Source organism: Adiantum capillus-veneris, chromosome 9 (genome assembly GCF_014529385.1).
Source record: "Adiantum capillus-veneris isolate H3 chromosome 9, ASM1452938v2, whole genome shotgun sequence".
Lineage (NCBI taxonomy): Eukaryota > Viridiplantae > Streptophyta > Polypodiopsida > Polypodiales > Pteridaceae > Adiantum > Adiantum capillus-veneris.
The window spans coordinates 84,506,708-84,650,886 of NC_140939.1; the positions used below are offsets into that span (position 1 = coordinate 84,506,708).

A 144,179-nucleotide genomic window follows, 5' to 3' on the forward strand; every position below is an offset into this window, starting at 1 on the left:
TGGGGTGCTTTGGACAATTCTAGATATGTTACTTCAATGGCTGACTGTTAGCTTGGGCTATTGTACCTACGGACTAACACACCTAGCTCACCCGTGCCGCATACTTTGGTGATGGGATTTTCATAACCTACCTAGTGCTGGACTTACTTTGGTCTAATAGCCTCCGTTTGTTGCTCCTAGATAATACAACTGATATTAGTCATAAGTTCTGACTTGTGTTGGTGGCTGAGAACATTGTTGGCCTTCTAAAACTAATGGAGCTATATGACCTGGCAGGGGGCGTTTGTTGGCCTGGATTGCCTAGCTAATATAGTGCTATTAAGCTTTCCTAATTTTGAGTTTTGAAATACTATACCTACAGTGACGGGTAGCAACAAAGCCAAAAAGATCCTAAGTAAAGATAGAGTCCTGACCTGCTTCCATATAAACAAGACAACAGATTCGTTAGCCTTGAATACGTAATACAAGTGTCAACAAGTCTATCAGTTGTTATCCATGTCCTACTTAAAACCTTTTTAGACTTATACCTACCATCCATGAAGAGTTGGATTCACCAAATATCCACTCCCAAAAAAAAAAAGTGATGAGGCTATCACAGTGAGACCTAGAGGTCATTACTCCTCCTTATCAAGTAAAATGTGTGTCAAAAAGATTTTTTAAAATTCATTTTAGGCTTCAGGTTGTAAAAGTAAGTAGTTAACCCATGTTTTAAAGAGAACTATACATATTAATTAGATTAAGTTCTGATCAGAAGGACATCACCCCTTCTGATCCAACCGTTTTAGCCATTTTTTATCCCAAGAAGCCTTTTTGTCAAACCACTTTCAAGATTTAAGATATTCTTGTTTTAATGAAATCTAAGGTTAAAAAATGGTTTGATCACATCTTAGTCCAAACAATCTATGGCTTATTACTAACCATCAATACAATACAATTGACTCGTTTTAAGACATGTAGTTTAGGAGTTACAAATGTTAAAGGTAATATTAATCAGGCATTAGGTAGGTTATGAATCAACATTCATCAAATTATACGCCATTGATAAGCTAGGTTTGCGATGAAACACCCCCTTTCCAACCTAAAAGGGCTAAAGTAAACAATTTAACGTGTTTAACATCAAAACATTACCAAGTAGGAAAACCTAATAGCCCAAAAATAGCTAGGTATTCCGAGCCAGCAAGTGAGCACCAACTAGTATACCGAGCCAACAAATGGCATTATTTCGAAGCAATCTTTTTGCTAAACTACTTACAATCGAAAGTGGTTTTTGTAATCAAGAGGTAGACCTAAAATTTTACATGTGTTATAAGCAAGACATTCAGTTTCCAACGCACACGCACGTGCGCGCGCGCACACACACAGAACCGCCATCAAATTCTCATTCCCAGCTATCTCACGAGCCTCTCCTCCACTCTCCAGATCTCAACCTCGGTCGCTTGAGCCTCCTCCACTATCTCAATGAACCGCCCCTCCACCTAGCTCAGGGCCTTGCTCCTGCACCTGTCGCTTGCCAACCATTCCGACGTTCTCTATTGAAAGAGAGAGAGAGAGAGAGAGAGAGAGAGAGAGAGAGAGAGAGAGAGAGAGAGAGAGAGAGAGAGAGAGAGAGAGAGAGAGAGAGAGAGAGAGACTCCTAATTAGTCCGACTCCTCACCAAGCATGTGCAACCTTAGACTCTTTGCCTCCACATACACTCATGAGTTTCAGCCTCCAATTTGAACCCTCTTGAGGCTCTGCGTGCCCATCATCGGCCCCTCTACTATTGATAATGCTTAAGAGGGTTTCATTACCCAATAGATGCTCGCCAGCAAGTTCATGAATAGCCCCTTCTTCCTCTTGATTTCCTCCCGCTTGCCTTTGGCCCTACCGAAAAGTTAAAGCTCTACCTCTTAGCCATGCTCCACACCTCTATGTACAAGTTTGCACCATTTAGTGCAAAACTTGATCACCCATTCCCAAAGCTAGAAACACCAAAGAGCCCATCCATAGATCTTGGTGTTGCTCATGCTACCTTTCTCCCATCGCCTCCTTACATTTGGAGTTTTCTCTACGGTTTTCAATGCAAAGGGCACCATGTCAAGTGGCTGATCTGAGATAGTACACTGGTGGATCGAGGTTGAGTTTCTACAGATAGTATCCAAGTGCTTCATGACATTGAGGGCTAGTTGGGAGACACAAGCAAGCGAAGCCATGGAAAAACAACTAGAACATAGAAAGAGAGGGAGATCCTTTCAACATCAATGAGCTAGCTACCTTTGAGAGGCCTATTACAGAGGTTACTTTTGCACAACTTATAGAGGTGACGTACAATATTAGCCAAGAGAGCCTCATTGGCATATGGGGCTTTGGCTAGGTGCAAAAAACTGAGTTAAAAGATAGGTCCATGCTTGCTATCAAGAAACTGTTGCAATTCAGCCATCAAGGAGATCGAGAGTTCACAAAGGAATTGAGACTCTAGGCAAGATTTAGTATAGAAACTTGGTGCCCTTGTTAGGTTGTTGGAAGGTGGATGAAGAGAGGTAATTAGTGTATGAGTACACGGAAGGTGGAAGCTTAGACGATAGGTTGCATGGAGATGAGGGGATCTAATAGAAGCTGACATGGCAATACAAAGAGAAAATTGTGTGCAAGGCAACTGATCAAGGGCTATGCTTTCTACATCACAAGTGGCCACCCTATATAATAATCCACAGGGACAAAGTCAAGCAACTCCAAGTGGCCAGCCACTACATGTGCCCATGGTAGATCTCCTTTTGCTTAATCAACCATTGGTTAATCACCTTCACCAAGGACCAATCGAGACTAGGGTGTCACATTTTGAGGCACCCCAAAACTTATAAAAATCCCTAGTGTTTAACCTATGTAGTTGGCAGGGAGGATGTAAACATGGTAGATGGTAGTGATTGTAAAGGAAAAATGGCAAGAAGTTGTGTGTGAAGACACTGTGGCAAGGGTCCCTCGCCGTGCCCTGATGGTGAAGACACGCCTTTAGAGGTCTTTCATTGGCAGAGCACGAGGGAATTTCAGAGCAAGGATGCTTATGATTGCGGAGGCAAAGAGCCCATAGCCGATATGGGTGAGGAGGCCAAGCTAGCCCCAATACACACAACTATGTCGCAGGAAATGCCTGCCCAAGGGATAGCCTCATAGGATTTACATGCATGTGCACCCTCATATAAAGAATCTTCATGCCCTTCTCTGAAACATCGTTGTCTTCAACAGCTCCATTGCCTCTACGGCCTTGCCCATGAACCAGACACTCTTGAGCATGCTGCTTTCCTTTGTCACCGTCGTCACCCTATTGCAACTTCATGATGCTTCATATTCACACTTACTGTTGTGAGCAGGTGAAGGACATAGGTTAAAGAGAAGGTTGAGAGGTGTAAGGGAGGCCATTTGGCACAATACTTGACATTTTCTTGTAGTTTCAAACACAAAACTCGTGTACATCATGCTACATTATTTGTAAATAGTATTTGCAAAAGCACTAACACCTGCATTGAAGTAGAAGGCTTAATTTCATCCACTATATATTGTGTGCACACATGCGTGAGCAGTAAAAGTAGAACCCCATAGCACTGGTGCTGGTGCTACTACCAACTTCTCTTGGCCAGCAGCAATGACTGATGCAAATGGATGTCGCATAGGGGCATTGTAGGAAAACCTCTAGAACTCTAGAACCCGCTTTTGTTATGCCTTCCAAGCTCCCAACCTCACTACCTGACCTTGCTTTTTGTCACAACATTTGTGCTCATTTGGTCTGTTTAATTACCTTGTATGTATTCAAGAATTGCTTTTCGTTATTTCGTCTTGTGTTGTGCTTGCAAGTATATTGTACTCTCACTAGGAGATTGTTGTGTTTACTAACATGCCCTTTTCTTTGGCAGGCCTCGTGATTCTATCACTTGTTTATAAATTTTTTAAAGAAAACCTATAGGCTATAAATGGAAAATAGTGCTACAATGGACGAATGAAAGCCTTGAAAACTGCCAAGGGAGAGATGGTAAGTGCCATTGTATGCAACCAACACACCAAGTGTGTATTCAAGCATATGGCCTTAGATGGTGGTAGTATAAGGCACCATAGTATCCATCATGAGAGTGGCATTAGAGGGCACACATCAAGCTTGTTGTTGAGAGCTATATTTGAAGCCCTTGGATATGAAATCATTCATGAATTATTCAAGAAACCACTTGTATAGTAACTAGGATCTTAAGAGATAATAGTTCCGCTATGATACCATGTTTTGAGAGAGAGAGAGAGAGAGAGAGAGAGAGAGAGAGAGAGAGAGAGAGAGAGAGAGAGAGAGAGAGAGAGAGAGAGAGAGGATGGAACAACAAATCAACTAACTCAATCGACACAATAAAAATGTACAAGAAATGGTTTATATGTCACGAGGCTACTGCAAATGAACTCACTAACTGGGTCATAAATAGGGGCTAGTGACCTCAAGCTCAGGTCAAATGTAAAAAGCTAGCAACAGGATAGCCCCCACCTAACAATGATACAAAATCTGTCAAAGTAAATCCAACACACCAATTTTTTAATTAGAATTCTGGAATGCATCAAGACTTGATGCAAAAAAAACCACATGATCAAGGTTTTGGGATTAATCGTATCACTCTTGTTTGCCTTTAACCAAATCTTAGCAGCTTGTGAATCTTCTAAGGATTTTTTATTGCTTTAGCCTTGAACTTATCATTACCACTTACTCAATAGTCCATTTTAGGTCAGAGACAAACACTTTCTCTATCTAGGCTATAGAGAGAAAATTAAGAGTTTAGCGTTAATTTTCATTTTGACGACTCTAAAATATATTCCTGTGATCAAAATGAACTTTCATTAGTTTTTGAGTAATTTAGACTTGTCAAAACTTAAAGCCGATGACACTACACATGTCTTGCATCAAACATCTATATGATGGCCCTAGACTGAACCTTGCAATAGACTTAAAAGTTGACAAGGTATTTCAGTAACCATAACCTTGCACATGCTTCAATTTCATCTCCATTTGACCTTGCCAATGCTTCGGTTTTGTCTCAATGGAGATACTCTTTGTAAATGCACGAGTACGGGAGGAAGGTGAATCTCCGCCTTCAACCAAACTATGGCCTAGTCATGGTTGCACGAAAATTAGCAAGAAGTCCACATTCAAAGAAGCACTTTCTAAGTATTGTCACTACATTTGTCAAACCATACCCATCAACAAAAACGAAACCTTAACATCTTGCATAAGATTGAGGAGCTTGGTGACGAGACGAAGGAGAATAGTTGTAGACTGCGATCATTGTAGCTAGTAGAGTGTTCGAGTAGTACAAAAACAGCTAGGGAATACTATATCCCCCCCCCCCCCCCCCCCCCCCCCCCCCCCCCCAACCCAAGCACACACATCATTGAACCTACTCGAGTCGCTCACCAAAATAACAATATTCCTTACATCACTTGAAAAATACCAAAAAAACCCTAGATGACACTTTTATATAGGGCAAGCCCCTATGAACATGGGCTCAAAAAATCTTCCCATAGACCCTGCCTTAACGGTGGTGCCAACAAACATGTGGACCACATTTTGAGCATATTCGACGCTAATGGAAGGTCCCCACGCATAACTGAGAGCCTCATCCCACCAAGCACTTCAAGGGGATGGAAGGGCTCTCTGCTGTCATGTGGTGCAAGGCCTTGAAGCGGTCACACTACACAATATTGAAGCAACTGCCCAACTCGTCAAGATCGTGTGAGTGGCAACACATGTACAAAACCGCCTTATTAAGTCAACATACACTCTATGCGCTGCAAGATTTTAGCTTTGAGCACTTCTTTCTAGTGGTTGCAGCGCAAGTCACAAGCCGCTCCACGCACTACAGGTGCTTAGTGAGACAACAAACTCCAGTTCTTGTAGCGCGTTGAGCCCCTCTATGCACTTGGCAGGACGGGGTTTTGAGACAGTAGGGTGAGAGGGTAACCCGGGAATCCGGTCCCGGATGAGATTCTGCACCCGTGGAGTGTGGACACAACCTTGTGCAGGTTGGTTGTGCCCCTCATTTTGCGCCAAGCCCGGACGTATGTGACAGGGGCTGTCGTTTGAACTAAGAATTTAGAAAATTATTACTTACCGCAGAATTTAAGACACAGTTAAACCACCACTTCGAGTACTAAATGCGCGTATGCAGAGTCGCAGACGCCGCACGCGTCACATTCTTTTCAGCCATTGGGAATTTGGCATGCCCTGGCGCTGTTGCCCTCTCCAAAAGTTCACTAGTCCACCCACCGCTCTGATGCAAGGAGGTATTGAAGTTTGAAGCGGAAGTGGAGGACGAGCATGCAGGAGAAGCGCTATGCTTCCATTGTATCTGCCTCATTGTAGAGCCAGCTCAATCTGCGGATTTTGGTGCACCGACAACATAGATGCAACAATCAACTCCAGCGTGCGCGCCATCAGCTCTCGGTGCTCGCATGAAAGGACTAAAGGTGAGGGTTCTCTCCTCACTCAGGATTGGCTTTTGATCCATCAGAATCATACTACATTTTCCATTGTTGGCTGTAACTAAGTGTAATCCGTTTTAAAATCGTTGTAAGTGCCTCCTGCATTTTGCAAGTACCAGTTGCCACCGGGCAGAGCTCACAATCCGGGTTTGCAGCGCAAATTTTCCTTGATTTCCAGGTCCAGAATTCGGCATTGTAGCAATAAGCCCTGACCAGAAATCTAAAACCAGAAATTGCGACCTTATTAATTTTATGTGAAATAAAGACAAAGAAAAATATGGTTATTTTTTAAGGAATGCGAGTGAGATTAATCAACTTGTGATCTCTACTATCAGTCCTTGTGGTTGATGATGGCTTTTAACAGTGGAAGCTGTGAGCCGCTCAACATGTACAGGATCATGCTCTTCTTGGAACATCCTTAACCATACAAATTTGCAATGGCGTTTGTATTCTTCTTGTAGGTGGCTGCTCCAAGAAATGAGGTGGTGGCCTCGAGCTCAAAGTCAAATCCAAAGAGTAGTGTTGGTGTTTGCCATCTCAGGAGTATTGTAACCAAGACGTTTGCATGCATTTCTACTTCTACGATTCTAGATGCGCAGTAGTGTCTGAGAGAAGTCATTTTTCTAGCCATACATGGTTCCTTTTTATGATTTTGAAGAAGGGAAACTTAGCCATTGAGCGGGCGTGAATATTTTTGCACTTATCTTTCTGTCAAATTATAGGAGGAATTTCTCCTTTCCCCTCTTTGTCAACTGGCATTCTTCAATCTTGAAGCGTCATAGCTGTGAGTTTAGATGCTTTTCTTGAACGCTGATACAGTGGCATACATACATATACTCATATGTAAGTTCATGTAAAACTACATGAAATTATCAGCACGGGTGCTATGCCTATATATCCATACATAAATCTAGCTACAAAGATAAAGAATTCAAGCTACTCAGCTGCTACTGTGTTCAAGCTTTAACATCAGCGCTCAGAAAACTTTGTTTTCCAAATACATACTAATCCCTTGAAATGCAATTCTCAGCACTCCTATAGCAGGGTGGAAGGCTCTTGTGTCAGAGGTAGTGTTGCCCACAGGAATGGTGGGCCTTGAAGTCTACTATCCTCTTGCTGAGCATCATGCAGTGTTCCTTAGCATAGCGACGGTTGAAAAACCATTTTAGCCAGTTTCAAGCTGAGGCATAAGGAAGAAAAATTGGGGGAAAATCACATTAAAATAGTTAGAAATTCTTGCAAATTGGAGACATATTAATAGTACTTTTGGTTTGCATCTTAACAAGGAGGAAGTTTGATCGTGTAGGAAAAAAGACTTTCTTAGAAATTGGAATGGGTGCTCACTGCTTTTCACAGCAGCAGCTTCTCTTTGCCTTTGGCTCAGCTAGTTGAGGTGGCAGTCTGAACTAGAGCTCACAAATCCTGAGTTGTAGTGTAAATTTCCTTCTTGAAAATGAAAAATCCTGGTTGTAAATCTGTTGGACCTTGATTTCAACGTGGAACTTTAAGCTTTTTAGTTTTGTGAGTGTGACCCTTTCTCTAAACAGTCTAAGGGAGGAGGGCATTGCCAGAATTACCTTGGACTAAATTTGATTGCAAGGGGTCATGATTTCTTATTCATATAAGATACTTTACACATCCCATACCCGAACTTGGGCAGCAAGAACATGTGGCTGCATGGATGTGAGCAACAAAGATTATTTGGTGCACGTTAGGAGAAGTTCCCAAGCATCTGGGAAATAGGGCTCCCTTGCCCAATGACAGGCAGATAAGAACTCAAGCCACCGAGGCTAGACGACTATGTGGTAGCCAACATAGTTCAAGATATTTTGATGTGGAGCTGTTAATACATGCTCTACAGCTAGACAACGACTCTGCGGGGCAACATAGTTCAAGATAGTTTGATGTGGAGTTTTAATACATGCTCTACAGTTAGATAGTGCTTGAACACATTGGTCCATCTCCTTTGGGAAAATATTACATGCTTTAGTTCTATCATTTCCTTGAGCATGTATTATTTTCCTTTCTTGGTTATAGTTTGGTTATGTTGGTAAAGCCGATGGTGGATGCATGCAGCTAAGAGGGAGAATGCTCATAAACGTGCCTGTTCAAGAGTTAAGTGAACGTTTCTAAATTCTCTTCTTCTTCTTCATTTCATTGGAAGGTCCATGCTTAAGTCAGTTTCGTTCGACTTACACCACTCTGCTGCTTCACAGGTCTAGGGCATACTTGTACGGTTAGTATGTCTCCGGGCTGGCCACCTATATTGTACCTGGTTTGGTCGCCCCTGCGATTTGTGAGACCTTTTCTATGAAGTGTCTATAGTATGCACACATACCTATAAAGCTTCTTAATTCATGCAGATTCCTTGGATTAGGCCATCCTTTTATTACCTCTAGCTTTGATGGATCCATTTGGATGCCATCTTGAGGGATAATGTGACCTACATACTGAATCTCTTATAAGAAAAATTCACTTTTCTTTCGGTTTATATAAAGTTTATTCTCTCGTAAAACTTCAAATATTACCTGGAGATGTTGCTTGTGTTCATCTACTGAATTAGAGTAGATGATTATATCATCAAAGGACACTCTAGTAAAGGTTCGATGAGGCCTGAATAGCTTCTCCCTCAAGCGGTTAAATGTGGTTGGTGCATTGATCAAGCCAAAAGGCATGATAATGTACTCATAAAGACAAAACGTAGTGTGAAATGCGGTCTTTAGAATGTCTTGATTATTTGATGATAGCCACTTTTTAGGTCAATCCTACTGAAGTAGGTCGACCCTTGTAGCTTATCGAATAGGTCTTCTACCCGTGGAACGGGAAACCTATTCTTGATAGTGATCCTATTTAGTGCTCTATAGTTGACACACATATGATATGTGCTGTCTTTTTTTTGCACTAATAACACTGGTGAACAAAATGGAGATGAGCTAGACCTAACCATGCCTTTCTCAACTAACTCATGCACTTGCCGCAATCTCCTCTTGTTGAGCTTGAGAAACTCTTCAGGAGGTGAACTTCTTGGAAGAAGTTCAATTGCATGGTCGTCATTGTCTCGTTTAGAAGGTAGTTCACGAGGGACATCGTTAATAAAAACATCTTGGAACCCCTTGAGAAAATTGAATAACTTTAATTTCTTTTGATTGTTTATATTTTCTTTTGCTAAAGTATTAGGTTCATTTTTGAGAATCTTTAACAAAATCATGTACACGGAAATAGAGCTTTTTATTGACTTATTGAAAGCTTGCTTATTTACAAGGGGTATGGTACTACCCAACTCCTGAGCATCTATGTACATATCTTTTTTCTTGAACCTAAAGTAGATTGGTCTTTGAGGGAATTTAAATTGGCAGCCATGGGATCAAAGTGTCCCTAGGATTACATCCTCATGCTTGAGAGGAGAGATGAAGAAATCCTTCTTGTCCACATGGCTTTGGACATGAAGCCTCAATTTTCCAATTAAGGAAGTGTCTGAGGCTTCTTGCCCCTTGAAAGCACCATCGGCAGGTAGGACATCTTCCATCTCATAGGCTTCGATGCCTAGCTTGGTGGCCAACTTTGTGGATATGAAATTGTGAGTAGAACTAGGGTTAAAGAGAGTAAAAGCATCATGTTTTCTTACCCTTCCCCAAGCATGGCATAGAGGAGATTCTTTGTGATGAGCATCCTCTTCTTGAATTTCGACCAAGGTAGCTCTAGGAGGTTCATTATGTGTATTCTTGTGGGGGCAAGCACGATAGGCATGCCCTTGCTCCCCGCACTTGAAACAACGTTTATCTTTTCGATAACGATCTAGCTCTCTAGGAGAGAGTTTATTTTTGCCTTTGTAAACTCGCTTCTCCTTAGCTTTGTTGTTGTTGGCGTTGCCTTTGGGAGACTTTTGGACATTGTCCTTTTCCTTAGGCTCGTTACGGTCCTTGTTTTTCGTGGGCTTAAGATTTCTCTTAGCCCCTTGTTGGAAATTGATTCTTGAAGTCACCATGGTATGGTGTATCACCGCAGATATGGTGTGTGGCCTTTGGGAGTTAATATACTCCGCCATATCCTCAGTTAACCCACACAAAATTGTTGTTTTTGCTCTCCAAAATCCATCTTTTTGAAGACAACGGCTTTGAGATGTAAATCCCAAAACTTGTCTATATATTTATGAATAGATTCGTAGGGAGAGAGCTTCAAGCTTCGCCATTGGGTGAGTACTTTGTCTTTGGCATCGGTAGCCAAAAACTGCTTCATGATGGAAGCTCTTAAAGCTTTCCATGTTCGTGGAGCTTCATCGTTTGCTCATAGGCTAGACCACCATTGCCTGGTGGACTTTTGAAAATGCATAGCTTCATGACGTAGCTTAGAGGACTCTGTGAAGCCCTCATCTCCAAACGCCGCATCAAATTGTTTGATACAAGACTGTCCGTAGCACCAAAAGTTCCATCGTAGGTAAGGAAGGACTCCCTCTTTGAACTTTTTGAGCTTGGACGACCTCTTCTAAGCAGCATAAGATTTCCTATGGCCTCTTTTTTTTGGTGGTTCAAGAGCTGCACCATCTCTTTCTTCAGAAGAGGAAGAGTATGAGGAGGATGGAGAAGAGGGTGACTCTCTTTCTCGCCTTTTTCTTCCCTTGTTCCTCCTTGTCTGCACCATCACTTTCTTCAGAAGAGGAAGAGGATGAAAAAGATGGAGAAGAGGGTGACCTCTTTCTTGCCTTTTTCTTCTCTTGTTTTCTCTCGTCCCTCTTTGAATTATGGTGTAGAGAAGTATGCAATGGTCTTCTCCGTATAGGGGGTGTTGGAGAGCGTTTTGCCCGCCGTCTTCTGGAGCCATCTCCGCCAAGGTGGCAAGAGACTCACTTCTTTCTCGTTCTTTCGGTGGGGGTTCTACCGTTGAAACTTGGGTTCTCGTTTGAGAGGGAGATACATCATCAAGTAGTAAATTTTTGAGCCCTTCATACGGATCCTCCTCTTCTTCCCTTATCGGAGAGTGTCCTCTCTTGGATGTCTCGCTAGGAGGCTTCCTAGTTACTCTCTCTTCTTTGTGGGGCATTTGGAGAATACCATGGGTGCACAATTGCTGTAGCACTTCACCTTGGAGGGATGGGTTGCCTAGGGCTTGTTGAAGCCTAGAAACAAGATAGTTTACAAGCATAGGAGCATCATTAGTTGTTCTTTCATTAGCAAAATCAAAGCTATCAACATTCATTTGAATCTCTTTTCTTTTGTCAGCCATACTAGCAAATTTTAGGTGTAAACTTTTATTTGTACTTTTGCACTTCAACCCCTAGTTGCTACTCCTCTTTACCTTCAAAGATAAGCACTCAAGCATCTATACTTGTGGCTCGTATATTATTAATTGCAAGGAATAGAAGAGGGTTCAATATAGCCAAGATAGCACCGGTTCTTGTCAAGCTTCTAATGGTTCAATAATGGTTAAGCCATAAGCAAGCCGTGTAGGACTCCATTATTAAGACCATAGCTCTCAACGGTGTCCCCGTTAACTGCATAAAGCAGGCGTGCTTCAAGGATGAAAAATCCCTATTCTACTTACTCTTTTGCAATAAATAACACTCTTTTGCAATAAATAATACCAACCATTTGTAGCAAGCTTGAGGACCTCTCTTCTTGAGCAAAAAAGAGAAACCAATACCTCTGATACCAATGTAACATTTAATGCACTAGTAACTTGTGTGAAGCGGAAATTGATAACATAGTGAGCTCATGTGTGTGTGCGTGTGGTGTGTGTTGTGTTGGGGAGCATATGTTAGTACCTAGTTCTACACCCACTATTGGGCACTGACGACGTTAGTGGGGATGTCGTGGTATTTAGTCAATACTATGCATGATGGAGCTGATGGTTATATCGTCTTGTGGGTGACTACCATGGGTCTATACCTTGCACTTTCCTTCAAGGGTGATTCTGGGCTTATCCTGGATTCATCTAGGTATATTTCATTAAGAACAAGTTCCTAATGAGCATAGAGAGAGTACTTAATTGAGAAAACAACATAGCAATTTACACCTAGCTAATTTGGCATCGACAATACTTGAAAAGAGAAATAGAACAATTGACAACAGTTGGGGACCGGCTCCAAAAGGCTTTGTATTATAGATTCTCCCATCAAAGAAAACTTTTGTACAATACAATACTTGTGTTCCTTGACAAAACTCGTTGGTGCAATGAAGATGGAAGCTTCATGCACCAAATTATGCTTGAAAAACACACCTAGTGTCCCTAGCCTCAGTCCCAAGACCTCGAACACCTTCAAAAATGGTGAGAGCTAGTAGGGAATGAGGATATATTGAGAGGAAGAAGGGGTATCTTACGAGAAAGAAGTATTCTCCAGACATAATCACTCTAATAGCATAGCCTAGCTTAGTAATTATATGGTAGAGGAGATGAGCATGCCATTGAAGCTTGGCTCTTGGTTGGATTTGCATTCCATAGCCAAGAGGAGTTGGTGTAGGCCTCTACTTCTCAATGCTTGGAGAAGGAGATGGAGTTCTTCTTGCACATATGAGTTGTGTGTGTGTAGCATTGTGTTAAGAGTAAAATGTAGCCCTCTCTCTCATCTTGATCGACCCCTCTTGCTATTTGCTCATGCTGGTCTCCCATTGGCTCCTGGAAAGCTTAGCCAATCACAAATTAGAAACATAGTTGATAGCCTTTTGACAAGTGTCCCCCTTTCCCCTTAGAGCTTTAGGTAATTAAATAATTCAATTAAACTCTCAGTGGACCTCTTAGTCTTCTGGCCAATACGAATCAAGCAAGCCATTGGGCTACTGAATGCTCATTGGACCCCTTGGTAGATTGTCCAATAGTCATCTAGGGAGCTTAATTTCTATTGGTTCTTTTATCAAGCATTTTTAAATTGATTAGACTAAATTTTACTCTAGCCTAATTCTCATTGGTCCACCTCTATGGCCATTCAATAGGATTTGAGGGGAGACTTCGGGTAACTAGCCTTGGAGCCTTGCATGTGTCCAGTATTCCCTTTGTGTAAAGGGGGAGCCTTGGAGAGTGTGTTTCTCTCTCATCCCCTACTAAAAGGTCTCGCTCCCTCCTTCCTAGGGATGTGGGAAGACTTTTTAGTCTTCCCATGACCATCCAATTTTTCCCTTACTTTGGCCATTGGATAATTGAGTTAATTTTTGGAACCTTAGCCTATGGAAGTCTTAATGGAACTGAACCTTATGTCTTTTAAGCCCCATTGAAGCACATTGCTCTTTTCTAGACTGTCCCTCTTTGGATCCCTGTTTTCCCTCCTTTGGATCCCTGACAGAGACCGGTCTGGCGGCCTTACCAATATTCTAGCTTTGACTCCCCTAGTACTTCCATATTAAATGATCAGTTTAATATGAGAAGATCATTTGGGAGTATTAGGTATTAGTTTTTATGACAATAGGCCACTCCCAACTCATTCACATTGAGAGTCACACCGAGATGTGGTTTGGTGGCGTTGTTGACGTGGATTCTGTTTTGGTTGACATCGGAGGATTGGAGGCAGGAGATACAGGCAAGATGGCTCAGACAGATTGGTCTAGCCTTTTCTCTTCTCAGAAGATCTTCATAGCCGAGACTGTTTAGTGTGGCTTCGCTACTTCTACAGGATGATTACGATGCAGACAGCTTGGTCTGACCACACCTCTTCTCAGAGGCCCTTCACAACGGAGACTATTGAGTTTGTCTTTGCCCTCATCTTGGATTACCCTACCTATTGACAGGACACCATTCAGTGGTCGTTTGTGCGGTCTACCGGTGACTGTTGCTGCCTACGGTAGCTTCTACAATGCAGACTGCTTAGTCTGACTTTCCTTGTTTTGGAGAACATTTACGACACAGATCGCTACATTTGGCCTTCTTGCAGTTTTACACAGCTTAGCCACCTGGCCACACTGGGTTGCAGGTTCATGTATTGATAGGCTTCCGGTCATTCTTATGACCGTTCTTGGGCTATCGCGTTTGCTCCAGACAGTTTGACTACAAACACCACATATCTTATTGGGCACGACACTTGCAGGTCTATTGACACTTCTTTTACGACAAGCAGTTGTTTTCACACTCAGTTCAAGACCTTCACGTAGTATCTTCACCCTGTATCGGCGGAGTACAACAATTTGCTACACTGCTCGTGGCGGCACTTTACCATGGAGATCTCTCGCGGTGGGGACACCCCAGATTGCTGCTACACTCGCGGAGTTCGCATGAGTATTGTCCTTCAGTGGACATCGCAACAGACATCTTCATCATTCGGCTTCATGTGGTTTGTTCAGCATCCGGTGCTGAGAGGGGGTGTTAGACTTACATTGCTGCTTCATAGGTCTAGGGCATACTTGTACGGTTAGTATGTCTCCGGGCTCACATATATATATCCATATATCATTTTTTAGTTGGGTCGTGGGGATTTTTATCAGGCCTTGTCCTACCTCCCCTTGGGTACCTATTTATGGGGCCAGGGGGTTACCGACTTCCACACATCATACTGATTGCACTGAGGGTCTTCTGCTCATGGTAGTCATGGGGGGCTGATCGCCCCCTCTTCATCTCTGGCGTTTGTGCTCTCTCTCTCTCTCTCTCTCACGCTTTTGCACACGCGCACTCACAAGTTTCCCCTAAATATTAGTTGATATTGTTGACAATAATGGGCCACATATTGTTGGCCACTCCAACGTTTTCATAAATGAATGCAACATGCATATTGTCTCCAATTCCATAGTGTAAGAGCCCATGGGCTACCTTGCAATAATGGGCCACATATTGTTGACAATAATGGGCCACATATTGTTGGCCACTCCAGCGTTTTCACAAATGAATGCAACATGCATATTGTCTCCAATTCCATAGTGTAAGAGCCCATGGGCTACCTTGCAAGCATTTTTTTCATGAATGCTTGATGCAAACAATGGTATGGAAAGAGATTATGTTAGGTCGCAAATCTTTTTTTCGAAGAATGTATAACTAACATTCTCATCATGGATTTGTCTGTTCATACAATCGTATTCTTGCAAAATGCCCAATGCCTTAAAGATGCAAACATATGTGATCGCAAACCTTGTGGTCATTACGTATTGGCCTTTGACGTGGTGTATCACACTCTAATTGGCAATTGACCTCAATGTTCATCCTCTCACTGCATATGAAGTGTTGGATTTCATGCTCACAATAAGGATGTCATGTGGGTCTCTTATTAAGATTGGACATCATCTACATCCAAACTCCCCAACCATTCATTGTTCTTAAGTGCCTAGATATCTCAATGTTTACTTTAAATTTCTAAGGTAAAACCCAATCATAATTTCATTGCATCTTAATTATTAAGGTCAAATTTTGAGCATTGTAGTCATAATTCTTGATAAGTCGAAAAAGCAAGGTTGAATTACATAACTGTATATTAAGAAAGATAATGTCGCAGAAGCCCAAAAATAACCTTCCCCTATGTTTGATCTGATTTTGGTGTGTTCTATTGCTCACTTGATGGAGATATTGTAACACCCCCCCTTCCAAAATCCCCGCCCCCAACGATTCTCTCTCTCTCTCTCTCTCTCTCTCTCTCTTTTCATATAGATCTTTGAGGTCTCTTGGGATTGCTCCTATGACATTATAGTTCTCTTTTTTTTTCTTCTTCTGCTTCTCTCTTTATCTCTCCATGGTTTAGCAAGCATTTGTTGAACGAAGAGCCTGCTCAATGCTAGTTGGTGGTTTCAATAAATGCTTCTTAAGTGGCTTATTGCTTGGAGCTCCCCTTGAGCATCCCCCCAAACAGAGACATGGAGGCTAGTTGAGAGCCGCGCCATTGGTCCTTTCAGGCACTCATAAGCCTGCTTGTCTGTTAAGACTTGATGTGCATGACAAAATCAAAGCTATTGCCCACCAAAGGTTGTAGGTTTGTTTACAATGACATTTACAGAGAGTTAATTAGCAATACATATGCAGCAAACTCCCGCCACCTAGTCCAATCAAGAATCGATGAATGCCCATCCACATGTAGCCTCCATCCGCTTCTCTCTCTCTCTCTAATAGGTCTTGAGTTCAAGACTTGTTGAATAGATCTATAAGATCTTTTGGACAACATTAAAATTTCTCTTCTTGTGTGTAGCTTGAATGAGAGAGAGGTAGCATGTAGAGCTTGAGGGAGAGAGATGTAGCATGCAGGCGCTTCTTGGGCCGAAATATAGAGAGTAATTTCAACAATGAGGCGATCCCCAAAATGAGGGAAAAGGGGCTGTTTTTATAGATGAACTTGCTGTCACGAGGACGTGGCAACTGTTAACTATGTCACGAGGACGTGGCAATTACTAACCTTAGTTGTTGGTTTCTTTCTAATGATTTTTGTTTTATTTTTGAGACCCTCTTTTTGAAGTTGCAAATGGTCGGACATTGTATGGCCAATGTGAACGATAGTTTCACTCGCAGACGGGAAGTTGGTCGGCATTGGAATTCGTATAGTAAGAGGATGTCTAGGCTCAGTTCAAGATCATGTAGGTCCCCTCGTCGCACTTAGCAATTTGGTGAATACTAGGAAGTGAACTCAATAAAGGCATAAAGTCAAGGTGGGATCACCAAAAGACAATACCTGATAGTTGGGTCACATTGCATTTTTGGATGTGGTCCCAATGGGGATAGATGGTCAGAAGACCAGTGGGAGCCCAACATAAGCATCTTCTAAAAATCAGGGAATTGCTATTTTGGGCCATGAAATGTGTTCACGTCATTACCTTCGGAATGACAAGGGGAACATTTTAGAACTTTGCCGCAAAGTCAACTGGGCAACCAGTCGGGAGATTTTTAGGCGGCAACCCCAAAACGCGAAATGGCTTGTAAACGCGCCAAGTGGCACATTTCTGTGCACTTTCCTCATGCAAGAAGAAGTGGCGCTGAATTTATAGCTGGGAGGCTCATTTGCAAGTTTTCTGTCACAGGTTAAGAGCTATGGAGTGCATGCTTTCCACTCTATGTACAGTGTGGTGCTAGGAGTGATGACCTGGACACTACACACTGCTCTCTCTCCCCCCTACGTGTAGTGATGTGATGCCCCACAAGAGGGCTCTTCATTTGACTGATGTACAGTTGTGTGGTTTCATGCTTTTGTGCTGAGGCAAGAGCCTCCTTGAGCAGGAACAATAGCTACTCCAAAAGCAGGCACTGGTGAGGGTGATAACCTCACCGTATAGGTGCGATTTCAGCGTTGATTATGCGTTGTATTTTGACTGTTTTTCAGCCATACGTACGCCAGAACCCTTGGGGATAGTGCCCCATTGCTAGAGGGCAGTTCGAGGACTGTTTAGGGCTGAAAACAGGGAAAAAACTAGTATATACAGTGAGCTGAATTTATTTATTTTGGGCAGGAATCAAAGGGTTTATGCCAGTGGAAGTGAGTTCCAACAGGGAATTGGTTTCGGGCAAGTTTTGGGGTTGTTATGTTGCCGAAATTTTACCAAAACAGGTGGTATCTAGTTGGATACAAGTAAAGGATTCCGAGGATTCTACTTTGTAATCTACCCTCTTAAGGAATAAAGAAATATCGAAAGGGGCGTCAATTTTGGGGCCTACAGGTTGTCGGCGTGTGCTCGGAGCATTCTAGCTTCCGAGTCTATGTGTGTACTTAAGTGTTAATTCCCGTCGTCGCAGGTTCCTTTTGCAAAGTACTCTGTGTGTGTGTGTGTGTGTCTAAAATAAAGTAAAGAATTTCGGGTGAAAGCCAAAGCCTACCGTCCCACGGGCCGATTTCAAGGTTCTGTAGCCGGGACATCAATCACTTTTTCCTCAAGAAGCGAGCCTCGGTTGTTTTGGGTAAAGACAGAGTATAGAAACGTGGGATTACACTATGGCCGACAAAGGGAAGGGCATTATGGAAGAGGGGTCCTCTTCGAAGGACAGACAGGAAGTTCCTATGGTGTTCGAGATTGGCGAGAGCACACGGCCACGCCCGTCTGTACCTCTTGTTGATGTGAATGTCCCTCCAGTACAGGGCTTTATGACTGGGCAACTTGAGGATGATGCGTTTAGGACTCAGTTAGTTGTCGCGATGAATGTGTTTATAAAAAAAGGAAGCCTTTTGTGCGTAAGTCGCTTGAGGAAAAGGTCGTCCTAATGGCTGCAAACAAATGCTTTATATGCGAGTAGCGTGGTCACTTTGCTACCAATTGTCCACAAAGGAAAAGACCAACTGACTCAGATGATAAAGAAGACCATAAAGGCAAGAAGCCTAAATCCACGGTAGGTTTGGTGCCAGACATGGTGGGTGATATGCCCAATACAGATGCCAGCGAGTTATGCAGAGCATGGGTAAAGTTAGAGATTAGACGCGGCACTCATCTTCTTTGATCTAGGTGCCAAAGCAAACTTTATCTCACCGGTGTTAGCTATGAAACTGGGCATCAGAGCTGAAGAGATGGGGTACACAGCAGAGGCAGGGTTGGCATGTCGTGGCCACTCAGAGTGTGTAACTCCCATTATTGGAAAGCTGCGTCTGCATATTCAGTCATATAGACACATAAGAGTTCTATATCATGCCATTGGAAGGGTGCGATACGCTACTTGGAATTCGTTGGATGTTCAAAGTGCATGGCGTGGTAGATGCCTTCGGCAAGACAATCATCCTTGAGCATAGGGGCAAAACTCATGTTTTGGATGTAAAGCTCAAAGGGGAGTTTGTCCCTATTGTATCTGCTTCGGCTATCACTTTTGTAATAAAGAATCATCTTTTTGTGTACTTGATTTTTGCACGTGATGTCTCAAATAATTGTCAGTCAAATTTATCTGTGTTAGATAAAGAAAGGTCAGCATTTTTGCAAAAGTTTAGTGATTGTTTTTCTGATTCATTACCATCTCAATTGCCGCTAGCGAGACCTGAGGACCATCGCATAAATTTGGTGCCAAGGTGTAGCCCACCAAATAGAGCTCCCTACAGGGTTAGTGCGGCGCAGCAGAAAGAGATTATGGGCCAGGTTGAGGAGTTATTAGAGAAGGGGCTGATTCAGCCTAGTTCTTCACCTTTTTGCTCCCCAATGCTCCTAGTGCAGAAAAAGGATGGCTCATGGCGCGTGTGTATTGATTACCGTGCGTTGAATAAGAATACCATCAAGAATAGGTTTCCTATTCCTAAGATTGATGATATTCTCGATCGTTTAGAGGGTGCTGCAATTTTTAGCAAAATAGACCTTAAGAGTGGGTACCATCAGATTCGTATAAGGCCAGAGGATGTGCACAAGATTGCCTTTGGAATGACATTTGGTCTTTATGAGTTTCTAGTGATGTCGTTTGGGCTAACGAATGCCCTTGCCATGTTCAACAGGATGATGGACCGGATTTTCTGGTCGCATCAATAGTTTGTTGGGACATCCTTCGATGACATGATAGTCTATTCAAAGAATGAAGAGGAGCATAGGTGTCACTTGACCATTGTGTTCGAAGAGTTGCGCAGTCACAGGCTACTTGTCAATCTTAAGAAAAGTGAATTCTTCTTGGAAGAGATCCACTTTCTTGGCCACATAGTTTCAAAGGATGGTGTCAGAATGGATCCCGCAAAGGTCGAAGCTATTAAGACATGGCCAGACTTAAAGACTGCACGATGTCGGAAGCTTCTTGGGATTGTGTTCCTACTATAGAAGGTTTATCAGGAATTTTGCAAAGATAGCATCACCTCTTCACACTTTGCAAAAGAAAGAGGTCACTTTCAGATGGACCTAAAAAGAGATTTCAGCTTTTAGTCTCTTAAAAGAAAAGTTGACATCAGATCCAGTAATTGTTTTGCTAGATCTCAAGAAGTCATTTGTGGTCCAGTGTGACGCGTGTGGCAGTAGCATCGGAGCAGTGCTAATGCAAGATGGACGGGTAGTAGCTTATGAAAGCCGAATTTTGCAAGGGCTAGAGAAGACTATGCAAGTCTATGAGAAAGAGCTCTTAGTCGTGATTCATGCGCTTTCTAGTTGGAAGCACTACCTTTTAGGTATCGATTTTGTTGTCGAGATAGACCATCAAACCTTGCGATACTTCTTGACACATTCAAAGTTATCCGAAAAGCATATGCGATGGGCAAACATTCTTTCTGCGTCCCACTTCCAGATTATGCATATGGAAGGCAAGAAGAATGTTGTGCCTGATGCGTTATCCAGGAAGCCACAAATTTCAGCTGTCAATTCCTTATCATCATGAGCTGGATGACATGAAGGAACAGTATGCTACTAATGAAGATTTTGCAAGGATCTTTGAACAGTTACAAGAGGGGCAACATCATGAGCACTACCTCCTCAGAGATGATTTTATGATGATGCATGGCAAACTTTGTGTCACTAGGCCATTGCGACATAAGGTCATGGAAGAGAGTCATGTCCCACCGCATGCAGGGCATCGTGGTATTGATGCGACAGTTAAAGCGGTAGAGACATTCTTCTATTGGCCTACCGTGATTTGCCAAAAGGTCAAGTTTGACAGGCAAAAGGCACTCATAGGAAAGCATTGCTATGAACTTTGTCTTTGATCTTCCAAGAACGCCAACAGGGAATGATGGTATATGGACCATTATCTGCAGGTTCAACAAGCAGGCACATTTTTTCCTTGTTAGGAAGAAGATAAAATCTGATCAGATGGCACGCTTGTTCATGTACAATGTGCTTAAGTACCATGGTATGCAACAATTGATTGTCAGTGATCGTGATCCTCGCATGACAAGTTTGTTTTGGAGAGGGTTGTTTAAGAACATGGACACTACGCTCAAGTTCTCGTCTTCTTTTCATCCACAAACTGATGGACAATCAGAAGAGGCTAATTCTACTGTCTTAGATCAATAAGGGCAAGTGGGAACAGTATTTGTCTATGCTTGAGTATGTGTACAATAATACGCTGCATTCATCGACTAGCAAGGCATCTTTCGAGATTGTTGAAGGCGGCAAAGAGGTTCCTCCCATTTTGCATACAAAGGATAAGATTTTTGAGGGAGATCGATATGTTGAGAACATGGATGAAATGTATAAGAAAATTAAAGTTGCCTTGGAGAAGACTCAGGCAAAGCAGAAAAAGGCTGCTGATCGTCACCGTCGTGAATTGCTGTTATTACCTGGTGGTTGGGTTTTGTTAAGGTTCGAAAAGGCAAGGGTTAAAGAAGATGAAGGGCAAGGAACGCCTGTTTCCTAAGCTCAACATGCGTTATTATGGGCCTTTTCAAGTGCTTGACAAGATCAGCGATGTGGCTTACAGGCTGAAATTACCCGATGCGTGGAAGATTCATAATGCGTTTCACGTGAGTCTTCTAAAAGTTAAAGGACAAGTTGCAAGACGCTACTTGGTGAAGTTCAAGAACTATCCGCCTATGGATTCAAAGTGGATGGAAGAGCATGAACTGTCAGAGTCACCAAATGTATTGCAGCTTTACCTTGAAGCCTTTGGGTTACAACCTTCTTATGCCCCAACCCAATGTGTGCAAAGGAGGGGTAATGATAGGGCTAGCACATTAAATGTACTAATGAATTTAGTGTAATAGATGGAAATGACAAAAGTATGAAGGTCTCATTAAGTCATTTGTATCTATGTGTTACGACCTTTCTTGCGGATACATGCGATGATAAAAGAGTGCTAACAACACAGTATCATGAGTGGTGTGTATTTATGGTATGCAATCGAGGACGTTTGTGATTTCAAGAGGGGGGTATGTCACGAGGACGTGGCAACTGCTAACCTTAGTTGTCGGTTTCTTTCCAATGATTTTTGTTTTATTTTTGAGACCCTCTTTTTGAAGTTGCAAATGATCGGACATTGTATGGCCAATGTCAACGGTAGTTTCACCCGCAAACGGGAACTTGGTCGGCATTGGAATTCGTATAGTAAGAGGATGTCCAGGCTCCGTCGCACTTAGCAAGTCGGTGGATGCTAGGAAGTGAACTCAATAAAGGCATAAAGTCAAGGTGGGATCACCAAAAGAAAATACCCAATAGTTGGGTCACATTGCATTTTTGGGTGCAGTTCCAATGGGGATAGATGGTCAGAAGATGAGTGGGAGCCCAACAGAAGCATCTCCTATAAATGAGGGAATTGCTATTTTGGGCCATGAAATGTGTTCACGTCATTACCTTCGGAATGACAAGGGGAACATTTTAGAACTCTACCGCAAAGTCAACTGGGCAACCAGTGGGGAGATTTTTAGGCGGCAACCCCAAAACGGGAAATGGCTCGTGAAACCGGCGTGTTCAATCCAAAAAGGGCAGTAGACTTTACTTCAAACCTTGATTTAGCTTTCACCCATTATTAGTCGTCTATTTTACCTGTACTTTCAAGACACAACAAAGGGGAGAGGGATACAGGCTGCTAGATTGCACCTGTATGAGTAGGCGGACACCGGATTGGCCCCTAACTTGGCGCCCCTTTCGGTATTTCTTTATTGTTCAAAAGAGGGAATAAACGCTGTGGTTCCCTACAAGCTGCCCCGCACAAACTCGGCTGAATTTCCACTGTTCCAGCCCGATTTCGGCAGCATAACTGTACGAGAACCCTTCACAGTCAGTATTCCCACGCATTGGCCGACTTTCCCGACGCATACGGGCACTTTGCAAAACCTGGCGAGAATCTGCAGCACGCTGAATTCTCTGTTTTCAGCCCTGAAATTGCGCCAGATCACCTGTACAACGGTCCCCTTGCGTCCCCGAACCTCTTGGGGGTATTAGGGTCCGTTTAGGGCCAAAACCCTAAACCTGCAAAAATACACAGCAGGCTATAATTTACTATTTTGGGCTCCGTTTCGCGTGCCGGTCGCATCCGTAGCAAGTCCTCGAGCTCTTGCACCTGTAGGGCTACTTGCCCTTTGAATCGGACGAGATTTCTGGCGTGAAACCTCTCCGAATTCACCTGTACCTGCGGGGGGGATTAGCCGCTAGCTAATCCAGTACCTGTGCAAGAGGCTCTTGCCTCGGCAATCGCGCATGAACCCACACAACTGTACATTGGTCAAATGAAAAGCTCACTAGTGGGGCATAACATACTGCCAAAGGGGAGAGAGAGGGCAGTGCGTAGCGTGCAGGGCATCACTCCTGGCACCGCACTGTGCATAAGAGGGAAAGCAAGCACTCCATAGCTCTTAACCTGTGACAAAACTGAAAATGAGACTCTCCCCCTCCTAAATTCAGCGCCAACTCTTGTTGCATGAGGCAAGTGCACCAGAAGGTGCCACTTGGCACATTTATAAGCATTTTCCCGTTTCGGGGTTGCCGTCTAAAAATATCCCAACCGGTTGCCCGGTTGAGTTCACGGCAGAGTAAGAAAATGTTCCCCTTGTCATTCTGGAGGTAATGACGTCAACACGTTTTCAAGTCCCAAAATAGCAGTTCCCTAAATTTTAGGAGATGCTGCCATTGTATCTTTCTAGGTCATCCGACCCTCTTTGTACACTGCGGCCACATTCAGAACTGAAATGTAGCCTCTGTAGCAAAGGATTCCACTTTGGCTAGTCAATGACCCCACTTGGCTAACCATAGTCCTTGTCCAACCTTAGTGCTCTCTTGCCCTCAGGCCTGGACTCCCTCTGGACAGTTCCACACTAGCTATGCAATGCAGGGTAGTTAGATTTCGCGAGGGGTGTTTCCAAAAAGTGAAAGTAAATAGATAATAAGAAAGAAATCAACAAAAAGGAAAGATAGTAGTCACACGCTGGTGACATACACCCCTCTTGAAATCTCAAACGTCCTCGTTTGCATCTATGTCGTACATGCTCACTGTCAACACTGATGTATTCAACACCTGTCGACACATATACGACACATACATGCTCATTGTTAACCCTGGTGTATTCAACACCTCGTCGACTCATGTATTGCCTGCGTGTGAACCCTGTCCCAATGACATAGTGGTAGCTTCGCACTCTGCCATTGCTTTGAGTCACTAACTTTCCAATGACAAAATGGTAGCTGCACATTTTGCCACTGTCTTATAGTACACGTTGGATCCCGTAACACTTTCGAGCATACCCAAACCGACAGTTTAAGAATGCAGTTACACATGTACTCTTTAATAGAAGCAATCACTGTATCCTTGACAAACTGACAAGAAATACTCACTTCTATAGCACTAACCAAACTTTTGGACATTCCATAAGAGCAATTGCCAAACTGACAATCTGTACAGCTCTAACATTCATGTAACAGGTATTTGATTTGAGCTCACTTTAAATACCATGTACATCATTTGCTTGGTCAACAGGCTCCGCTCCACACACACACAGACACACACACACACACACACAGAGCTCCTCCACTCCGCTTCTCATGACTGGTGAAGGCCACTGCCAGCTTGCATGGGTGAAGTTTGAACCCATATTGGTGTTGACACTTGGCAGTCTTAATTCTTATCTAGCTTAGAGGCGGCTCCCACACTCGACCATGATCGCTAGCCATGTGTAGTGTGAGCATGTCCCAAACTATAGGATATTTCACATTCCTTCCCCCTTATGAAGAATTTTAGTTCTCCAAAATTTAGTTGGAAGGAACAATCCTAAAGTTAGGGAACCTTTTCTAGAGAATGCTTACTCGCTCCCATGTTGAACTCTCTTGAGCATAATCTTTCCGCTTAACTAAACACTCTTTATAAATTGTATTTCTAGTTCTTTTTTCTCTAGTGTTTAGTATTTTTTGTGGTTCATGTGGAAGAGATTGAGTATTTTTGAGTTCCACTATCTTATCATCTTGAACATGACTTTCAGATTGACCCAATTTCTTTCTGAGTGTGCTAGCTTGGAATAATGGATGTATGCCAATTGTCTTTGGTATTTGGAGTTTGTACGCCGTATCTCCAACTCTCTTTAGTATTGTGTAAGGTCCACAATACTTTGGTGATAATTTTGGACTTGGTCCTGTTGTCATGGTTTCAAAATTTTCAGGCACTTCCAAGTAGACTTGCTTCCCTTTCTCAAAGATAAGAGGCCTTCTATGCAAATCAATATACGTCTTGACTCTATCTTCAACCTTTTTAATAATTTCTTTAGCAAGTTTAAGCATTTCATTCATATCTTCTAAAAAGTCTTTAGCTACGAGTGCAGGGCACTATTTTATGCAAACTCTACTATAGGTAAATACTCTTTTCAATTAGTTTGCCGTTTATTGCTCGTAGCATATCTTCTAGGATTTGATTGACCCTTTCAGTTTGAAGATCCGTTTGAGGATGCTCAATAGTGCTCCTGCTTAGTTTAGTGTCCAACCTCTTAAACATAGCTCTCCAAAAATGGCTATTAAACTTCCGATCTCTATCTGACACAATGTCTATTGGTAAACAATATGGTCGATAGAGATTTTCTACAGATAATCTAGCCAATTCAAGCGTTTTAACATTAGATTTAGTTAATAATTTCGGTTAATCTATCCACTATTACTTGGACAGAGTCATGCCCTCTTTGTGTTCAAGGTAAACCAACTATGAAATCCATTGAGATACTCTCCCAATTCCCTGAAGGAATATCTAATGGATGGAGTAATCCTCCCATCTTAAGCTTTTCAACCTTATTGATCTAGCGTTTACTACATTTAACCACATGTTCTAGGACGTCCTTATACATTCTAGACCTCTTAATAAGACTACAAGTCATGACACTCATAAAGTATCTGGTGCCTAAACTCTTCATCTTTTGGGACACATACTCTACCTGTGTAGAGTAAATAGCCATAGTCTATGGCAAAATTCTTCCTACTTGAATCCTTCTAAAGCACCCGTCGATGCTTCATTCTCATTGGAAACCTCTTGTTCTGGATCCCCTTTCTGAATGGTTTCCTCTTCCAAATAGCCTTCCAAAACAAACTCGTGAATTTGGGGTCTCTGTCGGAGACAATTGTCTCAGGCATGCCATGTAATCTGAAGATCTGGGCCACAGACAGTCTCGCTAAGTAATTCGGCTTGACCGTCTTCTTCGCTGGAAAGAAATGAGCTTGCTTGCTAAATCTGCCAATAACAGTCCAGATACCATCGTGGCCACTCTGTGTTCTCGGGAGATCAAAAATAAAATCCATTGCAATACTTTCCCAAGGGCGGGTGGGTATGGGTAAAGGCTGTAACAATCCCTGTGCTTTATGCCTGTCAAACTTTACCTTCTGGCATACCAAGCAACTGCGTACAGAATCGTCCACGTCTTTCTTGAGTCGCGGTGACCCGTAAATGGTGGACAGTGGCATTCGGTTAGAACCTTTTCCCTCAACGGTTGTGTAACACACAACATCGTTTTCTTCATCAAGTAGCCATCCCGAATGGAGTATCCCGCTACTACCTTCCCATTTCGTATCCGAGTGAAAATATGTGCAAAATCTGTATTTGTGGCATATTGATCGACCATATCCTCGAAGCTCCTATGATGTATCGCGGAAATAGCCAGAACCAACGGCTTCCGGGACAAAGCATCTGCCACCAAGTTCTTCTATCCGTGCACATGGACAATTTGGAAGTGAAATTGTGACAAGATGTTCGCCCACCGCATCCGCTTTTCCGATATTTGCTTCTGTGACAAAAAGTAGCGTAAACTCATCTATGAAGACTGTAAAATTGGCTCTGAGTAGGTAATGTCGCCACTGAGTAAGAGCATGGATAAATGCCAAAAGCTCTTTCTCATATATTTGTGCTGTCAATTTCGGCCTTGAGAACAATCGGCTCTCGTAGGCAATGTCATGGCCGTCTTGCATTAAGACCGCACCCAGACTACGACCACAAGCATCACAATATACTTCAAAGGACTTCTGCAAATCCGGCAAAGTCAAAAGTGGTCCTGTAGTCAATTTCTCTTTCAATGTTCGAAAGAGGCAGTGGCCACTGTGGGTCCCCACGAGAAAGGGACTCCTTTCTGTGTCAAGATATTCTTTCTGTGTCAAGATATGCAAAGGGGAAGCAACCTCTGCAAACTTTCTAATGAACCCGCCGGTAGTAAGAACATAAGCCCAAGAAGCTTCTAACTTCATGGACGTTCTTCAAATCGGGCCAATTATGGATAGTCTCTATCTTGGCCTAGTCCATCTGCACTCCTGTTGATGAGACAATGTGTCCCAAAAAGTGTAACTCTGGTAGGAAAAATTCACTCTTCTTTGCATTGATCACTAACTTGTGATCCCGCAATGGCTAAAAGACTTGTAGCAGATGTGCTCTATGTTCTGCCTCATCCTTGGAGAAGACAATAATGTCATTAAAGAAAGTGTCCACAAAAGATCCGTTCTTTGTGAAAATCCTGTCCATCATTCGATTATCATTCGGTTAAAAGTCGCTGGAGCATTGGTGCGCCCAAAAGGCATCGCCAAAAACTCGAATAAACCGAAGGTCGTCCGAAAAGCTGTCTTGTAGACATCTCCTGGCGCGATTCGGATCTGATGATATCCGCTCTTCAAATCAATCCTCTTGAAACAAGAGAATCCCTGTAGTCGGTCTAGAATATCATCTATCCTAGGAATTGGAAATTTGTTCTTGATGGTGATTTTGTTAAGAGCTCTATAGCCAATGCACATTCTCCAAGATCCGTCTTTTCTTCAAAACCAACACTACCGGAGAGCAGTAAGGTGAAGTACTCGGCTGGATAAGACTCTTTTCCAAGAGGTCTTTCACTTGGTTCATAATCTCTTCTGGGCTCGACTCACACGGTAAGGTGGCCGGTTCAGTGGTGTGCTTCCGGATATCAGACCCAATGGTATGATCCTCAAGACGAGCTGGTCTCAACTCGCCTTGCAGGCCCTCAAAAAAGCAATCGGCATGAGTGTGGAGAAAATCTTGGCGTTCTTTTTCTAGATCAGACATATTTGTCCTATGATCATCATTCAACTCTTTCAAAAAGATCGAGTAAACAAACAAACTGGAATTCATTAATTTTGAAACGGCCGAAGCCGATACAATAGGGACAGACTTGCCCTTAAGTTTTACATCAAGTATAATGGTTCGGCCCTTTTTTGTAGTCAATGTCGCTTTTCTCGCCCGATAGTCGACCACGGCGTTGTTCTTATGGTACCATGGAATTCCCAAGAGGACACCACAACCTTCCAAGGGTATTATGTAGAAGTTCTTGTGCCCCAAATACCCTTGACAATGCAACAGAAGTTTGCCAATGACAGGTGTAATGGCTACGACCCTGCAGATTGTCGCTAGAACTGCCTCCGCTTGTGGCTGTATCCAATCGGGTGTAATCTCAAGCCACGCGACCAATTCATGTGAAATGAAGTTGGCCTTGGCTCCTCCATCAAAGAAAATCAGGGCTTCTTGATCTTTCACTTTGCCCCAAGCTCGGCAAAGTTCCGTACTCTCATCAATCGTGCTTGGGTCAGTACCGACGCAATCTGGAACCAGTCCTGCTTTCATCTTGCCTTTCCGTCCACGTTCCTTAGTTGCTTTTGAACTCTCTGGCCTTTCTTCATCTTGTTCTTTCTGTGCCTTTTTAGGGCACTTCACGGAGATATGTCCTTGTTCCCCGCATCCAAAACACTTCCCCTCTTTAATGTAGTTGGCTCTCTCTCGAGGAGTGAGCCGGGGTCGTGCATCCTTATCTTTCTGATCTTGGGGGCTCTTATTCTTTCTACTTTCATTTTTAGAAGTCTGCTTGGTTTTTTGGGTAAGTCAAATAATAAATTGCCTGAGTGTATGGCAAAGCCCCGTTTCGCATGACTCATCAGTTCTTAAATAGAATTTGACTTTTGCTCTAAGCAGTGATCTCGGATCTCCGTAGGAAGTCCCAAGGTAAACCGCTCAATCTGTTCTTTAAACAAGATCTTCTTAAATGAAGAAGCGGGTAGAAAAGAGCTCCAAAATCTCTCGCATTATGCGTCCCAAGTTATCTTTCTTGGTCATCCGGAGATGGTTCCGAGCAGTTCGTATGTTGCGTTTGTATTCTGGAGTCAACCCAGAAGAAATAAAAAGCCTTCTAAATTTCAGCCATTTAACTGGTGCTTTCTTGTTCAATAGAAGAGTGGACCACCATGTTTGAGCATTTCCCTTGAAGTAAGAGGTAGCCTTTCGAATCTTGGAGTGCTCTGAGTAATGTCCTCGAGAGAAAGCTATATCAAACTGCTGTATGAAGGCCAAAGCCCTCGAAGCATCTCGGAATCCAGAAAAAGTGTCAAATTTAATTGACTGTCCACCTTTAAATTCTCGAACTTTCTTGGTTTTATCCTCCAGAAAGTCATACTGATTGGCTTTATAAAAATTCTTCTTCTTTGCATAAAATCTGTGATCATCGGAGTTCGAAATATCTGAAGACGACAATTCTGTAGAACTGTCAGAAATTGGGCGAAACTTAGGCTTCTTTGCCTTTTTCTTGCCCTTTCGGAAGCTTTGCTTTTTGCTTCGCTTTTTCCTTCGCTTTTTCCCTCTCCTGTCTTCTTCGCTCGAGTCAGAAGAGCTAGAAGAACTGTCAGAAGAAGAAGAAGAAGAAGACGAACTGGATACTCCTTCAAATCTGACACACTGTTTCTGCTTTCTTGCCGAGGCAAAGCAGATTGACGACCCAAGTAACCGGGGAAGTCAGTTCCTTTCTTCTGCTTTTTGTTGTGCTTTTTGGCTTTGTTGGTTGCATAAAAAATCTGGGTAATCCGTGTATCAACCACCTCTGCTAATTCTTGCTCTGTAAACATCCTCGGAGTAGGAGGTTTCTTGAGTGCCGCTTTGAGGGGTGGTTCTGTGGCCTTCCGCCGCTGAGAGTGCACTTCGTCGAAGGATGTCTGCGTCAAATTTTTTGCAAATTTGGGATCCTTCGCAATGTTGATCATCATCTTTGTCGCATCATGAACCAATTCTCGACGCTTCACCTCTTCAATCTCGGCCTGAGTAGGCCGAGGCGGGCCATACTTCTTGTGAGAATCTTCTTCGTGATCTCTTCACGCATCCCCAGATGCAGAGGAAGTCGACTGATCTCTGTTTGAATCCATAAGTGTCGCGAGAAAAAGGATCGCATTTCCCGGTAGAAGAGAAATTGGCCACGCTTTGATACCACTGTAACAAACTTGGACACTCCAAGTCCAGATTCGATCGCAACACAACAGAGATTCACTTCAAAATAGTTCACAGTTCACAATTGATTCGACACGGCCCGACGGAGTTCCGTGCCTAGAGATATTGGCCCCAAAGATTGGCGCCCCTTTCGGTATTTCTTTTTGTATTAATCTACAACTCAAAGTACAAGGAGTGGGAGGGGTCTCACTCTCAGACTCTGCGTCCAGATGCTTTGAGAAGTGGGAGCCCAAGCCACTTATTTATTCATTACAAGGGATGCCAAAAGTAGAGCTCGAAAAGCTGCCCTTTTTTTTAAAGCATTTAAAAATAAAGCAAAGCTTCTCAAAAGCTTATCAAAACATTGCGTAGAGTTTTTCCTTCAGCCTTGCGTAGAAAAAGCAATTCCGTACAGCGTGTTATACGCAATTGCCACGTCAGCTTGATTTCCTGCCGCCAAACGCGGAAATGCCGTACAATTGCCACGTGGCACTACGGCCAGTCTGTTGCTAGCCGGGGCGGGTGTGTGTACAGTGGGGCAGGCACATCACCAGTTTGTGACAGTTCTTCATGCTTTTCAAGCATGAGAATGGCCATTCATACTTCCTGACTTAGGGATAGAGATATGTATAATCAATCATGGTTTTGTAACCACAAGAACACATGTTCAATTATGTAATCTTTCAATCGGAAAGACAACGTAGATAATCTTCCATAAATTTCTTTGATTCATGGGTGTCAAAAGGTTGATGATGGTGTGCGTCTCGTGTGTTGTGTCAATAAGAAGGGCAAAATGGAATAACCTTTCTAAGCGTGGTAGATTGGTTGTCATGTTTCCCTCTAGACTAATAGGTCGAGAGTTCAAAACTTGTCGGATAGATCTATGAGGTCTCTCTTGGGAAGTTTGTCTGATGTTGAAATTTCTCTTTTCATGAGTGTGATAAGAAGAGGAAAATAGATTAGCCTTTCTATCCCCCAAGTGTGGTAGGTTGGTTATCATGTTTCGCTTTGAAGTAGCAAGTCTTGAACTTGTTCAAGACTTGTTGATTAGATCTATGAGGTCTCTTGGGAAATGTTCCCACTGTGTCAAAACTTCCATTCTTAGTGATGTGTATATATGTGTGGATGTGTGTGTACTCCCTTTGGAGTAACATGTCTTGAATTCAAGACTCGCCTATGCGGTTAAAATTTCTATTCTTCTTCTTTTTCTCCCTTAGCATAGCAAGCAAAGCAATGAAAAAGCTAGGTTTTCTCACCTTCAAATGCAAACTTTATAAATAAAATTAAATTTTGGAGGTGAGGTAATCTTAGATGAATCTTTGTGCTCGGGAAAAGCTTAGTTTAGTGTAATCCCACCTACAAATTTTGTGATTTACCTCTAGATTCTAAATTTGAAGGTGAGAAAACAAAATTTTAAGATTTATACCTCGATTTTAAATTTGAAGGTGAGAAAACCTGCAATATTTAGTCAATTTACCTCTAAAAGTTCTTATATGTAGGCTTGTCAAGTTTTTGGAAAAAACTTTATTTTTAGTATTGATGATGATGATGATCATTGTAGTCAACGTTGCACAACAATAAAGGTCCTTGACAATGCTATTTCTCAAAAAATTAGATGCTTTCTGTGTACTTGCATTGCCGAATCCCCACGACATGCACACAACCCACTACAAGTGCTTGGCTTTTCAACCGGCTCGTTGAGGCAAACTTTTCTTGAACAATGTTTGGTGCCTGCTCCAAGGTCTTCCTCCCCTCCAATTCTTGTCGGCCTTGCTCTTCTCCATGGGGTCATAACCTAACTCGCTCTTCTTTATTCCCCAGCTCTTGTCGGTCTCTCCTCTACCAAAGAGCAAAGTGTTGGTTGCAAGCTTTCATGATATCCCCATCATCCTCTATTCCCCACTAGTAAAACGGCACCGCCTTCAGCAGCGGCATGGTCCCTCTTCATTGCTCTTAATAAATTTCATAAAAGCAGATCAAGAAAAACTCTCTCTCTCTCTCTCTCATCCCCCTCTTGCCATAGGCTTATAGTAATCCCACCTCGATAACTTTCAATTCACCTTTCTTATAAAGTTGAAGGTGAAAAAGCATACATATATAGTGGTACATACATTTATCTCTCTTTTGACTCTATTTTCATCTCTACCGTAGTCCAAGAAACCACATCCTAGCTTAGAACTCTTGAATGGAGTCTTCTCTTCATGCCCCCATCTCCCTAAATGCGATGCAAGTAGTCGCCTACAAGATGCGACCATTGAATCTCTGCAAGCTTTTCCAAAGACAACACGCAGACAATACCTCCAAGGACTCTCATCACACATTCATGCCCAATACACCGATATGGTATTGTATGAAGAGATTTATTAGACATGACAGCAAGGGCTAAGGACGAGAGATGAATTGAATCTTGCAAAGTTGTAAGCACGGAGCATCTTATAGCGGAACCTTTTGGTCTGATAGCAGAGGTGAAGGATAAGAAATTTACATCCATATGAACAACACATGGCTTGAGGTGAGCCTTATCTTCGCCTCATCTTTGAGTGTATCGCCTTATCTGCATGCTTGAGATACGGCAAAGCAACCGGTTACAGGACCTTGCTGAGGCAACTATGGCATGGAGCTACATGATTAGAGGCTATTGGAAGGGTTGAGTTCAAAGGTAGGCATTCGACTATGGGGGGGCAAAACTAAAAAGTGCAAGAGGTGCTTATATAGCATTGGGATAGGGCGAGGATAGCCTTTGTTTACACGTAAGCATATCACCTGCATATGGCCAGTAGAGTGGAGGACATAGCGAGGATCAGTGGCTAGAAATATTATGAATTCATAGAGATTAACCCTTGCCTTTGCTGGACACGAATTGCCCCACCCCGCCCGGCCCTGTGCCTCGATAATAAGAGCTGGTAGCTATACACCTTTAAATTCCTTTGGACTATAGCCTTTCAAGATGCAATTTGCGACATTGGCAAGGCACCTGATGTTATACACCTTTAAATTCCTTTGGACTATAGCCTTTCAAGATGCAATTTGCGACATTGGCAAGGCACATTTTGCCATTATACAACAATATAGAAGTACATATAACGTCAGGTGCCTTTGAGATGCAAGCATAACGTCTCTCTCTCTCTCTCTCTCTCTCTCTCTCTCTCTCTCTCTCTCTCTCTCTCTCTCTCTCAAACTACCTCGAGTAGTGTTCGGGAAAAAATCATTTTTCCAAACATACAAAATTCCTTTCCTTGAATTTTTCGAGAGGAAATTTTAGGAATTAGGTTTTTTTGTGGAGATTTTACACTATTTTTTCTCTATTTTGGGGTGGAATTTCTCCTTTTCACCTTGTCCTCAATCGGCATTTTTGAAATTGAAAACTCCAACCCGTCACCACCATTCTTGAGGTGACATGCTCTCTCTCTCTCTCTCACCTCGAGCAGTGTTTGGGAAAAATCTCTTTTCCAAACATACAAAATTCCTTTCCTTGAATTTTCCAAGAGGAAATTTTAGTCTCCTTTCCCCCTTGCCCTCAACTGTCATTTTTGAAATTGAAAATGGTACGATATTAAGCTGAGACAAAATTTAGGAAATTAGGTTTATTTTTCTCTTGCCCTCAACTGTCATTTTTGAAATTGAAACCGGCACGATATTAAGTTGAGACAAATTTTAGGAAATTAGGTTTATTTTTCTCCTTTTCCCCTTGCCCTCAATCGACATTTGTGAAATTGAAAATGGCACGATATTTTCCAAAATGAAATTTCAGAATTTTAAGGTTAATTTTTCTCCTTTTCCCCTTGCCCTCAACTTGCATTTTTGAAATTGAAACCGGCATGATATTAAGCTGAGACACATTTTTCCCGTGGTCACGACTCTCTCTCTCTCTCTCTCCCCAAAAATAGAGTTAAATTATGAAGCTTGGCAAGATCCTTCTCTCTCTCTCTCTCTCTCTCTCTCTCTCTCTCTCTCTCTCTCTCTCATACACAAATGTTGACAGAGTCCACAACAGTGTTCCGGAAAGGAAAAAAAAGGGTCCTCTGGTGTATACAGCGTGGTGCAGGACTTGCAGACGCGTAGTCTCTCTCTCTCTCTCTCTCTCTCTCTCTCTCTCTCTCTCTCTCTCTCGGCGACCCAAGAGAGGAAGCGTGCCAGCAGTCTTCAAGAAAATTCAATTTTCCAAACATATAAACTTCTTTTTCTTGATTTGGTCAAGAGGAAATATTTTAAAATTAGGTTATCTTTTCGGGTTTTTACACTATTTTCTCGATTTCTGGGCAAAATTTCTCCCTTTCCTCTTGTTCTCAACCGGCATTTTGAAATTGAATTCGGCACGATATTAAGCTGAGACACATTTTTGACGAACGTTGCAATATTTCCTCGATTTTGTCAAGAGGAAATATTTAAAAATTAGGTTATCTTTTTGGGTTTTTACACTATTTTTCTCGACTTCTGGGTAGAATTTCTCCCTTTCCTCTTGCCCTCAATCGGCATTTTTGAAATTGAAACCGGCACGATATTAAGCTGAGACTAATTTTTGTCGAACATTGCAATATTTCCTTCATTTTGTCAAGAGGAAATATTTAAAATTTAGGTTATCTTTTCGGGTTTTTACACTATTTTTATCGATTTCTAGGTGGAATTTCTCCCTTTCCTCTTGCCCTCAACTGGCATTTTTTAGATTGAAATTGGCACGATATTAAGCTGAGACACATTTTTGACGAACACTGTAATATTTCCTTGATTTTGTCAAGAGGAAATATTTAAAAAATTAGGTTATCTTCTCGGGCCGGAATTTGTTTCTCTCCTCTTGCCCTCAACCGGCATTTTTGAAATTGAAACCGGCACGATATTAAGTTGAGACACATTTTCGACGAACATTGCAATATTTCCTTGATTTCGTTAAGAGGAAATATTTAAAAAATTAGGTTATCTTTTCGGGTGGAATTTCTCCCTTTCCTCTTGCCCTCAATTGGCATTTTTGAAATTGAAACCGGCACGATATTAAGATGACACATTTTTGACGAACACTGCATGGTGCCAGACAATCCCTCTCTCTCTCTCTCTCTCTCTCTCTCTCTCTCTCTCTCTCCCCCCCCCCCCCCCCCCCCCAACCAGAGGCAGGGATGAGTAGGGGTTTAGGGGGAATGCGAGTTGGAGCGTGCCTGCAGCTTTTGATTCAACGCCCGGAGTTAGGTCTGGGCCCGTCCCTTCGCGCACTCTCTCTCTCTCTCAAACTCTCTCTCTTCGTGCAGTCTCTGTCCGTTGCCGGGTGCCAGGGCACACCAGCTGGAATGAACTGCTGTTGACACGTGCCCGAGGGGGAGGGCTGGAATTCCTTCCCCCATTATACTATTCTATCTAGACTAGACTAGTATAAATAGACTAATATGTTTGCCCGATCTTCAAAAAGTAGGAGAAAAGGCGAATCAGGAGTATAGATATAGATTGTCATCCTCGTATGTCCAACTTTTGGGCCCATGTGAGCTCTCCCTTACCTCACTTGCTCCCATACACACCGACAAATGGTGGTTCCTCTTATCTTTTTGCACTTGCATATACAGTATTGTGAAGCCACATATTAATAACGAAGAAGCAAGGTTGGCAGTGTGAAATAGGACAGGGCGAGGGAGAGGGAGAGACCCATGTTGGGGGTAGGGCCTAGTCACTATATGGCACGGCTCTGGCTCAGAGGGGATCTAGGGCCCAAATTTGGGGGCACGAGGTGGCTTTAATCTCAGCCGTCGGATCACGCAGTGAACTAGGGGTGGGTGAACTAGGGGTGAACTTAGGGTGAACTAGGGGCGGGTAAACTAGGGGTGGGTGAACTGGGGGTGAACTAAGGGTGAACTAGGGGCGTTTACACTAGGGTATGATCATGTGCCATGCCAACATGGAAAGCGACGCGCACTAGCATGGTGGTAGGGCATTCGTGTGGCAATCGAGACGTCTCGGGTTCAATCCACACCCCGCAAGGCGGGTGAACTAGGGGGGTGAACTAGGAGTGAACTCGGGGCACCATTTTTTCCTCGAGTTCACCCCCAGTTCACTGCGTGATCCGACGGCTGAGATTAAAGCCGCCTTGCCCCCCCAAATTTGGGCCCTAGATCCCCCCTGGCAGAGCCGTGCCATATAGTGAGGGGGGGGGGGGAAAACAATTTTCACGTGGACAATGACTAATTCGTACACAGATCTTGTTCGCACTGTGCTGATGCTTCCAAGGAGCGGAACTCTCTTAGATTTAGTTGGATGAGGCTGATGGCGTGCTTAAGATAGCTCTTAGTGCGAAGCTTCTCATCAAATGGTTGTACAGTAAAGTACAGTCCTGTGTCGTACGAGAAAATATAGTGTGATACAATAATATTGCACGGTCTAGATTTATTTGTACTCACCATACGGAAAACTTCCATGGCTCTTACAGTCCTCTGAATCGAGCAAGGCATAGGAATTCTAGAAGTGCCATAACGATGGGATCCAAATGTGAGAAGAGCTCAATGGTGCACTTGGCTCGAGGAAACATAAGGCCCAGACTCTTTGGCTGTGAGAAAGGTCGCAAGACCGCAATGAAGCAGCTCTATTCTATTGATACCTTGAACCCATACTATCGCCTAGATTATGCCAATGTTGTTGATTATCTCTGCCATCATCATGCATAGTACCCCCCAGCTGGACATTGTCTTATCATCTCCCCTCATCTCTACTTCTTTGAACCCTCAGAAATTTAATTCTCACAACTTTTCTCCATCATCTATCCTCATCCCCAAATTCTTTGCATCCTTAGAAATTCAATTCTTGCAAAGCTTCTGTCTATCTTATGGAGTTTCACCTCTTTTAGTCTATAACACCCCTTGGCTATTATTATCTTAAGCCTCGCTAGCTGGTGAGCTTAGTCAGATGAAGCTCCTCCAAGGTTGTCAGTGAGTGTGCTTGAGCTCGTAACAGTTTTCGAGATGTAGTGTCCCATTGGAGATCAGACCGTGCCATTTAGGAAGCTCCTCAAACCAACACAAAATTAGTGACCATTCAACAGGCTCATATGGTAGCTCTCATCAGTTTTGTCTCCACAACAACTTGAGTAGTCTCTCTCTCTCTGTCTCTCTCTCTCTCTCTCTCTATGCATGGTGCCAAGTCCTAAATTTGATGCCATCGCCCACAATTCAAGGGAATCATTCTTGACCTAAGCTCTTGCTCCTTGTATTTTTATGGAGCTCATGGTCATTAAGAAATCTTGGCAAACATCCTAGATTTTGCCATGAATGTCGGTTGTTTGACTACTTTACCCTAAGAAAATGTGGCCATGAAAATGGTTCTTCTAGAGCATTGGCAATATTTTGTACTACAGTATCATAATTTAACACAGTTGACTCACCACTACGAATACTAAATGCGCATATCGGAACGCTTCTCTTTCATTCATTCATGCATTGACATGTCATGATGTTGTCCCCTTGTCGCTCCTCAACTATATTTTCCACGGGCATGTCCTCAATGTCCTCATGGGATCTACAGTGCGATGAATGAGCGCCGTAGATTCCGAGCAAAGTTAATCTTTGGGAAAAAAGTAATCTCGACCCCTTTCCCTCCCCTCCCCTCTTTGAGAATAAAACCCACAACTAGGGCTTTGAGAGATATGTGAACTTACCACGTTGTCCATGCACGTCTTCGTGAACTGTAGGTGTCTCGGTGTGCGTATGTGTTGCAAGGCAAAATTATTAACGGCTTTTTGAGATTACTTTCATTTTTAGTTGCCCCCACCCCCCCCCCCCCCCCAAAAAAAAAAAAAAAAAAAAAAAAGCGCGCGCGCACGCGTGCACACATACACACACCCACATCGACGAGGGTGTGCGCATCACACATCCACCCAACCCTGTGATGCCAGAAGGTATTGAAGTTTGAAGAGGAAGAGCAAGTAGGAGAGGAGCACGCAAGAGAATTTGCAGATTTTGGTGCAATGAGAACATAGAGGCAACATTCAACTTCAGCATGCACACGGTGCTCGCATGAAAGGACTAAAGATGCGGGTTCTCTCCTCACTCAGGATTGGCTTGCATTCCATTAGGATTTAAGTCCTTGTGCTGTTCTTATTTCGATTATCTTTACAGCTGGTACTTGTTGCAAAGTTTTAGTCAAGTAAGCTTCTCATTTATTCTAGCTAAGCTTTTTTTAAAGCATTATAAAGTAAATGTTTTGTTTTTAACGATTCTTTTAAGACACAAATAAAACATTTTATCATTTATTTTCGTTGTTTATCCAATCTCTTGTGTGCCTTGCTTTTGTGTCTTGTATAAGTATTTTAGTCTCTCTCATAATTCGTATGTTGGTACTTTTCTCACCTTGTGAAGGTATATAGAGTAAGGATAGTCCAAAAGATTTTTTCACTCCTACAAACATGAGTTTGTAGATGAGTTTGTAGTGACATCATTGGAGGTCGTGTAAGCAATGGGTCACCATTGGGGGCGTGGTAATTTCATATGAATGCCTATTTTACCGATAGTAAATGTGACGTATGGGCATCGCATAGATGACATATGGGGTTGCTTATCTGACACGGATATTCAATGAAATATAGTATCACTTAAGTGATGTCCAACATTTTGGAGTCGCTTAAGCGACGCAAGGCTATTATTTTTATTGTAGGGATTGTGTGTCCATAATAGAGAGTGTCTCAACTGTGGATGCACACTGCTCACACATTCTCTCTCTGTCGCTTGCAAAACACAAAAACACACGTAAACAATATACACACAATCAACATCAGTTGCTTAGTTATCCTCCTAAATTCCAACATGCCAATACTTGCATCTGTAGGATATTTTTTTTGTCTTCTCTATTCACTAGGCGATCTATCATGATGACGTTGATCTATGACCAATTAGAAGGCTAGTTATAATGTCATCTTTTGATGTGCAATGATTAGTAAGAATGTTCAAAGGCCTATCACCTAGAGAAAGTACAAAATGGGGGTTATAATATGAGTGCTATGTATAGATCTAGGTGACATGTATGAAGAATGGAGAATATTGAGGTGTGTAATGCCAGGTGATGTGTCCTAGATCTAGACAAAAAAAAACTAAGGACCTTGCCCATGTCGGAAGGAATGAATATCTACACCGTTCCGCTCCCTTGGAGGAGCCTATTGAAGTATTCCATTGATTGCGAAGAGTACGCATCAGCTTAGTCCAAATAGCTATTAGGGTGGTCGATGTCGGGGACGGTCGTGACCCCAGGATGTGAGCACAACAAAGAAAGAATGTCCTGTAAAAATGACTCCCAGGTATGGAGGACTCTACATACTCTCATATCCTGACCATAAGTAAACATTGATGTTGATTCCCTTGTCCATTGGACGTTGTGGTGTTAAACATCAATACCTTGATCTTACCAAGGCTCCATAATGAATTTAATCCTTTCTCTAGCCCCTCTAGAGAGAGGGCATGGGAACAATATCATCCATGTAAGGCAACAAGAGATTGTGCACCTCTTTCACTCTCTTTGTTGTAGTGTTGTGGGGTTAAATGTCATCACCTTGACCTTACAAAGGTTCACAAACAAAGCATTATTCTATGTAAAGCTCTGTAATGAATCTAACTATCTCTGTAGCCCCTCTAGAGAGAGGGAAATTCGAACAAGTTCATCCACACAAAGCAACAAGATATTGTGTACCTCTTTTTCACTCTCTTTGTCAATGTAGTTTAGGACCTCATCAATATACAAACCGAAACGAGTAGGAAAGAGGACATCTCTATTTCACTCCAATGGTGTAGTGAATTATGTCTAACAACCCCATCCATGTTTCACTCCAATGGAGTCAACTATGTCTAATAGCCCCTCTGGTACACACATTCTATCTGTCATCTTCTCATGAAGTGCCAAGATACCCCATGTAATCTCATTCAGAACACCCAAACCATGCAATCTATGCATCAATTTCGTTCTTTGTACTATATCAAAATCTTTGCAAACATCCACAAAGCAGCAATAGATACAACGTCCATGTGTTCTAGTCTCTGTACACTTATCATCATACCAGCTTTTTTGCGGCATAGTGCGACTACCATACCTCTCTAGAATCCTAACTCAAAAAGCCAAGGCAAAAATTCTCCTTGCAAGGCATTAGAAGGTCAATTGTGCCTGTCGACGTGTGGTGTCTCTTGTCGCCACCTCTCTCTATAGTTTGACTCTAGTCTTTCAAAACTCGTTAGCATACCTCCTATTCTGTTGCATAGTGCCACTACCGTTTCTCTCTAGAATCCTAATTCAAGAATAGTTGGTGGTACAACTCCTTTTCAAGCCGAGATAAAGATGCTCTCTTTTGTCTTCTTTCAACTCCAATTTGTCTCGCTAAAATGAATAGCGTTTTGATACGTATTATAAGAGCAAGTAGACTGAGTGAATAAACCACTTGTTGACACCATGCCTGTGTGAATAGCATGTATATCTTCCTGTTGATGGTCATTTAGCTATGCCATTGAGTATGGCTAACCCAAGCGTAGATCCTATCTCTAGCAGATATATCATATTTACCATGCTTCGCATCTACATGATTATTGAAAACTCTCTCAATGCCATGATCAATATGGTTAGACTTACAAAAAGGTTCCTGCAAGGTTCTTGCTAGTGCTGAGTGAAAAGATCATTGCCTAGTTTGAATGACATATAAATGATAGTTTTCAAAGAGAAGAGTAGAGCAAAGAGATATGCTAGGATGTGTAACCGGCCCGTAGGGCGGTAGGCGTTGGCTTTCACCCGAAATTCTTTACTTTAAACACACACACAGAGAACTTTGCAAAGAGAACCTGCGACGGGAGTTAACACTTAATCACACACACGGCTCGAAAGCTAGAATGCTCCGAGCAGACGCCGACAACCTGTAGGCCCCAAAATTGGCGCCCCTTTCGGTATTTCTTTATTCTTTAGGAGGGTAAATTACAAGGTAAGGTCCTGGGAATCCTTCACGTGTATCCACCTAGATACCATTTGATTTGGCCAAATTTCGGCAGCATAACAGCCCCAAAAACTTGCGCGAAACCAATTCCCCTGCTGGAACTCGCTTGCACTGTCGTATACCCTCTGATTCCTGTCCAAAAACAGTAAATTCAGCACGCTGTATTTACTGGTTTTTGCCCTGTTTTCAGCCCCAAACAGTCCCCTAACTGTCCTTTGCCAGTGGGGCACGATTCCCAATGATCCTGGCGTCCGTATGGCTGAAAAACAGTAAATATACAGCGCATACACAGCGCTGATTTTGCACCTGTACGGTGAGGTTATGACCCTCACCAGTGCCTGCTTTGGAGCAGCAGTTAGCTACCCCTGTTCCTGCTCAAGGAGGCTCTTGCCTCAGCACAAAAGCATGAACCCACACAACTGTACATCAGTCAAATGAGTAGCCCTCTTGTGGGGCATCACATAACTGCACGTAGGGGAGAGAGAGAGCAGTGTGTAGTGTGCAGGGCATCACTCCTAGCACCACACTGTACATGAGAGGGAAAGGAAGCTTTCCATAGCTCTTAACTTGTGACAGGTTCTCAATGAAGCATCCTCCCAGCATAAATCGAGCGCCCCCTCTTATGCCCTTGACCTGTAATGCATCTGTGAACAAATAGATGCAAAAAGGAGAAGATTTCCATGGCTGCCAAAACCTGCGTATCGCTGAAAACGCAGCAAAACAGCCTTGTAAACACGCATCTGATGCCTTCCAATGCTGAAAATGAGCTCCTTGGACCTAGGCAAAGTCATGGGAAGCTCAAAAATGGAGAGAAATGGCTGAAAATCCAAGTTAACAGCCTCCAAAACTGCTCCAGAAAGTCAGTTACGAGTTCTCTTCTCCCAAACTTGGTAAATTGACCAAAAAGTGCCACTTGGCACTCATGCATGCAATTTCCCCGCATTGGGTTTCTTGCTTAAAAATCTCTCAACTGGTGCATCAATTGACTTTGTAGCAGAGTACTAAAATGTTCCCCTTGTCATATCGGAGGTAATGATGCGAACACATTTCACGGCCCAAAATAGCAGTTCCCTAATTTTTAGGAGATGCTTCCGTTGGGCTCCCTGTGATCTTCTGACCATCTATCCTCATTGGGACCGCATCCAAAAGTGCAATGTGGCCCAACTGTCGGATACTTTCTGTTGGTGATCCCACCTTGACTTTATGCCTTTATTGAGTTCACTTCCTAGTATCCACCAACTTGCTAAGTGTGACGGGGGGGACCTGTATGATCTTGCTCTGAGCCTAGACATCCTCTTACTGTACGAATTCCAGTGCCGACCAACTTCCCGTCTGCGGGTGAAACTACCGTTCACATTGGCCATACAATGTCCGACCATTTGCAACTTCAAAAAGAGGGTCTCAAAAATAAAACAAAAATCATTGGAAAGAAACCAACAACTAAGGTTAGCAATTGCCACGTCCGCGTGACAGGATGTCTCTTTCATATCCAAGAAAGAGGCCAAGGGCATAAGGTACAAATGGGATGGTACTCATAAATCACCCTATTATATATGTATGTACACATATATTACATGTTAGCGCCTAATTTCTCATTATACAAGTAGTGTGTATCCATACATATATGTAATCACATCCCGATGTGCATACTTGCATGTTTCTATGGGGCTTGTGAAGTTTTCATGTTGTAGGAACATTTCCAAGAGATCCCATTGAAGAAGAGAGAGAGAGAGAGAGAGAGAGAGAGAGAGAGAGAGAGAATGAAATGTTACATTAACGTCTTCAAAAAGGCCAAAGTGACCTATAAGACCAGAAAGTTACAATGTGGTGGATTTGATACAAAGTCAGAGTAACAAGATAACGAAATGACAAAATAAAATTCTATGGAATCCTAAACTGCTAGGTGTGAACTAAGCAGCTAGCTGGGATAGCTGAATCACGGGAGATCTAGCATCGGTCGTTGGCGGATCTCATCAATCTCCTCCATGGTTAGTAGTATGACCGGGCGTCGTGTATGCCTGGCCAGAGTGCTCCGAATCTTCTGACGTAGCCTCCGTCGATGCTGTGTAGTCTTCCGTAGTCGTGGGCGCCTAGATTTTCCCAGTTCAGTCGCTCGGTCGATCAGTGTGCCTTTGGTGTGAGACGAGGGGGAGCTTTGCTGTGGGAGTTGCTCTTGCGGCTGTCCCGTGTCTGTTCTGAAGAAGTCTGTGATCTGTCTTTGAGGCTAGCCTCGCCACTCATCAGGCTGTCTTTGTGTCTGTGCAGCTCGAGCAAGAACAAACCCAGGCATTTCTGATCCTCGTATCCCATGACTCTTGAGAGTGGTCCAAAACAAGCAATGGAAGCGGCCTCGTATCTCGTAGTAGACGGGGCAACGGCATGTATAATGCAACTTTGTCTCAGGCTCCATGTCACACAAGGGGCATGTCTTGGCCTCTGCTGGTACTCCGCTGTATCTCCCAGTCTCAATCCGCAGTTGGTGAGAAGATGTGCGCAATTGGCCAATAGCACATCGTATCCCATGAGACAGGTGGGTGTCCATTTATCTTGGTCTCGTCTCAAAACCATCCTCCGTAAGCCGGAGAAGGTGGTCTCTGTAGAAAGCCATCTTCGTGCCCAATTCCTGTGCTGGCTGTATCCATGTCCTCCTGGTGTCTAGCTGGGTCACGTCTTGGCGGATGAGCTTGGTGATCTCTGACTGTGTAAGAGTGAGAGATGGTGCATCCAATGAGTATTGGAATGGTGGCAGCCTGTCTATGCTGAACCCATGCGCCTGACACCATGATGCCATCTCCCCATACCAGCATGTTGTATCTCCTTGCATGGCTAACTGTCGAGAGGACTCAAGTGCAATGCGAGCATATCTGTCTCTAGGAAGTTCCCATGTGCGGTTTATGAAGGAGACTGATCTGGTGAGCGCCTCAACTACTAGTGGGGGGGGCGCTAACTCTGCTCGGATAATTGCCCGTGGTATTGATGCCTTGGCTCTAATGAGCCGCGAGATCATAGAGACGAGAGGTTTCTCCATGTTCCCCCATCCATCTGTGCGACCCGGTCTCCCGTGGTGATCTAATGAAGGTCCCCATATCTCAGCTCCATAGAGCAATGCTGAAGCCACCAAAGTGTCAAAGAGCCAGAGCTTCGTCTGGGGTGCCTGCAATTGAACTTGCGAACACATGTTCGCCAATCTACCCAATGCTGCGTGGGCTCTAGTCAGTCTGGTCTCTGCGGCTCTTCTGAGCAAGAATGCAGGTCCGCTAAAAACCACTCCAAGGTAAGTGTAAGCATCTGTGTATTCCACAGTCTCCTCGTCATATGTGAATGTAGGTGCTGACCTCTTGATCCATTGTGGGGTTGTGTTAAACACCATAACCTTGGTTTTACCAAGGTTGATAGACAAACCACTTTCGTGGGCAAACCTATGCAAAGCATCCAATTGACGTTGCATTCCCTCTGGGGATTCGGAGATCAACACTATATCATCAGCATATAACAAAAGTGGAATCCATGTCCCTGCCAATTGTGCACCTCTATCACCATCACTCTCAATGTAGTTAGAAACTTCATCCACATACATACCGAAAAGAGTAGGAGAGAGCGGGCAGCCTTGCTTCACCCCAATAGTGGAGTGAACCGGTGTAGAAAGTCCCTCAGAGGTGCGTACATGCCCTACCACTGATTTGTACAATGCCATGATCCCCCAAATGAGCTTTGTGGGTACTCCCATTTCTTGTAATCTGCGCATCAATCTAGCTCTGGGTACTGTGTCAAAAGCTTTGCGGAAGTCCACAAAGCTACAATAGATCCGTCTCCCATGAGATCTGCCCTCCTCGATGATGGCCCTGAGTGTTAGGATATGGTCAAGAGTAGAGAAGCCTCTCCCGAACCCTGCCTGCCCAGCTGCACGCATTCCATCCCTCTGCCCATCTACTCGTTGTTGCTCAAGAATGAATGCATACAACCGTGCCAGTGTGTGTCCAATCATGATAGTGCGATAATTCCCAGGCTCCATGGGGTCTCCTGACTTGAAGATAGGTACAATCGTAGATAGGCTTCAAGTGTCCGATAGACCCTCACACATGGCACGGTTAAACATAACTGCTAGAAGCTCTGCTAGTAGGTCTTTGGCATGCATGAAATGCTCAGCGACTAAGCCATCATGATCATATGCCCTTCCAGTCCTCATCTTGTCAATGGCTTTCTTCACCATCTCAGCGGTGAAAAAAGCACACGTGTCTGGGCATGGATTGGGGGGGGGGGGGGGGGGTTGGGAAGGGGCGATTGTCCAGGTACTGTGTACAAAGATGATGCGTACTGACCCCAGGTCTCTGTGGAGGAAATAGCACGGGGGGGGGGGGGGATTGCTCATGAAAGAGCCGCCACGTCTCAGGCGAGTCCTGACTCAAGAATAGCTGGTATAGATCCTGCTCGAGTCGAGCCAAAAAAGCCCTCTTCTTTCGTCGCACCAAGCGTCGGAAGTCAATCTGTGACTGTCTGGGAGTGACATCCCCCAAAAGCACCTCCCTCTGAAGTCTAGCTCTAGTTTGGCGGCACTCCTCATCGTACGAGCTGTTCTGAGGCATGCTCCCTGATCGGCGTCTCTGCTCAGGCTGGGTGTGTGGGTATGCCTCTGCTGTTGCATCGTGTAATGTTTGTGTCAGTATAGTAGTTAGCTCCTCCAGAGGTCGCCTTGGGTCCTCAGTGCATAGGTGTGTAGATCCCGTCCATGTATACAGAATCCGTCTCCCGTGTGAAGGTGTAGCCAGTAGGAGTTGCTACCCGTGGCCTGTGTGCTACATTGAACTAGAAGGAGATGGTCATCGACACCAGAGCATGATCCACTGCCACTCCGACCGGTTTGGGCCCAACTGTGAGATCCCGGATACTAGAGATGAGATTCGGCTGTGCCATGACATAGTTCACTGTGCTGGCTCCATGTCAGTGGGAAGCATGTAAAACCTCCCGCAGAGCAAGAAATCTTTGTAGGCCATTCAAGATGGCCAATCCATGTGCAGTGCCCATGTCTATTAGGTGTCGCCCATACTCAATATATTCCACATCGTGTGATAGTCTGGACAGGCCCGTCTCTACAACATCTAGCTCTCTCAGCATCTCCTCTGAAGTATCATAAAACACTGTCTGGTGATGGGCAGTCCTAGCATTGAAGTCCCCTAGAATGATAATGTCACCATCTCTAGAGAACTCCCATATGTCATCATCCAAAATAGAAAAAGGGGACTGTCCTCTGGGTGATGCATAGACTGATGTACTCAGGGGAAAGTAGCAAATAGCAATGTAAAGATATCTGCCTGTCTCTGCTTTCAGTCTCGCCCACATGTACCTAGCTTGCTTATCCCTACGGGCTATATGTATCAATGGCTGCAGATCTTCTCTAAATAACACTCCCACTCCCCCCGAGCCCCGTCCTCTGTGCTCTGAGCGTGTCTCCTGTCCATAGGTTGTCTCCCACCTGTATCCACTGATGTGAGGCATGGATTGCTGGGGGGCTTGGTGTGTCTCAGAGTAAAAGATGATGTCTCTTCCAGTAAATCTATCCTCAAAAGCACCCATATCAAGACGCATAGATCCATTACGGTTCTAGGCAGCCACTTTGAGTGTGGTCCCATAAGTCTCGCACCGTCATGTGGAGCGTCATTCTAGTATTACTACTCTTCCATCTCTTTTGAGAGAGAGAGAGAGAGAGAGAGAGAGAGAGAGAGAGAGAGAGAGAGAGAGAGAGAGAGAGAGAGAGAGAGAGAGCCGATGGGGTTCCAACCAACTCTCTCAAGGCCCCCCACACTATTTCCAATGTGGTATTTACTTTTGATTGCGTAAATAAAATGTACGCACATGCTATACCTCAAGGGCCCCTCACACCATTGCCAATGTGGTATTTGCTTTGATTGCGTAAATGGAATGTACGCACATGCTATACCTCAATGCAGACTCTACTGGCTCAAATGGGGAATGTCGCCGCGGCAACTTTTCATTTTCACCTCCGGGCCGATTTGATGCATCTTTGGATCGGTGTCGATGAGGGGTTGCTCATGGCCACCAGGGGGTAGGTCTGGGGCTGATATACGTAGTCAGTGTGAGAGGAATCAAGGGCTAAAAGCTGGTTGCAAAAAAGCAGATCTGGCTGCAAAAACGCAGCCGATCCGTTGCGGAAAGCAGGACTGAAAACGCAGATGATGATGATGATGCCAATGATGGACAGAAATGGAAGTATTCAATGCGGCAAGGGAATGGCCGAGAAGAGGCTCAATGGGCTGCCAAAGTAGCGGGCTGCAACGGAGAGGCTAGAGTAAATATATCCGGGCCGTATCTAGCAAGCAAAAGGGCTGAAAACTGAAAATCTGGGTTGATATGTTGCCAACTGAAAATGTTGGTTGCATGGTTGGATGCAAAAATGCCAAGGCTTGCTGTTGCAAAACGCTGGGTAATGTGCTCCCTTTATAGGACTTTTTAAGCCAGGTCAAGAATTTTAGGCAAGGTCGGGAAAAATGTGCAAATGTTTGCACATGGGAGTTTTGTGACGATAATCATTTGACAAAGGCAAACTAAAAATTGATGTAAGCCTGCCAAATATTGACCTTCTTTGATATTTTGCTCCTTTTTCTCATGAAAAGGAACCTAAATTTGAGAATTAGACCAACAAGCCTTTGAAGATGCCCAGCACAACCATTGACTTCTCCTCTCCTTTCTCAATAAATTCTTGCAACCTTAGAGAGCAGCAAATGACCATAAAACTGTTGGAAAATACACCATGCATGACAATGCTTCTGAATATAGTATCATGCAAGGTAAATAGTTCAATACATACCTGCGCTTTGACAAACAGATTTCCTCTTAGCGGCTTCTTCAGTCTCGTCCTTCTTTTGTTGCGCTTTCTCCACATCAAATCTAACTTTCCACTCTGTCTCTCTGTATTTTGCGGCAAGGTTTTCATTGCTTGTGATTAGCACATTATCAAAAAGAATGTCATCTTGCATTGTCCATATCTCAATGGAAATTGTAAAAATGGGCTATAAATTCGGCTTCTCCAAATGAAAATACTCAGGATTAGGAATCTCCAAAGCTTTCCATGTACTCTTGTGTGGAGGGTTGTCAATCATGGGAGCATACCACTTGCCCTTTCTTTTCGGCTTTGTCCATTCATTGCATCCAGGTTCATCCACTCATTTTGGGTTGGGAGCTGCGAGGATTGTTGGGGGCATTGCAATAGGCGCTCCGTCCACCCTCGTTGTTACCACTTTCATCAGTCAATGAGCTTGCTCACCAAATGAGGATTGCATTGTTACTGTCATAGAGCTTACTTTGATGAGGAACTTTCTTACTACAATTGATGGGTGGGGGACTAAAAACCTCGTTAGAAACATCCTCAATAAGCGAGCATTTTTTGATCTTTCTCGTTGCAAATAAACTACAAAGGCGATGCCTTCGTTTACCTTTTTTGCGGCTTTCGCCTGCCCCATCATGAATAGCAAAGAAAATCACACGCCTCACAAGGAAAACAAAGAATCCAAAGTAGATCAAACGCAATTACATCCCAAATCCACAAGAAACCAGGAGCTAAACTTCATCTCGCTTCAGGAGAATCTTTTTGATATCTTATATTTACAAGCTTTTTGAGTATTTTCACTCATAGAGGTCGTGTAAGGTTTGTTCATCCCTCACAAACTTCTTGGCTTTTTGATATAATAACTAGCTCTCTATTCAAGCATAGAAATGCCAAATCCGAATTAACAATCTTTTAATCTCTGGTGTAATTCTTGCTTTTGCCGGCACTAACTTGCTAGGACATACCATATTTACCTAGAGGAATCCAAGAAGAGCCCAAGTTTCAAGTTATCCATAAGACAACGAATGATATTCAATATAAATAGTATTGAACAAATGCTAAAACACCCTCACTACGAATTAGTATATGCACCGACAATCTTAAAGGGTCACAGAATTGTCATGAGCATGTAAGTACTCCTGCCCCTTCTTCGACTCTGACGCCCTCAGCCTTTCTTCACCATGGTCAGGGTGTGCTCAGATGGCACTACCGTCCACCTGCGTGGCTCTTCCCTCCTCCCATCTCCTGATTTAGCCTCATTGTACATATGCTGTTTTTTCATCGGGAGAGTCTCCCCTTATGATTGTTGTAGCCTTCTCTAGTAGAGGTGGGTGTAGCCCGATGGACAGTTTCATTAACTAATAGAAGGATCTCTGTAACAGACTTGGACACTCAAGTCAAAAATCAATCGCGACAGCACCAAATAACCACTTCAAAACAATTTACAGATCACAATAGATTTGCACTGGCTCGGTGGAGTTCCGTGCCTAGAGATATTGGCCCCAAAGACTGGCGCCCCTTTCGGTATTTATTTTTGTATTAATCAATCATCAAAGTACAAGAGAGTGGCTTGGGGTTCACTCTCAGACTCTGCGTCCAGATGCCCTGAGAAGTGAGGCCCTCACCACTAATTTAAAGGTTACAAGGGATGCCCAAAAGCAGAGCCCCAAAAGCTTCAAATCAAAAGCAATTGCTCTCTGTCTCTCACAGAGAGTCAAAACTTGAAAGCAAAAGCATTCTCTCTCTCTTTCTCATTAAGTAGAGAAAAAGCGAAATTTGCGTCGCTCATCATTTTCAATTTTTTTTCCCCCCAATAGCCTCCGCGATTTTCGGAAATTAGGGTTTTTGGCAAAAATTAGGGTTTGCAGGAATTTTAGGGTTTTTGGCAGAAATTAGGGGTTTTGCTATCCACCACGTCATCACTTTGTGACATACCCCCCTCTTGAAAGCATTGTAATCGACCGCGATTACGCCTGCAAAACCGACAAAAGCCATAAACCGTCTTAGCAGACACTGACTGTTAGTACCTACGTACTAGGAACACACATCTAGCACATGTACAAAATCGACAGTCACATCACACGACATCACAGGACATCACCAGACATCACAGGACATCACATGACATTCAACATTCATTCGGATCTTAGACCATGATTTATCGGCAATGTAGCTAGCAATCACATCTAGGTCCAATCGGGACCTCATCGATGTCCGATTGACTAACCCCTATTGCAACCATGTCTTTTCGAGATCAATTAGACCAAAATGTTGCAGTCATTTCGTCTATCAGTTCTTGCACTCACAAGAAGTCAAGAACAAATCAGTATCATAATCAGGAATTCCATTTCATAAAGTCATCCAGCAGAATATTGTCAGCTCTCAGTATCCCTGAAGCTCAAAGAGACATTAGTGACTTTAGTATCAAAATCGAGGCATCTGTTGACAAAGGAGCGGAGTAACTCTCCTCTTGTGCATCCCACTGCACCAGACCTTCGGCCAAGCTGAGTTTCTGGGTTCTGTTTGGAGTAGACTATGCTAAACCAAAACATCGAGGTAAAGTTTCACAATCCGAGGAGTATCTGCTAGGTCCTCCTCCTCCATCCACTTCGCATCAAATGCAGGAAAGTTCTTGAACTAAACCAAGAACCGCCTTCGGACTTTACCTTTCTTCGTATCGTTATGTGCCAAAATCTGTTCAGGAACAAGGATCTCCTCGTTTTCTTCCACTTCGGGTTGCTCATCAGGCTCCCCATCATCAAGCACATCACCCTTAACAGGTTTCAAGAGACTCACATGCAATGCATTGTGAATCCTCCAAGTATCTGGCAGTTTCAATCGGAAGGAGACATCATTTATCTTGTCAGTGATCTGGAAAGGTCCGTAGTATCGCATACTAAGCTTTGGAAAAAGCCTCTCCTTTCCCTTTTTCTTTCGTAGGCGTGCCTTCTCAAAAGTAAGAGCACCCAATCATCCTCCTTCAATTTCAAGTCGTGACGATGGCAATCCGCTGCCTTTTTCTGTCGTTCTTGAGACTCCTGCAAAGTCTCGCGAATATTCATCCGCGTCAAATATCTAATCTTTTGTGCACAGGGAGGATGGAACCTTCGCAGCACTTTCAACAATCTCACATGGTGTCTTCCCCGTCGAGGAGTGTATCGTGTTATTGTAGGCAAATTCCACCAAAGGTAAGTTCTTTTCTCATTGAGTCTTTTGATCCGAGATACAAGACTTCAATAAATCTAAAATCACTGAATTGGCAATCTCAAATTGCTCGTCAGTCTGCAAGTGGAACATTGACGAGAACTGCAACCGCGTGCCAATGTTCTCCCAAATTGCCTTCCAAAACAAACTCATAAAGCTGGGGTCTCTGTCGGAGACAATCGTCTCATACGTGCCATGTAATCGGAAAATCATTGTGATCATTCTGTGTAATCGGGAGATCAAAAATGAAATCCATTTCAATACTTTCCTAGGGGCGGGTGGGTATGGGTAAAGGGTGTAACAATCCCTGTGCCTTATGCCTGTCAAACTTGACCTTCTGGCATACCAAGCAAATGCGCACAAACTCTTCCACATCCTTTTTGAGTCTCGGCCCAAAGAAGTATCTCTCTACCCCCTTCATGGTGGTAGCAATGCCGCGGTGACTCGTAAAAGGTTGACAATGACATCCAGTCATAACCTTTTCCCTCAACGGTTGTGTAACGCACAACATAATCTTTTTCATCAAGTAGCCTTCCCGGAGGGAGTACCCAGCTACTGTCTCCCCATCCCGTATCCGTGTGAAAATATCTGCAAATCTGTATCTGTGGCATACTGATCGACCATATCCTCGAAGCTCCTATGATGTATCGCGGAAATAGCGAGAACCAACAGTTTCCGAGACAAAGCATCTGCCACCACATTCTTCTGTCCTTGCACATGGACAAACTGGAAGTGGAACTGTGACAAGATGTTCGCCCACCGCATCTGCTTTTCCGAAAGCTGCTTCTGTGACAAGAAGTAGCGCAAACTTTGATGGTCTGTAAAGACAGTAAAATCCGCTCCGAGTAGGTAGTGCAGCCATTGAGTAGAGCATAGATAACCGCCAAAATCTCTTTCTCATAGATCTGTGCTGTCATCTCCGGCCTAGAGAACAATCGGCTCTCATAAGCCATGACATGGCCTTCTTGCATCAAGACCGCACCCAGACTACGACCACAAGCATCACAATATACTTCAAATGACTTCTGCAAGTCCGGCAAAGTCAAAACAGGTCCTGTAGTCAATTTCTCTGTCAAGGTCTGAAAGGCAGTCGCCTCTGTGGATCCCCACGAAAAAGGTACTCCTTTCTGTGTCAAGGTATGCAAAGGGGAAGCAACCTCTGCAAACTTTCGTATGAACTGCCTGTAGTACGAACACAATCCCAAGAAGATTCTAACTTCATGGACATTCCTCAAATTGGGCCAATCACGGATAGTCTCTATCTTGGCCGGGTCCATTTGCACTCCTGCTGCTGACACAATGTGTCCCAAAAAGTGTTATCTCTGGTAGGAAAAATTCACTTTTCTTTGCAGTAATCACTAACGTGTGATCTCGTAATGCCTGAAAGACTTGAAGCAGATGATCTCTGTGTTCTGCCTCATTCTTGGAGAAAACAATGATGTCGTCAAAGAAAGTGCCAACAAATAGCTTGTACTCTCGAAAAATCCAGTCCATCATCCGGTTAAAAGTCGCAGGAGCATTGGTTAAGCCAAAAGGCATCACCAAAAACTCAAATAACCCAAAAATTGTCCGAAAAGCTGTCTTGTAGACGTCTCCTGGTGCTATCCTGATCTGATGATATCCACTCTTCAAGTCAATCCTGCTAAAGCACGAGGATCCCTGTAACTTGTCGAGTATATTATTGATCCTAGGAATCGGAAATCTGTTCTTGATGGTGATTTCGTTGAGAGTGCTATAATCGATGCACATTCTCCAAGATCCGTCTTTCTTCAAAAACCAACAACACTGGAGAGCAATACGGTGAAGTACTAGGCTGGACAAGACCCTTTTCCAAGAGGTCTTTCACTGGGTTCATAATCTTTTCATTCTGTACTCGGCTCACACGGTAAGGTGGCCGATTCGGTGGCGTGCTTCCAGGTATCAGATTAATGGTCTGATCTTCAGGCCCTCTGGAAAGCAATCGGCATGAGTGTGGAGAAAAATCTTGGTGTTCTTTTGATCAGGTCAAAACATATTCAACCTTTATCCATCGTTCAGTTCTCTCCCAAAAGAATGAGTAAGAAATTGAAGTTCATCAAGTACAATCTCTAAGCCCTTCATTTATCAAAGTCGCTTTCTCGGCCCGGTAGTCAACCACGGCGTAGTTCTTGTGGTACCAAGGGATCATGAGTAGAACGTCACTCGCGTGCCTTGAACACCCCTGTCATTGCAAACGAAGTTTGCCAATGCTCGGTGTAATGGCAACATCCCATCCGGGTGCCAGTCGAACTACCTCCGCCTATGGCGTCAGTCTGTCGAGCGTAATTCCAAATCGAGCCGCCAATTCCAAGTGAAAAGAAGTTGGCCTTGGCTCCTTCAAAAGAGCTTCCTGATCCTTCACTTTGCCCCAAAAGCGACAAAGTTTGTACTTTCATTCATTAGATTCTGTGCAGGTCCCATGCCATGTGGTACTAGTTCTGCTTTTCTATCTGCCTTTTCTGCCACATTCCTCAGCTGCTCTCGAACTCTCAGACCTGTCGTCGTCATTATCATTCTGTTCTTTCTGTGCCTTATTAGGGCACTTCGTGGAGATATGTCCCTGTTCCCCGCATCCAAAGCACTTCCCCTCTCTGATGAAGCGAGCTCTCTCCTCAGGAGTAAGCTTGGGTCGTGCATCATTTTTCTCTGGATGGATCTTTTTCTTTCTACTTTTAGTCTGTTCGGCTCGTTGTGTCATGGCCTCATCTGTGGGGTAGGTCAGACTGCCAGAGTGAATGGCAAAGCCCCGCTTCGCATGACGCATCAACTCCTGAATAGAAGCTGACTTCTGTTCCAAGCAGTGATCTCGGATCTCTGTAGGTAGACCCAAGGTAAACCGTTCAATCTGTTCTTTGAACCAGATCTTCTTGAATGAAGAGGCGGGAAGAAAAGAGCTCCAGAATCGTTCACAATAAGCATTGATTGTGTCTTTCTTGGTCATCCGAAGATGGTTCCAAGCAGCTCGTAGATCTCGTTCATATTCTTGCGTCAACCAAGAAGAAATAAAAAGCTTTTCAAATTTCAGCCATTTCATTGGCGCACTCTTGTTTAAAAGAAGCGTAGACCACCAAGTACGAGCATTCCCCTTAAGGTAAGAGGTAGCTCTCCGAATCTTGGAGTGCTTTGAATAGCGTCCTCCCGCGAAAGCGATGTCAAATTGCTGTATAAAAGACAAAGCCTTCGAAGCATCTGAGTATCTTGAAAAGTATCAAACTTGATCGAGTGGTCACCTTCCTTAAACTCTCGGACTTCTTGCTTTTATCTTCGAGAAAGTCATACTGGTTGGCTTTGTAAAAATTCTTCTTGTTCGCATAAAACTTTCCGTCATCGGAATCTGAGCTGTCTCTAGACGAGTCCTCAGTAGAACTATCATTCTCTGGGCGAGATGTAGCCTTCTTCTTGCCCTTTCCGAAGCTTTGTTTCTTGCTTCGCTTTTTACCTTTTCTGTCTTCTTCGCTCGAATCTGAAGAGCTAGAAGAACTGTCAGAAGAAGAAGAAGAAGAAGAAGAAGATCTGGGTACTCCTTCAAATCGAACACGCTTCTTCTGTTTCTTTGCCTTGTCAAATGTCGACTGACGACCCAAATAACCTGGAAAGTCAGTGCTTTTCTTCTGCTTTTTGCCGTGCTTTTTGGCTTTCTTTTGCGCGTCAAAAAGCTGAGCAATCCGTGCATCAACCACGTTCCCCAGTTCCTTCTCCGTATATTTTCTTGGAGGCAGAAGGTTTCTTGAGAGCGGGTTTCGGGAGTGGTGTTGTGGTTCTCTGCCACTACATCTGTACCTCTTCCAAAGAGGTCTGGTTCATATATTTTGCCATCTTCGGGTCCTTGGCAAAATTGAGCATCATCTTTGTTGCATCGCCAATCAATTGACAACGCTCCATCTCTCTTTGCTCCGCCTGAGTAGGCCGAGGCGCGCCATACTCTTTGCCTGAATCTTCGTTGTGATCTTAGCCCACATCTCCAGATGCAGAGGGAGTCGACTGATCATTGCCTGAAGCCATAGGTGCCGCGGAAAAAAAAATTTCGGGGATCGGATTTGCCGTAGAAAAGAAATCGGCTGTGCTCTGATACCACTGTAACAGACTTGGACACTCCAAATCAAAAATCAATCGCGACAGCACCAAATAACCACTTCAAAACAATTCATAGATCACAATAGATTTGCACTAGCCTGGCGGAGTTCCGTGCCTAGAGATATTGGCCCCAAAGATTGGCGCCCCTTTCGGTATTTCGTTTTGTATTAATCAATCATCAAAGGACAAGAGAGTGGCTCGGGGCTCACTCTCAGACTTTGCGTCCAGATGCCCTTAGAAGTGAGGCCCTCACCACTAATTTAAAGGTTACAAGGGATGCCCAAAAGCAGAGCCCCAAAAGCTTCAAATCAAAAGCAATTGCTCTCTCTCTCTCTCTCACAGAGAGTCAAAACTTGAAAGCAAAAGCATTCTCTCTCTCTCTTTCTCATTAAGTAGAAAAAAAGCGAAATTTGCGTCTCTTCATTTTCTAATTTTTTTTTTTAATAGCCTTCTCAATTTCCGGAAATTAGGGTTTCTGGCAGAAATTAGGGTTTGCAGGAAGTTTAGGGTTTTTGGCAGAAATTAGGGTTTCTGCTATCCGCCACGTCATCACTTTGTGACAATCTCTTTCTCGGAAAAAAAGGTAAAGAGGTTAAGTAGAGGGGTATTGTAGTTGCATTATGCTGTTTGTGAGGTAGGATGGTTGAAGATGTTACTTGGAGAGTTGGGGACATACGCTCAGAGGTTGGTTGTCATTTATTGTGACAACATAGCAGCATGGCACAGAACCCAACATTCCACATGAGACCGAAGCATATTGAGGTGTGCATCACTTCATTATAAATGGTCGGTTTTTTTTTTCTTTTTTGGCGAGAAAAGGGGCTGTATTCTTTACACAAAAGACCTCTGGAGATGCTCAATGGCCTATCGCCCAGAGGAAGTACAAAAGCAAGGTAACAATGTGTAGGCCATGTAAACATCAAGGTGGTCTGTATGCTGAGTATAAAATGAACCACTGGAGAGGTGCATAATGCCATGCGATGTAGGCATGATTCCGTCTTAAAAGAACTGACGATCTTGCCCATGTGTGAAGCTCCGCTGCCCTGGAGGAGCCAGCCGAAGAATCCCACTGACTGCGAAGAGTATGCAGCAGGTCTGTCCAAATGGATGTCAAAATCGTGAGCCCAGAATGTGTGCACATGGAGCCTTCCACATGGTCCAAAGCGTGATGGTGCATATTGTGGTTAGAACTGTCTCCTGCTGGCAGAAATCTAACTGGTGACCTACATCTGGGAGCATCTGTAGAGTGCCTGGTCTTGGCCAGTGACATCGACATTAGGTACGTAAGAATGGATGAACAGATTGCAAATATCAACTCGTGTTTCCAGCCGCTAGGTTGTGCCTTTATATACTGGTTTATTGCAGTCTCATGGATTCTTGGTTGAAGAAATGCGCAGCCTTGTCTACCAACAAAGCTGAGTATGCAAAGAAGCCATTTGGCTTGCTTGTCTAATGAAGAAAGAAAGAATGTTTTTTAAGTCAGCCTATAGGACAAATCAGATGCATCTATTGTAGTTACATCCATGGCACAGTTTGTAGGTGCTAGGATTGAAACATAAGAGAGAAATAAAAGGTTTTACTCTAGATAAAAAAGGGGTCTGCCATATCACGAGGTACATAACCAACAATATCTCACACATCTCTACGACAATCCTCCTTAATGTTCACTTTAGCTTGAGTTGTCCTGAAAGCTTCACTTTGAGACTACCAACTTCTACCAAGAGGGTTGGCACAAAAAAACAAACATAAAAGGTTGACTCTATACAAAAGAAAATAGTTTCCTATATGATGAGCTATATACGACATAACACAACACATGTCATACCTAAACATCTCTTCAATATACCATGCTAATGTCCACGGTAGCTTTTGTTGGTTGGAAATGTTTGATGATGGCTTGATGGCTTATATCAGAGTTTCTTGTTTTTCCTCGCGAGAGTAAGGGTGTTTTTGTTGGTTCGAAATGTCTGATGATGGCTTGATGCCTTATAAGAGAGTTTCTCGTTTTCCTCGCTATAGTAAGGGTGTTATATAGTTGGAAAATCCAATTCTTTCATGCGAAGCCAATATTCCAAGAGATGAAGATCAAAGACAAGCAATTGTGCAAAACATTTTTGATGGAGAAAGGTCAGCAGACAATTTTACAAGTGCCCTCTTCTCATCAGGAGGAAGAGGGAGATGAAAGATCAACATTCAAAGACGCAGAGGAAGTCATTGGTCCACCTACCACAAAAATGATCAGCAATCTCACGGTGGTGATCAAGTCTTCACTAATGAAAGAGAAGGCCATTCTTTCAGAGGTATTAGCATTTCGGGTTTAGGGTTTAGGGTGAATTCACAAGGTGCTCAATCACAAGCAGATCCAACTTACCGACATATGACAGCTGACATATGAAAACCCTGGATTCTGCGGAAGACCTGCAAAAGGTACATTCTAAGCACCTTTGGTGTGGGTATAATGCATGCAAGGAGGGCGGCAAGGCTTCTACCTTAAGGCTTCTACCTTGCCATCTGAACTGTGGCTTCAAGCTGTGATACAAGAAAACCACTTTAAAAAAGGGACTGTAGAGGTGGCTTGAATAGTTCTCAAAGTAGGTGACACGGGAGTCTACTCCATTGGGAGCCGGAGTGGCCTAGATAGCCTCTCAGAATAGGTGATGCAGTAGTAATTAGAGAGGTGAAATAATTGGCCTACTTAGAAGGCTATTGGATGGCAAGATTGCTCTAAGTTTTCGTGTGTTAAGCCCATCATCAGAATTATGTAGCAAAATGGTAGAATGCCTTGCCTAATAAGAAACACATTGACTTAAGTATCTATGTAAATGCCTTGTGCTCAAGATCGGAGATAAGAAAACAAGAGAGTTTGCTAAGATGTCTACCATCATCAGAATTATGTAGCAAAATGGTAGAATGCCTTGCCTAATAAGAAACACATTGACTTGAGTATCTATGTAAATGCCTTGTGCTCAAGATCGGAGATAAGAAAACAAGAGAGTTTGCTAAGATGTCTACCATCATGAACTAAAGGCAATGTCGACCATCATCACTTCAAGCATTCAGGAGAAAGTTGAAATATGTAGCTGCTGAAATTGAGGTCTTCATTACAATTGTAGACAACTTAAGTTTAACAAATGTACACACAATAAGCTTGTTTGTTCTTCAAGAGATATGGTCGATTTCCAACCATCTATTTGATGGTTCAACACATGTTTTTTGTATCTTTTCTATTTTTGGTGGTGTTTTTGAATTCATATAAAGCCAATTCTGATGAAGCTCTTTTCTTCATTACAGTCACCTTTCTATAGATATCAGCAAGATGACCTCTGTGCTACATTGTTTCATCCTTGTTTGAGCTATGAACATGGTGGAATTTTCAAAATGTCACAACACCTCTTGCCAGCACAATCCTTTGAAAAATCAGTAGTCTCCTCGACCGTGCTAAAACCTGCATCGAGTTTCATCCCTCGGGTTGTCTTGCATTGACGGATTCTTGGGTGAGGCTCTAATTATGGGGAGATAAAATTGGAATGAAAATGGCTCATCTACTAAAGAGAATGACGTAACCTGAGAGATGGGCAGCTAAGCAGCCAATAGCATCAAGGGTCTTGGATGTGAGGGGTTACCCCAATTATTATGCTGATGGATCTGGACTCGTGTATCAAGATGAAGGCGTAAAAGAGGAGCTTGAGATTGAGCTCAGTGAGGATGACTTTAAGAGGGCAAACAAGGTATTCCATTGATGCGTCACCTATAAAAATCCAGATGGTTCACTTCAGAGAGCTGCAATGACACAATCTACTTTAAGACAGAGAGAGGAGAGAATTGCAAGAGCAGCAGCAAAGGACCATGCCTTATTCCATCCCAAAGGATCAGCGTCCTTGGAAAGATCCCGTGCCAGAAACAGGAGAGCGACATCTCACTCAGGAACTTCGTGGTGGACTCTGCATATCACATGCCGGAGTGGAAGGAGGTGGCATTTGGTTATGCACCCATAGTTGGCCAGTGGTCAAAGCTATCAATAAAGGATTAAAGACATTTACAAGCTGAAAAATGGGCTGCTCTCTTGAATTTGTGGTGCTATCTATAACGAGGATGACTAGAACAAAGTTTTCCGATTTATGAGCTGAAAAATGGGTTGCTCTTTTGAATTGTGGTGTGATAACGAGTGTGGCTGGGACTTGGTCATTTCTTGTGCTGCAAAGAGCTGGTAAGGAACATTTGTGGGAAATCTGTCTTTGGCCCACTCAATGGAAACTGTTTTGGAAGTGTCAATGAAAGTGATGGGCCAACCTTTACTTTTGATGTTTCATATGTATTATTGTTGCAAATCATTTACTTCTGTGAGTGGATAAAAACCAACTTGCAAGAGCTTGGTTGGCAAGGATGGGTTGTGTTGCATGGTACCCTAGCTAGTCATCTAGGGGTCAGTTGCTGCAAGGGCCCACCTTGGTGGGGTGATGGACCTTGGTTTTACTTCCCACATACGAGCCTTGTATTGCCACTTGGCACACGCAGGCATCCACCGACACCAACACAGTCATTTACGCCGGATGGATCATGAAGGGAAGATTTTTCTTGAGGAAAAATAAAATATTAAATGTTGGAGCCCTTTAAGGTTTGAGCAACATCATTCTACATAAAGACACCAAGAAATCATTGTCGTTCCTTATGCTCTGCCAATAGTGACTTGAAGGGGTTTCAAGCCCACAATCTTTGGTTCTAAAGTACAAACCTTTCCACTTGTTATTAACAACTGGTGAAAGCGAAAGCAAACCAAAGAGTTAATTGTTCTGCATCAACTTGAAGAGCTTGTTAATTGGTTGCCTTGTCACATTGATGGTGAGTTTGGCCTAATCGAAATCTTTCCCATTTCTTGTGCATTATATTGTCGGCTGACAACGTTTGGGTTGTGACCAGGGTGGTATGGGAAAGCATAAGGTTGCAGGATAGGATTGACTTGAGTTTTGAAGAATGTCACTACATGTGATCACTTGAATGAAATTTTTCGCTTCCCTAAAATAGGGCTCTTGAGCTCTCTTGTAAGATGGATGAAGACGGGTCTTAATTTGGACATCTTGCAAAAACTTGAAGCCAATTCAAATTTGTTTCATGCTCATGCTTATCATGAAGCTTCAACTAAATTAACTGTTTGGGTGATTATGATTGGTTCAAAATCCTTTCATCTCATCCCGAGTGGGGCGCAATGCCAAGCAAAAGGTTGGCAAGCCTGGTTTGAAATTAGCCTCATTGAAAACTATAGATGTGGCATTTGTTGTTTGAGCTGTATTTGCATGTGAATGCTTGATGTGGAACACACATTCGCATTTGTGAATTTTGATTAGCATCTTAAGCTTTTCCAGTACCGAGTGTTATCAGTATTCTTGATGGGCTTAATTTTTGGATCCCAGCTTGCTCAAGCACTATGGCATGCTTGGAATCGGCAAAGATTACATTTTGCATTTGCACATTGAATACCATGAGATGCTCAAGAATGACCTCTAGGTCAGCTCAGATAACCTAACGGGCTCAGATAACCTCTAGTCCGATTTGAAGAAATCTTTGAGCCTGCCCTTAACGGGCTTGCCTTACCATACTGCGGTGGAGCTACCCCCAAGGGCCGGTTGCTATCGAGCCCCTCCTAGGGACAACTCAAACCACTCAAGGCCTTAGTAAAGCCTCAAGGGAGAGTCCTATCGGCTATCAAGATGTTCCCGCATATAAAAGGGTTTGTTTTCACAAAAAAATAAGCTTCAAGAGCTTTGAAGCAAGGGCTTCTTGAGAAGGTTTGGCTCAAGCATCAAATTCACGCATAGCATCAAACGGAAGCTTCAACCCTTGAAGCTTCGAGCTTTGAAGCTTTGAAGCAAGCTTAAAAGGTATCAAAGAAAACCATTCAAAAGAGTTTTTTATCGAGGGTTTCGAGAAACCAAGAAAGCTTCAAAGAAACTTGCTCCTCTCTCTAAAGCTGAAATTTTACGTCTAAGCACTTTGAAATGTATGCGATCATTTGTATTGACGGGGATGATCTAATTATGTGTACTCTAAGGAGACATACAATGCCCTTGAAGAGTCTTCAAGTGGTAAGACCACACCATCTAGCTCCATGAGAGAAAAGAGAAATCCACCTTTAAGGGGAGGAGAAATATGACCTAGTTATGCATTTAATTTTTCATTTTTCAGTACTGCATCTAGTATTTCATTCAATAAAGGTATCAAGAAATGTTATGAATTTAGGAAGCCCGAAAATATGGCAAAGGATTGCTGGAGACTTAAGCAATGTATACACTGTGGAAAGATGGGACATTCCTCTTCCAAGTGTAGAAGTAGCAGCAACATCCAGAGAGTAGCACTCTAGAAGAGATGAATGCAAAGATAGTGTATTGTGACTTGGTAGTGCCAGTGATAACTTGTACACAAAATATAGGTGAATTCAAAATTTTTGGAGTCATCTTTGAGAACAACTTGATCTGTGTGTACAACTTGGTACTAAGAGACTCATGGTTTAAGGTGACGTGTCTTTGGCCTCCATGGCACAATAGGCCAATCATTATAACTTTTATGGTCCAGCCTTTGTGGTAGAATGAGCTCTCTATAGTGAGTCACTAGTGTAGTCCAAAGTCCAAGAGGAGGATTGTTGGGATTATGACCTTTGGCCTATACTGAGAATCGATGTGTGAATCATCTCCTCTACAGTCAGCAATCTAGTTATCCTACAAGCATGTGCGGCACATGGCCTAGCACACATGGCATGGTGAGTTGGACGAGTTCAAAAACTGTTCCTAGTCATCCTACCTTTTCCTATTGTGTGGAGTCAACCTTGTCCTTTGGGAGTTGCCCCTTGATCCATGGGAAAGATGCTTATGAAAGCGCTGGGCAAAGCTTGCTTTGAATAATTCGTAAGGGGTTGACTAGAGTTTTGAAAAACAATTCACTACATGTGACTGGTTCAAGGATTGCTAATTTTCTTGTCAAAAAGAGACTTACAAAGCAATACCATGTTTGCCTTTTGTCATGCTTTTGCTTGCCTTCATCTATGAACAACATGATTTACCAATGTAACATAAAAACCTTCTTAAAAACATTGATGGTAGCTAGATTTCAAGTTTTTTCTGCCACCTTCACTTCTTCGTGATGCCACTTATGAGACATGACTGGCTGAGATTGTTGAAGGGTCTGGGGTATTGGATGGTGTATGTATATTCTTGACACCCAAAAATTCATTCGACAAGAGTCTTCCCGTAAGATTTCTTTGGCCCAAAAAGAAGAGGATGTGGCATTTGTGCGGTGTGAGATATATGTTAGAAAATCTTGTGACATTGCAATGTTTCAACATCTCACTAAGCCAATAAAAACTAATGTGTAAGCCCTACGTCCCTTGCGCAAGATGAAGTATCAAGATTCAATTCCAACAAGTGCATCAGGGTTCTCTCTTAGTGAGTGGAGTCTGCAAGTCATGGCACGTCCAAAGAGAGGTGAAGCTATGAGTAATGAAGAGTTAGTGGCAATGGAGAGGACATATTAAATCTTTATTTGTTCTATCTGCTTCAATGTTCCAAGTGAAAAATGAAGCATGTTTAAATACTACTATAAATGGGTGAGCTCCTATGAGCAGTGCTCAAGAAAATTTATCCGAGAATACACACATCCTTCTAAGATAATTAGATATTTTTACACTTTTCTTGCAAAATTCAAGTGGAATTTTCCTTTTTCCCCTCCTCAACAGGCTATCTTGAATGTTCAGCCCGGATCAGGGCTAAGCTAGATACCTTTCCCGCATGTAACTTGGAGACATGAGAGAATGTAGGTGGAATCTGACACTGTAGATGTGTTATTTGTGTTATGGAATTGATATCTTATTATTTGTTGCAGCTGTGACATGTGGAAAAGTCTTGACCGAGCTAGGCTATTGCAAAAGGATATCATATTTTATGTACATTTTATTATTCAAGTGCTCTTTATGAGCTTTGGCCATTTATGACCGACCGGCCAGTTTGTAACCAATTTGACCATTCAAGAAATCTATAAAACAAATACGTGCAAGAGGGAAATGGTCACTCTTGCACGGGGGGAGATTGCACCCAATGTCTGTGTACTTCTTCTCTCCTCTCCCCTCTTCTCTCTCGCCGTGCCGGCGTAGCACTCCGCTCTAGGAGGTGTGCTTGCACGTGCTCTCTCGTTCTATCACGCTCTCTTCCTCTCTCTGCTCGTGTACAACTTGGATTATGCTTTGTGTGATTCGAGGTATGCAGATTTGTTTGTTTCATGGCTTGTAGTATATTGTTTTTGCTATTTTGCAGGGCCCGTGACGTTTCGGTTTGAGCAGTGGTATCAGAGCTTAGTCTACGCTCCAAGACTAATGATTATGATCGATAAGCAGCAGCTAAGTATTTTTCTTTCTTGTGTTTGTAGATTCCATGAATTGCTTCACTTTGTACTGATTAATGTTGATTGTATGATATAATTAGTGAATTTTTGAAATTAAAATAGAGTCCCTTCTTTATCGCCATAATTTAGTGCTCGTTAATGTAAATATTGTGTTAATTAAACACAGAAAACATGGATTAAACTAAAAATCATGTCGAGATGATTAGTTACGACAAAGAGGAGTAATACATATCATTTAGGAGGTCGATATTAAGCAGAGCAGAATCTTACTCGAGAGGGCTTAGCGACAGTTTACATCATAGGATTACGAGGAGAAATTTTAAGGTCGTAGAAAAGTTGAACGCAGACAAGAATAGAGGCAGAGGAAGATTAAGGATCCCGAGTGAACCTTTGAGCTGTGCTCAAACTTGATCGTGGAGTGGATGATGACGAGGAGATAAGCACAATCGTTAGCACCTACACCGCTTGCCAAGGGGCATGCATGAGTATTATACCGTCCTCAGAATTCACGATTAGATTGTTTTAAAAGGGAAAAAGCCCTTGAGCTTCCCTTTACTAACAAGTGACAATGGCAGCGACAACTACAGCTGTCGTTATCCACCACGGCACACTCCGACCTTCCTCAAGCATCCATCACACCTCTTAGCAACCCCATGCAGAACGTCTTTCAGTTGTCATGAAGTTTCATAGCTGGCATCACATATGAAACTCACCAACCACAGTCGTTGAATCACTCTCATGCACAGGTCATATGCCGTACTCAGATCTCTGCCACACACTAGCACGCCTACCATCTCACTCTCAATCTACAAGACTTGCATGCATTTTCACCTCAGCATGGCCACCAATAGCAGCGTTGAACCCTCCTAGCCACACCTAATCAGGGTGCATGCAACCCTACAAATCCTTTCTCTCTCTCTCTCTCTCTCTCTCTCTCTCTCTCTCTCTCTCTCTCTCTCTCTCTCTCTCTCTCTCTCTCTCTCTCTCTCTCTAGTCGTCGTCCCACTCTCTCTCTCTCTCTTCAGTCGTCGTCCCACTCTCCCTCTCTCTCTTGCATTGGTGTGGTAGACGGGTACCACCAGCCCAGTCGTCAGCCAAACACTAGCGCTGATAACTGCATGAAGTAGCCAACACACCCACCAACCTGCATGCCATGCGAAAAACTCTCTCTCTCTCTCTCTTTCTCTCACGACCATCAACCTCTCTCTCTCTCTCTCTCTCTCTCTCTATTTTCAGTCGACTTCTCTCCTTTTTCTCTCAGCGTATGGTCTCCACAGACCCACCAACCACCCCCATGCAGCGGCGACCTATTTCTTTCTCTTTCTCTTTCTCTCTCTCTCTCTCTCTCTCACTCTCTCTCATGCTGTGGCGAACCTCCCTCTCTCTCTTGCCGCAGTCCGGTAGGCTTCTACCCACTCTCTCCCTCTGTCTCTTGCATGGAGCACGAAAGCAGCATGATTCAAATTTTCAGAAACATCTCCCAGCCTCTTCTCGTCCGGCTGGCGGCCATCCAATCCTCGGGAAACTATCAACCTCCTATCACAGGAGAGCTCCTCGATCGCGACCGGCGCATGCTGCTTTCTCTGTAGCATTGGTTACTTACCCCCTCAGCCAGTGGCACTGATCTCTCTTCATCTGATATGGCAGCCTCCCCCTCATGCAACTGGCGACCATTGACAGCGCTCTTGACCATTGACGAAGCCCTTGCGGATTGCTGCAAGGCCTTTTTTCACATTTTTTATTTATTTACTTTAGTCTTGCCATTTTATTTTGTATCCAGACATCGGATTCGATTCACACGGATTACCTCAGTTTAGCATCATATGTAAATTTGGCCGTTTGAAGCCGAGTAATATAGCATTTCATTTCATTTTCGCTCTATCTCTCTTTCCCCCCTCCCAGTCCGTCTGTTTACAGAAGCACACATTGACGAAGCTCTGCACCGTCCTCTGCAATACTTTATCAGGCGAACTCGATGCAGAGCATCCTTGATTCAGTAGCATTACACATTAACGAACCTCTGCAGCGTCCTCTGAAATAATTTATCATTTGAACCCGATGTAGAGCATCATCGATTCACGATGCTACTGATGATGATTTGAAAAATAAAAAATAAAAATTCAGTCTTTAAATATTGTATGTACTTCATTTTATTTTGTACCCAGGCATTAGCTTAGATCTAAAAGGATTGTATGAGTTTACTCCAGATTCCCATAGGCCTTTTGCCGGTGTTTCATACAACATATCATTTCATTCCGCTATCTCTCTTCCCCCTCCCACTACAATTCCTTATAGCGACGGACATTGAGGAAGCTCTTGAATGACCACAGGAAATACTTTCTCCGGATGCCATACATCCACGGGCATAAACGATGATGAAGATGATTTCATTTGATTTCAGTCTAACTCTTTTCAACTTTTAGTTTTAATTTTTTCACTTTCGTTCATTGTACTTCTGTACCCAAGCATTGGTTTAGATCCACAAAAATTGTATCAACTCGCATCACAAGTAATTTTACCTTTTGAAGACATGTAAGGTACCCTTTCATCTCACCTTGCTCTCCCTTTCTCCCTCTTCATGCTCTCCCCGTACCACTACTGCAGAAATGGACATTGAAGACGCTCTTCAATGAATGATGTACTACTTTCTGCGACAACGCCCATTGTCGAGCATTCTCAGGCATTGACCATGATGATGACCCTTTTAGTATGATGTTTTTAAGCTCTTAGTTTTTACATCATTCGCTTTACTTCATTTTAATTTTGCACCCATATGTTGGATTAGATACACCCGGATTCTTTCCGTTTGATCTCATTCTTCTAAATGTCTAATCTCTACTCTCACACAGTCAAACATCTCCCTCTGTGAATGTCTCTCCTCGTGTTGGCCCACTCTAGCATAAACAACCTGAGGACTCTCATAACTCTAATGAGTGGTCTCACTCACTGAATAGACAATGCAAGTGGCTTCATATCTCATAGTATACTGGACGATGTCATACTGTGATATAGCTTGGTACCTGTATCCTGGCCTCTGCTCGTATCCCTGTCCCTTTACTCCCCGCCACCCTCAATTACATTGCCAATACACCCCATCAACAACTACAATCTGGCTAGATAATAATATATCCGCAAATATAACTAAAGCACTGTGAGGAACATTGACGAATGAGACAAATTTGCGATGGGTAACAACACAAATTTACGTAGCAAGTGTTTCGAACACAATGGATTATATCACACTATTTGCAGAGACTTTATTTTACTGAAGATTTTTATAGTATTCCGTCGGTACGTAGCACAATATTTTAAACACCTTTGTGATTCGTAGCAATGCTATTAGCATTTTATATGCACTTGGTTAATGCTAGCACAAGTTAGTACAAAATTTTCTATGCTCATACTCCTACTGCGAGCTTGCTCGGTAACCACTTTTGCAACTTCATCTAATTACGACCCAGCTCTATTGCATCGATCAACATTGTCAAATATCCTACATTCTTAATAAGGGGCTTAAAATTTGTTAGACTTCTCAAACTCTGAAGATTTTCTGGGTTTTCTCCTTTTCGAATAGCTCATTGTTACATTTTACTAGTTGCTGTACATTAGCGCTGCTCCACACCATTATGTTTAGTTTGTTTACCACAAATTTAAGGAAATAAACGTATCTGTCTTGCTTGACCATAATCAAATGATTTTTATCATGATCTTTATTTGTTTTGTTGTTACATTTCTCTAACTCATCTAAGGATTCACAAAAACCTATCTAGACCATAATGCAAGGACATCAGATAAGTGATCTCTTTACTTTGCAAACTCATTTTTTTTCCAGCTACAGTAATCATATCCTAACCATATTTTATCCGATTTTATGATACCCCCCCCTACCCTGTTACCAACCTTATTATTTCCTGCTTACCTATACTAACTCTGTCATACAAGCTTGTGACAAACTCCTAGTTGTGTTTACTAATACCATTCCCAAAAACAACACAACTTTCTCGACACGCATACTAAGGTAGCCACTCCGGATCCTGCTGGTATGTACCTCGCATATGTCAATCCTCTTTTTTTAATGCATTGTATTTAAGCTGAAAACCCAGACACTGCGAAGATTGTATTCAAAGGAGTTTTTGTTGAGATGATTTGTCAATAAGCTATGCAGCTACTTAGGCGAGCTAAGGTGCTCTGGGATAGTGAACAACAATTTGTAAGTGCTTTGATATACTGCACTGTGATGTCGACAACGTAGTAAATATATTTTCTCCTTTATGTCTTGTCTAGTCCATTGGTCACAAGCACACATCCGCCGATTTAGGCAGTGTGTAAATGCTCATCTTGGTGTAGATTCACCGATTTAGGCAACACCAATTATCTGTGTAGATCCGTCAATTTAGGCAGCACACTGACACATTGCAGATCTATTCACAATGGTAAATGCAAATCCGCCGATATAGGCAGCATTAGTGCAGATTCGCCGATTTAGGAAGCACGCCTTATTGGTGTAGACTCGCCGGTTGAGGCAACACCGATGACAAAATCATGCTGCAGTGGCTGGCCACCACTGTAACTGGTATGATTTTGTTACCCAAGTATAGAAAATGAAAGATATTTTGGATTTGGATTTATATTGTGGAATTGGAATTGGATTGGGATTTGGTATCTGGTGATTTTTACGGTAGTGTTTATGTGAAGAGATTGACATTATGAGATTGATGATGAGTATGACCAATGATATCCTGATTCATCAGGGTATGTCATATACTGCTTATTCTAGTGGTATGGGACACTAGAATAGGTAGTATGCGGATGACGGCAGGCATAAGCAATGTTGTCTAATTTTATGGATTTTCTTTTACTATTTTCTACAGATTTCTAATCATTGTTTTTGACAAGTACTACTTGCAGATTTTTATCTTCGCAACTACGGAAAGTTGCAGATTTTTATCTTCGCAACTGAGGACAGTTGCTTTCCAACGGAGAGGTATGTTATGGAATTGATATCTTATTATTTGTTCCAGCTGTGATAGGTGAAAAAGGCTTGACCGAGCTAGGCTATTGCAAAAGGATATCATATTTTATGTACATTTTATTATTCAAGTGCTCTTTATGAGCTTTGGCCATTTATGATCGGCCGGCCAGTTTGTAACCAATTTGACCATTCAAGAAATCTATAAAACAAATACGTGCAAGAGGGAAATGGTCACTCTTGCACGGGGGGAGATTGCACCGAGTGTCTGTGTAATTCTTCTCTCCTCTCCCCTCTTCTCTCTCGTCGTGTCGGCGTAGCACTCCGCTCTAGGAGGTGTGCCTGCACGTGCTCTCTCGTTCTATCACGCTCTCTTCCTCTCTCTGCTCGTGTACAACTTGGATTATGCTTTGTGTGATTCGAGGTATGCAGATTTGTTTGTTTCATGGCTTGGAGTATATTGTTTTTGCTATTTTGCAGGGCTCGCGACGTTTCGGTTTGTAGCAATTTGTTCTTTGAGATGTATTTTTATGGGATTTCTTTGAATTTTCCTAAGTATCTTAGGCTTTCCCAGTGTGAAGTTTTTTCAACGAAAATGTGGCGTAGGTAGTGTGCAACCATGGAGAACACTTCCTAAATGCCCTAATGCCATGTCTCATATCAAAGGGAGTGGGAGCCAAGCTAAATCAATGCTGAGGTGCAAGGTGCAAATGAGGAGATACACATCTATGGGTGAGTTCAATAGATCATCTCTTAGAGAGTAACATGCTTTAGAAATTGATGGAAATGTGATAATTAAGATTGTTATAATTAGTCATAACTTACTATTAAGCTTGTTGTTTGAAGTCATCAATCATCAGTATGTTTGAGGGTATCATGATTCAACGTCACGCTCTCAGATCATCATTCATCGCCAAAACATTAGTGAGGCTATGGAGATGACAATGAATGATGTGTCATCACTTTTAAGGACAATTTTTTCTTGGTAGGTATGAAAATTCATGCTCCAAAGACATGGATCTCCTACTTCATTTTGCTATGTTGAGGTGATGAAATGATTCTAGGATCCTCCAAATTCCTTCTTGCAATCCCATTTAGCCTTAAATTTATGAAATTTGGTTCATTTTGGTCCCACCCACCAAGTTATAATTCTATCTCCCATTTTGTAAGGTCCACAAGTTTGCATTTCCTTGTCTCTCTCTCTCTCTCTCTCTCTCTCACACACACACACACACACACACACACACACACACACACACACACACACACACACACACACACACACACACACACACACACACACACACTAAAATATTGGTTTTTGCTTGCTATTTTCTCCCCCCACTTGGGTCTTTCCCCCTATTGGGATTATAGAGCTTTCTTTGCTCTGTCATTATAAAAACGTGGGGCAAATCCCTTGCATAATCGAAGCGTGAACTTACTGGTATCATTATATAGGGAAGGCGGCCCTGTCTACTCTCTTCTACTCTCTGACTATGGACCTCCCAGGCGATGGCAATCGCGGGCCGAGTGTGGGATTCTCACAGTAAGGGGTGGCCAGGCGCATTCATCTCCACCTATCTGGAAGTGTGCACACCTACCTATTTAAACAGAGGTGAGGGCACACCTTGGCCCTCACTTAGCCTTGGATTAGGTTGTTTCTGCTTATTTTCGTCACTGCCTAAACTTGCTAAAGAAATGGGCTTGCAGCTCAAGCAACACAGGTGTTATATTCTACCTTACTGCTAATTCTGGTTTTTGGTTTGTTCTTTGTAATGCTATGCATGGTTGAGATTGGAGCCGTTTGTTTTACATTATATATTGGTCATAATCATAAAACAGTTGCACCATGGCATGGATGGCTTAGGTCTTGAGACCTCCATTTGCATTTACAGGGGAGATGGTCTGTGTTGAAGACTTGCATGAACTAAGCAGAAATTTGTTGCAGGTGGTCGTACTTAAAGCGCTGAGGGTTGCTTGTTACATTTTAAAAATGATCTTCTTTAAACAAACTGTTGTGCATGACTAGCTGGGGTCTTGAGACCTCGTGTTGGTAGTTGTTTCTGTTGAAACACTGGCGCAGACTGAGGTTCCTCTTGCAAGTAGGTATGGGCTCTGTGCTTGCAGCTAAGGGTTGTTGATTTCACTAATTGTTATCATAACCACCTGGCAGTTTGCCACTGCAGGGGTGCCAAGTAAAGTGTTGCTTTGAACTAGCCGATAAGGGCTGTTTTTAAAAAATATAAACTGTGTTAAGCCATTCCATAGTTGGCTTGGGTCTTGACCTTGTTTTGCATTTGGTAAATGACCTCTGTCGAACACTGGCAAGGATTGAATGTTTCTAGCAGGCTCTGTGCTAGCAGCTAAGGGTTATTATTTTCAATAACTGGTTATCTTACCTACCTAGTAAAATGTCGATACTGATGTGTTAGCTTATGGGTTGCCCTGGTCGTAACCTTTCTCTTGGATATTCAATATTCAAGGGGGGAGGGAGCTTGACTGACAGGATTCGGAAACTGTTGGTTTTTTTTATAAAACTGGTTGCCACACTTGGGCTTATCACTGTTGGGATTTCATATCAGATAAGGGGATGGGGTGTTTTTTAAGTACCCATGACTGTTGAAACTTTAAGGCATCATACTCTAATCAGGCTTGATACTATAGTCCGTGATAAGTTGGAATTCTGAAGGTAAGTATATAGCTGTTACTTTTGGCTTTGGAAAAAAGCTATGGTTGGTAATCCATGAGTCTACTTAGTATAGATGGAGTTTTTGATACTCCATTGATTGGTCATACTGTCATTTTTAGTTGCAAAAAGGGAGATTATACATTAACCTCTTTTTTGATACCATTGGGTATCTTACACAGTTTAAGTTGTTCTTGACCTCTCGGTGTGTAAAGGAATACCAATGACACCTTGAGAGTGTTACTCAGGAAGGTAAGTATATGGTTACTATTGCAAAGCATAGCTACCAAGCTATGGTGTAAAAAATAGATCTCACTATGATTAAATTGATATATGGATTCTTGGTGGGCTTCACAGCTCAGTATAAAAGGTAGAAGGTAACACTCATCTTTTGATGTAATAAGTAAAAGACTGCTGTCATGCAAGTTCTAATAAATAACCTAGCTTGTCTAAAGTAAATAAAATCTGTAAGATGGACATGGATAACAACTGGTAGGGTCCATTGATACCTATAAAACACATCCAAGGCTAACTGAATTGTTGTCTTGTTTGGATGGATGCAGGTAAGGACTCTATCCTATCTTGGAGGGTTTTCTTTTCTTTGGCAAGCAACCTTACTTAAATGAAGTACTCACTGAAGAACGGGGAAGTTCCTACTATTGGTCTAACTGAAAGAGGATCTCTTTCCTACAATCATTGTACCTAAATAATTCTGATACTGAGTTATTTTTGTACTTATCAGTTCATTGTTCCTTGGCCAGCTGTCTTTTGAATGTAAAAATTCAATTATGTCTTATTAATTAAGATTTAAACAGCTACACACACACACACACACACACACATGCATGCATGCACATACACGTGCACACATACACGGAGAGAGGGAAAGAGAAAGTAGAGAGTCAATGTTGAAAATTATTGATGCTTGCTTTTCCTCACTCTCAATCTCATGTTCACCTAGATATGTTAGTAGACCAAGCTCCATATAAATTTTTACACATGGTTACCCCCGTAGTATTTTGGATCCTCAAGCGTAGAATTTTATAAGGTTAAAGATGATGTTATAATGGATCTTAACAAGAGTGATTGGGCTAGGGTAGCAATGGGGAGAGTTGTGAGCATTATGCTAGGCTATGTTGATATAGACAAAGTTTGAGTGTAGTAATGACTTGGGGTTGTATTGTGTCTAAGTTCAAGCTACAATTGAAAACAAATTATGAAAACAATCTTTTTTACAAATGTCTCTTTTTCTTCACAGAATGACAAGTAGAGAAATAAGGCCACAATGAGTCTATCCATGCCATTAACAGAGCCCCCTACAATTCACACACAATGCATCATATATGTCAATTACCTAGCCCAACACATAAGTGAATAGAGTTAGGTTAGCAGGCATCTTTGGGGTACAATTACTTCAAAATATGGTCAGCGAAAATTCTCAATGGCATGTTAACAACTACATATCTTCCTTTGTAAAGAACAATGTAGTATGTGAACACCCCCTTTCGCGCACGCGCATGCACACACACACACACACACACACACACACACTCATGCATCCATTTTTTATAATAGCAAAGGCTATTTATTGGCTAATCAAACTACAACACTCCTATAAACTATCAACACTTCTATAAATTACTATTGTAATATTACTTGATATGCAACTCTATAAATCCTCATAAATTATACACCATGTAGACAAAGAGTATAGGTCCTAAAACAATAGTAAACACCACAAGCCAAAAATGGCATTACCTCGAAGTGGCTTGCTAACCAATAGACATCAAACAATAGCTAATTCAATGGAACCATATAGTATCTTAAAGCAACCAACAATTACTTTATGGTTCAAGTAGGTTATAAGGATCAATTAAGTGGGTGGATCTTCATTGAATTGTCTTTTAAGAGGTTTTAGATGTCATCTCCTCCATTGTTGTACACAAGGTTTTAGTATAAATAGTTAGCTAGAGTTATAAGATATTTTGTCATTTGTTTTCCTTTTTATCCAATATTTTATGTGCCTTGTGTTTTTATAAGTGTTTGATTAATAAGTGCTGGAGGCGCTAACTACCCAAAAAATTGTCACATCATGGAGTGCATTGATTCAGAGATTATGCACAATATAGCAATGGTAGGGAAGCTTTGTTTTAACCGGATGAGAAGAGAAAGAATTTCTTTGATGCATTCGTCTATCCTTGCAACTTGAAGGCATGTGGCCTTATGCAAGACCTTCACATGGGTTAGAGATTTCATAAAAGGTTGTTGGAGTTGTGCTTGGAAATCCTTTGGTCAAGATGTATGTGAAATGTGGTGTCCTTACAAAAGCACACAAAGTTCTCGATGAGCTTTCGGTTCAAAATGTCATCTATTGGAACACATTGATTGTTGAATGTGCCCATTATGGCTATATCCAAGAAGATTTGGCTCTTTTAACCCAATGCAAAGGGAAGGCCTTCCGCCAAATTTTATCACCTGTGCTTGCACCTTGAGGGAAATTGACCTTATTGTGGTCGTCCAATTGAGCAAGGGGTATGGTTGCTTATTAGGAAGTGGCCACCCCAAAGGGGGTTTAAGTGTGAAGAGAGAAGAAAATAGAGGAGGAGTATGACGCTAATCAGTAAAGGAGGCAAGACCAACTCGTAGCAACAAAAGTAGAGCTTGGATGACGTTAGGCAAGAAGGAGAAATTGCTCAGTGGGTGAGGGCGACCCTTTCTGGTCTAGCTCTTAATTGAAATGACAAACCCCATTGAGCCATGCTGCCACATCATCAACCCTTTTCCCATGCCACGTCAATCATGAAGCCTTGATTGATGGGGGGAAAAAAGTGAGGCGTGTGCATAGGAAGAGTATAGCGTGTAGGAATAAGGAGACGAAAGAGGAGGAATAAGGGAAGGGGAAGAGGAGGAGTATGGCGCTAAGCAGCAAAGGAGGCAATACCAGCTCATAGCGGGCAAAAGCAAAGATTGGATGACATCAGACAAGAAGGATAAATTTCTCAGTGGGTGACCTTTTTGGTCCAGCTCGTAGATGAAACAACAAACCCCATTGAGCCATGCTACCACATCTCCCATGCCACGTCAGTCCACGACTCCGTGACTGATTTTGGGGGGGGGGGGGGGGGGGGGGTTGCGTGCATAGGAAGAGGATAGCGTGTAGGAATAAGGAGACAAAAGAGGAGGAATGACATGAAAGATCTATTCCTAGAGATGGAGAGGTTTTTAGCTTTTGCGATGCTTCCTTCTAGCCTTTCGGATGGAGGGCGTGGCCTATTAATTACAAAAAATCTACAAGTCCCACCACATTTAGAGGTTACCCTTATGTGATTTTGTGGACCCATAAATAGATGGGGCCTTTGACATCAGTTGGAGTGCTACATCCACAGCATGACCACTTATGGCTTGTGTCTTAATATAACCTCCTTTTAAGATAGAGGCATTGCCCATGCAAAAAGCCAAAGACTTTATGTAGATGGAAACATAGCCAGTCTAATTAATAGTAGATGAGGAAGGAATGCAAGGACCAATTGCACATTTGTGGAATGTGAAGATGAGCATGAATCACAATGCATGAGCAGAGACGCTCCAAGATACATTCTAGTCAATGCCATTATATCATTACGTGTCGGTGGTGAAGTATTAGTGAACTACAAATTTTGTAGGTCAAAAAGAGCATCTCCACCTCTAGATTGAATATGTAAAATTGTAAATATAAAATGTGCACTTTTGGATTATGTATCAATTTTTTGAAATTAATTACAAAATATTAAATTTGATTTTTTGTGTATTAAATGCTTATAATCATGTCTTTGTGATAGATTCTATATTATGATGTTGAAAACGACGTGCATCTACCTTCTCATGGTACCTCACGTATGTCAAATGAGTGCATGAAACTCTTTTGTAAGAGTGATCCAAACAGTTATGATATATCAAAAACACTATATGGTTTGCATTTTGATAGGAAAATGATGTTTTCAATGATAATGATGACATGGATGGTTTTATTCATAATCGATACCAAGAAAGTGAAGTATATAATAAAAAACGTTTTCTTAGAGAAAAATCACTTGAGCAAATCTATGAAGACTCAAATTTGTCATGATTAAGCACGACTTTGCTTATTCTAAACCTCCAAAATTGTTATGCTTAAATTAATGCATCCCTTTTGGCACTATCAAAGTAAGTGCCTTCTCAATTGTCAATATTAATTGAATTACTTTTTATTGTTCCAATACCTAATCTATATGCGGTGTTTGCCCAAAATGTTCCACTGTACTATCTCAAAAAAAATTACCATCAAATAACGTCCTTCCTACATCAAGAGATGAGGTAAAAAAATATTCAGAAAACTTGCACTTGATCACAACACCAGACATGCATGTCCTTTTGTATAGAGGTGAGTATAAAAATAAACAAAAAAATGTAAAACATCTCATTATAAAGATACAAGCAAAAATATCCCTCGTAAGGTGCTTTGACATTTTTCATTGGCACCCCGGATACAATACATATTTTGAACCCCAGATTTAGCAAGACTTATGGACTAGGAAGCAAAGAATGCAAGTACAAATGGATTATGAGAATTTCCTTGGATTGTCTTTCTTTCAAACATTATATCAATACAAAATGGCCACAGTTTGAAGAAGAACCACAATATATTAAGATGGATGTTGGCTTAGATGGTGTGAATCCATTCTGCATGCGCTCAAGTAGATAGTCTACTTGGCCAGTAGTTCTAGTCAACTACAATTTGCCACTCTTTATTTGCTTCAAAAAAGAGCATTTAATTTTGTCTCTCATAATTTCAAGAAAATTTCAAGTTTTTAATATATATTTGGAACCTCTAATTGACAACCTCCAAGAGTTGTGAAGAGTCATAGACCTACTTGATATGTCAAAGCCAGAAAATGAAAGAAGATTAAGAGTTTGTGGTATTTTAGCATGGACTATACATGACTTTTTAACCAGAGGGTTCAATGGCCGAGAAATTGGTGCTTGGAGAGTGCATGTACTACCTTTTAGAGTGACTTGAGTGTGTCGACAAAGCTGCTCATCATAGATGGACAATAGAAGAGTCTCTTACATTGTCAGACTAAGTGTTCTATAGAAATGGCATTCCACACAAGCTCACAAGTGCAGAACGCTTGAATATTTTCACATTTTTTATTTAGAACTCACAGTGTATGGAAAGGTTTGTCAAAGATTACCATGAAGCCAACCAAGAAGGAAGAAAAAGAGGTAGAAAATCTACCAAGATGAACCTCCATCCATTCTTTCATGGTTATCTAAGCGTATCAGAGATGAAATTCTAGGAAAGAAATACATCAATGATGAGTAGAGAGAGATTGGATTTGGTTGTGATAGAGAAGTAATAATTCTTCTATGAATGCATATTACAAAGTTGTTTGAATTTTTAATATGATCACTTAAAGCTTTTGTACTCGGTTCTATAATTTTACGTTTCCACGTACAACAACATGTGGACCTATGAACAACATATTTGAGTTGAGAAAAATTATAAACAACATGTTACTCAAGAATCTTGCATTGTTTCATCTTTTAAGCAGCAAACATGTGCAAGTACAAGAGATACAAACTTTATCGATAATGAGGCTAGCTATGTGGGGACTATAGTTGGTATTTATGAAGTGAACTTTTGTTTGCAAGTGGGTAATAAGAATTTATAGATATACACAAATTTTTGACACTGTAGACTTCAAAGTCTCTTCTAAGGCATTTTTTATATTTTATGTTAAAACAGAGACTCTTCAAAACCATTACAAACAATACAAGAACCTTTTTTTTCCAGTACATTGTGAGCCAGCTTTCTTATACACTTCTCCAAATTCTCTCAATCCATGAAGGTAAGTTGTACCTATGAATCCTTAACACTAGACTTGTAATAAGCCACAAAACTGGCTGAAGTCACAAAAATGGCTCACATCAGGATTCTAATAGATGAAACATAACTTTTGTATATGACATCAAAATTTCATGAAACTTCTTAATTATGGGTTCAAAATATGAAAAAAGTTTTTAAATACACAATTTACATGAAAATATCAAAAATAAAAAATTTACTTTTCTAAAATTAGCAAATTTAATGTAAAACTACACTTCACTACTTAACTTGGAGAAGTAAAAAATGTCGGCAATTTTTGTATATGGGTTAGAAAAGCTTGGTACATCTATCATATACCTATTGAGAGATTTTTCAACGAAGTTTGGGCCTACTAAACAATGATTTGATCTACTTTCAAAAGAAAATAGGAAAAAATTGTTCATCATCGCAAATTAGTTGTAGAAGATGACAATTGAAAGACACATTCAGACCTTCATTTAGCTCTGTACTATTTTTTATCAACTCATATTGAGTGTTGGTCATAATTCCTTGAAACCATTTCCTATTTAGATAACTAACATAGTGTTGGAATTTTTTTTACAAAAGTCTCAAAACGCCACAAAAGTGGCTGATTTTTTGGAGGACTAGTGTTAAGAACGTCAAATGTTTGACACCATCAACTCAGATTGGATTTAAAATTAGGTAAGCCAAGATAATCTTATCGTGAACATATTGACTTCAATGCATTCCCATCCCTTTACACCATTAGCACATGATGACTACTCTAACAAAGAAGAAAGAAACAGTGATGCAATGGATGATGAAACAGAAGATCTTGCCATAGAGTTGCACATTGAGACTGTAGGAGAGCCTCAACCATCCATTGATTTTCGAGACTCTCTCTCTCTCTCTCTCTCTCTCTCTCTCTCTCTCTCTCTCTCTCTTTGCATACTTGACAATTGAAGAGGTTCAAGAACCAATAAAGGACAATGAAGAGATCGAATTGATCATTGATCTCTTCTTGAGTTTCATTGAACCTTAAAGAATGGAGTATCACAGAAGAGAATGAGCACTCTGATCCATTCAAAAGAATGAGCACTTGGATCCATTGATAAGAAATAACTCCCCTTATTAAATTTTTTTTATTGATATATTTAAACATTATTAACACCAAGTGGGTTTGATAGGGAGTCTTGTGGATAGCCTTATATGGCTACTTGGGGTTTGACTCCACATAGAATTGATTTTGTCTTTTAGAACAGGTTTTCTCAAGCTCTTCATCAAGTATCAAGCAACCAGTTTTTTACAATTATGTTTCTATGATGTTTTGAGCTCTTTAAATACTAAATATCTACAATTTCTATGATGTTTTCAAAGAGTCTATAATTTTAAGCATCATATGGAACAATGTTCCATTTTTTTGTGTGGTTGTAGTAGCTAACTCTTGCTTGAGTATCCATATTTTTACTTTTCGTTATAGATCACATTGGTGAATATATAGAGACAGTTGTCGCTGATTTAATACCCGTCTTTTCAAAATTACACACCATATATGTCATAGATATTATTCCTATCTTCGTTCAAATTTCATTTCATTTCGGTAAGTTTTTGTCATAGATCGAGAGATGCATTGTTCCTATGATAGTTGTATAAGTCTAGCATTTCGTAGGTCATTTTGGTCTTTTACAGACATAACTGTACATTTTGTTTCACTTTATTTCCCTATGTCATTTATCTCTCTTGCCCTCTCTTTCTTTCATTGAATCATCTCTCTCTCTCTCTCTCTCTCTCTCTCTCTCTCACACACACACACACACACACACACACACACACACACACACACACACACACACACACACACAATAATTACTAATCATGAATTATCCTGTCTGTGTCATAGAAGCTTGGTCATTGATTGTAGTACTACTCTCTCATTCCATCTCGATCCAGACTCTTGCTGTAGCTAGTAAGTCACATACTTTTTGACGAGGTCTAGCTAATCTCTACATTACAAGAAGATAGATTAGAGCAAGTCAATAGTTATGAAACATTTAAAATAGAACATCGGTACAAAGGACCAAAGTATGTATAGTCAAGGCATGTCAAGATCCAACAACTATCCTATTTGGTGTTAAAATAAGCATCCACCTTCGATGGGCACAACCTGCCAATCCATGTGGATGTCACATGTGACACCATAGGAGCCAATGGATGTTCCAAAAAATTGTTGATCCTCAACATTGGGCCTTGGTGAGGGTATGTCAGACACGTGGGACCTCAACAGAGAGGATGTCGAGGTCGGAGAAGGTCTCGAGGTTGTAGAGGTACGTCGTTAGACTCATTGAAAAGAGGCACTATGTGCATGAATTAACAAAAAGTTAATTAGAATGGGAAGATTATACTTCTACAATTAGAGATTGAACTAATATCATGGAGCCTGGTCCTACTATGTGAACTCGCCATCCGCCCGCCGAGTAGTATGTGTTGGTGTCTGAGTAGTGCTAGCTGTCTCTGGAAGAGAAAATTTTAGATTTTAGTCAGTCATTTGATTTGTATGAATATTGGAGAGAAAGTAGAAGACAAATAGAATATTCTAAATTTCTTTCTATGCTTTCTAATCTTTTTTTGAATTTGCTTTTCTTACTTTTACTTCGCTTCTTAATTAGAATTTACATAAATGCAATACCTCAATGCTAATAGTACCGAGTCAATGGGGAATGTCATGGTAACTCCTTGAAATGAAGAACCTCCGGGGTTGATTTGATGCATCTTTCGATCCATCTTGATGTGGGATTGTTTTGAAATGTATATTGATGAGATTGCTGAGTTTTTGCATAGACACTTATAATAATCCAAAATCTTCAAGGTATAGCTCTCTTTAAAGAGAATTTGTGATGTTCTCCTTCTCCACCCACTTTGCATCAAGGGCCAAAAATTACCCTTGACCAAATTATCCGGTGAACCTAGCTTACCTTTCCACTCTTTTCTTGTGTCCTATGGCCTATTGGTAGCCTTGTTCGCCTCCCCTTTCCACTAGCATCTTAATTTGAATCGTTAAAATTATTCGATTAAGCATAGCATGATTCCCATCCTTTGTCAAAACTGTCAAATGCACCATTATTTGATTCCCTTTCTTCTCCAAAATCCTTTGATGAACTTGCATATGGTTCCCTTGGTCCGTTAGAACATTCGGCGGATGACCAATAGATCTAACTCCCTTACTTCTCTGGAATCCTCTGATGAACTTTCAAATGGTTCCCTTAGTTCTTGATTTTCACTAAAAGACTCTTGCCCTGTTGAGGTGGACACTCGCATGTGCGTTAGAAATCTAATACTTACTTTTAGATTGAGTGGAATTTAACTATGCAAGGAGAGAGTTTTCCTTAAGAGACAAATAGAGAGGAGACTATGGGTTGTGTTGGTCTAATTTATTTATACATTTACACATTGAAAACGTTAAAATCATGTACATAATTCAAAGAGAATACCCAATTAAGATTGACAACTTGATGAGGACCGGATTTTCTTGAAGCCGAAAACCCCTCCAAAAGGAATTGTAGAATAGTTCTTTCAAAGGAGAGCTTTGTTACAATAAATAATTGTGATTTTGCATAGCATTTTTTGGATCAAGAAGATGGTGTTGTTCAAGATAATATGGTATAACCCTCCTTCCCAACCCCTAAATACCCTAATGGGGAGAAAGGAACTGCGGGGAAAGAGGAAGATGAGGGTGAAAAGAATTTTTTTCAAGCAATATAATTGATACTCCGTGTACGCTTTCTCATGGGAAAATTCTTAGCAATAGATTAATATAATAGAATAGTAGAGATGGAGAAGAATAAACTTTCATTGACTTGGATTTGCATCCATAGCAAAGAGCTTGAGCATAGAGTCTGCTGTCTCTAGAGCTCTCATGAGAGAGGGGGAGAGTGAGAGCTTGCCTTGCCAACTTGGACACTTGAGAGAGAGAGTGAGAGGAGCAAGAGAGCCAAAATTTCCCACGACCCCCTCCTTATATGCTTATGCAAATGTGGAACTAGTCTTCAATTGGAATGCCAATGAGGTGTGAACACTCAAGCATGTTCTTACACTTGTCCTAGATTTCTATGCATGAAGAGGTTGCCCCCCCCCCCCCCCCCCCCCCCCCCCCCGCCCCCTCTTTGGACTCTTCTTGGCAAGTATAGACACTACAGAAACTTGTTGGGTTCACACCAAGCAAGTATGTGGTACCTTGGATATGTGGCCTAGCGAAGCTTATTAGAGAAGCACTAGAGTCAACTTATTAAACGAGGAAGGGCTGATCTAACCTTACTTTCTAGATTTTTACTTTCATTTAATAAAAACCATAAACTTATCCTTTTATTAATTAGCCTGGGTGCAAGACCTTTGAACAAACCTTGGTGCCTTATGAAGGTGACTCAAGGCTATAGTCCACTTGCTAATTTAGGACCTACCAAATTAGGATAAACTTTGGTTAAAAATGAAACTCACCCTTTGGACTTTAAAAATTTCACCTCCTGTGTGAAACCTTAGTACAATGCTTGAAGGTGCCGCCAAGTTGCTCCCAAAACCTGCTAAATTTAGACAATTTGTGGCAAATTAGAATTTCAGCCTAAGGCTTCCTATACTTTACGCTTGGAGCCTAAAGAGTTACTAATAACTTGCGCTTAACACAATCATTTTCTATTTTTAGGCTCTTATAATTTCTCTCAGTCATCTTCTTTGTCATGTACGTTTGATCAAGACTTCCCATGATACATTTATCCTTCCTTGACATGTAACTATGGCAGAGGTAACTAGTTAGCAATTACCCTTTATCTTTTATGGATCTTCCCCTTTTGGTCCCAAGCCTTGAGACCGGTTGGTCCATGAGAACTTAATCAATTTCACTTGTTCTCTTTCTATTTTTCCTAGATTTAAGAGGCCAAATTAAAATGGAAAATACTTTTAGAAGGTTAGAAATCAATATTCATGACATTACCTCTCCCTTGAAATCATAGTCGTCCTTGACTATGGGGTAGGGAAAATAAAGTCATAGCTAGTGTTGTTGCTTTGAGTAGAGGATCCATTTTTACCTGTCAACATCCTTCCTTAGTGGTGACTAACTCCACTTGGTTCTTGGAAGCCTTAGCTATTGCAAGCATGTCTTTACTCATCCCTAATCATCTTTCATAGTAGATTGACAATATCTACTAGATGCTTGAGAGACTAAGCTACCGCAAGCTTGATTCATAGTATGCATACACTTAAAACTTATGAACATAAAAACAAAATTGAGTCAAAACAATTTACAAAAAATAAAATATACTTATTCATACCCAATTCTTACCTTGATAGGATTCATTGTAAGTATTTGCAAGGTTTTCATTAGCTGGATGTCTTACATCCACCATGTATCTTCAAAAGGATAGTCCTTAAACTCGACAAAATATCGTCCAGATAGTCTTACCACTTCTTAAAACCTTGTCTTCATATTGTAGGATGCTCTCTAGAAATCTCTTCTTGAACCTCAAACTTAGGTGATTCTTCAAGAGGCTCACCTAAAAGGCATTATGAATGAGTCAGGTACTTGCTAACTTTAACTTATATAATGTTTCATTGATAGGCTTACATGAAATGCATTATGAATAAGCCAGGTACTTGGTAACATTAATTTATAAAATTTTTCATTGATAGGCTTAAGAATTTGAAATGGGCCATAATATCTTTTTGCTAACTTAGCATAATCTGAGCATAATATTTATAGTGACCCATTGGGTAACCTTGTGTTCCCTTGCGCATAGTGTGACTTAGGAATACTTTTGGAAACTTGAGCAGTACCCAATCATTTTCTTTGAAGATAAAGGAGCATCTATGTTTATCAGTAGTAGACTTTGTCTTTTGTTGCGTGATGGATATAATTTCTTTGATCTTTTGAAAATATTCTTTAAGATCTCTACTATACTCATCGTCATCAAATATCTTCCCAAGTGTCTTGACTATCAATGGGAGCTTGGGTCTTCCTTCGATTACTTCAAAGGGTGCCTTTCCTGTAGAAGTATGGACAGTGTTATTGTGCGCATACTCTACTAGGGGTAAGACCTTTTCCCATTGATCTCTTTGATCTACTTCTGTGACATAGTCTTTAAGTAGATCAATGATAGTTGAATTTGCTGTATCACTTTGGCCATCCATTTGTGGGTGATAGGCCGTATGGACAGTGTTATTGTGCGCATACTCTACTAGGGGTAAGATCTTTTTCCATTGATCTCTTTGATCTACTTCTGTGACATAGTTTTTAAGTAGATCAATGATAGTTGAATTTGCTGTATCACTTTGGCCATCCATTTGTGGGTGATAGGCCAAAGAGAAATTCAACTTAGTACCAAAATTCTCAAAGAGACCCTTTCAAAGATTGTTGGTCATTCTTGGATGAAGCGTTCTTGACTATTCTAGAATCGAGTTGCTCCTCTAATTTTGCTAAAGCCGCTTCATGCTCTTTCACCTATGGGCAACAACAACATGCAATGTGGCCGTTATAAATGAGACTTCACGCATGTGCATGTTTTGTTTGGGTAGCACAATATGCCTTATACATGCATTGTTGATATTTTTTTTCACAGTCACAAATTGCCTTATCTCGGAGGTTGTTGATTGTCGGATCTTGAGCTTTGACCGTCCTGTTAGCCTCTTGAGAGAGCTTCTCATAGGTGGCCTTGGCCTCTTGGGTGCTCTTGCACATGTGACTAAAAGTTGTAGACCACGATGTTCCCTAGAAGCAACTAGGGATCCAAAATGAAAATGGTCTTTTTACTCAATCAAATCTCTGTTGCAAAATAGAGCTTGAAACTTTGCACCTTCACCGCATTCTCCGCCACCATGTTGTAATGATGTAAGGCCTTCACTTCAGCTCTGATACCAGATGTTGATGAGTGTGCAATGTGGAAGGGATGTAAGGGATGAGAGATTAGGGTTTTGGGAGAAGAGAGACAGAGACATAGGTTTTGGTGGAGCTTCTTCTCACACTATGACTGAACTCCTTATTGTTCTTCATTATCAATAAGTTAGTGAGCGGTTAGTCTATGATAGTATTGGCCTAAAGGCCTTTATCCTCAACAAGAGCTTCCTTGACTAGCCCTTGTTGGGTATATACTTATACAAGAGCACTCCAAGAGACTTAGTGTAGCAAGAAACCCTCGCTTTGAATTTCGTTGTTGGAAGAGCCCAAAGCTTCCTTGACTCAACCACGTTGGGCATGTCTTGCAATCGACATGCTTCAAGAGTCAACATTATACTCAAAGAACTCATGAAGAGCTTTCTTTTATTTTGTCTACAGAGCACCACATTTAGCAAATATATCAACTGCTCAATGAAATGCCAAGTAGAATATGTATCTTCAAATTCACAGTGTAGCAACCTCATTGTAAATTATCTCACCCATGTGAAGGACTTCTGTAAGGTCGCAGGTGAACCTTGCATTTGGAGAAAGGCCTTCCCTTGCACGTGGTTAAATCCACTAGCCAAAGCTTCATTGCCACAACCATGTTGCACATATCTTGCAATTAATATGAGAGGCCATCCTAGAGATAGTTTTGTGACGGAATTATCTCATTTGGGATAAATATCAAGCAAAGCACCAATAAGAACAACAAATATTTTTAATATCCTATGACTAGCAATGACATCGTGATTTCTCTCACCCATGTCAACATCTTGCATAAGTCCACAAGCCTTCAAGGTGCAAGCATAGGTGATTGCATCTGGGGAGAGGCCTTCCCTACGTATCTGGCAAAAGTATCACAAAGCTTCCTTGTGAAAGCCACGTTTTCTTGCATGTCCTACACTCAATGCATTTCAAGCAACAACATTTCATCTACAAAGCTCATCATTGTGTTTTTTAGGGCAAATGATTGCACATGAAAAGGTGTTGTCATGTTGCAGTCAACAAAAAAAGTTCACAGCTTCCTCGGTTTGCCTTTGTTATTTTCCCATGGTCCATCACCCACATTAACCAAGGTCACCTCCCTTTCTACCAAGGGTGAGCACATCCATCAGCTACTCCTTCTACACATGCGACATAACCAACAAGGTGTGGTGGAGAAATTAGACATGCAACCTCAAAGCGCATTTATTGAAGTAGTATTGTTGGACCACTTCATGCTTTCCACATGATTTTTTGGGAGTGGTGCATGTGGGGTGTCCTTACATAGGCTCCGGGCCAAAAAGGCATGCCGCATGAGTTTGTTGAGAGTGAGTCAATGCAAGCAATTTAGAAAAAAGCATGGAGGATCTCAAACGTCCGCTTTATTAAAAGATGAATGATTGCTTATTACTCTATGTGGAGTATCCTTGACCCTCATTTCACAAAGAAGAAATACATCGATTGTACATTTGCACAACTGTGAAGGGTAACCGTTCCTCATGACTAAATGGCACGGGGTCTTAAATGACCCCCCAACCATGGGATTGACGGCGAGGGATTGAGGGCGGGCATCTCGAGGACAAACGACGGCGACAAAAAGTTTGGCGGCAAGTGACAAGCCTCAAACTTGAACTCAGACGAGTGTTGTGGCACCTTCGTGCTCTAACCAGGCACGCGTATGGATTTCATTGAAAAGTAGGCGTGTTCACATATACTTATGCTTGTCCGAGTTTAAAGCCTAGATGTTTGAATTTACTAAATTTGTCCAAGTTTACTTTTTAAAAAATCGAACAGCGTCGCGCACCTTTGGTTTTGTGCGTGGAGTTCTCTCTGTGGATCCCATAACGTGGTCTTCATTCAAGACCCTGTGTTCTTTAGTCTTGAGACTAACCGTTGCGTGTTCGGCCAAGTCTTAATCGACACGAGATCTAATGATTGGCTCTTGTCGGTTAGCGGGTGACCCAATAACATGCTATCCCACATTGTATCTCTGATAAGAACTCTAAAAAGGCGTTTGCGCGTGCACACACACAGGTACTCTTGTTACCTTTAATAGCAAATAATACATAACAACATCCAATCAAACAACTATTTAATCGAATGTATGTGCAAGCTTCTACCCTTTCATTGATTATCAATGTACATGATCATGATCTCATGCATACTCGAGATACAACGAAACAAGGATTGTCATAAATATCTTCTAGTGGGTATCCTCTGGTATAAGCGCTCAAGGGCTTGATTACGGGCATTGAGCTCTGTAACTCGATTTTGCAAGGTAGTAACTTCTTGGTTTTTTTGTGCTAGAGCCTCCTCAAGGGAAGCGTTCTTGGCCGTTGTAGAACCGAGTTGCTCCTCTAATTTTGCTTTAGCTGCTTCATTCTCTTTCACCTGTGGGCAACAACAACATGCAATGTGGGCCGTTAGAAATGAGACTTCACGCATGCGAATGTCCCTTGCACATGCAGTTTGATTTCACAAGAAGTTTTGGACAAATTCTCACAATATTTCCCACATTGTGACTTACCTCAACATCATGAATTTCTGTGAGGGAGGCGCCACATACCTAGCTAGGTATGCGGTGCCTCTCGAGCAGAAGCTCATGATGTTATGCATTGTATGAAAAACAATGAGAAAGACTCCGTTTTCCTACATGAGAAAATTTCTAAATCTTCTTGTGATAATTTCACAGTCATGAGTTACCTTATCTCGGAGGCTGCTGATTGCCAGATCTTGAGCTTTGGCCTTCCTGTCAGCCTCTTGAGAGAGCTTCTCATAGGCGGCCTTGGCCTCCTGGGCGCTCTTGCGCATGGCTTCCTCCTGCTTCTTTCTCTCCTGGGCCTCCAGGGCATGGGCCTGCTTGGCAGCGAGGGTGGCGGCCTCGGCCTCGGCGAGCTTCTTCTCCAGCGATGATGCAGAGGAGCGAAGGGTGGAGTGGTGGGATTCGATCTCTCGCAGTTGGGCTTCGCTCTCGGCAAGGCTGCGTTTTAGGGCCTGCGTTTGGGCATAGAGGGTGTCGTGCTGGTGGGCGACCTCCGTTTTGTGCTTGTGATGCTCGGCTAAGTAGGCTTCAGCCCTCTCTTTCCAGCGCTTGCTCTCTTTGCGAGCCGCGGCCCAGCCGTCCACCAAGGGGCGGAAGACGGTGAGAAGGGTGATGGCGGCGGTCCCGGGAGCCTGGCTGCCCATCACCGCCACCATCAACGCCCTGGTCACAAAAGGCCATGCCTCCTCTGCTTCAGGGATGTCTGTTGGCTGCACAGGGGCGGGGGCGGTGGTCGACGAAGGCGAATTCACGCTTGCCGCCTTGACTGTGGCGGATGTTGTAGAGGTTGGAATAAGTGCCATGCTGGATGCGCCTGGCATCAGCGCCTGATTGGCTATGGCCATATTTGTGCTCTTTACCGCGTCTTCTGTTTCTGCGGCGCGAGCATTTGCAGCGCCGGCGCTCATGACAGAGTGCTCTGCATTTGATACACTGGCCATTGATCTCAGGCTAATGCAGGGAAGTTGCAGTCAATAGAAGAAAAGAGGCCCTCTCAGAATTCAGGAAGTGGTAAACTTTTGATGTTCTGCTTGCTCCCTTGCTCTGCCCCTGCTTAAATATAAGGAATGAGGGCATTTGCTTTAGGTATTCCAAGATTGTAACTGTGATTCGGACTCCAGCATTGTCCCTGATTCTTCATTCTCCATTACGGCTCAAAGATTCAATTTCCTTTGTGGCTTCAATAAAAATTCGGAGCCCAGCATCTCTTTGCCACGTGGTGAATCACAAGAGGCTTTTGATCTCCTTAACCAGTGTTCGCGCACAAAAAAAAAAGGGCACTCTTCCTGCTTTTAGGTCAAGATTGTAGCATTTGCCAATATTTACACTAAAACTTGTAAATTTTTACCGGTTTTTGTTAAGGCAAGCTTAGAATGCAACAGAGAGATTTTGCAGTTTTAGCCAGTAACTAAGTCTTGGTTATTCCCTTCGATCATGAAAAATGTTTTTGGCAAGCCTTGACCCTAAAGACAATCCCAAGAGTTATTACAGATTCGTCACAGAGAGTGTCGAACACACAACCTAATATTGGGGAGAGAGAGAGAGAGAGAGAGAGAGAGAGAGAGAGAGTTTTAAACAAAGTACCAACATTCCAAAGAGACATCATAATTCGCTCCGACAAGCCTTGATCTCAAGACATTATGCTAAAGCTCGTTTTACGAGAAATTTTTGTCATTTTCTTTCTCTCCAGATATTACAATCAAGTAAGTAGACATCCATTTTTTAGGTGTTTGGGTGTTTTGGACATATTGGCAGTGTTAAAAGCTTCAAATTCTACCACTATTTGACAAATTCATGAGAATTTTATGACTAAAGCCATATTGAATGAGCGACACCCACCTTATGAAAAAGACACTTGCATTGAATAAAAAGATATTTGTTTTTAAGGACCGTTAGATCATTGAATGAGTAAGTGGTACCTTTTTCATATTTTTATTAGTATTGGCCTATTTTTCTATGTAATGTTGGCCCTTCTCTCATTGGATGAACTTTTTTTTCTCTCTCTTCTAAACGACCCCAACCCTAAACCTGTGACATGTCCTAATGAGATATTGTATCAACAAAGGTATTCTCTTACAAGCTTTGCAGGTTTCATGGTAGATGAGGCTGCAAATTGGGTAGTGGTGGGCCTGACAATGTCATAGTTGAAAGAAAAAGATCTTGACTTTTTCACTGAGAATAGAGTCTCCAAAATGACTCCAAAAAGTATTTCAGAAAGAAGAATATGAAACAAAATTATGATCTTTGTAAATCTTGTTAAATATCCACTACTTGGTTGGCAAGGATACAAACCATTAAAATTATAATATAGTGGACATAGAACGTACCTAGTGGTAACATTGTCCAATTGGAGAGATGGTTTAACTGGTGGGAAACATGAATAGTTTATTGGGGCAATCTTAACCCGCATGCATGTTTAAAAATATAGTCCTATGGTTTGAAAGGGTTTGTTTTGCAAAATCATTTAATATTGTGATTATTGGAGTGTTCAAAAGACACCCTTGGGTCCTTGGGAAAGGGCTCAAATACCACCCACTAGTTTGTCCGAGAACATTCATGCTTCTTGGGTAGCTAGAGACGGTGGAAACAAAAAGGAAGCCTTGTATGATGCATGTGTAGCAAAAAGCATCAATCCCTACATTCAATGCAAAATACAACATGGATTTTTGATAGGTCTCTACTTGGGTCTAGTCGAGTCGAGATATGCAAATTTCTTTTAGATAGATCAATAACTAAGAGAATTCCAAGCCCTTGTGTTATTGTAAGAGCTATTCAAGAAGCAAGGTCCGATACATCATTGTATGAGGGACCAACATAAAGAGATAGAGCAAGAAAAAAAGACATAAGTCCACTAAGGCTGACACTTCTCAAGACAAAAATAGTCCTTGTGATAACATTGCACTAGATAGCTATGAATGCATTCTTATTCGTTTGGACCAACATGTTTTGAAAAAAAATGGGGCGAATAGAGGAACTTCATCAAATTGTTCCATAAAGTTCTTTGGTGTGGTGTAGGGAAAACATTGTGAATATGTAATGCAAATCCGAATGGTTAGCCAAGTTGCTAAGGAGGAGATCCCTCAATATCACACACACACACACGCGCGTGCACGCACACACTCACACACACACACACACACACACACACACACACACACACACATAGAGAAGAAAGAGAACAAGAGGGGAAAACCGCATGTCAGATTCTATGACTCGGTTATGTATTGATTTGAAGAGGTTTGATGAATTGCTATGTGGAGATCAAACAACACTTTGTTCAGAAATTCCTTGCCTTGATCACTATCGAGCTCAATCAAACAACCAAAATGTGTAATGATGTTTTCATACAAGAATTTTGCTACACTAGCAGCTTCCTTCCTTCTCAAGGCTTCCAAATTCCACCCTGTAGACGGCTGGATAGTTCAGTGTGTGGGAACGTCTTCTTAAGAGGTGGGCAACGAATTACTTAATAGTTACTATGGTAATTACTACAGTAAACCCGAAGTGTATAAATAGGGCCCATTACATTGTAATCGGGCTGGCAATTGTTATCATTTGGGTTAGCGCCTTGACTGTACTTATACTTAAGAATCATTAGCAGTATTGTCGGCTGTACTTTCTCTCTGTAAATCATATTCGCTGTCATCTTGATCTGTAATTCTAACCATGGCATATATTCCAGTTATACTTACTTCTCGTCCAGTCTTCTGAATCTGAACCTTATTTCCAGTACATAAGTCTGATTCTTATTTGAGTATCCAAATTCCAGTCTAGTTTCTGATTCCTGTCCAGTCAACTGTCTGAAATCTTCCTACACTAGTAGCTAAAATCTTCCAACACTGGAATTAGCTGTCTCAAGAGATCAGCTCCAATTCCATTTTGGCGATCACGGTGGCTCGAGCTGAAGCTCGCCGACTGAAAGACTCTTCTCCCAGTTCGAAGTTTTCAGCAATGGCACCAAAATCCAGTCGTGGCCGGAAATCCACCATTCGTGTTGACCCTATTCCTAAGGAGTCAGGAAGAGAGTTTGACCCCAAGCAAGAGAAGATGACTGACACTAAGGCTCAGAAGGAGCATAGTCAAGCTGATAGGCATAGGACTCACAACACTCCAGTCATTCTCGACGCCGACGGGCAGAACGGGAAGCACGGAAGGCAAAGAGTTCCAAGAGTTCTCAATCCCGGTAGAGAAATGAGGATACCAAGGGAAGTAAAGGAAGTCACCGTACTTCTAGCAGACAAATCAAAGAAGACACTGACACTGAGACAGAGACAAAGATTGATTGGGATGCTGACACTGACAATTGCAAGAAGACTCCCAAGCGTCGTTCTGAATCCAAGAAGAGAAGTGGCAGGAGCAGTAGTAATCGGAATGATTACACAGCTTCCCTGAAGATTTCTTTTCCAATATTCAAGGGAGGGAAGAAGGATGATCCAGACGTTCACTTACAAGTTTTCGAGCAGTATGCTGAACTGAAAAATATTGATGAATATGATTGGGGGGAATATTTTCCACAAACCTTGAAGGAGGCAGCGAGGAAATGGTATTACCATTACCCTGCCTGCCAGCTCAGATCATATAACAAATTGCTCAAAGCCTTCAGGTTGGAATATTCCGACAATAGAGGAGACGAAGATATTCTCTGTGAATTAGATAAGATCAAACAGAGAAATTTGTCAGTCCACAGTTATGTGGAAAAGATCAAGGAGCTAACGAGGCAGTCACAGGAACCGCCATTTGAGAAGAGGTTGAGGGTATGGTTCCTGAATGGGTTCAGAAGCAAAAAGCTTAGGGAATAAGAGGTACCAGCCCCAACCAAGAAATTCAATGATCTGGTCCAAAGGGCATTAAAGTTGGAACAACAGGCTAAGAAGGAAAAGAGCCACAAGAAGCGAACAACCAGTAGCAGTAGCTCTGCTACTGAAAGTTCTGATTCCGGTGAGATGTCCAGTAGCTCCACGAGCAGCTCTAATGAACGAGCAAAGGAGAAATCAAAGAAGGGATCCTGCACCAAGAAAATTGAAGAAATGGCTAGGCAGATTGCCGAAATTAGCCACACAAGACAGCCAGTTCGAAAGATGGAGACTTGGTGTTCAAGATGCAAATCCAAGGACAATATCTCCACTGAATGTCCACAATGTACCTACTGCAAGGCTTTTAGTCACCTATGGAATAATTGTGGCATCAGAATTCACCACTTTAAGAAAGGCAAAAATCTGTCAGTGGTTGCCTACACTGAACCAGTGAAGGTAGAACTAGTCAAAGTAGCTCAAGAGGAGAGACCAGGTACCATTGGTACTAGTCAGGGACGTGGTCGATTCCAACCAGGAATGGGCACAGGCAGAGGAAGAGGCAACTTCCAGAACAGGAGCATGAATTGCTATACTTGTGGGAAGTATGGTCATTTTGCAGCCCAATGCCCATATGCACATGCAACGACTACTACTGAGGCTAAGGCACCAGAGCCAGTCCCAGTCAGGGTAGTTACTAGGAGCAAGGGGGTAGTCATTGAAGAAATCCCAGACACTTCAGAAGCACCAGTCAATCCTAACAGCAGCAAGTGGGCTCAACAAAGAGAAGTTTGGAAGGCCAAAGGTAAAGAAAGGGTGGTAGATGAGTGGCAAGAGCAGAGGGAACTAGCGGCTAAAATCACGGAGGATTTAGCCAAGAAGCTTCCAAAGCAACCAAAAAGTTCCGAAGCTAGAGTCATTCAGAGGATACCAACCCAATCGACTGATAAAGATCAGTTAGTACCGGCCATAACTGAGACCATGCTGGCTGTGGTACATGGACTAGCTGATGAACGGGGAGTACATGGAAAGAGTGGAAGCACTGCAAAAGGAGAATGGCAGTGTGAAGATACCAGTTCTTCAAGCTCTGACAATCAGTCTGACCAAGAGAGAGAAGAAATTCATGTGAAAATTTGTGATAGAATTCAGAAGCTGACTGTAGAGCTAGAGGATATAAGAAAAACCTTGTCTGAGGTGGCCAACTTTATCAGACAGCGCAGAAAAGCTAAGGCAGAGGCCAGAACAGTGGACCTGACGGCCGTCCAAGATGATGAAGTTCCACTTATTTAGGTGGACTACAAGGTCAGGAAGCAGTGGGAACCTCTCTCAAGTGGGATCTTGGATGGAGGGGCAGGAGTCAACATAATGGGAGCCCATCTTCAGCAAAGAATGGGTATCACTAATATGAAACCAGCACCATTCAAAGTACGAATGACAGATCATAGAGTCGTACAGGCGACGGGTATGATTGAAAATATGCAGATAAGAGTTGGGAGGGAGAAATTCAAAACCAGTTTCCTAGTCCTCGATGTGCAAGGAGCATATGGGATGCTATTAGGGCGCCCATGGTTGAGAACAACACATGTTGTTCATGACTATGCAAACCAAACATTGACCATAGAAGGGGCCAATGGCAGAATCCAAATCCAGACCAACAATACCAGGAGCTGGAAAAAGGAACTGAGGCCGAAGGAGTTATGTCAGAAGTACAGAGCCAAGAAGATCGAGCGAATGCTAGCGGCTATGAACATATTCCCTTTGGCAGAAATTGACTTGAATGCAGTCTTGCTGAACAAAGAGCAGGCTGACAAGCAGAAGAGACAATTCCCCGATTAGTTTACTGAAGTCAATACAGGGGAAAGAACAGTTCAGCTAACTGGAAGGATGGTGGAACCAGCTGATACTGGTATAGTAGAGGAACCAGTATGTTCTAAAGAGTACCCAATGGATCAGAATACTGATTCAGAAATGAATGACCATCTTGGGATTACGCTGAAGAATCGACCAAACAAAAAGGAGGCGGGCCAAACTGGTTGCTTCCAGACGACCAGGAAGTGGAAGAGTGGAATCTAGGATTAGAGGATAATCCTAGAATGATCAAGGTCAACAAGCACCTCAATCCGGCAATGAAGGAAAAGGCACAGAAAATGTTCCAGAACTATAAAGATGTGTTTGCCTGGGAACATACATATCTAAAGGGAGTAGATCCTGAAGTATGTCAGCACCAAATACCACTGAAACCGGATGCTAGGCCAGTACGACTGCAAAGATACCGGATGAACGCCAACTATGCAAAGAAGGTCAAGGAGGAGATTGATAATCTTTTCAAGGCTGGGTTCATCACATAAGTGGCAAGTAGTGATTGGCTATTTCCCATAGTCGTCGTCCCAAGAAGAATGGAAAATTGAGAGTTTGTGTCAACTATAAGAAACTAAATGCCCAAATTATTAAGGATCCATTTCCCTTGCCTTTTACTGATATGTTGCTTGATGAGATCGTAGGATATGAAATGTATAGCTTCATGGATGGTTATAGTGGCTATAACCAGTTACAGATCGCCCCTGAAGATAGAGCCAAGACCACTTTCATCACAGAGTGGGGAGCTTTTATGTATCTGGTGATGCCTTTTGGCCTGTGCAATGCACCAGCTACCTTTCAACGGTGTATGATGGAGATGTTTAATGAATTCCTTCATCGGTTCCTCGCCATTTTCATGGATGACTTCACTGTCTATTCAGATGAGGAACAACACCTCCTATTCCTAGAAATGGTTTCAAACGCTGTGAGGAGAAGCGGATTTGTTTGAATCCATTCAAATATGCTTTTCTAGTCTGGAAGGGACAGCTACTGGGACATGTGGTTTCCCGAAATGGAATAGAGATGGCCAATGACAAAATTCAGTGTGTTCAGCAAGCTAAAGCACCCAGAACTACTTCAGAGTTGAGTTCTTTCTTGGGTTATGTGAATTTCTATAGAAGATTTGTACATAAGTTTGCTTCTCAAGCAGTACCACTATATGAGCTTACAAAGAAGACCAGTAAGTTCAACTGGACTTCTGAATGCGAGGGGAGCTTCCAGAATCTGAAAAAAGCCATTACCAGTAAACCAGTCCTTAGGCAGCCAAACTGGGATATTATTTTCCACGTACATGTAGATGCTTCGGGATTGGCAATGGGGGCAATATTAGCTCAACCAGATGGAAGAACTGATTATACGGTTTATTTTGCCAGTCTCGTAGATTCAGTCAGGCTGAACAAGGCTATACAACTACTGAGAGAGAAGCCCTTGGAATGGTTTTCAGCGCTACAAAGTTCAAGCATTAAGTTTTGGGAAAGTTATTTCATTTTTATGTGGACCATCAAGCTCTTCTGGTTTTTATTAATAAAGTCATTATTCAAGGCGGGCTGATAAGATGGATGATGTTCCTAATGGAATTTGAATTCAGAATTTTCCATAAGCCTAGCCGAAACCATTGTGGAGCTGATTTTCTTTCAAGAAGTACGGAAGGATATTCAGAATCACCCTCGAGAGATGAACCAGTGGATGTTGATTTATTTCAGTTAGAGCAGAAGACTCAGTGGATCCTGAATGGTATGATATTTATCAATTTCTTTCCCAAGGTTCCTTTCCAGAGGATTGGAAGCAGAATCAGAAAAAAGCTCTGATCATAAAAAGCCTAAAATTTACTATCATAGGAGGATTACTTTATCGACTGGGTATTGATGGTATACTTCGACGATGTCTCCCTATGGAAGGAAGAATGCAAGTAATTACAAAAGCGCATAATGGTGAATCTGGTGGACACTTTTCCAACGAAGTAACCTACAAGAAGATTCTGCAAGCTGGTTTGTGGTGGCAAATACTGATTGCTGATGTCAGAAGTTTTTGTAAAACTTGTGACATATGCCAAAGAATGGGTCGACCAATAGCTGCAAATATGACTCCCTTGATGCCAGTCCAACCACTGGGAGTATTTATGAAATGGGGACTAGATTTTATGGGACCTTTTAAGAAGGTTACTCCCAGGAAGAACAAGTACATAGTAATGGCTACTTGTTATGTAACCAAGTGGGTTGAAGCTAAGGCTCTTCCTGACAACACAGCCAAGTCAACTGCAAGGTTTCTATTTGAGAATATTGTCTGCCGATATGGATGTCCAGTAGAGATTGTGACCGATCAAGGAACACATTTTATCAATGACACTATGGAAATCCTATTGGATATGCTTTCAGTCAAGCATCGGAAATCTAATCCTTACTATCCCAGATGCAATGGATAGGCTGAAAGTAGCAACAAGACAATAAAGACTATTCTCACTAAGGTGGTGCAAAAGAAAACAGACCAGTGGGATTTGAAACTTCAGATTGCTCTATGGGCTTATAGGACAGCTTATAAGGTAACTACTGGAATGACACCATTCAAAATGGTGTATGGTGCAAAAGAAACCAGACTAGTGGGATTTGAAACTTCAGACTGCTCTATGGGCTTATAGGACAGCTTATAAGGTATCTACTGGAATGACACCATTCAGAATGGTGTATGGCACTGAACCTGTGGTTCCTATGGAGTTGGTGATCCCAAGTCTGAGAATTGCTGTGAAGTATGGCTTAGACTTCAATCATAATCTTTAAAAACGGCTAGATGAACTGATGCAATTAGATGAACTCAGGCAACGGGCTATGTTGGAACAAGAAATTGTTCAACAACGAAGGAAGCACTGGCATGATCGCCGAATTAAAGTTCGAGAATTTCAAAAAGGAGACTTAGTGCTTCTATATCAGTCTAGACTAGGTCCAAAGAAGCCAAACCTGAAGATTGCGTGGGCATGACCATTTGAGGTAGACTGGGTCTTCTCCAATGGCACAGTCAGACTGAAAGACTTATCTGGATTATTGTTTCTAGGAGTATATAATGGGGCAAAGATCAAGCTTTATTATTCAAAGGCCAGAGAAATTGGGCAAGAACAAGGTACTAAGGAACTAGAACTTGTTGATCAAGAGATACCATAATCAGACATTTTTGGACTTTTTCATGTGCAACCAGTTCCAATTTCAGAACCAGTACCAGAAGAACCAGATCAGGCTGACCTTAGAATCAGTACCAGTATGGTCGAGCCAGAATGGAAATCAGTCCAGTATCAGTGGGGACACACTTTCCAACTTTTAAGCGCCCAACGGTCAGATGGAACGCCAGTAGTAATTATTTCAAGGATGGGTCGCAGTCTTGTCCAATGCATGTCGGCCACGACAGCAGCGACACACACAAGTCTAGGAACGACGAGTGGTGGAGCTTTTATGGTGCGAACACGTATAACAGTCAGGAGAGTTAGCATTTTTCCTCATAAATCCCCTGTGCGATGCTTTCCTCCTGTTAACCATTCGCCATCGCCAAGCTCCGAGGTTTCTTCGCTACAGCCGCAAACCTTGACCTCTGAAGAGACAATTGACTGTCAGCTAGCCTTGCCAGCGACACCAAGAAACGGCTTTGACACGACAAGTAAGTCTTCTTCTCCTTCGCCTGTTTCATCATCATCGTCTTCACAGTGTATGGGTAGAAGGCAACGCTCAGAGAAGATGTAGGAATCTCTTGAGGAAACCCAGGCCATAGTTGCTGCTGCAAAGGCAAGCCTTCCCATTATACCGCATAGTAAAATCCAGCGTTATGTATTCACTGACCAAGCAATGACTCTGCTACAACTCTGGGATCTTTGAGTTGTGTTGCAAGCTACAAGAATTGCTTTTGACGCAGACATCATCAAGCAAGTTCTTGATTCTTTCGACGCTGAAGATGGCAGTGCCATGGTAAATGGTAGGAAGGTGTCAGTGACATCAGAAACCATAGATTTTTCATTCAGAATGCCCAACGAGCCCAAACCATCCGTGGCAACTGCACAACAGATAAGTATAGCTCTGAAGGAGGATGAAGCGACTAAATGTAAGCGCAAGGCAAGTGGTCAAGGAGTTCCAGTAGTAGGACTGGAAGCTTCCATTGCTTACAGGTTTGTAGACGAAGCAGTAAGCCTTAAAAACAACCCAACGTATGTATCCAAAAAACTTTTTGCTATGCTGTTGGCCAAGATATTGGATCCACAGGTTCCTATTATCCTTTGTCAAATTCTCTCGCACAATGTACTCCAGCAAACTTCCAAGCTAAAATCTCAAAATGTTTTCAAAGCTTGGTATGTTTGGCAATTCCTGTATTGGGCTATTGCTACAAATGTTAATGAACAGGTAAAGAAGGCTTAGAGTGAGAAGCCAATTTCTGAGCCTAAGAACTTTGAGTTGTCCTCAGACGACGAAGCAACGGACAATCAAACTACTTCAACATACCTAAAAAGGAAAGCAACTGCAGAACAGGATGGCAGTTCAAAGAAGCCAAAGACTACACTGACAAAGAGCAGTGAGTTTTTGAAGCAGATAGAAAGTCAGGTCAAGACAGTAAATACTGAGAAAGGTGTAGTGAGCCAGACAGAGCAACAATTTGCTCAGAAGACTGTGCCTAGCCAGTCAGTAGCACAAATTGTAGTTGCTACTGGTTCTCGAAAAGATCAGGCCAAGCCATCCACTTCTGAGACGATAGCAGACCAGTCAGGGGACAAAGGCAAGAGCCAAATGGACAAGGGGAAAGGTCCAGCTTCCTCGACTCTGCCAGGTGGAGTTCCTACTCCAAATACTGAAAACATTCTGCTGGTAAAACAGGACAAGTTGCAGCAAATACAGACTAAACAATTGAAAGGGCATTTCTGCTACGCAAAGCTGATTATGCACTTTACCCTACATGGCTCCAGTGACAATATGTGAGCCTACTGATTCTGATCCAACCACAGTCAAAGACAGATGTTCAGTCCTCATACAGTCTTCTTGGAATACCATTGTCAGTTGTATGGGACAACTGATGAAGGTTGCTGGATCAGAAGATGAAGTGGAAAAGCTTAAAGTTGACTTGACGGAGGCACAAGATCAGATTGAAAAGCTCCAGAAAGCCCGGGAAGAGCAGAATATACAACACAAGGTACTGGAAGCTCATTCAGAAAGGACTAATGAGTTGTTAAACAAAAGTTAGCTAAGGCTGAATCTGAAATAATGATCATTAAGAATCAACAAAATGAAGCACTGAGAGCTGCAAAACGGACTGAAACAATGCTCAGGATGAAGCCGGCGGAATTCAAAAACCTGTTAATGCGCCATAGAGCTCTGAAAGCCTCTTTGACTGAAAGATACATCTATAACAGCTTCGCTGAAATTCTAAATCCATCGGGCAATGCTGTTTTCAATTTAGAGAATTTGAAGTCCTTGATGGAAAGTATGCAGAGTGATTTGCATGACAAGGTGACTGAGTATAATACTGCTCTGATGAATCAAGCTATATTAGATTATATTGAGCAGTAGACTTCTCCGGATGAGGAAGAAGAAGACGAGGAAGATGAAGCTGATCAGGAGGAGGATGATCAAGAAGCAGTGCATACAAATGATGATGATGATGCCCCACCACCATCTCCACCTCCAGGACCTGGTACTGGTGGGATAGGGCCAACTGAAGGAGGCCAGTCATAGCCAGACCAGCCAGGCCAGAATGAGGGCCAGCAGGAAGGACAGAATGAAGGGCATCAGTCGGGTAACCAGCAGACTGAGGAGCAGCAGCCCAGTCACACTGGGAATCAGCCAACTGATCAGTCCCAGCTCAGCAGGGATGCTAAAGGAAAAACGAAAGTACAGGATGAGGGACCAGTTGTTGATCATCAACATTCATTACAACTCATTACCCTGAATAGGCAATTGAGACATCAATAGGCCTCCATAACCAGACCATATCTGGAGGATGATGATCTCTTGTCTGACTTGGAAAGATTTCAAAGGCGCTATATGTTGGAGCCAAGGAAATGGTAGAACATTAGAAATCAGCAGCTTTCCATGATAAAGAAGCTTGCCGTTTACCTGCGCATCCCAGTACAGTCCAGCTACTGGAACGAGGTCCTGAATGGATACTCAATGCTGACGAGAGAGTGACAAACCCACACTTGCAAAGGCAGTCTACTGCAGATTGTCGCTCCCTTGCCCTGGAACTAGAACTTCTGCTGGGTAACAAACCAACTTATCGATGTATGAAGGATGTTAGGGTACAACTCAAGGATGTTTTGGTGCAAATGCAAACTGCCAGAGGTGTTTTGGATCAGAGAGTCAAAGCCATTCTTGAGGACCAAACAGCCACTAGCAAAGGACCTCAGACTAGAATGTCAGTCGGAGCACAGGAAACTGCTCTCTGAACATTGTTCCAGCTAGTGAGGATCACCAGAAAGATGATGCAGCAAGAGAACCAGGCTGTTCTCAATTTCTTAGAATTTGTGCCTGATTCTCCAGTTCTCTTGTATGCTGTTCCAGCAAGAGAAACAGAGCTGCCAAGATTCTTTCCAGCATTGTATCCTCAACATCCAAAACTAGTTGATCGCCTTACATACTTCAAAATCATTGATGAGCTTCAGGATTGGTATGAGCTATCCACTGTGGAATGGAAGACTTGGCAGACGCTGTTCAATGATGCTCTCCAAATCAATGATATTCAGGCACTGAAAGAGGAGATGCATAGGTTCCAGCTGTGTATGGGCCAGTGGAAGATTCAAGTCAGAGGACTAACCAGGATTACTAATCAGTTGCTACAACTTACGGTCGAATCTTCTAAATTGCCTGAAAAAGACATTGCAGCAAAGCCAGGTCTGGCACCACAGTACAGGGAGATGGCTGAGATTCTTTTCAAAGCTCGAGTCAAAACTAATCAACCTCTTCCAGAAGGATGGATCCATACTGCTTCGCATTGTCATAAGCTGGCCAGAACCAGACTTAGCAAGGGTAGGCATACACTCTATGATCCTGACACCAAAACCTATCATTCCCTCACGCCTTATGAAGTAGAGATGACCACCGACTGGCGGGATCAGCTTGAGCAGGAGGCCATTTATCGACTGATTCAGAAGGAGAATGCTGGTACTGGGACTTCTCAGGCACCCTCCAGGTCAAAGGGCAAATGGAAGACGGTCCAATGGAAGGATACTGGATAGTTCCATCTCAGAATTCAGTGGCGACTTTTCTCCTCAGCAGGCAGGTGGAGATGAGAGCTCTACCTTGGCCTGGTGAGAGCTCCACCTTGGCCTTTTCAGCTGCCTCCCAATCCTTGGCCTTTTCAGCTGCCTGGTGAAATCTTCCTACACTAGTTGAAATCTTCCAACACTGGAATTAGTTGTCTCAAGAGATCAACTCCAATTCCACACCCACCTTGGCTTATGCAGGGAAGTTACAATAAATAGAAAAAAAGAGGCCGACTCAAAATGTAGAAAGTGATGCATGTTTAATGTCCTACTCACTTGCTCCATACCATCTAGGCTTAAACCCCCCCGACCCCCCACCTTATATGGAATCATGGAATTTGCTTTATTCTAAGATTCTAACCACGATTTGGATTCCAACATTATCCTTGAATCTTCATTCTCGATTGCGGCTCAAAGAACCAATTTTCTTTGAAACCTAGCCCTTTTCCATGTGGCAATTTTTTTATAAAAAAAACGGGGTTTATGTATTTTTATCACAAAATCTCCATTGCATTTTGAGCTTGCCTTGAAAAAAACCTGTAAAATTTTACAAGTTTTAGTGTAAAGTATGAAAAATCTAAAGAGACATCATAGATCTATGCAATAAGCCTTGATCTCAAGATGTCAAGAAGCCATGGATTCAATTCACGTGGCACATAAACTCCAACCTACGATCTCGGGTAGGGCTTAGTAACATCATACTAGGAAGGATAGTAGACTACACAAGTGAGCAAGCAAAGGAGCAACTATCACATGGTTGAACACGAACATAGAGGAGAATGTAACCTCAATTATAACTATGAGCAAGGGGGGTAAAGTTAAGAGAACAAGGTTTACTGCTGCCTACAACTCTAGTTGCAACAATGGTTGGCCCCTACATAGGTTAATATTCACTGAATGGGTTTGGTATTGAAAAACCATTGACGTGGCTTTTTTGAATCAAATCCCACTAACCTATGCCAACCTAAGCTTTTACAAATCATCCTCTTCTCTGCAAGCAATGGCTCTATAAGGACCTTTTAGAAATGGCATGTATTGTTCATAATCTTATGTGCACCCTTATATTGAATTCCACAAGCATCCTATGCATAGATTAATACATGTGTACAAATGCACCCTTGTGCATACCTTGCCTATCATAACTAGAATGACCTTGTTGATCATTGCCAAGCAATTCACCTTGTCAAGCATGAAATTATCGAACTTGGCCCTATCCATTGTATTGTTGTGCATGAATAATAATTAAAAAAATCAAGCAAGCTAGTTGTTGATGTTCTTGACACGGTGTCATATGTAGCCGAATCATACAAAATCGTTCTTATTTGGAGTGAGGCCCACTGTAGTTGCATGTAGATTTTGTTGCTATAGCAGCAATTGGTCAACCTTGATGGCAAATCTTTACCTACTACTTTAAATTTTAAGCTTGAGCATTGAGTTCTTTACCGTGGCTTTTGATGCACATTAATTTGAGTGGATCAAATCAAATGTCTTTGCATTGTTTTGTATCAGGGGGGAGCCTTTGCACCTTGTGCTTTTGAAGGCCTTCAATACCAGGGGTAAGTAGTCCCTTGTGTGGCCTAAAGGCTCACTTGGGCACCCAATAGTTCAAAGAGAAGTGGGAAGGAAAAATAAAAGTAAAATATCAATTTTCATGGTGAGGAGAGAGAGAGAGAGAGAGAGAGAGAGAGAGAGAGAGAGAGAGAGAGAGAGAGAGAGAGAGAGAGAGAGAGAGAGAGAGAGAGAGAGAGAGAGAGAGAGAGAGAGATGGAGATAATATATGTAGGTAGAGCTTCAAAAAAGAGCTATAGGTGTGAGAGGGGAAGGTAATGGCGACAAGGAGGATGAAAACGATGAAAGGTTCAGGTTTAAGTGATTGATAGAGAGGAATGAGTGTGTGTGGAAGTTTGAAGGAAGGTGAGAGAAGACTAAGGTGACTCATGAGAAAAAGCGGGAAGACAAAGCATCCAAAACGGTACTTTTAGGCTCAACATGGGACTCCATAGAACCATCTATAGCACAAGCACCTACATGATTAGCAACTAGAGGCTTATCATCAACAAACCATATGTGGAAACATCATCTTCAAACATCATAGTCTCATGCATAACCAAAGGATCCATATCAACCTTTGAAGCATGAAAATTAAATGTCATGAGAGCATTTCCAGTGAAATCGTCTACGGCATGATAGGAATCCATAAGCATCTCATCAAACAACCCATACATTGAGACAAAGTATTCATTCATTGCAACATTGATATCATGAGAGTCTTCTAAACCATCACACATATCAAATTCAGCAATCTCATACTCAAGAAAATATTCTAAAGAGTTTATATCCTAAGCTTCAATTGTAGCATATGCTTCCACAAACTCACTTTCCATAGCATCATCATCAAACAAACCACATGTAGACACATAGTCTCCATCAATTATTATATCATTCTCGTGAGTGAACTTTAAGTCAACCTTAATATCATCCACATTAGCAAGTACATCTTCAAGAGGACAAGTCAAAGAAGCATTTTCATTTTCATTATACATATCAACCACATGTAAAGCATCCACATGCTTGCATTCTAGCTCACTCTCACGCATCACCACCTTCTCATCAAAGCCCATTTCAAGCTTCCACAATGCATAATCTACCATAGGCTTACCCAAATGATATTCTTCATACTGAAAACTCACATTCACAATTTATATGACCTCGTCTATTTTGCATGTGCTATCAAAAACAATGTCTTCCTTATCCTACAAATATGCATACTGATCCATATGATTCACTTCTCCATTTGCAAGTTCTTTGCTAAAATCCAAGGCAACATATTTTATCTTCATCCAACTACCACATGCCTCATACATAGAATCATCCATGACATACTTTTGAAGGACCCACAAAAAGTCAAATTGCCTATATTGGCAAGACAACGTAAAGAGAAAACCCTGCTTATGGTCATCCTTTTGTCCACAATTGTCAAATACATTATCACAAGATTCCAAATACGTCCACAAGTGATTTAAAAAACCTGCAAAATCGTCTTAGAGCCAAGATTAGGGAAGGCCTAGAGTTGATTCCCAAGTGGACTCCAGCATGACAATCAAAGCAGCAAACGATACTCTCCCTTCCTCCATGGGGGCACCAGCTTATGTGCAGGATTGGGGGGTTGGCCTCACTAAAGGAAGCAAAGGAATCCAAAAACCAAAGAAATAAAGTGATGAAAAACAATGGAAATATCTCCACATTTTCTTACAAAACCAATGGCTTCACTCCTTTTCAAATGCCCTTCCATGTGCTAGTAGAGCCTCCATAGGCGCTCCCGTATATACACATAGCTTGACCAAAACCCATTCAAATCAAGCCCAACTTGAAAACCCATAAATTTCAGCAAAAAAAATTAAAAAAAGTGGTAGAAAACTTGGGGAAAAACTTTCCCTTTTGCACATGTACAAGCAAAGAATTGCAGCGCATAGTCTACCCTCGATTAGCTACACCATTGGGAATTGCACACAACATAGCTGCCATATCTCAAACCAAGATGAAGAGACATCAATATTCAGAGCTAAGCACCCACTTTTATCATCCCATCAAGGACAAACACACTCTCAATTCACCACACCAAGCTCTCGCAAGGCAAGAGGGGCACCCCTACATCAAAACCCCCACCCTTCAGCAACAACAACACAAGGTTTCTTCTTCACAGCTGAATCCTCCTCTTCACTCACGACCCAAGATGATAAAACTCAGTTTTTATTCATATTTGTAAATAATTTACTCACTCTTTGGAGTCACGACACTTTTATGTACAAAAAAACAAAACTACGTACCCCGCACAACTGGGCCGCATGCATAGAGATAGCTAGCACACGCTACCTTTGTACACTTTGTACAATCATGCTTTATTTACATACACGGGGTTCAAAATCATCCAAAAAAAAATCTCAAACACTTTGGGATGGTTCACATATTTTCTCAAAAACACGATGTATTGTAGCTCCACTTTCTCCCCGCCATTTTCTTTCCACCAAATAGGTGCACTCATTTTCTTGATTGCAACGCTCCTTCTCTATTAGTGTAAGATGTCTTCTACATGTAAGCCATCTTGCCGTGTGCATCACCCAATAACTGTGCACACACTTTCTTAAAATTATTGATGACCTCATTATCAGCAGATTGATTATGCATTTGAAACTTTGGATCTAGCACAAAGCCTGCTCCATGTAAAGGGGTGTGTAATTGATCCAATTTTTTCTCAAAAAAAGATACCATCATGTTTCTCTCTTATACTACAAAGGACGTACTCTCTTTCAGCTTGCAAAAAACCTCATGCATGTACCAATAGACCCATCCAAATATGGACGCATCTTTATCAACCAAGCACACTAGATGCACGAAAGGTTCTGTAACATTGAATTTTTTTTCCACATTTCTCTAGAACACAGGAGAGTTCACAAGCTAAAAGAAATTTAGTGCCTGCGGGCTCATAGTGAGGACACTTGCCAATCCTAATATCCCATCTTTTGTTTAAAACTGTTTCACAAAGGGCCGGCTTAACTTGTAGCAACATTTCAAGAACGTAAATACGCAGTTGCAAATCGTGCCTCACAAAATATCTGCAAATTCTTGCCATGTGATTTATTTCTAAAAAGAGCATAAGTAAAAGCACGATCTCTAATGAGCTTGATGACATGATTATCATCTATTAAAATCTATCTCACTGACAACAATTTTCCAAAGTCTCTGATAAGCAAATTCCTCACAAATTTAAAGTGTAAGTAGCACATGGAACCCATGTAAGCTTAGGATACTTGAGTTTGATTGTGCGCCCTACATCTTTGTAGTTAGATACATTGTCTGTGACGATGGCAGTAATAGTTTTTGGTCCACCATCTTTTTGAATTGCATGCTCATACTAGAAATTTGTTGTTTTTTCTTTTAAGGATGTATCAATTGCTTCAATGAAAATGGATTCCCTAGGGAAAATCAACATCGCATTTATCAAGGGTTTTATTTAACGATTTGCCCATCCATCAAGAGAAATTGTACACCCATATTGTGGCACATACTCATGCACTGTGTGCTTCAAAATACTCTCTAATGAGGCTTTGACTTTATCTGAATATTATGCATGCAACTTGTTGTAATCAAGTTCCATAAATCCTTTTTTTTGTCATCAAATCATCCTTGAAGATACGATTATGGATTACATTAAAGGAGATTCTGCAAGTGACTTGGATCATTGACTCGGGTGCCACTTTTCATATTACTCCTCACAAAGAGTAATTCTCCAACTATGCTTCTACACATGGCTCAGCTAAATTGGGTGATTCTCATAAGCTTGAGATATGTGGCATTGGAGATGTGAAGTTGTTATGCATAATGGTACCAAGTTCATGTTGCAAGGTGTCACACATGTGCCAAAGCTAACTAAGATCTTGGTTTCAACAAGACAAGTAGATGATCTTGGATACACTACAATGTTTGGCAATGGTTCTTGGATAATCAGAATAGGTAACTTGGTCGTGCTTAAAGGCCAAAAGTCTCACTCAATGTCTCTTTGTATGTCTCTATGTAGCCGAGCTTTGTTATATTGAGTTGTGGCATAGCTGGCTTCATATTCTTCAGCAAGTGATAGTCTTATGTACACCATGGTAGCCACGAGAACTAACATTGCGTTTGCAATGGGAGTGGTAAGCAGATTTATGGCAAATCTTGGCAGAAAGCACTTGGAAGCACTGAAGCATATCTTGAAATATTTGAAAGATGCAGCAGACAAGTGATTACACTTTGGGAATAGTGATGCATCGATTGTGGGTTACACGGACGCGGATTATGCGGGCTTTCTAGATAGTTGAAGATCTGTATCTTGCTATGTTTTCCTAATTTTTGGAGCATCCGTGTCATGGTGATCATGTCTCCAAAATTGTATGTCATCTTCCACCACAGAGACTATGTGTTGTGCTTGTGTTGTGGTAGTTTTTGATGCTAGCAAGGAAGTTGTATGGTTAACTCTCCTAGTGGGAGATCTTGGCATTACTGAAGCTCCAAAGTTGGATTGTGAAAGTCAGAGTGCAATTGTGTTAGCAAAGAACCCTGTGTTTCACTCCAAGTTGAAACACACAGAAGTCTGCTATCATGTGATACAAGATATCTTGGCTAGAAAGTGCATTGAGCTAGTCAAGGCTCATACGGATGGCAGCCCTGTAGATGCTCTCATGAAGGGCCTTCCATTTCAGTAGTTTGCACATTGCATGGAGATGATGGGTGTAGGATGAAGCCACTTGGATGCTTCACGGTTTTACATATGTACATCCATAGGCCACTTGGACCACGTTGGCCTTCAAGTGAGAGGTTGTTAAGGTTCATACCAACTTGCCGAACACCCATCACACTGAAAATACTAACCTAATTACCTATTATTTTGATCATATAGAACAAGAAGGAGTAGAGAGGCAGTTTCAAAAACCTTAGTGAGAGATCCACCCACATTGTGCTCATGTTTGCTTCTTCTTCTTCCTCCTCGCACTCCACATGTAGTGTACACTCTTCAATGTGATATTATTTGATGCTTATGCAAGCCACATTATGTCATATCCCAAAAATTGTATACATTTAAATTGTTTTTTTAAATGATCAAAGGTTAGCTTTAAAATAAAGTCCACTTGTGGGTTTGGTCATTCATCTCACTTATTTGCATACAAATACCTCATATGGACATAATTGGGGCATCTATATGCATGCTTTCAATAGTTTTTCATAGCAATGTTTGTTTGGCAAGAAATTATCGCTACTGGATTTTTTTTAAATCAGCTTCAAGTATAGGATTTCTATGAGTTTGAAACCTTGAAAAAAATGCTTGGTTGATGGGTGTTATCCTACAAATACTTTATAAAACTTATTTTTTGCCACATAACCTCATCTTGTCAATGAAAGAGACCTTAAAAGACCATAATTTACCTCTTTGTCAGCGGTTTCAAGATTTGGGTTTTTTTATTACAACAAAAATATGCTTTAAGAACTAAGTTATGAAGCTTGATTTCTCGTTATAATAAGTTTTTTCCTATCCATAAACCTTGAAATCTATGCAAAATATTATTTTAACAAGAAGCTATATTCAATTTATAATTTTTTTGTTAAAATTGTACTAAATTTTTATGATATTTCCATCTAAAAACTTGGGGATCCACACTATACGAGCAAAATCTTATGAGCGATATAACAAACTCGAAAGAGATTATACACTTCATAGACCCAATGTGAGGAGTATTTCAAAAACAATTCAAAAGATATTTCTCTTGAAAACTATACATGGAGAAAGACTAGAGTTTAGAAATTCAACAAGATCTTTGTATTCCAAGGATTTAACAATTCAATAATAGCTTAATGTTTAATGTTTAAGAGTTTAACAATTGTAAATGTAGAATGTAATCAATGTTTAAAAGCTTCCATAAGTTTCATCCTTTTAACCAATGTAAAAATTGTGCCATGTTAAGCTATTCTTAGGTTTTCTATAGATTCTTACTACTCTACTCAAATGTTTGACCATTAAACATGTAAAATAATTAGATAATAAGCCTTCAAAGAAGAAAAAAAATGTACATAATCATTAACTTAAATTTTAATCCCCTAAAAAATATACGTTGATTGCATAATTATATAGCAAACAAATTGCACTTGATACAAAAATATACTTATGTAAACTTTCAATTGTATGTAATTTGATTTCATAAGCCTTAACGTATTTGAAAAAGAGAAGAAGATTTCTTTTAATAGAAAATCAAACTACAAATGAATGATGCAAAAATATGGTTAGACCACAAAGTGTTTGCAATTTCACAATTGTTGCCATATGTCACCTATCAAATCCGGAGTAATCTAGTTGCCCAAGAAAGGCCATGCTCTGGAAAAAGTCAAACAACAATCCTTTCTTTAACTTGACAATCCCATCATAGTCTCCGTAGTTGACGTATCTCTACTCAAACTTTCATTGTACATCGTGATAACCGTCTCTTATAAAGCATAGGCATGACAAATTTGCTAACATGTCACTCATATCCTTAATTAAAATTATTTTTCCTTTCAAATGTTCTTAAATGAGCACTAATTACATGACAATCTCCTTTGCTTATTTTTTTGGATTGATCTTGGTCTCCCAGTAACGTCTTAAGAAACTAGCTCCTTGACACTTGTTTGGATCTCAACATGTCCTTGTCTTGTAGCACCCCTCTATCATAGGGTGCATGTTAAAGCCAATACAATTCCTCTACTAATTTTATTAGTTTCAATTATTGAATGAAAATAGTAAATAGCTTACACAAGCACTAAAAAATGCACATGGATGACGTAGAGCAAAGAAACACCTCAAATTGCAAAACCCATCTGTATTGCTGCCAACAAGACATAATCGCCCAACCCAATGCTTCTCATTTAATTCCTTTGATGGTAAAATTTATGACCATGGGTGATCCATGCATTGTAGGTGTCCACAACAATTTCTATTCCTCATAGTCCCTTGAAAACCAGAAACATTGCTTGTAATCCCATGTTTCATAACATGCTTATCAATTATAGTTTCTATTCTACTAGTTCTTTGACCTACTATGTTGAAAGAAACTCAAATAATATTTTTCATCATATCTTTTTGCAGCTCTACAACCTGTTGCATCTTTGTGACCAATGAGAAGCTTACTTTAACAAAGTTTCTCCTAGAAAGGTTTCTTAGCATGTGTATCACACTAAAACTTGGAGTTACACTTCTTAATCCACCTCTGTGAAAATGACTCTTCTTTTGAGGTTACTATGCTTGTCAACTTCCATGACTACCAAGTTGAAACATATTGATGTCTCCTCTTCTAGCCATTGGCATTTCAAATGACAAGCCATGTGCTTTGACTCCAAAGATCTAATGAAGTCAAATGTTATCTTCTCTGAACCCAAATACCACTGACAACTCTTGCTTTGAGACCTAAACAACACCATTCTGAGTGATAAATTCTATTTTCTTTGTTTTCCTTTTGTTTCTAATCACAACAAACTAGATTAACAAAAATTTATATCTCTATATCTTTGCTCATCTTGTGAGAGATAAGGCTTTAAATGCTTGAATAATTTGAAAAGCAATGGAGCACTTAATACTCTCTCTCTCTCTCTCTCTCTCTCTATCTCTCTCTCTCTCTCTCTCTCTCTCTCTCTCTCTCTCTCTCTCTCTCTCTCTCTCTCTCTCTGCTTTAAATGTGCATGTTATAAAATGTACTCAAGCACTCTCCCTAGTCTTTCAAGCTCTCTCTCTCTCTCTCTCTCTCTCTCTCTCTCTCTCTCTCTCTCTCTCTCTCTCTCTCTCTCTCTCTCTCTCTCTCTCTCTCTCTCTCTCTCTAAATCTCCCCCATTCGTAACAGGTCTTGCATTCAACTCTCTTCATCGGATAGATCTTTGAGATATCTTGGGATAGTTGCCTACGACATTGAAATTCTCTCCTCCTGCTCCTCCTCCTCCTCCTCTCTCTCTCTCTCTCTCTCTCTCTCTCTCTCTCTCTCTCTCTCTCTCTCTCTCTCTCTCTCTCTCTCTCTCTCTCTCTCTCTCTCTCTCTCTCTCTCTCTCTCTCTCTCTCTCTCTAAATCTCCCCCATTCATAAATCTCTCAAGGAACAAGTCTCAAGTTCAAAACTCTTCGAAGTTATCCACAAAAAATGTTCAAATATCCTTCCTTGAAGTGGAGAACCACAGCAGAATGCTCATTGAGTTGTGTCATAGCAAGAGGCAAAAGCAAGATTCTCTCTCTCTCTCTCTCTCTCTCTCTCTCTCTCTCTCTCTCTCTCTCTCTCTCTCTCTCTCTCTCTCTCTCTCTCTTTGTGGCGCACACACACACATTTTTGTAGCCCCTCCCTATTGGTTTTGTCAGGGAAGCCCTAGTGTGAGCTCTCAAAGCACTTAACAAAAAAAGGGTGAAACAATAGTCTGCAGGTTTCATAGGAAAAAATTACACTCTACTAATGGGTTTTGCTGGTGAAACCCTTCAAAAGGCCAGGAAAACTTCAAAATAGTGCACATATTTTGCCAGTCTTGTCAGGAAAACATCGATTTGTTTTTTGTAGGTGTGACTATGCTCCACATTGTCGTCACTAATTAATGACTTTTGCCAGCCTTGTGACTTGAATCATGCATTCTGCATAAGAAGTCATCAACGTGGGTCTCCATATGCTTGGCTGAGCTGCATCACTTGGAATTTCAAGGTTGAATATTGACGTGACCTTTTAAAGGAGGAGACGTGGCAGCCTAGGCCAATTTGCTTGCTACAAACGAGGGTACTGGCCATCTGCACTTGAAAGCGTGCTTCAATGTTTATCATTCAAGACCCTAAACTCATCGTAAAACATATTTAAGGATATCATTGGCCAAAGAAATCTCAAAGTTGAAGGGTGAAATGTGCATAGAAGTCCGGTAGGGCAATGGAACCTAAGCAATAGATCTCTTATAGAGCTTGTCCAATTTTGGGGGATACCTCGTTTTTGAGGATATTTTTGGAGAGGTGTGGTGAAATTTGCAGCCCCTCCTAATGGATTTCGCTAGCGAAACCCATTCCAAGAGCTTTTGCAACAATGTTTTACATTGATTTTAGGGTGGCTGCCATCCATGTTTTGCTTTGTGTAGGCCATCAATTTCTATAGGTGTAGGCCATCATTTTCAACCATCATAACACATAAGCTCAGATTTTTTATGGTTTTTTTCATATTCTGAATGAGGATTGTGCTCCCATCTGCATACACTTCTTGGCAAAAAGGATTTTGATGCTTTTGATCTATTTGGAAAAAACGTTTGTGCATAATAGCGTACTTGATGGCATACCTTTGTGAAAATCAACAATGCGGAAGCATACACAAGCGAGGAGAATACACGAGAGAGAGAGAGAGAGAGAGAGAGAGAGAGAGAGAGAGAGAGAGAGAGAGAGAGAGAGAGAGAGAGAGAGAGAGAGAGAGAGAGAGAGAGAGAGAGAGAGAGAGAGAGAGAGAGAGAGAGAGAGAGAGAGATACTCTAAACCAACCAGTCTTGGCAATGAATTCATGATAATAGAATGGGGGCTGAGGGGTTGCTTATATAGCAACCTCAATGAATTTCCATACTTGGACTTTGAGAGATAAGTAGAATAAATACTTGAGATACCAAAACTCTAACACCCTCTCTACAGCTCATAGTGGACAACAACAGTGAGACCAAGTTGATGAATAACCTACCACGGACACCCTAGCACCAATCGTGATACTAGATACACCTCGGTTATGCTACCCTCAACTTTGTACCTGAGAATAATTCCATCTTGAGCATCAGTTGCATTTTAGAAACTTTGAGCAGTAGAACACACTACGTCCAAAATCTCTATTCATGAACTGCAAACGCATCACCTCGGGATATACTTTCCAGATAATGAACTTTGAAACACATCCCTGGCCATAAGACCAACAACAATGGATTGGTGCGCACTCATCCATAGTGTTTTAGTTACATCTGCTGATTGGTTCCTTGTTGCCGAATGCATGTGCCTTGAACTTTGACCTACGGGTCCAGACATCCATAACTTGAACTCCAATGCAAGGGTCCAAATTAATTATACGGAGCCCTATTTGCCCCTCTCTGTCACTCACAAGCCTCTCTCTCTGACTGAAGCTAGTGGCAACACTGTCACTTTGACTAGAAATCTGGTGTCGAGGCCATTGTGGCTACCACCACATGTGCCAGGCCGATCTCCCATGTTAAATATATATTATCATAATCATTGTCTAGCTTGCCTTTATCTTTGTCTATCTATGAGTTCTTGATTTTGTCTTTGGCTTCAAACTCCCAACCAAACAAAGTGTACCTCGTGGGTATTAAGGCAGCTAGCTGAGTACTGGTACTGCCATCCTTGTCAAGCATACCTTTTCCACTGTCCTCTAGAAAACTCGTGCATTAGTTTTTGGCTTCACGATCCTGAGCCAAAAAATTTACTAGTTTCCTTGAGAGATTTGGTTGAGAATAGGCCGCCAACTCAATGGTTGATCTGTTATCCATAGCCAATAGTTGGTTTTGTTCAATACCATCATGGGCACTCAAGCAAGGGGAGGCCATGTTGAAGTTGCAAGATCTCGATTCTTTTGCTCCTTCTTGCAATGCAAGGGCCACAAATTCCTCCAAGACGCATCAAATAAATTGCTCTCCATTGAGGTTGAAAGCTAGGTGGGAACCCCTATTGAGGGGCTCATAAAAATTTCCCCAAGGCATATGACCTCTCCTCTCCAGTATTTTAAAAAACGCAAAAGCTGGGCATCAGCCGGCAGCAACCTCAACTTCACTTTGCTATTGAGAGAATCAATTACTTCAAGCGTCTCAGAGCGTTGCCCAACAATTACTCCCGCATACCACCTTCATTGGTCTAGTTGCTTGAGTGACAAGACCGTCACAATGTTTTAGAAGGCAGTCAATTTGACATGTCTCGTGTTTTTTGATCGTTGTTCCATGCCCCATGCATCTCAAAAAACCGGCTACATTGGACTAGTCGACTCTGCACATGTCCTTTCAAGAGAGAATCGAAGCTTGCGTTTTAGAATGCTATGATTTTTATGCAAGACAATGTTTGTCAATGATCAATGTCCGCCTACATCTCAAAATTCTTGTCTATCAACTCCTTCACTTACATTTTGGGAAGCACATCAAAGATAGTTCCTTGCCTTGCTCCTCCTATTCTTCTTCGCCTTGTTCGGTTCTCCTCCCTTGCAATCAATGAGCTTGAGGCTCTGATATTATGTCAAAGCAACAATGTGGAAGCGTACACAAGCAAAGAGAGAGAGAGAGAGAGAGAGAGAGAGAGAGAGAGAGAGAGAGAGAGAGAGAGAGAGAGAGAGAGAGAGAGAGAGAGAGAGATACTATGAACCAACCAACCTTGGCAATGAATTGTTGATAGTACAATGGGGACTAAGGGTTGCTTATATAGAAACCTCAATAAATTTCCCTACCCAGACTTTGACAAATAAGTAAAATAAATACTTAAAAACCAAACTAAATAATGAGATCACATTGGGAGTTCACTTGAGATGTCAAAACTATAACAACCTTAGCACTGGCCTTGCCAAGCAACTGAGCATCCTGTGAGGGTTTCATTATCATCATCAAAAAACATTGTAAGAACTTTTAGGGCTATTAACATTTTATCCTTTTGTTGTTTTTATTGCAATCTAGCCCACTAGGAAATTGAAAGAGCACAAGTAGAACCTTAGCTAAAGGAGAGACAAAGCAAAAAAGAGGAGAAAAAAAGATGTTGATTTTGGCTTTGAGAAAGAAGTGGAGATCATGGAGCCAGACAATCAGATCAAAGATGTTGAAAACAAAGATCTAGAAGAGATGAAGGATGGAGATCAATGTGAAAGAAAAAGATGTAGACAAGCCTCAGGGTATAAACCACACGGTTCAAAGGTTTTGGAGGGTATAACAATCAGGGTTCATTCTTTGTGTCATTGTGCTTTCAATGAGAGGGTGAGGAAGCTGAGACATGACCTCTCCTTGCTTAAATGATTTCTTGAAGAAGATGAAGGGTACTTTTGACGGGAGCAAAGCGAGCAAAAGAAAGAGTAAAGGATTGCAGGCCTTCTAGAGGTAGGAAGATGGTCAAGGAAGACTTGGTGCAACATGTCTGTATGCACAAAGAGCTTTACCTCATTGAGAGCTCCAATCCTCCTTTGCATAGGGAAAATTATAAGTCATTCATTTCTTTGCACTAGTTTTTTGGCTATTCTTTCATTTTATTTTATTTTGGGACTTGTGTTTTGGTTGTAATACTGAGCTCTTCACAAACTAGTATCTTTCAAGCATAGAGAAATGTGAGCTGGTGGAGTGTGGCATTGATGTTTTAAATGTTTGGCATGGCTCCATTGTGAAGGAGCTCTACAAAGGGAGGATGCATGGGTCTCTTGAAAAAAAACGGATATTTTTTAATGATCGCTTCTATGTCACCACCAACCTCCTTCTAAGAATATGGAACTTGTCTCCAAGATTGCACTATGTGATGTTTGGAATGGAAAGTGGCCACTCCCAAGCTTGAGCACAAATGAAAAATACAAATATAGTATTTTTCATGAAATCCAAAAATGTTTGGAGCATATTTATGCCAATCATTTCCTTTATGGATTCTTTTGCCAAGATAGATGTTAAGGTGTTTAGAACTATAATGTCAATTAAGTGTTTAGACAGAAAAGATGTTGTTTAATTTGTGAATGAGACTTGGCTTAAGAAATAGTGAATGAAGTCATTTTCAAAGTGCAAACATAGATGAGCTAAAAACCCCATAAAGGAATAATGAGCACCAATACGTGGCAAGAAGGTATGGAAAATATAATTAGTTTATTGTATTATAATTGCTTGTATGTATTAATCTTTCATTTTTTTACTAATCTTATGGATTGTAGGTCCCAAGAAGGAATGAAAATAAGGGCTACTACAAGGATGTGCCATAGGGGAAAGTACATATTCTACCAAGTTAAATCACACTCTACTACAACATACATGCATTTTGCACCCATTCTCTATTTCCTACAATTTGTACAAAAACTATTATTATGAATAAACATTATTCATTTTACGCAAATAGTTTCTCATTGATTTCAATCTTGTAAGTCTTTTGTTTGATTGGTTGGTGTGAAAAGTTGTACCAATGTATTTTGTCTTGTCTTTTCATGCTTTCAATTCTTAGAGATGTCTATGTACTTGATTCTTGTAGCTAAGAATTTTTTTGAGGAAACAAAGAAAATACAAAGCAAAGAGATTTGGATTTGGTAGAGTTTAAAGAAAATAATACAACAAAGATAGAGGAGTTCATTGATATCTAAAAGGATGAGCTTGATCGTTTGCTATGCACAACAACTTTTCCTACCTACAAGATAAAAGATAAAGATTTTGTACGGCTAAGTGACATACAAACCTCTTTGATATTTTAAAAGAGGAGATCTTTTAAGATGATGAAAATCCAAAATAAAGTCTAATATTTGGAAGCACGGTGTCAATTAGGTATGGCTAATGAAGATTTGTTTCCATATTGCTCATTATGGTTTGTTTAAATATAATGACATTGTAGATATTTGAAACATTTTTGGGAAGAAGAAGGGATCAAGACCTTTGGATCTCAATAAAGACAAGAGTTTTGGACATTACATTGGATAGTTGAACAAGGAGACAATCCCCATCTACCATAGGGCGTTCTGTGCATCACCTAATCTCTTCATGCTTGAAAGAATGACTCTACCAAGGGTGGTTAGCTCACATTTACTACGCCTAGGAGTTCACAAAACAGCACTTGTTCAAAAGCAAGATGCCATTAGAGTATTTGGGCTCTACCTAAGATCTATGGGATCCAAAAATGCATACTATGGCTTTATGATAGGTAAGTGCTTGCCTCTACTCTTGATATAGGTAAACAATTGCATGGTTAAAGAAAATAGAAGTATTAGCGGAGGGGACAAATTGAAACATGTGATGTTGAGATAAAAAGCCATGTGTTTCGGCTCAAGTAGCCAAAATTGATCCTTTTAATGTTTTCCACTTGCTTTCTTGGTTCTCCATGGCTACAAGCCATTGTAAAAACCATTCACTTGTAGATGACCATTGACTTATAGTATGCGTCTTTCCTTTTTTGCTTACCCATTTGTATAGTTGTAGAAATATTTGAATTCTCTAAAAATTTATTGTCTTATCATGTGCCATGCATGTATGTGAAGCCAATGGAATGAAGTAAACACATTGTAATAGATCACCTAAAAAGCATTGTGACGCGAGTGTCACTCCATCCAAACTTTGCCTGCATGTTGAGAAGAACCATGAGCGCCTTCAATCTAGCACACGTGATTCATCATACAATGGAATTTCAGCTTCACATCATCATAGATAAGCCTTTTTGAATCCATGATCGTCTTGATCACTTGAGACTTTGATGGTCTGTTCGTAAGATGGATGGAGTCCCCAATAGATAGTGCTTCCATGTGTCTAGGGCATGTAGAACAGCTAACAACTCTTTCTCATAAATGTCTAAGACACGTTCATCCATGTTGAGCCTTCGGCTCTCATATGCTATGGCATGCCCTTCTTAAAGCAAGATTGCTCCAAGGCAATCACCACAAGCATCACATTGGACCTCAAATGGCTTTGAGAGATCCGGAAGCATAAGGACTGGTTGGGAGATAAGCTTCTCTTTGAGCTTGTCAAAAGCACTTTTCTCCTTAGCAATCCATGAATACTTAACGTTTTTGTTTGTTAAGTCATGTAATGGTCCTGCTATTTGAGAGAATTTTGCTATGAAGCGTCTATAGTATGCACACATACCAATAAAGCTTCATAGCTCATGTAGATTCCTTGGATTAGTCCATGATTTTATTACCTCCAACTTTGATGGGTCCATACGGATACCATCTTGAGTGACAATATGACCTCAGTATTAAATCTCTTGAAGGAAATATTCACTTTTCTTTTGATTGGGAAAAAACTTATTCTCCCTTAATGGTTGACAAATCACTTGGGGATGCTACTTGTGTTCCTCCAAGGAATTGGAGTAGATAATGATATCATCAAAGAACACTCTAGTGAATTTGCAGTAGAGTCTAAAAATTTTCTCCATTAATCGATTGAATGTAGCTGGTGCATTAGTCAAGCCAAAATGCATGACTAGATATTCATAAAGGCCAAACGTTGTACAAAATGTGGTCCTTATTTGATGGTAGCCACTTTTAAGGTTAATCCTACTAAAGTAGGTAGAGCCTTGTAGCTTATCAAACAGATTTTCTACCCGAGGTACGGGAAATCCATTTTTGATAGTGATATGGTTAAGTGTGCAATAGTCCACACACATGCGGTATGTACCATCTTTCTTTTGCACTAAAAGGATTGGAGAGCAAAAGGGAGAGGATCTAGGCCTCACCATTCCTTTGTCTACCAATTCTTGTACTTGCCTCATAATCCCCTCTTGTTGAGCTTGTGAAACTCGGTAGGGAGGTTTGTTAGGCGGTGAGCTTTCTGATAGGAGCTCAATTCGATGGTCATCATCCCCTCCTTTCGGAGGTAAGTCCATAGGGATATCATCAATGAACACATCTTGGAATCCTTTTAGAAAGTTAGATAAGTCTAACTCTTCTTGATTTCTACCATCCACCTTTGATGAAACATTAAGACCTTTTAGGAATTCTTTGACAAAAATCATGTACGTAAAAACTGAGCTTTTCATTGATTTATCAAGGGCGAGAGGATTTACAAGTGGTATAGTACGATCAGACTCATTAGCATCTATATACATATTCTTTCCCCTATAGGTGAAGTAGATTCTCCTTTCAAGAAACTTCATGTTGGCAGCCATGCGGTTGAACCATGGTATCCCTAGGATAGCATCCTCATGTTAGAGAGGAGAGATGAAGAAGTCTTCTTTGTCGACATAGCTTTGGACATGAAGCCTCAACTTCCCAATCAAGAGAGTAATGGAGGCTTGTTGTCCCTTGAAAGTGGCATCAGTAGTTACAACATTTCCCATCTCAAAAGCTTGAATGCCCAACTTGGTGGCCAATTCCATTGATATGAAGTTGAGAGTAGAACCAGGGTCAAACAAGATGAAAGCATCATGCTCCCTTACCTTTCCCCAAGCATAGGAGAGAGGTGATCCTTTGCAATGAGTATCCTCTCTTGGCGCTTCAATAGTGGAAGCTCTAGGAGTCTCATTGCGAGCATTTCTTTTGGGGCAAGAACGATAGCCATGTCCTTGCTCCCCACACTTAAAACATTTGTAATCCTTGCGAAAAGTTTCAAGCTCTTCAGAAGAGAGTTTATTTTTACCTTTGTAAACTCCTTTCTCCTTGGACCGATTGTTGTTGTTGTTGTTGGAATGGCCGTGGGAAAACTTTTGGGCATTAATTTCTCCCTTTGCATCACTTTTGTCTTTATTTTCCATGGGTTTGACATTCCGCCTGACCCATTGTTGGAAATTGATGCGTGAAGCAACCATGGTATGGTGGATTACTTCACTGATAGAGTCAGGCCGTTGAGAGTTGACATACTCGCCCATATCTTCAAGTAATCCCGCACAAAATTGTTGTTTTTTCTCAGCAAAGTCTATCTTTTGAAAGGTAGTGGCCTTGAGATGTAAATCCCAAAACTTGTCCATATATTTGTGGATAGGCTCATGAGAGAGAATCCTTAAACTCCGCCATTCGGTGAGCACATTGTCCTTTGCATCACTTGCAAGGAATTGCTTCATGATGGAAACTCATAGAGTTTTCCATGTCTTTGGGGCTTTCCATTGCCTCGAAGGCTATACCACCATCGACGAGCCGATTTTTAGAAGTGCATAGCTACATGGTGTAGCTTGGAGGACTCCGTGAAGCCCTCGTCTCCAAAGGGCGCATCAAATTGTCGGATAAAGGCCAATACTTTGTCCGTAGCACCAAAGGTGCCATCATAGGTGAGAAAAGAGATACTCTTTCCTCCCTCTTTGAACTTCTTGAGCTTTTGTGACCTTCGCCATGCAGGGTAAGATTTTCAATGTCCACTCCTTTTATATTCTCTAGGAGAATAGCCATAGCTTTCATCGATAGAGGAGGAAGGTGAAGAAGAAGGAGAAGAGGGTGACCTCTTTCTTGCCCTTTTCTTAAGTATCTACACCCACGGCTCGAATTGGTTAATTATGGAGAGTAGTGGAGTGAGTCTAACATAGCGAAGTTGTTGAGGGATAGCTCCTTTCATACTTCTTATGGCTCAATAATTCTAAAGCCGTAGGCAAGTCTAAAAAGACTCCATTATTAAGACCAAATCTCCCAAGGTGTGCACCATATCCCACATAGTGGGCTCAACAAAACCGATAATAGATCCGAGATCCACTTACCCTAATATAATTAACAAAAACGACCATTACTAGGCTACTTAATGACCTCTCTTCTTAAGCAAGAAAAGAGAAACCAAATGCTCTGATACCAATGTAAAGGAAATTGCCTATGAACTTTGAGAGTAGTGGAATTAGGAAATTAGGTGAAGCACTTTTGAGAGATTCTTTGTGAGCATAGCGGTTGAATTTAATTGATGGTAGCAACATAAACATGGTACTTAGTTAACTTTGCATGAACAATACTTTTGCAAGAGAGAGAGAGTTTAGAGAACATGACAATACTTGAGGACCGGATTCATATGGAACCGGTCCCCCTTCCAATAGGCATTTGTATTATAGTTTCTCCCATCAAGAGAGACTTGGTACAATACAATCTTTGTGTTCCTTGTAACCTAGGTGATGCAATGAAGATGGAAAGCTTCATGCATCACAAGCTTAACATAAACTTGAAGAAAGCATTAACTATCCCAAGACTCAGTCCCAAGGCCTCAAACACCGTCGAAGGTGGAGAGAGCTAGCGGGGAATGAGGATAGGGAAGAGGAAGAAGAAACATTCCATAGGAGAAATAAATAGTTCCTCACTTATCACTTCTTGCTAGCATACATAATAGCATAGTATTGAAGATGGAGAAGATGGCAAGCTTAAGCATTGAAGCATGACTCTTGGTTGGATTTGCATTCCATAGCTAAGAGTGTTGGTGTAGGCTTTCACTCTCACAAGCTTGGAGAAGGAGGTGGTGTTCCTCAACTTTCACCAAGTGATTGAAAATATCTAGATATTTGTTAGATGGAAGTAGAAGCTCATTGGACCCCTCTTTAGCCCAACCAATAGCATTCAAGCACACCATGTGGTTAAGCTTAGTCAGAGTCTGACATGTGTCCCATGTGCTCTTTTAGAATTCCCCTAACTTTGAGATTTTTATGCATAGGAAGTTTCTCAAGTAGCTTCCTCATTAAGTGTGTAGGTTCTCTTTTTGACTCAAGCATCTTACCCCCCATGCATAGGAAGCTTCTCAAGCAACTTCCTCATTAAATGTGACAAGTACCTCAAGTACCTTAGTCATCAAGCATGACAAGCATCTTAGGTGGAGTTCCCACCTCAAGCACATCCCTAGCTTGCTTAAGTTTAGGTTGGGTTCCCACCTCAAGCACAACCCTAGCTTGCTTATGTTTAGGTCGGGTTCACACCTCAAGCACAACCCTAGCTTGCTTAAGGTTCCCACCTCAAGCACAACCCTAGCTTGCTTAAGGTTAGGTCGGGTTCCCACCTCAAGCTCAGCCCTACTTTGCTTAAGGTCAAAGGACTTTTAACACTAACCATTTGAGGTCTTTAATGAATCTAACCCTAAGGTCTTTTAAGCTGCATTAGTTAACCTTGCTCTTTGATAGACCATCTCTCATTTGGGCCCCTTAACCATTGGCCCTTTGTTGAGATAGATCCCTAATCACATGTCTACATTCTAACCCTTGTTCTTGTTTATTATCCCATATTAAATGAATAGTTTAATATGAGAAAATCATGACAAGCTTATCTATTGTCATGTGTAATATTTATGCCAATCATTTCCTTTATAGATTCTTTTGCCAAGATAGATGTTAAGGTGTTTAAAACTATAATGTCAATTAAGTGTTTAGACACAATAGATGTTTTTTAATTGTGGATGAGATTTGGGTTAAGAAAATAGTGAATGAAGTCATTTTCAAAGTGCAAACATAGATGCGCTAAAAACCCCATAAAGGACATTGATTAGAATAATGAGCACCAATACGTGGCAAGAAGGTATGTAAAATATAATTCATTTATTATCACCCTTTGATGCTTGTGAGTATTATAGTCTTTCATTTTTCTACTAATATTATGGATTGTAGGTCCCAAGAAGGAATGGAAATAAGGGCTACGACAAGGATATACTAGAGGGAGAAGTACATATTCTCCCAAGTTAAATCACACTCTACTACCGCAGACATGCAATTTGCACCCATTCTCTATTTCCTACAACTGGCATTTTGTACAAAAACTATTATTATGAATAAACATTATTCATTTTACACAAATAGTTTCTCATAGATTTCAATCTTGTAAGTCTTTTGTTTGATTGGTTTGTGTGAAAAGTTGTATCAGTGTGTTGTTTATCTGGTCTTTTCATGCTTTCAATTCTCAGAGATGTCTATGTACTTGATTCTTGTAGCTAAGGAATTTATTGAGGAAACAAAGAAAATTCAAAGCAAAGAGATATGGAAAGCTTGATACCACAAAGATACAGGAGTTCATTGATATCTAAAAAAGCTTGATCGTTTGCTATGCACAACAACTTATCCTACCTACAAGATAAAAAATAAAGATTCTGTATGGCTAAGTGACATACAAACCTCTTTGATATTTTGAAAGAGGAGATCTTTTAAGATGATGAAAATCCAAAACTAAGTCTAATATTATGAAGCACGGAGTGAATTGAGTATGGCTAATGAAGATTTGTTTCCATATTGCTAATTATGATTTGTTTAAATAGATTGATGTCGTAGATATTTAAAACATTTTTGGAAAGAAGAAGGGATCAAGAACTTTGGATCTCAAAAAAGACAAGAGTCTTGGACATTACATTGGATAGTTGAACAAGGAGACAATACCCATCTACCATAGGGAGCTCTCTGCATCACCTAACCTCTTCATGCTTGAAAGAATGGCTCTACCAAGGATGGTTAGCTGACATTTACTACGCCCAAGAGTTCACAAAATAGTAGTTGTTCAAAAGCAAGATGCCATTAGAGTATTTGGGCTCTACCTAAGATCTACGAGATCCAAAAATGCATACTATGGCTTTATGACGGGTAAGTGCTTGCCTCTACTCTTGATATAGGTATGCAATTGCATGGTTAACAGAAATAGAAGTATTTGAAGTGGAGGGGATAAATTGAAACATGTGAAGTTGAGATTAAAAGGCATGTGTTTTGGCTCAAGTATCCAAAATTGATCCTTTTAATGTTTCCACTTGATTTCTTGGCTCTCCATGGCTACAAGCCATTGTGAAAAGCATTCACTTGTAGATGACCATTGACTTATAGTATGCGGCTTTCCTTTTTTGCTTACCCATTTGTATACTTGTAGAAAGATTTGATTCTCTAAATATCTATTGGCTTGTCATGTGACATGCATGTATGTGAAACGAATGGAATACTTCAAGCAAGCTATTAGCTTTTTGTGATCCTTCTTCATGTCTGGTGTGCGTGCAAAACTTGGGTTCTTTCTTGGTAGTGGGACTTCCCTACCTTGTGTTGACCATATTTACAAGCTTCCATAGTTCTGTATAAACCAAGGAGTGTGATATGAGGATATACTACACAAGAAAGTGAATCCATTTATCATTTATGCATAATAATTGAAGTAAATTAGTAGGCCTCTTTGTATATAAGTGGGTCAAACATACATGAAACAAGCTCAACAGATAGGAAAACCCCCAATGAGAAGAAGCATTCACTAGTTTGTAGAAATTAGAACTATTGCACTATTTTTTTATTATTTTTCATTCCACCCAAGGGAGTTGTGGAAATATAGCAACCTTTTGACTCCCAACCATACAATGTGTTCATTGACAAAAAAATCAAGCATTTCCTTTGAATCTATAAAGACTTTCTCTAGCTCTCCTCGTCATGACATCATTTCATTGACACTATCGTATTTTGAGTGCACATAAGGGTTTTCCTCCTTGATAAAAATGGAGCAAGTAAAGAGGCTAGAGTAGAAGGTGACAAGGGACACTTTTTTGAGTACTCCCATTGATCATTCCTCACCTTCTCCATAGCTCCTTGGATCTTTTGTACTTGGCGCCTCAGAAGCTTGTAGGAATTTTGCAAAGCTCCTGATGTCTCTTATGAAAGTGGCACAATGAAACTTGGATGCATCAGCTAATTTCATAGAGCCATGCATCAGCTATTAGCATACACGCACAAGAAATATGTATGTGAATTAGACGTGTCTTAGCGCTGATAAATCACTTTTGGCATGTACAAAGTAGCATTTATATGCATGGTCATATGTTCAAAAAGATGTAAATACATGCATTTGGGAGCTTTGCACAGTGGTTTCAAGTTCGAAAAAAGATGCAACGTGTACACATTGTGAATAGTCAGGTTCGCGCGCTAGCAGTCGGACACATGTACATGCCCGTATAGGGTATCGGGGCCTTGGATATGGTTTTAGGTGGCTTATTTTGGTTCTATAGAATGTTTTTGAGATTTTTAGAATGTAAATAATTCAAGTGATAAGTATGGGTACTCTCATCCCGCTCGAGAAGTTTGGGACATGCAGTAACTGTCTATTTACGGTGCCTGATCTGCGGTGATGCGTGCACGCCCTAGAAGTGGTCAAAAATAGAATGTGGGGATGTGGAAATGTGCTTTGGGTATCAAGGATCAAGCGTGCGAAATTTGGTGAATTTTGGAGTCCGTTTGGGGTTTTTCTTGCAAAAAATGCCCGCCAGGGGTGAAAACTGGGCCAAAAAGGGTCAAAAAATGGTCAAAAAGGTGTGAAATGGCTTCAAATTGACACATCACTCATGGTGCCGTGAGTGTTGAGACTGAGGGAGAACTTTTGAAGTACAATATCAGCACTTTCACCTCTCTGTGTGTGGGAGGGAGCAGGGTTCCTACAGGTGGTCTAGTGTAGTCCCGTTGTGTTCCCGTCCTGTTTTCGAGTGTATGGAGGAGTGAATGAGAGCTTTCTCTCTTCAATTTTGCACTTGGGAGAGTCTATGAAATTTATGAGGTTTCCATGGATGTGTGTGTGCAAGGAATTGAGGGAAGAAGGTGCGGCTTTCTGCAAGACTATGTGACCATGTATCGGTGCCATTAGGGTTGGCGCTACTCCAAAGAGTCCAACAGAGTGGAGTTTGGTGAAGCTTTTGCAATGGTTTGAGAGTGGTCATTTGTGGCTGGAGTTTTTGGGTTTTTTATGGTTTTTCTTTTATATTTTGGTCACCATCAAGCGTGATTTCAAGTGTTGATCACCTCGACTCACCTTGTAGTGTCTGCGGGCAGGCAAGGGCTTGTAGGTCGAGTCGTTTGGAGTTGAATTGAGCTGTGGGTAGAGTTTTCAGGGAGATTTTGAGTGGTGGTGTGTGTGGGTTGGAATTCAAGTAAATTCCTTATGTGGTGTTGAGTTATTTGGGTGTGTGAGTGTGCGCACGACATCTTTTGCTCCATCATCCTTTGGCGATCCCACTGGGGAGCGAAAATTGCCGGTTGTGCACCCAGAATTTGGATTTCTAGCAGTGATGTACACAAATTTTGGGTGTTGAAGGCAGTTTCATGATGGTGGTGCCATTCCAACCATCAATTTTCACAGGTTCTAAGGATGCAGATGATTGGCTTGCATCATATGAGTTCGACTTGACATGTATATACCGTGCAGTTCCAAGTGAGGCGCAAAAGCTTGCAGGTATCAATCTGGTGGTGGTCATCAGAGGTAATGCAAGAGAATGGTTTGAGAGATTGTCACAGGATGACAAAGTGAATTGGGACAGCTTTAAGATATGCTTTTTGAAGCGGTTTAAAAAGGTGATTCCTCACCAAGATGCATGGAAACAGGTCACTAGTTTGTTTATGCAAGAGCACGAGTCTGTTGAAGATTTTTGGTCAAGATTTGATGATGCTTGGAGAGTGTGGAAAGATGCTCTATTGAATGTGGAATCCATGTTTAAAGAGGAATTTTATTCCGCATTTACAAATAGCCAAAGAATACAGGTATTCACGAGTTTGTTACGACCAATCCTTAAAGTGAAAGTGCAAGAGAAAGAGCCGAATTCCATGCATGGGGGATTGAAGATAGCACTACAAAAAGAAAGAAAGCTATGCGTTGCCACAAGCATGAAGTTCCCTTTTTCAATACGTGGTATGGATAGTGTAGATGACCTTTATGTGCATAAAGTCACAGTTGCAGGTGCTCATGCTAGCAAGGATAATAGCTTGGATACAGGTGTGGATTCCCATATGCGCAAAGTCGATGCAAATGAAATATGTGAAGCAATTTTGGAGAGCATACACATGCCAATGGTGCAAAATGGCAAGGACGCAGTAGACAAATGTGAAAGTTTGAGCACTAGCACGGAAAGTGAAGACGATGAAACTAAAATTGACAAGGATGAGGCAACCTATGATGGTGACACATCTGATGTTTGTGAAAGTTGGTGCGATGATGTATGTGATGATGACTAACTTTGCATCACTAACTTTGTCGTTCCACATAATGAAGAACAATCTTTCAAAGATTTTCTAGAGATGAGAGCAATGAACCCTCAAAAAGCTATAGTCTCAAATGAAGAAATCTCCTTTGCCAAAGTATAGCCTCAAACAGTTTGTGGATTTGTTTCATCCCAAGGTGGAGTTGACTTTCTTTGGAAATTTGGAGCACCAAAAACAGATCTCTAATGGTATTCATCTTGAGAGCCAATTACCAAGACTTTCTAAAGCTATCAAAGGCCATGTGGATGCTGCATCTATTAGCCTTTTCATTCAAGCCCAATGCATGCATATTCCAAGTCAAGAGGAACACAAAAATCCTATTGTATATGGAGAGCATTGTTTGATCTCTAGATATGGGTCTAGGCAGTAACAGTGAGGTCCTACCAAGGGTGGAATTTACAATCATGCCAGGTTTTTGTATAGAGAATGTTCATTGTCATTGCAATAGTCTTGGCAAATTGGATGAAGCAAGATATGACAGCATAACACGTTCGTCGTTGATAATCAATCAGTAATTGTTGTGGTAGAGAGAGAGAAGGGGGGGGGGGGGGGGGGGGGGGGGTTGTGTAATACAATGGAGAGAGGGGGGGGGAGGGGGAGAGAGAGAGAGAGAGAGAGATGGGGATAGAGAGGAATATATATATATATATATATATATATATAGAGAGAGAGAGAGAGAGAGAGAGAGAGAGAGAGAGAGATTGAGCGATTAAGAAAAAAAGCTTCCTCCGAAAAACTCGCTCCAAAAATTAATTTTGGACTGAAGCTAGCTTATTTTTTGAATCTCTCGGCTGAGCGAAAATCTAGAAAAATCTTTCTCCAAAAGCTCTCTCCATTCCCATCCCTATGATAATTGTGACTATTCTCAATGTATCCATATTGAAGAAGTAACAAAAGAAGGAGCTCTTTTAGCTTTGAGAATTATGAGATAGATGAAAAAAGAGATCAAGCTATTGGTTGAGAAAGAAAGACTTCATTCAGTGGGAGGTCTATAAGAAAGTCTAAACAAGAATAGCTAAAAAGCAATAAATCATAGGGAAATGTGGAAGTGCAATAGGTGATACTAGTTCCACCTTCTTAGAATATTAAGAATCTACTGATATTTTAAGAGAGAAAATTTTGGTAGAAATAGGAAATTCAAGAGGACAAGGATGATCTAATGTAGATAATGATGAAATCTCACTTGAGTATAACTCTGGAACAAGTCTTGAGCTTGGTTCCAACCTTTAGACAAAATCTGTTTCAAAAGTTGAACATAGGTAATGCTTTTAAACTGGATAAAGGAGAGGGGAATGCATAACTATAGCATAAAAAATTGAGGATGTGGACTATAAGTACCTGTGATTGAAGTTAAGCTTGCAATGAAATGTAGTTTGATAGATGGGGTATTGGGAGTAAATATCCTCCCTAAGGAATTTTTTTATAAATTGAGTATTTATGAATTTGTTGAAGCACCATTGCAAGTTAAGGTGGCTAATTGAAAGAGTCTTCAAGCTCTTGGGATTTTGAGAAAACAACATGTAGAAGAGGTAGGTTTAACCTTTAAAGGGAATTTTGTGGTCCTTAAATAGGAGCAATCCAAGAGCAATTATCACATGATATTTAGAAGACCATGATTGAGGATTGCCAATGTTAAACATGTGCTTGGGGATTGGATTAGATTGTGTTGAGAACACGAAAGAAATTTGTGATTTTGGGCTTGGTTTTAAGAACAAATTGTTGAGATTTAGGCAAATTGGCCGGCCATCCCACTTACTACTAACCTAACCATTATACACTCATTCTTTAATACAATAGAATAAGGAGCTGCAACAGGATAACGTTGTTGTGTGCTCCACACCCAAAGCAGATATCTCTCTCTCTCTGCTCTCGTACTTGCACTTGTACACGCTTGTCGCGGCACCTTCAACTGGTATCAGAGCAAGGTTTGTGCTCGCCGTTTTTGCGTCCGCGTGCGCGCAGTTTCGAAAGTGCAAACATGTTTCCGATTTCGGCATCGACAAATTCAGCGTTCCGAGATTGTTTCCATCAGGTGTCCTAGGTTTTATCCCCTTTCGAAGCTGTTCGTGCAGTCGAAAGCTTCATCCAAGCTACACTTCAGGAGTTGTATTTTTCAACTCCATTTTTGCTACAGGTACATGTATAGGACATAGGTGCAGGTTGTTCAAAGACTATTTTGGGATGGTATACAGCCGTTTTATGGCTATTATGTGTTATTGAGATGGTGTTTATGGATTGATTAGAAGCACTTTTGCATTGACATTGTCTTGGGTTTTTCAGGCAATTATCTCCTCACAGGTTCTTGCATACATACAGGACATCCAGGTTTCTTACAGGTTGCAATGTTTAGCATCAACACAGATTTCAGTGGGAGTAGTTGATGCGCATATGCATTGTTATGGCACTTTTGATAGTGCTTGAGCTCTTTTGAGAGCGGTTTTACTCCCCGCAAGGATTTGTTTACTGCTTGCACATTTTGTTTGGCGCCTTGAGTGCGTATACTGCATCTTGCAGTATTGTTGACAGTGGATGTACGTTGAGTTGCGGAATTTGTCATATGTACCTTTTGTGGAGCTGATTTCTTAGGTTTAATGGCCATGTGGCCGACCGCCCATCACTAACTGTCACTAACCCTAAATGTACAACTATACACTTGTGTGAGCCACTAACACTAAGTACAATGTGTATTGTGCCTTAGTGCATAAGATAAGAGAAGAATGAAAGGGGCACACAGTACATTGGCTCTCTCCCTTCAACCTGTGTGTGTGTGTGTCTATGGTGGTATGTGTGTGTGAGTGTGTGCGTGCATATTCCTCTTTCGCTGTGCTCCTAGCTCCTCCCCTTCATCTAGTATCGAGCGGTTTCATTCCCGAAATCGTTTCCGCGTGCGCACGCACTTTCAAGAGTGCAAACAGGATTCCAATTTTGCCATTGGCAAGTTCAGGTTCCCGAGAGCGTTTCCAGCAGGCGTCCTAGGGTTCTACCCCCCTTTCAGAGCTATTCGAGCCATCAGAAACCCCATTCGAGCTACGGTTCAGGAGCTGAAATTTTCAGCCCTCTTGTGGTAGTTTGTGTTGCAGTGCTTCCATAGCCAGTTTACAGGTACGATTGTTGTAGTCTCTTCCATCTATGAGATCCCACAGCTCATTCGGGAGTGTGTAGCCTCTTTTGGAGTGGCTTGAGCTTGATAGCATTGTCTTCTTCGACTACAGGTACAGATACAGGTACAGGTACAGGTACATAGAGCGGCTTGGCAAGCTTTCTTTGTGCTTCTCGACCTCGCTTTTGGCTTCAGGCTTACAACATTGTCATCAACTCACAGGCTACAGGTTTCAGTGCTTGCGAAATTATGGTTCCAGTGGGAGCAGTTGTTTATGCGTACATGCATATGTTGACACTTTTGACATTGTTTGAGCTCTTTTGAGAGCAGATTGACTCCCCGCAGAGATGTTTAGTTGCAGGCACATGCTTTTGACTCCTGTTTGAGCATCTTGGTAGACTTGTATGTCTTTGTGGATGCTGCCATTGTACACTTTTGTGGAGCCATCTTTTGGCTAGTACGGTAGTCCTGGCCATTTCTGAGACTTGGTCCGGAAGATAGCCATTTCTGAGAGTTGGCTATATGTTTTTGATGCATAACCTACGTTGTTGAGGGTCGATAGCGTGAGGTTTTCATTGAGATAGGGTATTCTCAAATGTGGAGATACCTTCGGTGATACAAGTAGCTAGAGCATCCCTTATGAGGCCTTGCTATAGGACATGTATAGAGTGGTATAGGTGCTTTTGACGCCGAGTTGGCGGTGTCGTGCTGTGACACGTATAGTGGGAACAGGCATTAAACGATTTATCTTGTGACTTTTTGACGCATAAGTATACTTCATATAATACTCATATGCATAAATAAAATCTTTCTACCATACCTTAGTATTTACCTTTGAAGTAATATAAATGTACATTACTATTCAAAAGTATTGCAAGCAAGTATCAATGATTGTGCCTCTTTTTGTCTGGGGGAAAAGCATTTGTATATTTCTTCTAATATCTCAGCTATATCCTACCATATATAAATTATTTTCTTCTTTTTACATTTACCTAATAATATAACCCTTCAATAATGCATACCTTCTTGGATACATACAAGAGGGAAGGGCCTACTACAAGACTTTATGAAAAGGAAGATCCAAAGCTTCTTGGACCATCCCAATTTGAAAATCCCGACCTAAGAGCATGGAGAAAAGGCCAAAACCAAGTCAAGCTCTTTGAGTAGGCCAATTTTTCCTTTTGAAGCATGTCAATCCGAGTTACAGGTCAAAAGTTACAAGGAAAAGAGTGAAAAATCCTCTCACAACTACACTACAAGAAGAGATGGTAAACAGATGAATCAAGTGAAAAGAGGTAATCTTGGTCTTTTTCCATAAAATAAGATATTTGGAGGATAAAAGACACAAGCATGTGAATGTGACACCTCAAAGATGCCTTGAAGGACAAGACACACAAGTTGGGACCCCTTGCTGGAGCCACACAGAAGATGCCTAGGTGGGGCCCACATACATCATGCACCAACATGGAGCCTCAACAACCAAATATGCTGAATTTCATGATATTTTGCACAATAAACTCTATCTTTACAGAGTTCTATGTTGAACTCCTTGTTAGTTGGTGAAGTATCCCATACATGGATTCTTGATTCAGGTGCTTCGTTGCATGTCACACCTCATAGGCATTGGTTTACTACATACGAGGAAACCATTGGATCTGTTACACTTGGTGACAGTTACTCTTGTGACATTTTTGGCGTAGGTGATATTGCCATGGTTATGGCAAATGGGGTGAATTTTATCATCCATAATGTGCGTCATGTTCCAGCTTTGACACGCAAGACGTCTTGATGACTTGGGTTACAAAGTCACTTTTCATCAGCAGTCTTGGCGTATTGCGAAGGGTCATCTTAATATAGCCCATGGTTCTAAAGTTGGTTCACTTTATCCTCTTTATGTATCTGATAAAAACAATGTTCTTTCTGTAACCGAGCTGCCAACTGTTGCTTTGTGGCATAGCCGGTTAGGACATATGTCAAAGAAGGGAAAGGAGACACTCTCTCGTTTGGGCTACTTACCGTCTTTGTCATTTTCAGATTTTCCCTTTTGTGAGCACTGTCAATATGGAAAGCAAACACGGACACATCGTACATATTCTTTTGACAAAGAAAGAAAGCCCTTAGAGCTTGTGCATAGTGATTTGTGTGGGCCTATGCCTTTTAAATCCCATGGCGGTGTGTCTTATTATGTTACATTCATTGACGATGCAACATGACATGTTTGGATTTATGCCATGAAGTCTAAAGATGAGACTTTTTCTTATTTCAAAAAGCTCTTATCTAGTGTGGAAACTCAGTCTGAACATAAGTTGAAAGTTGTATGCTCAGACAATGGTGGAGAATATTGTTAGGAAATAAGACGTAGCTAAATAGATAATTGAGTAGATTACTTAATGGAGAGAGACAGATTTATATACACGAGATTATAGAGTAGAGAGAGAGAGAGAGAGAGAGAGAGAGAGAGAGAGAGTACACACGATATACGTGGTTCACCCAATGTGGGCTACGTCCACGGGAAATCAGCCACTCAATGGCTTTAGTACTTCAAAACAAGAAGTAGTTTACAAAGGGATTATACCCTTAATGGAGCTCCCGCCTTGCTTCACTCTCACCACCTCACACTCACCTTGTTGCATCAACTTCACACTATGAAATGTGTGTAGAAATGGCCTCCTTTTATAGGCCAAAAGGGCTGCCCTCTCTTATGAGAGACAGCCATGTGTAGCCGCCCTTGTGCGAATAAGTCCAAATCGGACCCTCCAATCTGCCCATGTGTGGCCGCCCTTGAGAAGACAAGTCCGCTTTTGAATTCGGCCACCGGCCACCGGCCATTGACTTCCGACCATCGGCCAACCGACCGGTTGTTTTCCGACCACTTTCCGGTAGCCGTCCGGCCATAATATTCCGGCGAAAAAGCATATTCCTCGAGGCCTTTAAAGTTGCCCGAGGCCTTTAAAGTTGCCCCTGATTCTTGTCCGTGAAAATTTTGGTTTCCAGTGAGTGATTTTCCTTCACGCACGATGGCTTCTCCTCATAATGGGGGCCTTACAAATGTGCGCTTTTACGACAAAAAATTACAAGGGTAAATCAGGCTCCATACTTAACAATCTCCCACTTGGAGACTGATCTCCAAACCAAACCTGTGACTGCTTTCCATTCTGGCTTCTTATCCTTGCATGCCGATTGAAGATGAGCAAAAGCTCAACTTCTCCTTGTTGACCACCTTTGTAAACATGTCTGTAGGATTTTCACTTGTATGCACCTTTCCTAGCTTTAGTTGTCCCTCTTCCAAAAGAGTGCGTATGAAGTGATATCTCACCTCAATGTGCTTTGTCCTTGAATGAAAGGCTGAGTTCTTCGCAAGATGGATAGCGCTTTGGCTATCACTGTACAAGACACAATTGTCTTGTTTGAATCCAAGCTCTTCTAAGAATTTGTGAAGCCACAGAATTTCTTTGCTTGCCTCCGTCATTGCTACATACTCTGCTTCCGTGGTAGAAAGTGAAACCACTTTTTGCAGCTTTGAAGCCCAGCTTACTGTTGTGCCTCCAACTGTGAACACATAGCCAGTAGTGCTCCTTCGAGTATCTTTGTCACCTACCATATCTGCATCAACATACCCTTCTAGAAAAATATCAGTTCCTCCAAAATACAAAGCATTTGTTGTTGTCCCTTTTAGATACCTAAGTATCCACTTCACAGCTTGCCAATGCTCTTTACCTGGGTTGTCCATGAACCTACTCACAACTCCCACTGCATGTGCAATGTCTGGCCTTGTCCAGACCATAGCATACATTAGAGAACCTACCGCTACAGCATATGGAACTTTAGACATCTAGGCTATCTCCTCTTGTGTCTTTGGACACATATCCTTCGTTAGTTTAAAATGACCAGCCAAAGGTGTAGAAACTGGTTTTGCATTTTGCATTGCAAACCTTTCTAGTACCTTCTTGATGTAATCTTCTTGAGATAGCTTTATTGTCTTCTTTGTCCTATCCCTTGATATTTTCATACCAAGTATCCTCTTTGCGGCACCTAAATCTTTCATTGAAAAAGATTTGAACAGCTCCTCTTTTAGGTCTTTGATGTCCTGCATGTTAGCACTTGCAATCAACATGTCATCAACATACAACATTAGGATGATGAATTTCCCATCTCCCAAATTCTTCGTGTAGACGCAGTGATCCGAGTTGCATCTTGTGAATCCATGATCCAACATCCATCGATCAAACTTCAAGTACCATTGTCTTGATGCTTGCTTTAAACCATACAAGCTCTTCTTTAATCTGCAAACCATTTTCTCCTTACCTTTTACTTCATACCCCTTTGGTTGAAGCATGTAGATTTCCTCCTCTAAGTCACCGTGAGGGAATGCCGTATTTACATCCATTTGCTCGAGATTTAGATCATGAGCAGCCACAAGGCTTAAGACAAGCCTAATTGAGTTCATTTTTACAACAGAAGAAAATATTTCATTGAAGTCAATACCTTTCTTTTGAGAAAAACCTTTTACCACAAGCCTAGACTTGTACCTTTTCTTCCCACCTTCTTCTTCCTTCAGCTTGTACACCCATTTGTTTTGAAGTGCCCGCTTACCTTTAGGCAACTCAACCAACTCCCATGTTTGGTTGCGATGTAGTGAGTCCATCTCCTCTTGCATGCTCTTCGTCCATTCTTCTTTGGATTCATGTTGCATAGCTTCTTCGTATGATTCCGGCTCTCCAGAATCTGAGATCAAGAGGTGGTTCAAGGAAGGAACAAAACTTTCCGGAGGTCTACTTGCTCTTGTAGATCTTCGGGGAATAGGTTGAGGCTCCTCATTTGGTTGACGTTGTTGCACATTGTCACCGTTTGCAGTCCTTGAGTCTTCACCGTCCTCAAGCTCCATGTACTCATCACCTGTTTCTTTTGTTTGTTTTCTTTCCAAGTAATCTTTGTACATATTTTGTTCGTTAAAAATTACATCCCTACTCCTTAAGATTTTACCATCTTCAGGATTCCATAGGCGATACCCAAAGTCTCCTTCTCTATAGCCAATGAAGAAACACTTTTGGACTTTGCATCTAACTTTGATCTTAGGCTTCTATCTATGTGCATGAAAGCCTGACACCCAAACACTTTGAGAAATGCATAATTCACCGGTTTACCTGTCCATGCCTCTTCTGGAACTCCCCCATCCAATGCCGTTGAGGGTGACCGATTGATTAAGTACACAGACGTACTTACAACTTCCGCCCAAAGCTCAAGCAGTTGGCCTGCATGTAGCCGCATGCTTCGTGCTCGTTCCATGATTGTCGTGTTCATCCTTTCCGAAATCCCATTTTGTTGAGGTGTCCTTGGGGTTTTCCTTTGCCTCCGAATGCCATTGCTAGCACAAAAGCTTTCAAAAGCTTGGCTGCAATATTCGCCTCCATTGTCGGATCTGAGGCATTTAACCTTGGTACCTGTTTCATTCTCCACAAAGGCTTTCCACCTTTGAAATATGGAAAATACATCGGATTTATTCTTCATGACATAAACCCATGTTTTTCTAGTCGCATCGTCTATGAATGTTACATAGTACAATGAGCCACCAAGTGATGGTGTACTTGCAGGACCCCAAACATCAGAATGAACCAACTCAAGTTTTTTTTTTTTCTTTCATTTCCTGATTTCTGAAATTTTACCCTCTTTTGTTTACCATAAACACAATCTTCACAGAACTCTAAGTCCACTTCTTTCAAACCTGGTAGAAGCTTCTTTGTTTGAAGGATTTGCATTCCTTTGGCACTCATATGCCCAAGTCGGTAGTGCCACACCGCACTGTCAACTTCTATAGTTGCTGCACAAGCTGAAGGTTGCGTGCTAACAATACACAAGTAAAGTGTACCGACTTTTTCTCCCTTGGCAACCACCAAAGATCCCTTTGAGATCTTCCACCGTTTGTTTCCGAATGCAATGTTGTGACCTTCATCGTCCAATTGTCCTGTAAAGATCAATTTTTTGCGAAGAGAAGGAACATGCCTAACATCTTTAAGCTTCCATTCATTTCCATTAGCAGTTTTGACAGAAACTGTACCTTTGCCGACAATCTCACAAGCTTCATCATCTCCCAAGTATACATACCCAAAATTACCTTTGGTGTAGTCTTGGAAATGTTGCTTGTGTGGTGTCGCATGGAATGAAGCCCCGGAATCTACTATCCAGGAATTAGACACATTGTCTAATGAGAGAATTAGAGCATCTTGCTCTACTTTACCTGCCACATTGGCCTCCGATGTTGGCTTGTTGTCTTGAGACTCTGTCTCCTTCTTCTTCTTGGACCAGCAATCCTTCTTGACGTGGCCCTTCTTGCCGCAGTTCCAACATTCAAGAACTGACTTTGTGCGTGACTTGCTCCGCCTTGAGCGATCACGACCCTTTTGGTTTTTGAACCTCTCCTTAGGCCTTCCTCTTGTTTCCACTGATACTGCAGCACTTGATGATTCTCCTGTGCTTCTCCTTCGCATTTCCTCGCTTAGGAGAACACCCACAACATCATCAAACTTAAGAGTGTTTGTGCCAGAGATAGAATTACTTACAGCCATCACAAGGCTGTCCCAACTATCCGGTAGAGATGATAGTATAAGGAGAGCTCGCACTTCGTCATCGAAATTGATTTTCACTGATCGAATTTGATTTATGTTTGTGTTAAAGTCATTTAGGTGTTCTGCAACTGAACCATTCTCTGCCATCTTTAGATTGAACAAGCGCTTCATAAGAAATACCTTATTGGATGCCGATGGTTTCTCGTAGAAGTCGTCAAGTGACTTCATCAAGTCCTCCGTGGTCTTCATCTCCGAAACATTGAAGGCCACTGTTGATGCCAAGCTTAACCGGATTGTTCCCAGTGCCTTTCGATCAAGGAAAATCCATGCTTCATCTGCCATTGTTGCGGGCTTCTTCGCAAGACCACCTAGTGGCAAATAGAGGTCCTTCTGGTAGAGATAGTCTTCAATCTGCATCTTCCAATGTTGGTAGATTTTGCCGTTGAACTTCTCAATCTTGAGCTTCCCTTCCTCTGCCATAACTCCCACTCAATTCAAGGAATCCTTTCCTTAAGATAATTTAGCTACGAGCAAACCTTGCTCTGATACCAGTTGTTAGGAAATAAGATGTAGCTAAATAGATAATTGAGTAGATTACTTAATGGAGAGAGACAGATTTATATACACGAGATTATAGAGTAGAGAGAGAGAGAGAGAGAGAGAGAGAGAGAGAGTACACACAATATACGTGGTTCACCCAATGTGGGCTACGTCCACGGGAAAGCAGCCACTCAATGGCTTTAGTACTTCAAAACTAGAAGTAGTTTACAAAGGGATTATACCCTTAATGGAGCTCCCGCCTTGCTTCACTCTCACCACCTCACACTCACCTTGTTGCATCAACTTCACACTATGAAATGTGTGTAGAAATGGCCTCCTTTTATAGGCCAAAAGGGCTACCCTCTCTTATGAGAGACAGCCATGTGTAGCCGCTCTTGTGCGAATAAGTCCAAATCGGACCCTCCAATCCGCCCATGTGTGGCCGCCCTTGAGAAGACAAGTCCGCTTTTGAATTCGGCCACCGGCCATTGAATTCGGCCACCGGCCATTGACTTCCAACCACCGGCCAACCGACCATTTGTTTTCCGACCACTTTCCGGCAGCCGTCCGGCCATAATATTCCGGCGAAAAAGAATATTCCGACGAAAAAAAAAGTCTCGGGGGCCTCCGCCCCCGAGGCCTTTAAAGTTGCCCCTGATTCTTGTCCGTGAAAATTTTGGTTTCCGGTGAGTGATTTTCCTTCACGCATGATGGCTTCTCCTCATAATGGGGGCCTTACAAATGTGCGCTTTTACCACAAAAAATTACAAGGGTAAATCAAGCTCCATACTTAACAAATATGTCTCCAAAGAGTTTGCAGACTTGTGTTCAAGTAGGGGAATTAAGCGCGAGTTTATAGCTCCTTATACCCCTGCACAAAATGGTGTTGCTGAACGAATGAATATGACCATCCAAGAGAGGATTATGTCTATGCTATCACGAGCTAATTTACCGCAAGCATTTTGGGCTGAAGCATTATACACTGCTATGTATTTGATCAATAGATCACCACATGCTTCATTACAGTACCTTTGGAGTTACGGTCAGGACATAAATTGTCTTATGAAAAACTCTGCACATTTGGCTGTGAAGCTTATGCACATGTACCCAAGGAGTTGCGTGCTAAGCTAGATCCTAAATCTAGGAAATGCATCTTCATTGGCTATGGTGTAGATGGTCAATTTGGCTATCGTTTATGGGATCCGGAAAGTCGATCGGTGATCCGTAGCAGTGATGTTGTCTTTAATGAGACTAAGATGCATAGACAGCCAGTGAAAGAGGTTGAATTCCGGAAAGTGACATTTTCCGATGTATCACCTCCTGTCTAGACAGCTCCCGAGCCCATTCCTACACAGGCTAGTACGAGCTCTGATCAGCCGAGGAGATCTCAAAGAGTCTCACATCCATCAGAATGGTTTGTTCCAGGCGTGGACTTTGTGTTGCTGACAGATAGTGGTGAGCCTTCTTGTTACAAAGAGGCTATGCAGCCAATGATAAGGTTCAGTGAGAACATGCTATGAAGAGGGAGCTATCCAGTATTGCAAAGAACAAAACATGGGAACTTGTTCCATTTCCAAAAGGTAGGAAAGCTTTCCCTTGTAAATGGGTTTACAAGAAGAAGATTGACAATTACAAAGCTCGTTTAGTGGCTAAAGGTTTCAAGCAAGAATATGGTGTCGATTTCCAAGAAATCTTTTCTCTAGTGGTCAAGATGACCACACTGAGAATGTTGCTTGCTTTGGTTGCCACTGAAGATATGGAGCTTGATCAAATGGATGTCATTACAGCTTTCTTACATGGTGATCTCGAAGAAGAGATTTATATGCAGCAACCTGAAGGGTTTGTGTTAAAGGGCAAGGAACATTTGGTCTGTAAGCTTCTGAAAAGTCTCTATGGCTTGAAGAAATCGTCCAGACAATGGTATCAAAAGTTTGATGCATTTATGCGTTCCCTAGGCTATAAGCGCAGTAATGCGGATCCATGTCTTTACGTGAAAAGACAACCAAATGGACAACTTATTATGCTTATCCTTTGTGTAGATGACATGCTAATTGCTGGTCATTCTAAGAAGGACATTGCTGACTTGAAACCAAGCTAAAAAGTCAATTTGACATGAAAGATTTGGGTGAAGCCAATCACATTTTGGGTATGCGTATTACGCGTGATTGTAAGAAGAGGTTGTTGTACCTTTCTCAAAAAGAGTATGTGCACAAGGTTCTTGATCGTTTCAACATGCAGAAGGGGAAGGCCTTGAGTACTCCATTGCTTGCATATTTGAAACTTAGCAAGAAGGATGGTCCCAAATCTACTGAGGAAAAAGCTGTGATGGCTAAGGTTCCTTATGCTTCAGCTTGTGGTAGTCTCATGTATGCCATGGTGGCTACAAGACCTGACATTGCACATGCAGTGGGACTTGTCAGTAGATTTATGTCTAACCCTGGTAAAAATCATTGGGATGCTGTCAAGTTGATTCTCAGATACTTGAGTGGCACTATAGATAGACAGTTATAATATGGTCGTGGAGAGTCATCCATTCAGGGATTTGTAGACAGTGAATATGCAGATTGTGTTGACAGTCATAAATCAACAACAGGTTGGATTTACACATTTGTTGGTTCTGCTATTTCTTGGAGATCTGTTCTTCAAGACTGCACATCCATTTCTACCACAGAGGCAGAGTATGTTGCATTGAGTGAAGCATGCAAAGAAGCTATTTGGCTTGCTTGCCTAGTGAAAGATCTTGGATTGGAGCAGTGTACACTAGTTCTTCATTGTGAGAGTCAGAGTGCTATTGCCTTGGCTAACAATCCAGTGTTTCATTCTAGAATGGAACACATTGATGTGCGTTATCACTTCAGTCGTGAATGTTTGGCAAACAAGAGCCTTGATTTAGTGAACATTCCTACGTCAGAAAACACAGATGCACTCACTAAGAGTCTCTCCAGCCATCAGTTTCAGCACTGTCGTGAGTTGATGGGCATTGGGTGAAGAGTGGTTCTCTTCCATTCTTATAGTCTCCCACATTGTCCATCAAGTGGGAGTATGTTAGGTTCAATGGCCATGTGGCCGACCACCCATCACTAACTGCCACTAACCCTAAGTGTACAGCTATACACTTGTGTGAGCCACTAACCCTAAGTGTACAGCTATACACTTGTGTGAGCCACTAACACTAAGTACAATGTGTATTGTGCCTTAGTGCATAAGATAAGAGAAGAAAGAAAGGGGGCACATAGTACGTTGGCTCTCCCCCTTCAACCTGTGTGTGTGGCTATGGTGGTGTGTGTGTGAGTGTTTGCGTGCGTATTCCTCTTCCAGTGTGCTCCCAGCTCCTCCCCATCACGATTTGGCTTGTTGTGGCAGTCGTGACCAATTTTGAGACTCGGTTTGGAGGCCCTTTCTGAGATTGGTCTGGTTTCTTGTCTACATAACCTTTTGTGAGGGTCGATAGCGTGAGGTTTTCTTGAGCTGGGGGATTCTCGAATGTTGAGATCCTTTCGGTGATACAGGTTGCTGGAGTGCCCCTTTTTCGTGGCCTCGCCATAGGACATGTATAGAGACGGCTAGGTGCATTTGACGCCGTGTTGGCAATCTTGGGTCAGCTTTTGACCTTTTATGCACAGTTAGTGGTTGATGCGTCTGTCTTATGCTCTGAGAGCGTTACTTTTGATGCATTACTCATCTCTTGTGACAGTTTTGAATTGAGATTCTGTCTTTTTTTTTTTGGGAAACTTTGTTGATTTTTTCCCATAATTACCATTGTTTATCGCCATATTATCTTTAGCTTGTAGCCATGTCATCTAGTGGTGAAAAGGATATTTACAATATCTGGAAATTTGATGGGACGAATTTTGCTATCTGGAAAGAGCAGATTCAAGAGGTTCTTATACAAAAAGGCCAGTTGGATCCTATCATGGAGCGCCCAGAGGGTGAGTATACAGATGTTGAGTGGGAGAAACTTGATGCTAAGGCCAAAAATCTACCCTCCATTTGCATTTGGCCGAATCTGTGTACTTCACTATAGTTGGAGAAAGGACTGCTAGAGATGTATGGGATAATTTGTGTTCGAGTTATGGAAACAAAAGTGCCACTAATAAGGTTTTCTTGATGAAGAAGTTGTTTGACCTTCATATGAAGGAAGAGGGCACTATTTATACTCACATTTATGAGTTCAATATCATTTTCACTCAGTTGACCACTCAGGGTTTGGTCTTCGATGAGGAAATCAAATGTATCTTCTTGCTATGCAGTTTACCCTTGTCTTGGGATACGTTCTGTGCTACGATTAGCAATTCAGCACCTGGTACCGGTCTAGTGTATAATGACGTCCTTGGGAGTCTATTTACCAAGGAGATTTGCAGAAAATCTCTCAATGGCAAGAAGGATGGTGATGCGTATGTTGTTAGTGATAGACAGAGGGGTCGCACTCAAAGTCGTGCCAAAAGCAAGGAACGTGGGGGCTCACCCAGTAAGTTTCGGGGTTCTATGCGTAATGTCGAGTGCTATCACTGCCATAAAAAAGGGCATGTGAAGAAGGATTGCAAAAAATGGCAGCAAAGTACGAAGTATAAACAATCCGGTGAAACTTCTAAGTTTGATGATTCAAACAAGGGCAAAGCAAAGTTAGAGGAGATCAATGTGCTAGAGTCTTCAAATGCTCCTATGGTAGAGACTCTTCTAGCGGTTGTTATGCCACTTACCTCTGATGTACTGGTCTTCACAGCAGATCTACTTGTCGAGGCTCTTGTTATACAGAAGATGTGCAGTATGCACAAAATTAAATAGTAGATTCTGGTGCGAATTTCCATGTGACACCACATAGAAGAGCGGTTCTCTACTTATTCTCACTCTTATGGCAAAGTGAGACTTGGTGATGCTTATGAACTAGATATTGAGGCTGTCGGAAATGTCAAATTGCATCTAAGGAATGGCACACACTTTACTTTATGTAATGTCAGACATGTGCCCAAGTTGACTAAAAGCTTGATTTCTATTGGTCAACTTGATGATTTGGGCTACAACACCACATTTGGCAATGGTTCGTGGATAGTGCACAAAGGTAATCTTGTTGTACTTAGATGTCAGAAGCATGGTACCTTGTATTCCATGCATGTGTCAGATGTGTTGGTCATGATTACATATCTATAGGCGAGCTATCGTCTATTGAGTTGTGGCATTGCCAGCTAGGTCATACTAGCCAAAAAGGAATGAGAACTCTGACTCGTTTTGGCTACTTACCTGTCTAGTCTTATGTTGACTTTCCTATTTGTGAGCATTGTATCTATGGCAAACAGACTAGTTTCGTGCACTTACCATTGGGTCAAAAACGTGTTGAACCTCTATACATAGTACATAGTGATGTTTGTGGTCCTATGTCAACCAAATCTCTAGGGGGGGGCAGCTATTTTGTGACATTCATAGATGACTCCACTCAAAAGGTGTGGGCATATCCTTTGAAACATAAGGATCTAGTTCTTCCTGTGTTCCAGAAATTCTGAGCACCATTGAGAATCAGTTTGGCAAGAAACTCAAGAGGTTGCGGACTGACAACGATGGAGAGTATGTCTCCAAGGAGTTTGACAATTCCTGTGCTAAAAGGGGGATTAAAAGGTAGTTTACTGCACCATACACACCAGCTCAGAATGGAGTTGTTGAGCGCATGAATCATACGATTCAGGAAAGAGTCACAACCATGCTTCCTAGGGCAAATCTCACACAAGGCTTTTGGGCAGAAGCCGTCTTGACCGCAGTGCACATTATAAATCGTTCCCTAGTACGCCATTGAATTATGAGATTTTAGAAGAGCTATGGTCTAAACGTAAGCCCCACTATGACCATCTATGTGTTTTTGGTTGTGAAGCTTATGCTCACATGCCTAAACAACTTCAACAGAAGCTAGAGCCAAAGTAACACAAACATATTTTCATTGGATATGGTGCAGATTGAGAGATGGGATATCGTCTCTGGCACCCAGAATCTTGTTGAGTCATCTGTAGTTTAGATGTGATCTTAAATGATTCAAAGATGCATAAACAACCTATCAAGGAAATAGAGATTCGGAGTCACTTTTGAGGATGTTGCCTCAGAGACAGTGAAATCAACTAAGCGGGCTAGTGATGTACCTTCCACTAGCAATGCTCCAGAGGGAGCGGATAGCAATGTTCATGGAGTGAGACGGTCTACTAGAGTCTCTCGTCTACCTGCACGTTTCAAGTCAGGTCTTGATTACATCATGTTGACCAATTACAGTGAGCCAAGCTGCTACCAGGAAGCCATGATGACGGATGATGTGGTGAAGTGGGAGCAGGCTATGGAATCTGAGTATAACTCGATTCTAGCTAATGATACTTGGGACTTGGTAGAAGTGCCAAATGATGCAAAAGCTTTACCTTGCAAATGGGTTTACAAGAAGAAATTTACCTCAGGTGATCCAAATCCAAAGTACAAGGCTAGACTTGTAGCCAAAGGGTTCAAACAATAGAAGGGAGTCGATTTTGAATAAATCTTCTTGCCTGTGGTCAAGATGACAACACTTAGAACCCTACTTGGTCTTGTAGTGATTGAGGACATGGAACTTGTCCAAATGGATATGAAGACAACATTTCTTCACGGGGATCTCGATGAGGGTGTTTACATACAGCAGCATGAAGGGTTTGTTCAGGAGAACGCATCTCGTGAGCAGCTAGTATGTAAGCTCAAAAAGGCACTTTATGGCTTAAAGCAGGGTTCAAGGCAGTGGTATCATAAATTTGATGCATGTATGAGGTCTCAAGGATATAAAAGGAGCAAAGAGGATCACTGCTTGTACACAAGAAAGCTAGATGATGGCTCGATGATCATTCTAGTTTTGTATGTTGATGACATGCTTATAGCTGGGATATCCATTGCGAAAATTGCCAGCTTGAAGAAAACACTTAGCAATAATTTTGCAATGAAAGATTTGGGGGATGCTACACACTTTCTTGGCATGCGAATCAAAAAAGATCGCAAACGTTGTATTCTTGAGTTATCTCAGGAAACATACATTGAGAAAGTTTTGCAGCATTTCAATATGCAGGGGGGGAAAGCATTGAGTACCCCAATGCAGGCATTCTTGAAACTCAGCGAGGAAGATGCACCCAAATCTGATGCTGAGAGAGCTGAAATGGCTAAGCTACCATATTCTTTGACAGTGGACAGTCTCATGTGTGCTATGGTGGCCACAAGACTTGACATTGCTTTGCGGCAGCAAGCATTGGGAAGCAGTGAAGCACATCCTTAGGTACCTCAAAGGTACGGTCGGCAGGTGTTTACGCTTTGGGAATAGTGATGCATCCATCGTGGGATATGCGGATGCAGACTATGCGGGTTGTGTTGACAATAGGAGATCGACATATGGCTATGTCTTCTTATTTGTTGGAGCAACAGTATCTTGGAGGTCATGTCTTCAAGATTGTACGTCGTTCTTCCACTATGGAAGCAGAGTACATTGCATTGTTGGATGCAAGTAAAGAGGTTGTATGGTTATCTCGCTTGGTCAGAATTGGCATTGATGAGACTCCAATGATATATTGTGATAGTCAAAGTGCTCTTGCATTGGCAAGGAATCACGTGTTTCACTCCAAATCAAAACACATTGAAGTCAAGTCATCTCGTGAGAGATTTCTTGGCCAAAAAGCTCATTGATTTGGTCAAGGTACACACTGACGATAACCCAGTAGATGCTTTGACGAAAGGCTTAGCTTTGGAGTGGTTTACACATTGCAGTGAGTTGATGGGTATAGGTTGAAGCCACTAGATTGCTTCACGGTTGTACATACCAGGTCACTCGGGCTGCGTTGGCCTTCAAGTGGGAGTTTGTTGGGATTCAGGCCAACTAGCCGGACATCCCACTTACTACTAACCCATCTACTAACTTAACCATTATACACTTATTCTAATACTATAGTAAGGAGCTCCAACACGATAACGTTGCTATGCGCTCTACCCAAAGCAGGTCTCTCTCTCTCTCTCTCTCTCTCTCTCTCTCTCTCTCTCTCTCTCTCTCTCTCTCTCTCTCTCTCTCTCTCTCTCTTTGCTCTCGCCCTTGCACTCGCACACGCTTCCCGCGGCACCTTCACAAATGTTCCAAAGACTTTGAGACTAGTCATAGTAGAGACGTTTAACATGGCTCTTGAATGTTGAAGGATGATGAGGAAGAGTTTTTGAAGAGGAATCCAATATAGTGATACAAGTTTTT

The 144,179-nt window shown here is 41.7% G+C and overlaps 1 protein-coding gene and 1 long non-coding RNA gene across 3 annotated transcripts; one reads left to right on the forward strand and one right to left on the reverse strand.

Moving 5' to 3' along the window:
* Positions 1 to 5,962: 5,962 nt before the first annotated feature.
* On the forward strand, positions 5,963 to 60,654 carry LOC147450745 (uncharacterized). 2 transcript variants are annotated; one of them, XR_015189299.1, is made up of 3 exons: positions 6,076 to 6,468; positions 58,743 to 60,290; positions 60,369 to 60,654. It is a non-coding gene; the product is annotated as an uncharacterized LOC147450745 (long non-coding RNA). The 2 variants fall into 2 exon arrangements; XR_015189300.1 differs by lacking the exon at positions 60,369 to 60,654 and having other exon boundaries at positions 5,963 to 6,468; positions 58,743 to 59,792.
* A 25,688-nt stretch (positions 60,655 to 86,342) lies between these two features.
* Positions 86,343 to 87,951, reverse strand: LOC147450746 (uncharacterized). The gene is made up of 2 exons (XM_086520795.1): positions 86,941 to 87,951; positions 86,343 to 86,628 (listed from the first exon to the last, which is right to left on the reverse strand). The coding sequence occupies exons 1-2, from the start codon at positions 87,718 to 87,720 to the stop codon at positions 86,428 to 86,430; spliced, it is 981 nt and encodes a 326-aa protein (XP_086376921.1). The 5' UTR covers positions 87,721 to 87,951; the 3' UTR covers positions 86,343 to 86,427.
* Positions 87,952 to 144,179: the final 56,228 nt, after the last annotated feature.

Coding starts and splice junctions, on each gene's coding strand:
- LOC147450746 (XM_086520795.1), bottom strand. CDS start 87,720: ATGGCCAGTGTATCAAATGCAGAGCACTCTGTCATGAGCGCCGGCGCT. Junction 86,629..86,940: donor TCAGCAGCCTCCGAGATAAG/GTAACTCATGAC, acceptor TGTTGCCCACAG/GTGAAAGAGAATGAAGCAGC.